The sequence below is a fragment of the Lynx rufus genome, unplaced genomic scaffold (genome assembly GCF_022079265.1).
Source record: "Lynx rufus isolate CCGP_SWC_20201006 ecotype Redwood Valley unplaced genomic scaffold, mLynRuf1.p SCAF_7, whole genome shotgun sequence".
In the NCBI taxonomy this organism is placed as follows: domain Eukaryota; kingdom Metazoa; phylum Chordata; class Mammalia; order Carnivora; family Felidae; genus Lynx; species Lynx rufus.
In genome coordinates, this window is record NW_025814889.1 from 27,022,862 (window position 1) to 27,167,040 (window position 144,179).

At 41.8% G+C, this 144,179-nt stretch overlaps 2 protein-coding genes and 1 pseudogene across 5 annotated transcripts; 2 read left to right on the plus strand and 1 right to left on the minus strand.

The window, feature by feature from the left end:
* Positions 1-21,780: 21,780 nt before the first annotated feature.
* MAP3K8 (mitogen-activated protein kinase kinase kinase 8) lies at positions 21,781-47,263 on the minus strand. 4 transcript variants are annotated; one of them, XM_047065599.1, is made up of 9 exons: positions 46,962-47,262; positions 44,190-44,279; positions 41,869-42,227; positions 34,822-34,989; positions 32,021-32,282; positions 30,227-30,333; positions 25,238-25,390; positions 24,356-24,602; positions 21,781-22,908 (listed from the first exon to the last, which is right to left on the minus strand). In XM_047065599.1, the coding sequence occupies exons 3-9, from the start codon at positions 42,202-42,204 to the stop codon at positions 22,778-22,780; spliced, it is 1,404 nt and encodes a 467-aa protein (XP_046921555.1). In that variant the 5' UTR covers positions 42,205-42,227; positions 44,190-44,279; positions 46,962-47,262; the 3' UTR covers positions 21,781-22,777. The 4 variants fall into 4 exon arrangements, with proteins under 4 accessions (XP_046921555.1, XP_046921556.1, XP_046921557.1 ...); XM_047065600.1 differs by lacking the exon at positions 46,962-47,262 and adding an exon at positions 46,513-46,680; XM_047065601.1 differs by lacking the exon at positions 46,962-47,262 and adding an exon at positions 46,006-46,438.
* Positions 47,264-71,258: 23,995 nt separating this feature from the next.
* Positions 71,259-103,610, plus strand: MTPAP (mitochondrial poly(A) polymerase). Its single transcript, XM_047065576.1, has 9 exons — positions 71,259-71,412; positions 77,753-77,925; positions 78,445-78,678; positions 80,517-80,741; positions 86,796-87,007; positions 88,802-89,028; positions 100,354-100,446; positions 100,532-100,605; positions 102,645-103,610. Exons 1-9 carry the CDS (start codon positions 71,259-71,261, stop codon positions 103,005-103,007), a joined length of 1,755 nt encoding a protein of 584 aa, XP_046921532.1. The 3' UTR covers positions 103,008-103,610.
* Positions 103,611-131,710: 28,100 nt separating this feature from the next.
* Positions 131,711-135,916, plus strand: LOC124501827 (E3 UFM1-protein ligase 1-like; annotated as a pseudogene).
* Positions 135,917-144,179: the final 8,263 nt, after the last annotated feature.

Here is a 144,179-nt window from a genome sequence, read left to right on the forward strand (position 1 = left end):
CCAGGTGGGAGGAGGGAAGCAGAGGGGAGTCTGATACAGGTTCAAAGGCTGCAGTGCAGGGGTGGGTGACACAATTCAGACGCAGAAGATACAGCATCTGTGGGAGGAGTTGTGGCCAAGGAGAAAAGAAGAAAAGTTTCCTTCTGATCCATCCATGACTCACACACAACGATCCGGGTGGGGGTGAACAGAGCTTGGAAGGGAGTCTGGGCTGGAGGGACCCAGTTAGGTCCCCGAGATGGGGTGATGGCAGGTGGGTGCAGAGAAGGTAAACCAAGGGCTCCTCTCCCCAGAGCTGGCGGCCCTCTGTGACCTGGCCCCCACCCACCCTAACTCCCCCGAGCAGGACCGCCCCAGGAGCCGCTGCCATTTCTTACCAGCCCAGGGTGGCCAACAGTACCAGGCCCTGATGCGCCCCAACTCAACCCAGCACGTGTTTGCCACCAGGAGCGTGATGGCTGCCTATGACCCTGGCCCCCTGGCTGCCCCCTGACCGTGGCCTTTGTGTCAGGGGCCACATGCCCGTGAGGGAGGTAGATGAGCAGATGCTTAACGTCCAAAACAGGAACAGCAGCTATTTTGCTGAGTGAGTCCCCAGTAAAGTGAAAACAACTGTCTGTGACATCCTGCCCCTGGGGGCTAAAAATGTCCCCCACCTTCATGAGCAATAGCGCGGGCATCCAGGAGCAGTTCCCGTGCATCTGGAGCACTGGCACGTGGGCAGGGGCGTGGACCACATGGACTTCACGAGGCCAAGAGCCTCACGGGCCTCCTGGTGGCCGAGTCCCAGTAGGACAGGACTCCCCGCGGAGGAGGAGGGAGAGGGTGCGGAGAAGGACGGGGAGGAGGTGGCCTGGAGCCTCCTGGTACCCGGTAAAGCACGGAAGCCACGCGAAGGCTCCGTCACTCACAACCTGTTCGCTGACGGCCACGTGACACTGTGTGGACACTTGCTCCCCTTCCCTCTGGGCCTCACACGCTGGACAGATGCCACCATCCAAGCATCTGCTTAGCGAAAACAAAACAAAACAAAACAACACGTCAAACACACCAAGCTCTGTCCCACCCGAGTTCCCGCTGATCGCTATTTCGTCCGCCTGGAAAATTCTCTAGCTTGCCACCTACTTCGTTCTTCTGGTCTTTGCAGAGAGGACTTCCCCGACCTTCCTGACAAGATAGGGGTAGCTGTTATTCTCGGTGCCAGCACCCTGCCTGTTTCCTTCCTCGTACTCAGGACGATATGCGGTTTAGTCACTGACTGACTTCTCGGTTTTCTCTCCCTCATTTCGCTTCATGCGGGCAGGGATCCGCTCTGTCTTGCTCACCAGTGTATCCCTGTGCCCAGCACAGCGCCTGGCACACTGCAGGCCCCAACTGCCATCTGCCAAAGAAACGAACGAATAATGAACCCAAAGTCTCCACGAAAGAGGACTGCAGTCGCAAGGCCCCCGCTGGAAGCAATGACAAACTGACATGAAGGGAAGTTTAACGAAGTCACCGCTTTTCAAGACGTGGAAAGAGGGTAGAGAAACCAGAAGGTGTAGTGCAGTCTGTCGGGTGAAGAGAAGTGGGTGCTCCATTACCATCTGAAGGCCCAAGGGACGCGGAGGAAGTGGTCACCAGAGCCTGGAGAGAGAGCAAGCTAGGAGAAAAGGGCCATATGGCAGCACCTGGGATCTTAGTACGAGCAGAACCAAGGAACTAAGAGCCTGAGCCTATTCTTTTCCTCGTCTCCCACTGGCCCTCTTCATCCAAATGCAACTAGGAGCCAGGAAGGAGGGTGACAAGGGAGGCCACACATGCTAATGTGGTTGTACAGGTCGGTCCTCTCAGTAGAGGGCACTCACTGGAGTGGCACCTGGAGAATGCATGGTATAAGGACCATAGGACCCAAACACACACACACACACACACACACACACACACACACCCTGGGATTCCCTACTAGAGACTCTTATTAACCAAAAGAGCATGGCCGTATGTTCACACCCCTATTTCACAGGCTTCTAGAAGCAAAGGCAAAGAGGCACCCTCAACCCCAGAGAAAGTGGGTGTGTTCTAAGCAGCCAAAGACTAGATAGATTGCATTTCCAAAGCATTTTCTTAGATGTCCATCACAAAAAGTTCTGCGTCGCCTAGGAAACGGGTACCGTAGTCAAGTAAGTTCAGAAAGTCCTGGGTTACATTCATTTTTCACTTCGAGATCTGTGAAGCCCTTTACTATCCTAGTGTACATGGTTAATTTCCAAAATAGAGGGCTTCTCAGCAGCCTTGCATGGGCCAGTGTTTTGTTTTGTTTTGTTTTAATGTCTATTTTTGAGAAAGAGGAAGCAGGAGAGGGGGCAGAGAGAGGGAGACGGAGGATCCAAAATGGGGTCCTCACTGAGAGTGGAGAGGCCAATGCGGGGCTTGAACCCATGAACCACGAGATCACGACCTGAGCCGAAGTGAGACGCCCAACCGACTGAGCCACCCAGGCGCCCCTGGAGCAGTGTGTTCTTTAAAATACACCTGAGCACCGCCTTGAGAGTCGGGCCACTGCAGTTCTAGCTCTTGAACTCAACCCCGCGTGGACACGGCCAGCTGCTTAACTCCCTTGGATCTCCTTCGCACTGCCTGCCCAAGTTAAGGAGTTGCTCCTAGATGGTCATCTTTTCAGGATTCAATGGCTATCCCCGAGCCGAGTTGACCGGCACCCCTGGATTTCTCAGAGTACAAAGCATGAATCCTTCAGAGAACCTCAGAGCAACAGCCCCCTTGGGTGTCTGTCTTCTCCCCTTGACCTTGGTTAGTCCTGGACTTGTTTGTCATCAGCTCTGCACAGCTCTGGTCCTTGGCAGGGATGCACGCTGATCCGACTGTTTGCAGCAAATTAGTCAGCCTCGGATTCTGCCCGGTCTGGTTCTACCTCCATGACTCATTGGGCTCCATCTGTGACACTTCAGTGTCCTCCAAGGTCATCCCCGCGGTGCCCAGGATCACATGTCCTTGTGGTTCTGAGCTCATCAGACCTCCTCAGCAGCTCCACCTGTCCTGTCCTCAACAGTGTTCTGCTGGCTGCTGGCTTTTTCCCGTATCATTTCGTTTTTTCTTTATAGCTTCCTCTTCTTTTCCCTGCCAACAGTGGACAGCGGCTTCATTTCTTCCCCCCTCTCTTCCCGAAGCTGCCACTTTCCTCCTCCTCTGCCTCTCGCTGCTCCCTTTCGGCAGAAGTTACCAACAACGGCCACGTTGGGACCTTAAACCCAACCCTCCCTTCAGCTGTGACATGGTGGTAAGTGAGCTATTCGCTAAGGCCACCACAGAAGCTCCCATTCCAACCAGGATACTTTTGAGTCAGAAAGAGGGTGCCGTCAGTCATCATGCCAAAACACTAGGTGTAAACCGGGACTGTCCCAAATGGGGTCTTATGGTCACCCCGGTGTTTGCAGACATACGACCTACCAGCCCGCGCAGATGTCATTTAATTTTCTTTTATGAGATGCATTTACGTCCTAATCCTGCAGATTTGATCGCTGTTCTTGACGGTATGGTTTCTTGAGTTACATGGATTGCATGTCTCAGACCGTCCCCGTCTAAATGACAAATTCCTCAGCTAAGTGACAGCAGCACGTGCCTCCTCGCCTTCTCTCCCTTCTCCCTCCCCAGGTTTCTTCGCTGCTTCCCTTACCCACCCTCCCCCCAACTTTCCAGGCACCTGCAGCAACATCCACCAGGACACCAGGACACTCCCAAAGTCACATGCAAGAACGTGTGGGTCATGAGTCCCCGGACCGTCCCTCTTCCTCGGCAGCCAGATCCTTTCTGGCAAGTGCCACCCGCCTCCACCGGCCCCTGCGTACTGTTTCAGGGGTAGGGGATAGACGCCCAAGTCAAGCCAGTTTAGCTCCAAAGGGGGATTCCTTGATTCAAGGACCTAAGTAAATTGTTGACAGTAGGAAGGTCAGGGATGCACCGGAACCAGAGATCTCGAGTGGCGCCCGGACGCTTTCTGTGTCTCTTGTCCTATTTGGGGACACCAGCTTCAGAGTCCGTGATGGCAAGCATTACCATTTGGCAGGAAATGTGGTTTCTGAGCTTTCAAGTGTTATTCCTTAGTGGTGCGTGTGCGTGTGTGTGTGTGTGTGTGTGTGTGTGTGTATGCACACACACGTGTGCAGACAGCCACAGGTATATTTCCATCAGTCGGGGCATGACAAGTTGGAGCCCTTGAGGTCACACAGGGCTAGGAGGACACAGGAGGTGTAGGCATATCCCCTCTTAAGAGTATTGGTGAGATCTCTGCTTGGATACAGGGGAGAGATCTCTCCAAGACATTTCCTGCTAGGAGGACACAGGAGGTGTAGGCTTATCCCCTCTTATTGGTGAGATCTCTGCTTGGATACAGGGGAGAGATCTCTCCAAGACATTTCCTGCCAGGAGGACACAGGAGGTGTAGGCTTATCCCCTCTTATTGGTGAGATCTCTGCTTGGATACAGGGGAGAGATCTCTCCAAGACATTTCCTGCTAGGAGGACACAGGAGGTGTAGGCTTATCCCCTCTTATTGGTGAGATCTCTGCTTGGATACAGGGGAGAGATCTCTCCAAGACATTTCCTGCCAGGAGGACACAGGAGGTGTAGGCTTATCCCCTCTTATTGGTGAGATCTCTGCTTGGATACAGGGGAGAGATCTCTCCAAGACATTTCCTGCTAGGAGGACACAGGAGGTGTAGGCTTATCCCCTCTTATTGGTGAGATCTCTGCTTGGATACAGGGGAGAGATCTCTCCAAGACATTTCCTGCCAGGAGGACACAGGAGGTGTAGGCTTATCCCCTCTTATTGGTGAGATCTCTGCTTGGATACAGGGGAGAGATCTCTCCAAGACATTTCCTGCTAGGAGGACACAGGAGGTGTAGGCTTATCCCCTCTTATTGGTGAGATCTCTGCTTGGATACAGGGGAGAGATCTCTCCAAGACATTTCCTGCCTTGGTTACTTAAGGCTTCTGCGAGAAATAGGTTTTCTACACTGGTACCCTGGTGATTTCAGCTCCTTCTCAGATTCTTAGACCTTATTTTGCTTAGCTGACGTGCTTGCTGAGTGTCCGGCACACCTTAATGCTTTTGACCCCGAGGGAACTAACTTCATGGCAGTGGGTCTCCAGCCCAAAGATCCAGGCAGAGCTTGGCTCTGACTTTACATAACTAAACGCACCAGCCAGAGCTGGAGGAGAAGCACAGGGGCGGTTTCCTGGAAGGCGGATTTGCCAGACTGAGAGGGCCCGAGGCTCCTTGGACGCAGAGTGTTCTGGACCCCTGGGGAGCCAGCCACCTCAGCTGGGGGAGCCCTTCCAGCAGCCCCACGTCTCACGCCCCACCGCCTAGGGGGTGCTTTCTCCAGCCCAGCACGAAGCTTGCTGTCAGTAGAACTCCCACCAGCTTCCTTTGGTGGTGGTGTTTTATTTCATTTGTTATTGTCAGCTGCTGCGAGGTTGTTATTTTAGGAAGGTCCTTACAAGCTGTCATTACATGATTGCCCCAGCCTAGCACCAAACAAGCCAGAAGTTGTCCCTGACACTCACCTCCACCCAGTTTCTTCCAGCACAACAAAACAACTTCTCACTTCCACGCCCTTGCCGGCTTCTCCAGTTCCTGCCTCCTTGGGCGGGACTGTGCCCCTCACATGCTGGGTTAGTCAACTGAGTGTCACCTCACGGTGATTTATTCATCTTTGATGAAGTCCCAAGTTTTCTTCACCTTTGACACCTTTTCTTCTGGCACCTTGCTGTTTTTTTTTTTTTTTTTTTTTTTGATAAAACTGGATGGTCCCTTTTGTCAACTTGCATGTACCTTTCTTTGAATTTCCCTGGGGCTCTTTTTTGAGGGCCTCATTGCCTGTGTTGTGATCCACACACCCACACGCTCCCCACCATACATCACCACCACCACCACCGATGACAGCCTCGATTTCTTCAGATTCCCCTTCATCCCGCCTCCCTCCTTCTCTCTGTGGATCTAAACCAAGCAAGGCCATCCTTGTCCCCGTGGGGATGATCGGCTCCGGGCTGCTCCTGTGACTTGTCCACATCACCCCTAGCATCCCTTCGCATTTCTTCAGCATCCACTGGTATATCCCCATTTCTGCCGAAAACCTCTCTTGCAGGCTTTGCCCTCTCACCAAGTGGTCTCCTGCCTGCCCTGTGAGCAGGTGCTATCAGGCTCTGGCTTTCATTTCCCATCTCACTCCGTGCCTACCTCTCCTGTGGCTTGCACACGGGTAGTTTATATAAATGTCACTTCCCTCCACCCAAAGGTTACCTCGGCTTTTTTTCTTCTTAACTCAAGTCACAGTTACTGGCGCTATGCTTGAAACACTAACTCTCAACTGCATGGTTGAATTCAAAGAGTTTCCTCTTTTATGTTACATTTTAAAAATAACAAAGTGATTCTTTGTCGTTGTAAAAAAATACATGGTTGCGATAGAAATTTAGTAATTAAAATATTAGCGCTTTGTTGTAAGGTATGTCTTTCCTGTTGTTTAAAAGGTATAGTTTAAAAAAAAAATACTTTCTATCACGCATACAGTGTGGGTCCTTCTATTTTTACTCAGGATGAAAACTGACTCATCAAATATTCATTAAGCATTTTTGATCTGTGAGGGATTGTGTCAGGCTCTAGGGATACAAGTCTCCTGACCCTCACCAGCCTACTGTCTCCTGTCAGAAGTAAGGGGACAGTTATGACACTGTGCAGAAAGCAAGTGCCATGGCCCCGGTCTAGTCTCAGAGAAGGCGGTCGGGGAAGGCTTTCTGAGTGAAGTGAGGCCCAAACCAGGATCTGAAGAATTAGCAGAAGTTGCCTGGGCAATAGGAAAGACCCTTCTAGGCAAAGAGAATAGCATGCATGCAAGACAGAAGGGAAGCGGGACAGAAGGTTTGAAGGTTGATTCTGGAGATAACGGACCATACAAACTAGGTTACTGAGTTTGAATTTTATCCTAAGATCAATGAAGACTTCCTTTTGAGCATAATCAGCCTTTCTGATCAGACATCGCTAGCTACAGTAATGGAGCATAGATCAACTCTTTTGTATAATTACTAACTCTTCCTAATACATATTTCTACTGATAATACAAGACTCATAAGTAAACGTCCCATAATTTACTGAATCGTTTCCCTGCTGTTATTAACATTTTACAATTACGTTGCAGTGAACATATTTCTCTTTGCCTCTCTCCTACGCAAACTAAAACTCTTTTTGGATGCCTAACCGAACAACCTCTTCTATGTAATCAGCCCTATCTATCTTTTCTTTTTTCCGATTCCAGTTCATATTTTATGCGTCCAATTCGAGCCCTGCCCTGGTCTACAAATTTAGCAGGGCCTATTAGGAATAGCAGCTAGATAGGCCGTCCCACCTGGCTCATGACCATCGATGCCTACCTACCCACGTCCACTACCAAACTTCCAACGGAGCCCTCCCTATCACAGGAGAGACGGTGCATTTCACATCAAAAAGAAAGCCCCATGGACCAGACTGCATGTGTTTCTGAAGTGAGTTGGGAGTCCTAGTGGGGAGAAAGCACAGTGATATAAGTTGCCAGCATATACACTGTCCAAAAATGTACTGAAAATTCGCACTAACCATTTTCACACACTTCCTCTTTTTTTTTTTTTTGACCTTTTTTTAGTTATCCCAGCTTCGTTCTTAATTACCATCAGTGAGTGTAGAAGGGGAAGGAAGCAAATACCACCCTTCTTGAGTAGTTCAGCTGTTTTAGGTCAGATGTGATGGATCCACAATTGAAGCTTTGAACTAAAAGTTTTATGAAGCTTTACACCAGTGCCATAAATTACTAAACCTCATTTCTCCGGTTTGGGTGTCAAAGAGCCCAAAACACGTGTTGCCTATAACTCTTTAGGTAAGGTGGTATCCCTCTTTGCCATGTTGTTTCCTACTCATTGCAAACTTTTCTTGCTATTTGCCTCTCTTTCTTGACCACTTAGCATCCTCTCAAATTAAGGAAACAGTCTGTTTTTATAGTTCATAATTTTTTGCTAAGTAGGCTGTGTACAACCAAGATATTAAAAGCCATACCAACGTTAATAAATCTCCTGGAAACCTTACGCTAATAGACTATCTCATCCTTGGTAGATTGTTAGTATATTTTTAAAACCCTTCAAAGTCCTATTAAGATTCCACATGCTCCTTTGTGCAGAGGGGGATTGCCAGATAGAAGAGTCCTTCATTCACTTATTCGTTCACTCATTTGTTCAAGAAATGTTTATTAAAGCACCTACTATGCGTGAGCTTTGTGATACACCCTCTCCTCTACCATAATCTAGCTAAAGCAAAACAAGACACAAGTCCCAGCCTTAGTCTCAAAATCTGATCAAGAGATGGGGCTCCTGGGTGGCTCAGTCGGTTAAGTGTCCGATTTCAGCTCAGGTCATGGTCTCACAGTTCGTGAGTGGGTTCGAGCCCCACGTCGGGCTCTGTGCTGACAGCTCAGAGCCTGGAGCCTGCTTCGGATTCTGTTGTCTCCCTCTCTCTCTGCCCCTCCCCTGCTCGTGCTCTGTTTCTCTCTCTCTCTCTCTCTCTCTCTCTCCCTCAAAAATAAACATTTAAAAAAAATACTTTAAAGAGTTAAGAAGCTATTCTATGTTATTCCATGAATACCTTGGCAGAAAAGGACCTCTTAGTACAACTTGCAAAGGTGAGTCTATCACAATGGCAGACCTAACATCACTCCCAGAGCAGATCACTTTTTAACACTTACTTCCTCTCTAGGACAGAATCATCTTCAGTCATGATCGTAAAATGAAGTAAATTGTAGTTGTGACCAGAAAAGAAGCCTAGACAATGAAAAGAGTTTCTTATTAAACTTCAGCTATGTAACCATGCCAGTAAAAATCAATAAAAATAAATATTGCATTTAAGAAAGAAAAATGTAAAACATAAATGTCTTTAATTATATGAATGTATCTTTGAAAGAAGAAAAAACTATATTCTTTTCTGTTTCAGTAAAGAATAATAAATTACAGTCTCTGTTTTCCAGCTGTAACTCATGCAAATCATCCAATGACAGATTGACCTTTGATCGATCTTCTTTGCATATTTATATGCAATATACTCTATGTTATGGTCAGATTTATACATCTTTCTTCACTCATAGTTCATTGAAGAACAAAACTTATTAATTTAACTCTGGAAAGTTTCTTCTGCATGAGATAACAGATATACACCCAGTTACAAAACTATAGTTTAACAGAGATTCATATAAATGGCATTTCACGATAAATTTCAGAAATTAGAATACTGTCCATTTTTTTTTCCCTTGGGGGTTGGTCCCGGTGACTTTCAAAAGTCTTCGCATTAAAAAAATTTCCATTCTCTTGCAAATATCTTCTCCAGAAAATTCGTCATAGATTTTTTCTACATGTGCTAAAAACTTTCCAAATTTTCCTTCTTCTACAAAAATCAGAGCATGAACATTGACATGATCTGATCTACTCCTTTAGAACAAGTGTCTAGTTCTTGGCACAAACAGTTGGGACATTCAGACATTGCCCTTTGGGTTTCTTCTGGCCATGGAAGGCCAGCATCTTTTGTCATTTCTCCACATCTTCTTCAAAATTTAATTCTATTTTCTTTTTTTTAAGTTTATGTATTTATTTTGAGGGGGGGGCACCTGTGCATGTGGGCGCAAGATGTGGAGGGGCGGAGAGAGAGGGAGAGAGAATCCCAAGCAAGCTCTGCACTGTGAGCGCAGAGCCTGATGCAGGGCTCAGACTCACGGAACCGTGAGATCATGATCTGAGCCGAAATCGAGTCTTGACGCTTAACCGACGGAGCCACCCAGGCGCCCCTAATTCTGTTTGTTAGGGCAACAAGACTTGGTCACATTTTGTTGCTGCTGGGTTAAAGGCCTCCTTCATACAACCTAAACTGATCCTCCCAGCATCAAAGTTGGGATTCATTTTTCAAAATTAGTCTTTGTGATATGCACAGCTTCATACCGAGCACTTTATTTATCTGGGAAGGGCTTTGGGGATTTGTTGCCTACTGTCTGCAGAGTTTTTAATCGATGGGTGAGATTACTAAGAATGAATGAAATTTCCCATAATTCCAAAAAGGATCACACGTGAAAAAAACATGTCCCGAAGTGTAAGCTGCAAAGGTGCAGAGGATGATGTGCAGAAGGACCCAAATAAGAACCCGATCAATCTCTGAGCTCTTGGCTGAATACCGATGCCACGTTGGATATGTCCACCCAGATCCATTGTTCCAAGATTTCTTTGATGTGTTCAGTAGCAATCTTCCCTGAAACACAACTGATGCTCAAAACTGGTTACTTTACTGTAAAGTAATTTTCCATCTCCAATAAGGACACATCTGATCACTTCAGACATTAAATAAGTGAAAAGTATCAGAATGCCAGGATATTCTGCTTTTTTTCTTAACCTTGGCCACTCTTTTCAACTTGATGTCATTTCCCAGAAGGTAACTGAATTGATTTCGAATATTTCAGAAATGTGCGTGAAATAAAGCTCTCTTCTGAAAGAATAGTGTGCTTATTTTTTACAAAATGTTCTTTCAAAACCAGATTGCAATTTGAGTCTGGAAATACCCACCAGAGCCAACAAATTTCTTTTGATTCAGGATGACCTATCTGCTTCTAAACCACAAGAAAAAAAACTTTGGTTGGGCTAAAAACACAATTTGGTTCAACTGATGCTATAAAATTTTTCACAAGTTTTTCTTTCCTTTTTAAAAAAATGTTCTTAATGTTTTATTTTATTTCTGACAGAGAGAGAGAGGCAGAGTGTGAGAGAGGGAGGGGCAGAGAGAGAGGGAGAAATAGAACTCGAAGCAGGCTCCAAGCTGTCAGCACAGAGCCCGACGCGGGGCTCGAACCCACAAACCGTGAGATCATGACCTGAGCTGAAGTTGGACGCTCAACCGACTGAGCACCCAGGCGCCCAAGTTTTATTCTTTTTTTAAGTGTATTTATTTATTTTGAAAGAGAGTGAGAGAGTATGGGCACGCACACACACGTGCGTGCACACACGAGCTGAGGAGGGGGAGAGAGAGAGAGGAGAGAGAACCCCAAGTGTAGAGCTCAGCTCACGACTCCATCTTGCCGACTGTGAGATCATGACCTGAGCAGAAACCAATAGTTGGATGCTTAACCCACGGAGCCACCCAGGTGCCCCATCTATTTTTTTAGTTTTAAAACCAACAATTACTAATGTAACACTGTGTGTCCATTGTGCTTCCATAAAAAAAATAAATAAAACTAACAATTAGGAACTAGAAAATGATTTCAATTAAAAAAAAATTTTTTTAACGTTTATTTTATTTTTGAGACAGACAGAGACAGAGCATGAACGGGGGAGGGTCAGAGAGAGGGAGACACAGAATCTGAAACAGGCTCCAGGCTCTGAGCGGTCAGCACAGAGCCTGACGCGAGGCTCGAACGCATGGACCGCGAGATTGTGACCTGAGCCGAAGTTGGCCGCTTAACCGACTGAGCCACCCAGGCGCCCCTGATTTCAATTTTAAAGATGTAATTCAAATTTAAAATATTTCATGTGTGAGCCAAAGTTTACACTTACCAAACAAAACTATTTCAGCTCACCGTGGGCCCTCTATTTTACTACTTTAAAAATTTTAAACAGAAATAAGAATTCCAAATGGTCACAAAGAACGACAGAATTAAAGTGTCTCAAGTCCTCTTTCTTTTTCTCTAAAACAGCTGGGCTATCAATCATTGTTCATTTTGATTCTCCTGTTTAAGCACAGAGCTGTGTGAGGGGTGCTCAAGGTTTGTGAGCTCGAGCCCCATGTTGGGCTCTGTGCTGAACACTTGCTTGGAGAGAGAGAGACTGAGCATGAGCAGGGGAGGGGCAGAGAGAGGGAGACACAGAATCTGAAGCAGGCTCCAAACTTTGAGCTGTCAGCACAGAGACTAATGGAGGGCTCGAACTCACAAACTGCGAGATCATGACCTGAGCTGAAGTCAGACGCTTAACGGACTGAGCTACCCAGGAACCCCTAAAAGTAATTATTTAAAAAAAAATAAAAAAGCATAGGTGATTAAAATGTGCTAACATTAAGCTCATATGTGTTGCTAAGAGTCAATAGTATACCACAGCAGTTGTTTAGAATTTAGACCAACGAAGGAGCATTTTATCACTGACCAGGGCATAATCATAATCAAACACACATAGACTTTTAGTTGATTTCATGATTGTCAGTTGTCTATAGACGCACCCCATTGTCCCCTGTGCTCTGGAGCCCCCCACCCCCCCCCCCACTGCTGGCCCAGCCTTGGTGCACCATTGCTCTGTTCTTTCATGGGTGATGACCTTGGTCACACAAGTCAAGAAGAAGAGGCGATTAAGTAGTGGGTTATCCCAAAGTCAACATGTCTCAGCCATCATCACTTCTGTCCCCATGCTTGCCCTAGAGGACCATCCACGTCACCTTCCTCTCTCGGTGAAGCACAATGCCTTTCCCGTCACCCAGACTTAACCATTTATGTTTTACCTGTTCGTTCCTCCAGCGATATGCAACACCTACCAATTTTCCCTTTGACGCACGTCTTATGATTATATCCTCCGCCATATTCGAATCTAGCCTCACATCACTCCATTCTGTATTTATGTAACAGTTTCCCAGCCAGACACCCTGGGTCCAATTCCCCTTTCTTGTAAAATGGATTCATTGTTCTGCCTCAGCTGATCTTACTGAGTCCTTCTTTCATCTCAGAACCTTCAATAGCAACCTCTTTCCTGCCACACCAAGGGGAAACGGCCCTGCCTGCTTTCGGTGCCCTTCAAAGGATGATCCCACCCATTTACCAGTATTTCTCACAATCCTTCGACTTCTGTTGGGTCAGGATGACCCCGTTGGTGCTCCACAAACTTGCCTTGCCCATCCCTGCCCCTGGGCATTTGTTTCCTCTGCTTGCCTTGCCTGTGACTAGCTTCCCTGCACCCAGCCACATCACCCTGCAAAGGTCTCTCCCAGTGCTAGAACCTCAAGCAAGCTACATCATCTCTCATCTAATTACAAAAAAAAAAAAAAAAAAGGCAGGAGTGAGAAAGTCCTAGACCAGTGCTCTCGGAAACCCTATGCTATAGATTTGCCAAATGTCCCTCCAGACCCAAAGTCCTCACTTCTCCACCCAGCTTTTAGCCCCAGGGCAGAGCAGGGATGAGGGGTGACCTGCTTGGACTACCTCCATAGACTCTCATTCTCCGGCTTCTGATTGGAGTTGATACTTTCTGACTCCTTTGTGATATCGCCCTGGGGTTGGCCATGTCTTTTGACCAAAGGTCACTGATCCCTTCAAGGTGACCTCTGCTATATGTCTATCTTTCTGAGTTTAGTCACTGCTCTCTCCCCTAATTCCTTCCAGCCTGGAGTTGATAACAGAGTGAAGGAATATCCCCCGTGGTTCCCCTACATTGCTATCTCTGGAAGACTGTCACTGTGAATAAATTTTTCTCAGATGACCTTATCTCTTGAATAGGATACTCTAGAATATCCCCTCTCTTTTGTCTTTGAACTCAGTATCAGATAACAATTTACACACCTCCTCAGATTCACTCGACCCCGCTTGTCTCCAGTGCCCTTGGTTTCTTACTCATGGAGACTCCCCCCTACCACCTCCCTGACCTCCTCCAAGTCTCCACCAAATTCCCACATGGCCTCTCTTGCTCCTGTTCCAGTGGGAGCCACAAGCAGCCGGACAGGACCCAAGAGGCTCCGGTCCCTCCCCTCCCTTATGGGTTTAGATGAAATGATCAATTGCAGCCCAGGGAAACCGGCTTCCCGGCAACTGCCCAAAGGTGTCTAGAGCCACAACCCAGACATGCAGGGAAGCTGACTCCCATGCAGCAACCTTGGCCAATGAGACGGGAGATAGGAGGGAGAGAGAATGAGTCTCTTTCCCATCATCCCTTCAGAGGGCTGTTCTGGGACGTGGCATTCAGGAGGGCCCCTCTGAAGATACTCCAGGAGAGCTGTGTCTTTTCCTAAAGCTGTGGCCGGTTCAGTGATATTACAGTTTATCGCTTCCCGGCCTTTCCCATTTTACTGCCCTCTTCCTTCTCTTCCCTCTTCCCTCACTCTCACGGCTCTAGGATTGTGTGTCCCATAAAACGTCGGCACGTAGACTCTGCCTCATGCTCTGTTTCCTAGGGAGCCTGGTCCCCAAGAAAGACCCTAGCTGATGCAGACTCCTTCCTTCTCTCATTACAGCTCTTGTTACTTTAAGTTTATATTCGCCGTGGGCTCGTGCAGTACTCCGTGCCATGCAGGTAAGTTCTCAAATACACGGAGTAAAGTTTTTTATGAGCTAAGACCACATTCTCTACAGTTCTACTTGTGCTGGAGAAGTGGATGTGCCCCAGTAACAAATACTATAATAATTCAAGTGACTTTATTTCTAGAGGTAGCCATAATGTAGGAGTCACAGGATTTGGATTCTCACCGTAATGAGGTTTCGTAGATGAATTTCTTGCTTCTCATCCCTCCAGTGACATATGGGGAAGCAGTTGGGGTTAGTGAGAAGGGCATGACCTTTGGAATCCGAGGGACCGGGGTTCAGATCTCAGGTCTGCCATGTTCTAGCAGCGTGTCCTCACATTGGTCACTCAACCTCTCAGTCTCAATTCCCTAATTTACTAACATGCCTAGACGTGATCACCCAGATGTCATTCACAGTGCCAGCACTCAGTAAATGTCAGCCTACATTTCTTGTGAGGCTGTTCCCTTACTTGACAATATGAAACCTCACACAACCATGGTTCAGTGACTTCGGGGCCACTTCGGAGTGAACAGGCTTTGTAAATCCTGAGCACAGCCTTCCCCTGCCCAGGCCAGGGCTCTGGTCGACTTCCAGGAAACAAACACGATCCACTCTGGGCTCTGCGTTCTGAGTCTCCGCCACCCAAGCACGTGACAAAAGAAACACACTCGCAACATACCTGCCAACTCGAAGCTTAAAGTGAGTTTGGAGGAGCTTTGCTTCCAGGACATTTGGCATCACTTTGCTGAATTCACAATTGATTCTGGGATTCTACTGATTCTAAACAGAAATAATAATGCTGCGGTATTGGGATTTATAGTAAGAAATATATATTTGGTCTTTGTCCCCATTTCCCATCCTAAAACCCTTGGAATTGATGAGAGTGATAAAGGTGTCTTGATAGTCACAACAAACCCTTTTCAACCACACCTGAGTTTATGTTAATGAGGACACTTTTGGAAAGTACCTAAGGATGGAGACCAGATGCCGGGAGGTTCAACCGTGTGGTTAGAGGGTTGTAAATTGCAGTCCCGCGCTCCCTAACCTCCAGGAGGGGAGAGGGGCCAAAGGGGAACCAATCCCCAATAGCCAAAGATTTAATCAACTGAACTTGTGTAATAAAACCTCTATAAAACCCAAAAAGGATAGGATACTGAGAGCTTCCAGCTTGGTGTACCGGAACACTTTTAAAGCTTATATTTTTTTTAATTTTGTGAGGAGGAAGTGCAGAGAGAAAGAATCCCAAGCAGGCTTCGTGCTATCAGCGCAGAGCCCGACTCAGAGCTCGAACTTCCGAAACTTGAGATCATGACCTGAGCCAAAATCAAGAGTCAGACGCTTCACAGACTGAGCCACTCAGGCACGAGTTGTGTCAGACGATTTTAGGCACCACCATGGCAGGCCCTAAACTCCAGGATGACAAAAAAAAAGTTCCTTTGTTCAGAATTTCACCCTATGTATCTCTTCCTCGGGCTGTTGATTCATCACCTTTAATAGCCTTTGTAATACACTGGTAATCTAACAAATAAAATGTTTCTCTGAGTTTTTTGAGCTGCTGTATTAATCGAACCCTCGGAGTGGGTCATGGGGACCTCTGATTTATAGCCAGTAAGTCAGCAGGCTGGGTAACCACCTGGTCTTATAACTGGCATCTGAAGCATGTTTGTATGGGTGGGGGGGGGGAGGGACAGTTTAGTCGGACTGAACCCTTACCCTGTAGGATCTGACGCTGTCTCCAGGAAGGATGTGTCAGAACTGAGTTGAGTTATAGGGTGCCCAGAGGGTATCTGAGAATTGTTGGTGTTGTGGGGAAACCACCTTCTACATCGGAATTGGTGACTAGAGTTTGGTTAAATGCCAAAATTACGGTATGGTTTACAGGGAAGGAGTTTGATTCCCATAGAGTTAGTTCATTGGAATATGACTATAACCACAGCTACATCCCCAGATCTTGAGCTCACAGCCGGCACTTAGCAACACGCTTTGTTATCGACATTCGTTATTGAGCAGCTCATGGCTTTAATTTCCGTACCAAACACCATCAATGCTTCTCCTTTACCATCACCCTGAATCTGTCTCTAGGTGTGGAATCTTTTCTCCCCTGCCTCCTTTATCCCAGAACCTATTCTCATCCACGTAGATCACATCTCATGACATCAACTAGAGACAGGATCCAGCCTCTTGGTATCAGGAGAAAGGAAACTTGATCAGTCTAGACAGATAGTTCCTATCTATTCCCCATGCCCCAAAGCTAACATGGATGTAAACTGCTGTCTTGTCCCTGCTGTGGGATTCCCCGGGCCCTTGACAGCCAGAAGGCAACAGTAGGCGGCAGACTGCAGTGTGCTCTTGGTGGCAAGGTCACAACGGGGAAGTCAGGGCTTTGGTTCCCATCCCTGCTCTCTGAACAACTACATTCAGACCTCAGATCCATTAACTTTTCGCCATTCCAGTTCCTTTCCCATAAACTAAATTCTACACGTTTCAATGGCCCAAAGCAGCATTAACAGGTAGTTCTGCCCCTCATTCCCAGAGGAGAAAAGAAAAGAATAAGGAGAGCCAGATTCGTGGCAGAAGTGGTCGCGAGAGGCTTTGTCTAAGACAAATGCAAGACTTACGTTAAGTGAGATTATTCTTATTAAAATACTTCCTTCCGTAATCTCTGGGAAATATTCTGTCAAAAAAAAAACCCAAGATGTAAACTATGTGTAAACCACGCTACCAGGTGCAGATTTTATTGTTGTTGTTTTACAAAGAAGGGTATTATACAATCCCATGTTTGTAGCTGCATAGACCGTCTTTTGCAAGCAGCAATTGCTTCTGGAGAGCAGAACCCGGCAACTGGGAGGCGCGGAGGTGTCGGGGGCGAGAGGCAAGGCTGAAATGGTGAATGAGGAAGACACCTGCCAAATCTTTCTGTTCGCTCTTGCCCGCCGGCCAGACGAAAAAAGGAACGCTGGGTTTCAGTGAGAAACTCTGAATCAATTACCACGTTTGTTCTCCTTCTTTCCTATGTAACTGAATTAAGATAGAAACAATTGGGCCTTTTGGCTCGCTGGCCCTTGGCATAGACGCACGTGTTAGGTCCACACAGGGAAGCTCTAAGAGTGACAGAGAGCCCCTCGGTCCCGAGTCCCCACCCAGCCTTCTGTCTTATTGGGACCCAAACTTGGGCAAGACCCGAATTTCCGATCAGAAGAAATGCCTGGGCCGAAAGGGGGGCAGTTGTGCCGGGGGGGGGGGGGGGTAATGCCAATGCCTTTTCACACAAGCCCAGAAGTTGTCAGAAGACCTTGGCCTCCCTGTTATCCCGTAACCTATCCGTTACCCCCACTGCCTGGGGGCTCACAGCCACCCAGTCCCCGCAGGCGCTTTCGGAAAAAGCGATACTGAAGGGGAAGTCAACGCCACTCCTAGCTCCAAGCAGGCTGTTGAAATTTACAAATGGTCCTCTACTTGTTTCCTGTGCCAATGAAATAAGCCAGACAGTCCCTGCCCTTTGAAGTTCTACGTGCCCGGGTGGGAAAGGTAGGCCCGAGGTATGTTAAGCTTCATCGAGAGAAAATTCAGCATGAGTTACAGCCAACGTTTGTACGGGAATTCTATGACTCCTCTAATCCTTAGTGTTACTTGTGTGATGACACAATTACCAGGCCGACTCAGGGCACCTCCCTGTAGACACAGAACTGTAATAAGAGGACGTTGTGCTCTCTGGCTGATGCCTCAGTGATTTGTATTTCCAGTCGGCTTCCCCCTTCCCGGGTCTGTTCACCGGAAAGAGCAGGACCTCACGGGATCAGCTATTGCGCTCTGGGCAGCCAGATAAGCAGCTCTTATCTGTCTGTCATTTGTGATTCAACAGATATGTCTGAATTGGTTAAGTACCCAGAACTTAAACCAGCACTGATCTCACAAGGGATTGCTCCCGTCTAACTCTGATTTGAAGGAGATGGGACAGATGACCCACAGCGAGGTTAAATGTGGGTCACATGGGAGGGCATTGTAGTCCGTGTGGAGGGATGAGCTAAACTCCAGTTGTCTGCTCCCAGGCTGAGGGCCCTTGAGCAGTGGAGTCCAGAGCATTGATTGCTGACCACACCAAGCTCTCTCCCTCTTCACTCCGCCCTGCACACCCTTTCCAGGGAGCCCAGCAAAAATCCTGGGGAGGGCGCATACAGATGAGTACAAAAAGTGCTTTGTGCGCAGCTACTTTGCATCTCTCCTCTCCCTGCCCCAAAGTGGGCTTTTGAAACCATGTTATTGTAATCATCGCTTTCTGGTGCATTTGAGATTACATCGACATTTAAAAATCTAGCTCGCAGGAAGTAGGTAAAACAGCAAGCGAATGCTTGGCCAGAACGGTCTTTGTTGACACGGCAGGGCCCGTATGTCAAAACAAAGAATCTTCGAACTGTTGCAAGGTGGAATGCGCTTCTTTTCAGCAGGGACTGGATTCATGAGGGACTGGGCCCTCACTTACTTAACGCTCCTTGCAGGGACGAGCACAGTTCTTTGCCCAGCGTGGGTCCCCAGTAAGGCTTCAGCTCTCCACCAGAGTCGGCCTGTCCTCCACTAGATAGGTCTGCTCTCCCCCCGGTGCCTTCCCTCTTGGATACCCTGGAGGGCCTGGCCCTGGACCCGTGGCATCGAGCAATCTTCACTCCAAATCACACTGCAGAGCTACACAAAAAATTCCCCCCGGGCCCTCTAGAAAAACACTGGAGTTTTGTTCAGGGCAAATTAAGCTCAGAGACTATGATTCTTTGCCAATGGTTTATTGGACACAGGCTCATTACGGGAATTACTATACTATTTCACAAGCCAATAGCACACCAGATAATGCCTCTTAAGAAGGCAATAAAGAAAGAACGTACTCCAAACCAGTGATAGATTAATTACACTATGGTTCCAGGCAAAGGGGAGGTGACAGAAAGAAAGGCCAAATTTCACTGAGGTGTACCTTTCTACAAGCTGGTTCTCAGTGGACTCAGTCCTTCCAATCAAAAGCTGGGGATCAGCTGCCAAATGAGGTCCCTCATCGTTGGGGCGTGTAGCTGGTGGGTGATGGCACCATCACTGGAAGGCAAGGGGGGGCGCTGTCCCACTGGTTACAACTCCAGCGACTGTTTCGCAGTTTGTACTACTGCCTACAAGGAACAGAGTCGCCAAGACGGGAATAGACATTCCGTCTCTTCCTGAGATTGTTGTATGGTCCAACAGCACTGCTGACCAGGAATACTCTGGCCACAGTAGGAGCAAGTGTCTCAAGATCTTTGGAGAGCTAATCAGATCAGGGAAAAGTACTCTCATCAAGGCCAAACGCTCTCAAATAGCTGGTCAAACCTCTTGGCTTTTGCAGTTTAAAAGTCCCTCAAGTGACAGACGCCACTGCTGTCACTCTGGTGTCAATAACATAATGGTCCCTCCCACGCCAAGTGTGAGAGTTTGAGAACAAAGTCCTAATATCTAATCTCAAAACAATTTCACCAAAACAAGTGACTCAAAACAAGTTCAAACCACAAACAACTTTGTCCATAAAGAGCTTTCAAAACATGGAGTTGAAATCATAACACGTCTGTACACAGCAAACCGCTTTCATGTTAAGTTACACTGCGGAGATTTGCTCTCGATAAAAGATGGATTGGCTTCAGTCTGTCAGAGAGTAGGCATGCACTAGGGAGGAACACGGGAGCTGACAGAAGTCAGTGTCACTGATTTCAAGTCCTACCATGGTGCTTAGCGCCATGATGGATATCTGGTGACGACTTAGCTCCAGAGGTATCGATGTAGTCACTGGCTGACCCCAGATGGGAACGATCTGTTCAAGGATGGGCAAATCCCCATGAGGTCCAGCAAATTCCTGGTAGGCAGTCTTCATCATCACGTTTCAGGTCATTTTACAGACCTCGGGGCAAGCACAAGGCGGGGGGGTTGGTGATAATCAGAAAACATGGCTTTAGCATTTGCCATGTGATGACGAGCAAGTGTAGGTATATACTAACCCATCCAACAGGGGGCTGAGGCAAGGTGATCTCCAGGACCCGAACTGGAGAGGCCCCCATCTGTCTTCCATGAAGGATTCCAATGACCCCGCACAATCAGAAAGATTTGCTGCCTGAAACAGGAATTCTCGGGGGCGGGGTGGGGGGGGGGGGAGGGAAGGACAGAAGCTTTCAGGATATGATCATTCTGTCCCCGCTACATCCAAGCCCGAAAGCCCCACTGCTTGCCTTCTCAGGAAGCAAATGATGGATTTCCTCAGAACCAACTCAGGGCCTCCTTCTTCTCTCAAGCTGACTCTGGTGGCCCATCCCAGGCTGCAACTCTTTGCTTCCTAGGTCAACAGCTCTTCGGGTGCTCCGCGCACAGGTCTCAGCCCCGAACCTGCCCTGCTAGCCCTCATGACCACTTTTTCGGCCACCACTGCCTATGGCCATCTTTTGGCAAACATTCCCAGATCTTTCCGTGAGAGCTCCAATTTACTTAGCATGTTTTTCCTGCGAGTGGAATTTGTTAACTGGAACTCAATTCATACGGACTGTTTTAGTTTTTCATGCAAATCATCCAAAATTACACACCTTGCCCCAGGGATGGGTCCAGGTTTTGTTGGACGTGATCTAGGCAGTATAAGCGGAGGCGCAGGGCCATGGGACGGCATGCAAGTGACGGGCCCCGAGGCTGAAGCTTCATTAGCTTGGTGGCGAATCCACTTTTGCCCTTATTTGGAGAACTGAATTCCAGTGGGAGCATCGTGCTTTCTCTGCAGCGAGATGATCTATCTCTTGCGATGGCCTATCACCTGTGAGCAGCACAGTATGAGGAAGAAAATACACACTGGGCACAGAAAGGCCTGGGTTCTGGCTCTTCACTCGCTCTGGGATCTTAAGCATAAAGTTGTCTAACCTCACGGTGTTTCGGGTCCCCCAAAATGGAGGTAACGGTGCATCTTTCATCCATGAGCTTGTGAGGGTTACAGAGGTGGCTTTAGCAAAACCTAACACACATAACACACGTAAAAGTATGTCACGCGGGTCACTCGGTGAATGACAAATCAGACTCCTATCTGACACTCGTCATTAGAATTTGTGTCCTCGACTGAAATCTACCTCACACGGTAAGGTTAGTTAATAACTAACACAAGACAAGTTAGTTATTTACCCGACAAACGACAGACATAGGACATGCGAGCATATATTCAAAGGTAGTATAAATGTATAAAAACAAGATGCAAAATAGAACCAGGTTTGGCCTGCACCGGGGGCTAACAAGTATTTTTCTGCACCACTGTGCCGAAGGTATGCGGTGTAACCCAGGTGACAACAATGGCTTAATGCAGCAGTGACAGACGAGGAGCATACGAACCGTTTGCAAACGCTCAGGTATTCTTTGCTTCCTCGTGATACACGTTCTCCTCCCACCTCTATCCCAACCTCCATAACCAACCCCCAGTCCCAGCTGAGAATCGCACTCTCCACAAGAATTAAGGCAAAATACTGAGTTTATTGTTGATTTGACCAATCACGCTGGATAAAAGTGCCGGTTTCATTTGCCTGACGTAAAAACGCACTTTAGGTAGGAATACTGACGTAATTACAATGTTAAAAATATGTGTACGTGTAAGAAAGATTCATGAAGGCATTTGCTATAAAACATACACAGTATGCTATTTTAATATACAAATGCTTACGAGGAAGTGTTCAGGAGAGTTACAAAAGTAGCATCATTAAGAATTTAGAAAAGTTCATTTTCCTTAAAGGTCACGTTCTCATCCTTTGGGATGTACAGAAATTATGTGGTTTAACACAGTTTTATCCACATTCAAAACACCATGTTTTAAATGTTTTAAGCATAGCATATACAGTACAAAATGTTTCCATAGGAACATAACAGAACCTGTCACTAGTGGCTTCTGTCAGATGGCTCCTGAATAAGGAGCCATTTTTGAGACACCAGTTCAGCTTATTGCTAGAAGATTCAAGTTGTTCTATTCACCCAAAATATGACGACTTTAATTTATACTAGAATCTACCCACAAAGGCTCGAGGAGTTATAATATACACCCATATATACAAGCCAACTATTCTGAGTTAAATGAAGTTCCCGTACTTAAATCAGAACCAAGAATGGTAATTTCAGGCTAACACATTATCCTTGTGGTTGGTATTTTGTAAATGGTGAGCAAAGTGCACAGTGAATGGAATCAGTCACTAGAAACGATCCTGCCATGAACCCTCAGCTCCCTTTGAGTCATACCATCTGAGAAATGAGAACCTTTAGACCTGGCAGCTACCAGGGTGGCTTCACACATCAAACCCATGGGAGCCATGTGGAGTCACATTCATGAGTGACAGGAGCCCACACGGCCAGCTAACAAATGGCACAGTTCGTTATCCAGAGCCCCAGTGTAGACTCAGCAGGACCAGCTTCCAGGAGACCAACGCTGAGTCTTGATTATTTAGAGAAAATGATAAAATCAGTCAGCCATATTCTAGTGTTGGCGGACCCCGTACAAAGTTGAAATAGCCAGCCAGGGCCCCAAGGTCTATGTAGAGGGAACGCTGTCTCTTTAGCATCTCTGATTCCTCAGTGCTTCCTGTGCATGAAGAATCTGAAAAGGAAAACATTGAAAAAAATTAAATAAATGATCAGGTGACATGTTCAATAATAAATACCTGTTCCTTCCGGCTGGGGAGGGGGGGAGTGCAGGGGTGGGGGGGGAGGTATGAGGAAACTTTGGTCTTCATGAAATAAGTGTTCGAGCTATGGTTTTATTAAAAAACGGTAGACTTAGGGGCGCCTGGGTGGCACAGTCGGTTAAGCGTCCGACTTCAGCCAGGTCACGATCTCGCGGTCCGTGAGTTCGAGCCCCGCGTCGGGCTCTGGGCTGATGGCTCAGAGCCTGGAGCCTGTTTCCGATTCTGTGTCTCCCTCTCTCTCTGCCCCTCCCCTGTTCATGCTCTGTCTCTCTCTGTCCCAAAAATAAATAAACGTTGAAAAAAAAAAATAAAAAAAATAAAAAATAAAAAAAAAAACGGTAGACTTAGAGTTGAATATTATGGGCTAGTTTTGGTAGTATGACACAGACAAAAAGGTTCGAAAAAGAGTCACCGATGACAAGAAATTAGCTAGAAATTCTGGCGTATTTTCCAATGCCCCAGATGGTTCTCTTTAAATACAGTAAAGTCAGACAAGAAGACAATGAAATGCAAATAAACATTCCAGGCTTGACATCTGGGTTTGGACCTAAATGGATTAAGAATGCCACAGATTTTAATAATAAAAATAGAAACACGCTCCGTGCATGTTCAGCGTTCCTGGAATGCGTACTGACTTTCCTAAGTGGGAAAGATTCATAGCTGGCAAAGAGGTTTTAGGCAGAGGAAGACAAAAATGCAAGTTGACTTCAGACTCAGTATTTCATCTTGATGTTTCCAACCAAGGACTGATGTGGCTTTACCGTAACCGAATTAAATAAAAGTCTGTTCAGAACCAACAGCAAAACTGCCCTGCTCGATCCGTTTTTAAATTTTTTTTTTTTTTTTAACGTTTATTTATTTTTGGGACAGAGAGAGACAGAGCATGAACGGGGGAGGGGCAGAGAGAGAAGGAGACACAGAATCGGAAACAGGCTCCAGGCTCTGAGCCATCAGCCCAGAGCCTGACGCGGGGCTCGAACTCACAGACCGCGAGATCGTGACCTGGCTGAAGTCGGACGCTTAACCGACTGCGCCACCCAGGTGCCCCTCGATCCGTTTTTAAAGGCACATGATACTCCCTATTGCAAAAAAGCAAGTCAGAGGCAGTTCTCGAGGACTGCGGCTACCTGCATTTGCACTGAACCATGCCCTGATTTGCTGGTCGATTAGCCAATTTTTGTTTTTTTTAAATGCTTTTTGCTAAACTTCTTGCTTAAATTTCTCAAACAACTCTACGGCACTCGAGAAGTCACTCCAGTTTTTTGTTTCCGAGTGCTTTCGTGCACTCCATCAGAAGTCTGATGCAGACAGAAAAAGAAGGGAAGCAGGGGGGCATTGGGCACAGGAGGGTGTCCATACCGGCAATGTTCTCTGGAAGTTCCAACTCTTTCCTGCTCAGCAGCCTCTTCCGCTCAAGGAGGGCGGAGTCCAGACTCTGACAGCGCGGCTGATCCTCTCTGGGGGGGTTCAGGGCGTCATGTTTTAACAGGTCTGCTGCCCTCGGGCGGTGATTGGGGTTCCTCTCCAAGGCGGCCTCTATCAACTCTCTCATGCTGGGACTGCAATCATCTGCAATATCTTCCAACGGAGGCGCCTGCTTGTGGATCTAGCAGCAAACAAGCTCTCTTAAGCACCAGTGGTACGAAAATACACCCTCAACAGGAAAAGCGTTCCAGTTACCAGGACCTGGAAAGTCATTTTGCCTCCCACCGCACGCCCCGCACCATCACAGTCCTGTCTTAACCACGTTTGCCCGGAATGTCTTAAGAGCCCCCGAATTAAACGAATTCTGTGGGTTAACGATGTTCAAGGGTCACCGTGCCGTAACGGGGACGTATCTGCTCTCTCTCGATGGTAAAATGGAAGTTGCAGGGTTCGCTATGTGCCAGGCTGGCTTGGGGATCTATAATCTAACATGTCTTTTCTGAAAGTGGACAAAGAACAGACACAGCTTCTTTGGCTCGGAGATGTATGCTACTCGGACGGCGCTAAGTGGCACTATAGGATGACACGTATAACAGAATAGCATGCAACTGACGCCCGGTGCAGATTTTAGTAAATTCCCAGCAATGCATTCTCTGCAGGAATGGGATTCTGCTCCACACGGGAAGAACTTTCCAGTTCCGTCTCATGGGTCACCAGTTCACATCTTCCCCTCGGGTGGGCTACAGGAGGGACGGCGGCTCTCCCGAGCGGGCAGAACTCCCCCGCGCCCCCAGCCCTGGCTGACCCTCTACTTACTATGTACAGGTAGGAGGGATAGGCAGAGCGAGGGTAGCGCTTCACCCAGGGCGGGGTGCCTGTCTGCATGTGGATGAGTGTGGCCCCCAGGCTATAGATGTCTGCTTTGGTTGAATGACCTCTGCATAGGATCACCTCTGGGCTCATATAAATCTAAAAAAGAAGCAGAAAACATCAGTCTGACTCCCTCCATTTGTCTGGGGGTCCATTTCCCTCAGCCAGTTCTGGAAGCTAGCTCCTCCAGCTTTACCGTATTTATTGCACGCTTCAGTCCTTCAGAAGACTGTGTCACTGCTGTGTTCCCTGACGCTAGGGAGAGTGACACAGACACCCTCGGGGAGCCAGCAACTTGGGCCCGAGACGTCTCTGCAGCCTAATGAAAAGCACCGCTTTTGAACATACTGAACACGCGGCAGCCAAGGACCCACCTGGGACACCCACTCGCCAAGGTTCTGGAAGGCACCCACCTTGGTTTAATTTTTCTATTAAAACACCAATTCCTTGCATATTTAAATGGATACTACAAATCCACTTTTTCACTTCATGTTTGTCATTAAACTGCCGACCCTCTAACGATCTGCAGTAATAAAAGGTAGCAGAAATACCTAGGGTATTAACACCCATCACACGGGAGAGAAAAACTTAAAATAGCAGGTAATGTTGTAAAAGTGGTCCTGTCATTGATAAGAACTACTTTTTCTTCTTCTCTTTTTAATGTTTATTTATTTTTAAGAGAGAGAGAGAGAGAGAGAGAGAGAGAGAGTGCACAAGCAGGAGACGGGCAGAGAGAGAGAGAGAGAGAGAGATTGACACACAGAATCCGAAACAGGTTCCAGGCTCTGAGCTGTCAGCACAGAGCCCGACGCAGGGCTCGAACCCACGAACCGTGAGATCACGACCTAAGTCAAAGTTGGACATTTAACCGACTGAGCCACCCAGGTGCCCCTACGTGAACTGCTTCTCATTTCTACCTACGATGTAGCCGGTGACTAAATATTAAAGGTGTGACATTGTATCACTCTGTAAGTTCTATTTGGTTTCATGCTGGAAAAGTAGGGCTAGTTTCAGAAATAGTTTCTCTAAGAAGCGTTTGCTTCTAAACTTAAAAAAGAAAGAAAGAGAGCAAACACTCGTAGCCAATGATCCATATTTATGGCTGGTACAGACATAAATATAGAGTAAATATCCATATTTAGCATTAAGATATTTTCATGCTGTCCATCATTTGAATATGGAGAAAGGGGTAAGTGTTCCTGGAATATATTTCAGAGTCAGTAAGTAAAACAACTGGCTTACAAAAACTGGGGAAATTTCCCAGTTTCCCCATCCTAACCATCCTGAACAGTATCCTACAACACACTTCCTGGCCTCCCTTGCTCATTCTGTCTGTCTGTCTCACCAAACAGGCTACACTGAGCTCCCTGTTCTCAAGCATTTCCTAAAGTAAAGGCACCGCCTTTGCATCCCAACAGACTTTCTTACTAAATATCATCACAAAGCGAAACGACAGATGCAGCGGGAAGGCTTAGCTGTCGATGGAGGATGCTCGTCTCCTCCCTGCTGGCTTGCTCTCCTAGGCAAAGATCAGGCCACGTACGGCCCGTCGGCGTGGGCGACGTCAGCTCTGGAGGCTGTCAGTGGTGGATCTGGGGATGCAGCGTCCCACCCACCTGGCGACCTGACCGCTGCCCGCGCCGGGCAGGTCCCCCAGAGTTCCGTGGCTCAGAGCTCCTGCTTCCTCAAGCTCTAGGAGAGCGGGAGCGGCAGGGCATGGCGTTCGAGAACTCTTCAGGCTGGCCGACGGCAAGCATGAAACAGGCCCAGTGGGAACCATGGAAGGCTCTCGGAGACCTGCACCCCTCAGGCCTGGGGCACTAGAGCAAGGGAACCTGTCGGTTGGGGGTCAAGGCTTCACCTCTCAACACGTGTATCAGAAACAGAAAGAGACTGTGCAAAGTGTGTGTGTGTGCGCGTGCGTGTGATGATTAACGTGTTAACCTCTATCAAGTAAGACCAAACACAGACTCAGAAGGAAATAAGAACTTTTAAAAAAGAACCATGCTATAAAAGTTGTTCCAATTAGCTATCTGCATTCATTATTTATTCTTTCTCTCTGCCATGTAATTAAAAAACAATAGATTGAACATATGCCAGATTAGCCCTGTTCTGAATCTGAATGCTGGGAGAGAGATCAAAGACAGGTGACCAGTGTTTGCACTCGTGAGTTACACAGCAGGGATCAGAAATCATCTCTGGCTATGCAGTAGCCAAGTAATCAAGTTCCTTTTTTTTTTGTTTTTTTTTTTTTAATTTTTTAATGTTTATTTTTGAGAGACAGACAGAGCATGAGTGGGGGAGGGGCAGAGAGAGGGAGACACAGAATCCAAAGCACAGGCCCCAGGCTCTGAGCTGTCAGCACAGAGCCCAATGTGGGGCTCGAACCCACAAACCATGAGATCATCACCTGAGCTGAAGTCAGATGTTTAATCAACTGAGGCACCCAGGCACCCCGCCCCCCGACAAGTGATCAAGTTCTAATGGAAAGTAACTCTGCTCAGTTGACTTTGGCAAATGACATCTTATTGACTCTTTAAAGATGAAGAGTCTTGCTAAAAGCTTTTAATGGTGACTTTACCACCTTACTCATCAAATTTTGACTTGTGAGTACCATACACAGATAGTAAATGCAGGCTGATTTGAAGAAAGTTGATAACTCTGGACATTAAAGTCAGTTGAGCACTCTGTAAAAAGCAATTTACATTTGCTGAAAATAACTCAATCCAAATACTATTTAAGAGCAAACGCTATGCCATTATCTCACATCCAAGCACACACACTCTGTCTGCTAGAGAATCCCAGAGAAGACATATCTTCCTCCAGCCATTGCAAAATGTTCAGTTTGATCACACTGCCGGGAAGAGAAAGGTATTTTCTATCTATAATACCATAAATAGTTTGTTTCTCAAACCGACTCCAGGAAAAAGGGTAGAATGTCATGTATCTGAACTTCTGAGTAATGCCAAAATATGCTGAAACATTTCCCAAAAAAAACATGTCGTAAGCATTAAGTCTTAATTAGATTTTGTGCTCTGGTGAAGTGTTCTTAAGATCTGGGGACTGAAACATTCTTTTAAAGAAGTTTACAGTTTTCTCTTCTAAATATTACTCTGCTCACAGACAACTTATCAAGGATCCTTTCTCAAGTATTTTCCGGAATAACTTCAGTACTATCAGCAATTTCTGCTGCTGCCCAGGAGAAGTCTTTGCTTTGAGAGAGTTACGAAAAAGCTCCCACAATCTTGGTTTAAGATGAAGTCTGCCTGCTTGTTTTTATACCGCGGTTGCGTTCAGTGCACTGCGCCTACCAGCTGGACTAACGGTTGTCATCTGATTGAACACCAAGACTGACCCGGTGATCTTTTTTTTTTTTTTAATTTTTTTTTTTTTTCAACGTTTATTTATTTTTGGGACAGAGAGAGACAGAGAATGAACGGGGGAGGGGCAGAGAGAGAGGGAGACACAGAATCGGAAACAGGCTCCAGGCTCTGAGCCATCAGCCCAGAGCCCGACGCAGGGCTCGAACTCCCGGACCGCGAGATCGTGACCTGGCTGAAGTCGGACGCTTAACCGACTGCGCCACCCAGGCGCCCCTGACCCGGTGATCTTAAGGTAAAGGTGCAGCCAAGGGCCCTCTCCCCATTTGCTGGGGACATTTTCAGCAGGGAGAGAACCTGGGGCTGGGAGGCTCTAATAGTTAAGCACCCTACCGTGGTGGACACGAACCAGAGAGGAGGCTTCCATACCCATTTACCTTACCATTTGCATCCAACCCCACACCCATCATAGTCTACTATGAACTAAACTGTTGCTTTTTTTTTTTTAATTTTTTTAAATGTTTTTATTTATTTTTGAGACAGAGAGAGACAGAGCATGAACAGGGGAGGGGCAGAGAGAGAGGGAGACACAGAATTGGAAGCAGGCTCAGGCTCTGAGCCATCAGCCCAGAGCCCGACGCGGGGCTCGAACTCACGGACCGCAAGATCGTGACCTGAGCTGAAGTTGGACGCTTAACCGACTGAGCCACCCAGGTGCCCCTAAACTGTTGCTTTTTGAAGAATTCGGGTAACTTTAAAACAGGTCCCTTCACCAAAGAGTGGGGGCTGCTGAAATACCACCAAAGGCATGGTCCCTGCTGGCGTTGTCCAGTGGTCCATCCCTGATACCTACAACAGCCTGACACATAGCTATGCTCAACAGACGCTTGTTCTATGAATCAACTGTTCAGCCTAATCATGCGTACGTTAAATTAAATACGTTAGCTGAAAGCTCATGCATGCATCTCATTTACATCCAGAAACGGCTGTGGTTTGGTTTTGCTTTTGCTTCACCACTGACTTAATTATAGCTAGTTTGGACCTTCAAATACAATTTATTTGTGCTATAATAAATTTGAGATTCATTACAGGTTCTCTAGAATGAAAGGTAAGCCTAAAATGTGGTTGGTCCTCAATATATACTATTAGTAACTACGTCAGTTATGGCTATGCTTGAACCAAGACGGTATTACAAGTTACACTGAGACTATATATATATATTAGTTATCGTAAAAAGTGACGATATTTAGGCTCCGAAAAAAATTGGTTTAAGTACCGGATCTGTCACTTGCTGAGTAACTTTGGGCCCTTTATTTTAACCCCTCCAAGCATATTCCCTTATTGTAAAATGGGAATCCTAATAGTGTTTGCCTACGAGAACAATATTTACCAATAACGAGGTAATTTGTTACGAGGATTAAATAATATAATTCATTTAAAATGCTAAAATTAGTACTTGGCACAGAGCAAGTGCTCACTAAATATGCTCCAGTGATAATCCTATTTGATGCAATGGTTTTTCACCCCCTTTTCAGTCCTTTCTGCATGAACGCTAGAACATTTTTTATTTTTACTCTTAAAAAGACATCGACCATCCCTGGGGGAATAGAATTACCTCTGTTCCACGGAGGTCCTTAGGAAAATAGACATCTTCAGTCATTTGAACACTTAGGCCAAAATCCACCAAAACGGCTTTTGTGGACATGAAAACAATGTTGCTAGCTATAAAAAGAAGACAATTTTTTAGTATCAAATTGTCTATATACCCATAAATAAAATAAAAACATCATCCAAAACAGTGAGTCCCAAATCAGAATAGACTAAAATGTGCTCCCTACCAGGATGATCATATTATACTCAAAAGAGCAGGATAAATCTGGGTGAGAATTTAAGTGAAAATCACTTTAGATATGCCAAGAACGCAGTCGATGTGGGCGTAAATGGTTGCACACACTAATAACGCTCAAGATACAATGGCCAAGTCATGGAAACGATTTAAGGGTACATGATGGATGAGTGGATAAAGAAAATATGATATGTGTGTACATGCAATAGAATAGAACGTTACTCGGCCATAAAAAAGAATGAAATCCTGCCTTTCACAACAACATGGAAGAACCTTGAAGATCCAAGTGAAATGACTGAAATAAGTCAGACAGAGAAAGATGAAAGCTGTATGAATCCCACTAGTATGTGCAATCTCAAACAACTAAACTCATAGAAATAGACAACAGATCGTGATGGCCAGGGGCTGGGGGTTCGGGGAAATGGGTGAAGGTGGTCAAAGTGCACAAAACTGCAGTGGTAAAATGAACCAGTTTGGGGGGTAAAATATACACCGTGGGTGACTATAGTTAATAATACTGTATTATATATTTAAATGTGGCTGAGTCGATTAAAAAAATGTTTTTTAGTTTTATTTTTTGAGAGAGAGAGAGAGAGAGAGAGAGAGAGCACAAGTAGGGGAGGGGCAGACAGAAAGGGAGACACAGAATCTGAAACAGATTCCAGGCTCAGAACTGTCAGCACAGAGCCCAATGCAGGCCTCACGCCCACAAATGCAAGATCATGACCTGAGTCAAAGCTGGATGCTTAACCAGCTGAGCCACCCAGGCACCCCAAGTCAATTTTAAAAGTTCTCACCACACACACACACACACACACACACACACACACAAATTATAACTCTGTGAGGTGATGGATGTATTAACTAATCTCATTGTGTTAATCATTCTGCAATATACACATACATCAAATCATTACATCACATACCCTAAACTTACACAATGTTATATGTTAATTAGACCTCAATAAAGTTGGAAAAATATAATGCTTACGAGCTTGGCTTTCAAATTCTAAGATATAAGCATATGATTAGCATGCCACTTTCCTAAAATGAAAAAGTAAAATGCCCATTTTTTGTTAAAGTAATAGTTTCACTAGTGCGATTTAGCATTAAATATTAAGGGTTTACAGTGGGTCTGTGTGTTGTATTTCCCACCATCTCTTACCCCTAGAAAGCAGTCAGCGAAGGCCTGTTTAACGAATTATTGGCAAAATGGTGTTCAGAATTAAAAAGCCATTTGTTTCCCAAAAACGACTGGACTCTGTGTGTGTTTAAAGTAAATTACTATTTTTGAAAGCCTTATTAACAAGGGCATAGCCAGGACTCAACAGATGTGTGGCTCTAATCTTCCACAACTGGATAATCCTCCTTCCTTATGACTTTGAAAGCTTTAGCGACCCTATTGGGTTCTAAAACATGTTTCAGGAGCACAGGGGAGGACAGTGAGAAGTGCTCCAGGGCAGCTGTCCTCCCCTCCACTGAGGATCTTTGGATTAAAGACAGGAGGAGTCCATTTGCCTCCTATCTAAGAGCCTAAAAGGTTCACATGCAAAGGTTACTCACGTTTAATATCATGATGAATCACTTTCTTTGAGTGCAGAAAATCAAGTCCCTTGAGAACATGCTTTGTCACCCAAATAATTTCAAATTCTCTCATTGGTCCACAGCTCTCCAGTTTCTCTAGGACAGACCCTCCCTCGCCTGCTTCCATGAAGAGGTGCACGGTTTCACCCCATAGGACTGCGCCATATAACTCGGCAATGTTCTCATGCCGGAAGCAAGCCTGGATTTCCACGTCGGATGGCTTAAATTGATCTACTGGGATCTAGAACACAGAAATACCAGTAAGATGCTAACCAACCCAGGACAGTGAAAAAATATCTATAATAGAGGTCAACCCACAAACCAGAAGGCAAATAAATGCCCCCAAGGATCCCTCAAGGATCTGCATGAAATTATACTGCCAAGTTCAAATAACGTTGACTTCAAACCTGCATTTACATTATGTCCGCTTTAGGTGATGGCCGGGGCCTGGGGGCTTGGGGAAATAGGTGAAGGTGGTCAAAGCGTACAAACTTGTACAATTCACAAGAAGAAAATAACAAAATATAAAGTATTATTTTCATTTAAAATGTAGCAATCCAACCAAAGAATTATCCATGATTGAATCGAAAGGGTGATAATTTCCCATCCATTTTACATACACTTTCTACGGCACCTAGATTTTTAGGCTCTAGCATCAATATTTCAACTTGTCACGAAATAATATGATGTCTTTGGATCCACAGCTCATGCTCTAGCACTGGCCATCTATTCTATGGAAAATCAAAGTTACTAATAAAGAAAAAAGTAGATCTTTCAGTGCAGATGGAAATGGAATGTCTCCAAAATCTAGCGTTCGACAAAGAAAGCAAAATGCAAAAGTACGTATTTTATGCTCCCACTTGTAAAAAACTTTTAAGCTATACATACACATGTCCACAGACATTTGGAAAGACACAGAACTCATTAACAGTAGCTGCCTCAACCAAAGGGGTCTCATTCTTCAATCTACATTCTTTTGAATCTGCTAGGGGTTGTTAATCACCCTGTATGTTCTTAAGACAAAAAAATACAGCTTAAAAATTGAATGTCAGTACTCTGAGAACAACAAAGGTATTTTTTCATGCCTTTTCTGACAAAACTGTACAACAGGACACTTTGGTTCTAAGCTCTTTCTAAAATGTCCCCAGATTCTTTTAAGACAACTGAGACACGTCTCCTCTAAATGCAACCTTCAAATGGCTTGTGATAATACCTCCGTTTTTCCTTTTGATAACAGATACTCTAGCAAATCTCTTTGAAGGAATAAATGAGGCCAGTATATTGGTGAGCTTTTAATTACAATAACATAGACTAAGGCCATAGTCAACAAATCAAAAGTGACTTCAATTTATTGCACGTCTAAAAACCTTTGAAAGTAAAACAGACATACAAAAAAGCACAAAACTGGTTAACTAGCAAATTCAACGAATTTTCAGCATGTAACCACCACCTGGATCAAGAAGCAAAACTCTACCAGCACCCCAGGAACCCCTTCCTGACCTCCGCCAGTCACTGCCTCCCAAGGGCACCCGCTATCCTGACTTCCAGCAGCATGGATCTATTTAGCCTATTTGGGGCCTTTATAGAAGTGGAATCTCACAGAGCAGATTGCTGTCTGGCTGGTTTGGCTTAACATGTCTTTATGAGTTTCGTCTACGTTACTACAGGTGTAAATCATGTGTTCTCTTCACTGTACAGCATCCCATTGTATAAAGAGACCGTGCTGCAACATCTAGAAACTTTCCAGTTTGGGACTATTACAAATAGTGCTCTGATGAACATTCTAGTACACAGCTTTTGGTGACCACGTGTGCATGCCTATGGGGTGTGTACCTATAGGAGCAGAATTGCTGGGTCATGGGGTATGTATATGTGCCCAGCTTAGGCAGGTACATGTCCAAAGCAGGGGTACCTCAGCAATGACCGTTTAATAACAAGTGATGGCATCTTTACAAGAATTGGCCTATTTAAGTTCATCCCTTTATTATTTTTTATTTTAAGTTACTATTTATTTTTGAGAGAGAGAGAGAGAGAAGGAGGGAGGTAGGGGGAGGGAGAGAGAGAGAGACAGGGCATTAATGGGAGGTACAGAATGAGAGGGAGACACAGAATCTGAAGCAGGCTCCAGGCTCTGAGCTGTCAGCACAGAGCCCAATGCAGGGCTCGAACTGATGAACTATGAGATCACGACCTGAGCCCAAGTCAGACACTTAACTGACTGAGCCACCCAGGGGCCCCTAAATTCAGCCCTTTAATCTACAGTCTCGAGAAGCCTGGCAGCTTGCCCAGCTTCTGCTTTCCTACCTGGCCCCTTCCCCAGTGGGTGGGATTAAAGGAGCAGCACACAGATTTGCTCCTGCAGGATAGCTCCCCTCCACTCCACCCTACCACAAGAGGGATGATGATATCCAAGCCGGGTACAGAAGCCAGCGGCACTTTCTTTTTTGTCAAGGCAAACTAGAGTAAAACCAACTGTGCACGTAAGCAGAGTTAGGGGCTGAACAGCCACAGGCAGCAAGCAAATCCAAAAGGGGAAAAAAAAAAAAAAAGGAGACAGCAAAAGGAAAAGAGGATGAAAAAGAGAAAGAGAAAGACGAAGAAAGAGAAAAAGAGAAAAGGTGCCTTTGGACAGGGCACCCTTACATGAGATCCAGTCAAATGGTAACAACTTCTGAGTAATGCAAACGAGTAAGACCCACAATACCGAACATAGGAACACACGAATAGTAAGTACTATTTTTATCTCCATTTTACAGGATGTCTGGTTATAAAGTACATACCAATTTACAGGCCATTCTTTTCTTAGTCTTTATATCTTGTGCTAAGTATACTTTTCCAAACGCCCCCCGAGGTATGAAATCAGAGCCAATATTCCTGTAAGTCAGCTTCCAAGGGATGAGGAGAACATCAGAGTCTATTTGATAGCGTCCATTTTGGGGAGTGATTACCTACAACAACAACAAAAAAAGGTGGGAGGGTGAGAACTTCAGCAAACTCCTTTTCTAAGACACACCCTTCAGACTGGTTACTTTAGATTGCATTCCTCCACGCCGTGTTTGAAATTAATGTCACTGTTGTGTAATCCTAACAGTGTACACAGACTATATTTAGAGCTGCAGCAAGACAGAGAAAGCATGTAACAGAAACACATCCCTGGTCGGACCTGATAGTATTTCCACCTACTGGTGAGTAATTCATTGTCAAACAAAACTTTAAAAATTATTTATCCAAGGGAGCATGACTACAGCGACCAAAAGGCTGAAAATAAAGATTGCATAAATATAAGCTGTGACTGCAAGTTGACTTGCTTCCAATTAAAATGTGCTAACCTGTTAGTCCGCATAGCTATTACTCACACATGACGCATACAGAGAGAGCGTGGAAATCAACTGGTGATCGTGGAGGATTCTGGAAAATAATGTGGTATGCCAGAGCTATGAGTTGACAGTGCTGCGTAAATAAAGTAAGGGCAGAATTATCCCTCATCTACTCGCCCACTGAATAATTTACTGAGCGCAGATTATGTGCCGGCCAGTGTGTTCGGTGGTGAGGAGGCAGCTATGAGACCCTTAACCTCCAAGACCTCCCGAGCAGGCAAACACACTGGGAGGTTTCAAAACCAATTGATTCAAATATTAAAAGAGATGAATCCCGGGGCACCTGGGTGGCTCAGCTGGTTAATGGTCCAACTCTTGATTTCAGCTCTGGTCGTGATCTCAGTTCGTGGGTTCGAGCCCCGGGTCAGGCTCTAAGCTGACAGTGCAGAGCCTGCTTGGGATTTTCTCTCTCTCTCTGCCCCTCCCTAACTTGTGCTCTCTCTCTTTCTCAAAATAAATAAATAAACTTAAAAAAATAAATAAAAGAATTGCATCCTGGTAGCAGTGTGGACTGCAAGGGTATGTGCTTTTGTCAAAACTCAACAAACTGGACAATTAAGGTCTCTGTATTTTGCTGCACATCAAGAATATCTCAATTGTAAGAGAGCAAAAAATTACAAGGGGAAATAATTATAATTATAATGAAAACAAAGTAATAAGATAGTCCACGGGAATTATGACCTGGAGCACATGCCTAAAACAGGTTTAAAATATTCTTTCAAGGGATACATGGTCTCAAAAATACAAATTTTTCCTCACTGCAATTAGCAGTATTAGGACTTCAGTTTAGGAATTCAGGAACTATGAAACTGTCGTGACATTAAGTTATTTCAAGTGCAGAAGAGGCCAAAGGGGAACGTGGAGCACATGGGAAAAGAATGAACACCTGATTCATGTGCAGATGCGTGGGCCTGTCGTAAGGTCACTGCCGCGGGAATAGTTCTAATAATCCCAGGGTTATTCATTGCATCTCCATTACCGCCTATCTTAGCTGCACCCCCCCCCCCCCCCGCAACAGATGCGTGTGCTATTAGTCAGGCAGCAAAGCAGAGGACAGCTCCAATACTAAGAAGTGTGAAGTCACTAAATTTAAAATGAAATATTTCCTGAGCACTCCCCGGAGCCAGCTCCTGCACGGAGCCCCAGCAGGAAATCGAATACGAATACTTACGACAGCCCATAGACTTGCCTCGTTTGAAATATGACCTCCTTTCGAGAAGTGTCTCACCTCCAGTGACTGGAGGCCTCTTTTTACAGCACGCTAAGAACGTGATAAATTTAGTCCCTTTCCACATTTAGTCAGAACCATACCCATGGCACTCCACTGTACATGCTTATTGCTTCTTTCTTGTTATTAAATATTTACATATCCCACGTCACCTAGACTCTAGTTATCCACTTCAGGGTATCATTCGCCTTCGTAGAAGTTCTACTTCTGTCCAACTTTGTTATAACCCAACCTGATCCAAGGGATAAAGGAGAATAACAGCAGCCGTATGTTGGGTGATTAATTTAAAAAAATTTTTTTTAAGTTTATTTTTGAGAGAGAGAGAGAGAGAGAGAGAGAGAGAGAGAGACACGGAATCCAAAGCAGGCTCCAGGTGCCGAGCTATCAGCACAGAGCCTGACAGGGGGCTCGAACTCACAGACCACGAGATCACGACCTGAGCTGAAGTTGAATGCTCAACCGACGGAGCCACCCAGGTGCCCCTGTTGGGAGCTAATTACAAACCAGGCACTGTCCTGCGGCCTCATCAAAGGCTCACAACGATCCTGTGAGGTAAGTACTATTTTTATCTCCATTTTACAGATGAGGAAACCTGTTTCAAGAGGTTAAGTAACTCACTAGGCAATGGCAGAGTCAGGATTCGAACTCAGGTCTGTCTGACCCCAGAGCCACAGCTCTTGTGTGCCTCTGATCTTCTAGAAGACTGGAATTAAAGCTAAGCCATGATCAAAAGCCAGTTATTAAAAGTCTGCACTCACAAGTCACTGAGCACTTAGCCTTCGCCTCTTTAGAGGGAATACCGCCGAGTTCCTCCGGCCCGATTTTGCAATCTTGCATGTTCTGGGGACCCTCCTCCGAGGGCCGGTTCTCCTTTGATGATAAACCCCGAAACACACAGTGTGATACGCAAGCACCAACTAGTCTGTAGTTCTGCAAAGTCCCTGGTTCTTCCCCTGGCCCTAGACCTTCCCTTATTTGGGTTTGCAATGTGTTTTTTTTTTTTTTTTCCTTCTTCTTCTTTTAGGGTCCCTGCAAGATAATCTTCTGGAAGTCCACGCTGCTCATCTTTTGCCAGTTCTTCAGCTTACCAAAGCCACCATTAAGCGCAGACATATAAGCACACTTTGGATCTCCTCCAGATCAGTGACGCTCAACAATACTGGGCCCAGCAGCAGGACTTGAGAAAAACTCTTAGGTATTTTAAGAAGAATAAACTCCGTAGGGAGCCTGTGTTTATGGCTGCTACAAAACGAATACAACTTAGAAGAGGCATATTATGGGGAACACAGGCAAAGCTGGCTCTTTTCCACTCTGCTGATCACACAACAAAGGGACTGCCACATTCAAGTTCTGGGCTGTAAGCCAGGCACTGACCCAGGCTTGAGTTCAGAAGGTGCTGCCCAGGTGACAACGACAGTTAATGATCCAGTGAGTGACAAGTAGCAGACACAATGAGAAGTGTTTGGGACAGAGGAGAGAAGATGTGGGGAACATTAAAGTTTCAAAATACTGGAAAGACTGGGGCACCTGGGTGATTCAGTCGGTTAAGCAACCGACTTTGGCTCAGGTCGTGATCTCACAGTTCGTGAGTTCGGGCCCCATGTCAGGCTCTGCGCCACGGAGCCTGGAGTCTGCTTCGGATTCTGTGTCTTCCTCCCCCTCTCTGCCCCTCCCCGGCTCATGTTCCGTCACTCTCTCTCTCAAAAATAAATAAACGTTAAAAAAATAAATAAATAAAATATAGGAAAGACTGTCCTAAGGAAGGAGAGTAACAGCTGTGGACAACGACGGCCATGACAACAGCTGGCATCCTTTCAACACTCACAATACATAAACAGCTCACGTGCCTTCATTATTTGTCCCACACGACACCCCCACAGAGTAAGTGTTACGATGCTGCCCATTTTACAGATGAGTCAACTGAGCCATCGAGGGGTGTAATGACTAGCCCCAAATCACAGAGCTAAAGCCAGAGCTGAAATACACACCCAGGCACTTTCATTCACGGGCCTGTACCCTCACACTACCCAACATATACACTCTTTTATGGCTGAAAAGTAGGACTAGGGCTAAGGGGACTCAGAGACGGATTTTAGTTCTCTAGAAGGAAGGACTTTCCTACAGTCGGAATGGGCTAAGTATGAAACTTAATGCCCCAGCATGCGATCAACTCTTCGTCACAGGACATTTTCAGGCACAGACCAAAATGTTCCAACAATTATTGGATAGACCGGGGTGATTCCAGCATCAGACAAAGGGCTTGACTCAAGTATCTTTAAGGGTTTTTTCAGGCCTGAGAAGCCATGAGCGAGCCCTCTGGGGCCCTGCAGCGCCCATACAATCACCAATGAGTCTGGTGTTGGCAACCCATTTTCGGTTATTCATCCCCCACTCCGGTTATGAATTGGTCTGGAGTGTAAACAACTCACAGCACTGTCATACAAAGCAATGCCCAGGTTAGTCTACAAAAGCTTCTTCTCCAGGTCCTGCTGGACGTGGGTGGAATCTTTATGAATATTATTTTTAGAAAAATAGCGCGCACTTGCATACGCGTGCAGGCCAATTAGATGCCTAGGCTGGGGGATATTTTTGCAATTCCTGGTCCTCCGCCCAGTCTCATTAACTCCACGGGCTTTATTGTTGTTGGTTGCCAGAAACACACGACGTCTCCATGCCTCTGGGCTTTCGTATGTGCCATTCCCTACACCTCGAACACTCTCCTCCTCTCTCCATCCCCTTTTATCTGGAGGACTCCAACTCGAGAGCTCAGGCACCAATTCCTTGTAGAAGCCTGTCTGGCATTGTCTCTTCCCCCTCCCCACCCTCACGGCTATGTAAAGTCAAGGCGTCCCGTCTGAGCAGCCCCACTGCAATCAAGGTGTAGTTGTACTGGGAAGTAGCACACTGCATTCATTGTAATTGCCTGTTTACTTTTCTCCCACATTCACCAGACAGTAAGCTCCCCGAGAGCACAGATTCTTCCATACTGGATCTATAGCACCTGGAAAAGTACCTGATACGCTGTAGATATTTGACCTACGTCTAGCGAATGAATGGATGAATACTGGAAAGGAAAGCATTTGGTCCATGTGTAGATGCACTTCATAGACCAATTTGACCTTGGAATCTATCCGGCTGTTAGATAATTAGCTATCATTTTTTAAAGCAAAGAGACAGCAGCAAATGAAGCCCCGAGTGGAAAAGCTTTGATAAGGGTATTAGGGGGAGGGCCACAGGAAGACAAAGGTCTTACCCAGGGGATGGTTCCCAGGGGAGCACCACATGAGGACGAATGGGAGTCACAAGCCTGCTGTGCCTCCTTCCTCATCTTGTCTCCGACTGCCAAAGACCAAGCACTGCAAATCACGATTCCTAAGCCATTATTTATAAAGCACAGGCCTGGCATAGGTTACTAGCAGTCACGGGAGGTATCCGATTCTGAAGCTTAGTGACAGAAAAGTCAACCACAGCCCCGAGAGCCACCGACCACTGGGCTGATTTGCCCAGGGAGGCCTGGTCTACATTCCTGTGGATTTTAAGGTTCTTCTGTTATTCTACTCCAGTTTTAAATCTCCTTGCTTTATGTTTTTGATCATTTTTAAATTGAAAAGCTTTCTAAAGTCTTAAAGGTCCCTGCTTTTATCATCTGTCCTATTCTTAAATTTTCTCCTGAATAAGCATCCGTTCATTTATAGAGCACGGGCCCCATGGCAGGGACTGGCAACATACTACTCTCAGCCTTTGCTGATAAAATTGCTACTTCCTTCTAATGTCTTTGTTTCTCCCCTTTTCTGCATTGCCCCCCCCCACTCAAACCCTTCCAGAAGCTATTTCTTTGTATTCTTTATAATTTTCCTGAATTCCTTTCTGTACACCCCCAATGAACTTATATGGCCCATCTCTCATCAATCTGATGGACCGGAGGAAATGTTCCTAAGTCTCTACATATTTATAAGCAAAAGAATTTTGTGTATTCTGCGTGTGTTCCTTTAAAATACCCATCTTAACATATGCATAGATTAAAAAAACATACAATTATTTCTCATTATAGGTACTTTTTAACCAGAACTCTCCACCTATATTTTAGTTAAGAAAACACGTAGTGCTCCTAGCTGAGGATTACCTCCATGTAGAAGAAGAACTAATATTATCAAGGTAAAGTACTTCGTCAACTGTTACATACAACTTGGAACCAAAGCAAGTCACGCAAGGATGCAAAACGTAACCTTGCTCCAAACTGAGCTAGAGCTGAACACGACTGGTTTCTAACAAAACAGTATACTACAAAGCTGACCTAAATTACTGTGTTGTTTTTTCATTGAATGCAGTACACGAAACAAAAAAAAAAAAAAAAAAAGAAAGAAAGAAAGAAAGAGAGCAAAACCCAACAACGAAATAATTAAGTACTTTGTCCAGACTCTAATCATTCAACACTGACCTTCCCCCGACATTATCCATTTTGCCACACAGATGCACCAAAGGAAAAGGAGTTACTTTCATCAATATACACATTTTGCACGTTATTACCTCCTCCTTTGCCAATTGTTCTTTTTAAAAAATTCAGTGACTTTTACCCAGCACCTACATTCACCTCTGACCCACTAAGACTGCCAGAATCCCAGACCCACCCAAACACATCATCTGATCAACTTCTGTGACAAAGTACTGTCACAACATTTTGGATTATTTGCATACCTGGTATGACTAAGGAGGTATTTCATTTGTCATTCATACTTTGCCAATTAAAGAGAGTGAATCTGTGGATAGCTATTTATGGCCCGCAAACTACATTTCTGCAAGAACTCAAGTTAGCCAGTATTAACATCGGGACATTCCCAAGATGTGACAAGAGACGAGCAAAAAATTCAGCTTTCAAAAATATTAATTAAAGTCTGCATCCCCCTCTCAGACGAAGGATTCTCATTAAGGCTTTTACTTCTGCCTAACTAACAAATGAACTTGTTAATGAATTGTTAGGTTAAAATACATTCTTCTTAATGGCCTGTTTGTACAACGGACAGATGGAAAAGGTTCTTTAAGTGGAACTCCTAATGAAGACCTTTCCTGCATCTTTAACACAGAGGTGATTCTCACGGACACCACATTTTTAAAAGTCATACCTGGCAGCCAGTCTAAGCCTGGTTCAAATGCCCCTCTGCATTAAGTGAAGCTGCCGTAGCAAAGCTGAACCCACAGTACTCAACGATCGGGAAAAAACATACCATATTTAATAAAATTCCAGATTCCTGTGGTCGGTGTCCGTAAAAACGCTTTGCCGTGTTGGATATATGGTTTGCAAAGGCAAGCAAATCCTCCACGGTGCCATATCTGACGGAGGACAACCAAGGCACCTCCTGGCCACTGAGCAGCAGAGATTCTGTACGCTCCTCGTTTTGATTACTGTCTTGACACATGGTCATCAGACTGGGCTCATAAACCGCTGGCTCTTCACTCGTGTAAAGATTTTCCATAATGTCTATGACATCGGACACGTTCAAGTGTTTAATTAATAAATCGATCTCTTCTTTATCGTCACTTCCAGTGCTCATGTACTCCATCACTGTTACGCTTTTTAGAGAGTCTGCAAAAGAAAACACGAACGCTTAGTGACGGTGTTTGTATTTGCGATTAAGATCAATGGGAAACTGACATAGAAGGATTGGGAACAGGCTTCCATGCGCCTGTTGGTGAAAGGAGGGCTCTGTGTCAACGGTGTAAATTCAAGTTGACAGTGAAGAAAAGGACCTTAGATAACCTTTAGTCCAGCTGTTCACTTTACAGAGGGGAAACCTGAGATCCAGAGAGCTTACTCCTTACTCACTCACTCACTGAACTGGTGGCATCAGCTACAGCCACTGAAAACAAACCTTCAGGAAATACCAAGGCTCCTGGCCCTTGACAGCTTCCAACCCTACCTTTCCCCCAAGAGACCAACCCTCCCCACACAGATCTCTGTGGCTTCCCAGCCTTGGGTGACTTTAAAGAAAAAGAACAATTTTATCAAATTCAGGAGCTCACTTGGCAAATACAATTCAGGCTTTGGAGCCAAAAACATGTAAAACGGATTCTAATGTGAGTAAGCAGATGGTGATAGGTCAAGTTTCAGGAATAATTCTGATGCAAATGAGTTAAACACCTCCTGTAGACTGGGGACCACAAGCTTCAAATCCTACCAGCCAGGAGTGTGAGAGAGGGGAAGATTTCTTTTAGCCTGTGAAATCAGCCGTCTCCTCTTGAGACCAGAATTCCTTAACAGCACAAAGCATGTATCTCAATGGCCCAAGAAAGTTAATCTAATACTTAGATTGATCACCCTCTAGAAGCTGTGGTGTTATGGAGAGGCCTGCAAAGCCGAATCAGTCCTAAGCAAGACACGGGTAAGGCCAGCTAACTACATACCTGCTAATATTGTATTTCAGTTCTTATATGCAAATCGGGGGCTACACCTCGGGATCCATAAATGAGAAAAAGAAGGTAAAGCAAAGGTTAAAAAAAAAAAAAAGAGGCTGTTCCTCAGGATTTTAGAACAACTCTGTTCTAGCCAGAGGATTAAAGTTAAAGGATTTACTTAAGACATCTAAGAGAATTCAGAGGCATGAATGTCTCCCTGACCTATTGTGCTCCTGAAGGCACAGCCTCTCTGAAAGATGTTTCTGGTTCTTTTCTTTTTTTTTTTTTTTTTTAAATTTTTTTTTCAACGTTTATTTATTTTTGGGACAGAGAGAGACAGAGCATGAACGGGGGAGGGGCAGAGAGAGAGGGAAACACAGAATCGGAAACAGGCTCCAGGCTCCGAGCCATCAGCCCAGAGCCTGACGCGGGGCTCGAACTCCCGGACCGCGAGATCGTGACCTGGCTGAAGTCGGACGCTTAACCGACTGCGCCACCCAGGCGCCCCAGTTCTTTTCTTTTTTTAATATTTTTTTAGGCTTATTTATTTTGAGAAAGAGAGAAAGAGAGCACAAGTAGGGGAGGTGCAGCGAGAGAAGGAGTAAGAATCCCAAGCAGGCTCCTGACTGTCAGCGCAGAGCCAGATGCTGGGCTCGAACCCATGAACTATGAGATCACCAGACCATGACCTGGGCCCCAAATCAAGAGTCAGACACAACTGACTCAGCCACCCAGGCGCCCCCATGTTTCTGGTTCTTAAAAGCACAACCGTTTAACACCTCCAACACTCCACGCTAAAGCCACGGGCCTCCACCCAACTGGAGCTCAAGTACAAAGCTCCAGGAAATGTCCTACCTCGGGGACCCACCTGCAACACAGGAACCCACCGCTGGCCTCGGAGCGAATTTCATTTGAGAAAAGAACCAGGCAATCTGGTGTCGCTAGTCACTTACTCCACGACCATTTTCTGCTGCGCAAGTTGTGTCGGCAGAGAGCAATCCCACACCCTGCCGTCTGATGCTCCACTTGGCTCAGACTGCTGGGGATGGGCTCCCAGCGCCTCCTTCACTGCCTCCCGACCTTGGGTAAGCACCTGAACCGCTCTGCACCTCTACTTCCCCTATCTGCAAAATGGAAGCATAACAGCACCTACCTCATAGGGCGGTTGTGAGGTTTAAAGAAGTTCAGGTGTGCAAGGTATCTGCTGCATGGTTAATAAGCTGTCATCTGTGGTTGCTGGTCCCTGCACAAAAGAAGTACTGAGTCAGACTCCTGGCTTTGCAGATACGCTTAGGTCTTTCTTATCTGCAAATGGGATGTGGCTACCAATCCCCGGGGCTTCTTCACTTTTTTTTTTTTTTAATGCTTATTTATTTTGAGAGAGAGAGAGAGAGCTTGAGACGGAGAGACAAAGTGCGAGTGGGGGAGGTGAAGAGAAGAGAGGGAGACACAGAATCCGAAGCAGGCTCCAGGCTCTGAGCTGTCAGCACAGATCCCGACGCGGGGCTCGAACCCATGGATCGCGAGATCATGACCCGAGTGGTCAAAGTCGGGCGCTCAACCGACTGAGCCACCCAGGCGCCCCCACAGTTAGGTTCTAAAGGCTGTATCTAGAATAAGAGACAAAATGAAAAAAAAAGGTAGAAACCCCTGAAATGCTTTGATAGCTGTTACCACCACAGTTATATCTAGAGAGCTCCTCTCAGAGACCTCCCTGTGTCTTTGAGAGAGACTGTGATGCAGGCTCTTGGAGTCTTGAGTTATGAAAGGAATTTCTTAGGTTAATGGAGGAACATTCGCCTTGAATTTCGTTGGGCCATTCGGTTGCAGTTTCTGCCCGTAGAATTTACTGAGAAAAGGAAGTTAAAGCAAAACCAGCCTGACTGAGGACCCCCGCTGGCTTGAAAAGTTCCAAGGCTCCTGGACTTAGCAAATGGCTGACTGGAGAGAAAATAAAGTTCCTAGTAGCAACGTGACTCAGGAAAGAAAGAGAAAAAAAAGTCCACGCAGTTTACAAGTCAGATGATCCAGAGAGGAAAGACAGGTTTTGATTTTTACACTGTGCAGAAAGTCTCAAGCATTTATACCCGAAGCCTACGAGGTTTGAGTGCACACACTCCTAAGTTTCCTGATGAGGGAGGGGGGAAGGAAGAGAGGAGGAGCAGAGGAGAGGGAGAGGGGGAAGGAGAGAGGGAGGGCGGGGGAGGCGGAGGAGTGCAGGACACTGAAGCCAGGCCTAATTCCTTAGCAACACAGCCTCCTGCCACGCAAATCAGTGCACCCCAGCAACCCCAGGACCCGGCAGCCTGCTAAAGGCCCCTGCTAAAGCCTCAGCACTTTCAGGCCTTAATTAAGCAGACAACACGCTTAATGATTTCGGAGTTCTACAGATGACTACCCATGTAGAAAAAGCGTGGCTTGTGAAGCTATTCTATTTCACCAATAAAGACTCTCCCCCACAGAGGTTACTATAAAAATCCTCATGACGCCCCCACTTGTCAACGGAGTGGACAAACACAACAATCTTAGATATGGAGAAATGGGCAGATACAGCCCAAATTATTTGCTTTGAATTATTTCAGAAATCAGCAAGAGGAAATCCTATCCTAAGCATTAACGTTACCCTCTTGGCTACTTCTATTTATGTAAACAAAAGTTGAGAAATCCCTAGCAAGTGTGAATGAAAAATGGCCAAGGTTATCGGCATATGCCTCTGCCTAACAAAGGATAATTACACCTTGTGTTACCTCCCACTCGAAAGATTTTTCTGCCAGTTTTCGGTACATTGCCCCTCGGGGCCCACCTCTTATTATATCTATCTTCTCCAAAAGCCCCAGAATTACACATTCTAGCTGTAGACGAGCACAGCCAATCTGCTTCCAAACCTCTAGATACCTCAACTATCCAGTTTGCCTTATAAGAAAGAAAAAGTCCTCAAGGGCCATCTGCCGGAAGTAAGGCATACAAACCTCAATCCATCAGAGTTGGGATCAGATTATATTCCACTTGGCAAATACGTGAGACTCAGGCTACAGACGCCTAATGCAACTGTAGTCGTGTTTCTTTCCCTGTTTTTATTAGGAGCACTTCTTAATTCTGTGCCAAAATCTCTTCCCGAAAGTGAAATAGACGTTTCTCTTAAAGACACCTCCTGGCCTTCCTTGTCAACTTTTGGGACAATCCCTATGCACGCCTTTCTTTCTAAGCGTCGTTCTCCTCCCAGACACAGAAGAATTTCGGAGCTCCGATATCGCATGACCAGCGGGAAACATCCGTGAAATAACTTTTTCCTTAACACTCTCTCGTAGACCAAAAGCCCAGCATTCACGTTCTGCTACAACGACCCTTTAATCGCAGAAGAGCGTCCGGGTTACATAAGCACGAAATTAAGTTTCAGCTATTCAAAAAGTTCTCTGCTCCGCCAACCGCCAACCCCGTCTCCCCTCCTCCTATTCTCCAAAGCCCGGGAAGCCTACCAGGACTTGTAAATGATAAAAGCCCCCACGATTTGGGCGGGCGGCTGCCGGGTCTCCAGCCTCCGAAGCGCACTCGCCGGGGTCGGCGGGGAGAGTGCGGCCGGCCGGGCGGCGTACGCAGCGGGAGGCGCGGTGACAGCGGGTCTCTGCGTCCCCGCGCACTGCTCGGACCTACCCGGCTCGCGCGCTAGGGATCCGGGAAGGAGGAGGAAGGGGGAGGAGTCGGAGTCTGCACCCCGTGAGACCCTTGCGCAAGGTGCTTTCCAGCTGTGCCGGCTGCAGCCGGGACGCGCGCGAACCGCGGAAGCGCAGCAGCGCGGGCGGCGGCCACGCCCCCACCTCCCAGAGCCCCGCAGTTTGCCCCTCAGTCGGAGGTGGGGGGGGGCGCGCCACCAGGAGGGCTGCGACCACAAAGACCCCCCCCCGGAAGCCCCCGAATGCAGGGTTACCTGGCGGACGAAGCGCTGCAGCCGCGGCCCCACGACGGCTCGGTGCGCCGCTGGTGGCCGGCCCACCGGAGTCGGGCGCGCGGGGGCAGCGAGATCCGGCGGCAGCAGACGCCGGAGCCAGGGCGATCGGCCCCAGAGCGTGGCGCGTCGTCCGTACCGGAGCGTACCAGTGAGCGCGGGGCCGCCAGCTCAGGCCGCACGTCCTGGCCGCCCTCGTCGGCCCCTGACTCACGGCGTCTGAGCCGGCGGAGGGGCGGTGCAGCGGACGCCAGCCGCCGCCTCCCCGCCTTTTCCATTTCCCCTTTCACTCCGTAAACAGAAAGAGACTGCCGCGTTGCGGGGAAGCCGGAGCCCCCGCTCTGGGAAATTCCGTCCCCCCCCCCCCCCACCGCCCCGTTTGTCCTCGGGGCGCCCGGGCGGAGCGGAAGGCGGGACTAGGGAGGAGCGGAGCGCCGCGAGGGGAGGGGCGCTGGCGGATTACTGGAGCTGGGACTCGCCACGCCACCTGGGGAGCGCTACCCTCACCCCCACCCCCCCCACCCCGGACTGTAGCCGCGGCTCCCGATGGTGGCCTGGGACACCTAGGGATTTTCCCTCGGGTTGGGGACCCGACCACCTGGTGGCGTAAGATGCCCCGCGGCCGTGTCACTGCACCCCTTCCTAGTCCCGGAAAGAAGATCGTATTTCCTAGCGTGCTCCAGCCGTCCGCGCTACCCCGGAATCCCAGGCCGCGGCGGGGAGGGCGAGCGGCCCCACCCCTTCCCTGCGCCCATTCCCACGTTCCGGGAGGATTGAGCCGAGGTGGGCTTCTGGATTTCTTTCTCTCAGAACCGGGTCCGTGCACCCGATTGCGGGTAGCGCGGCATACCCGGCCAGGTTTCGGTTCACGTCCACGTACAATGAGTGCCGTGATCCGTAGTAGTTCGCACGCAAGGCCTCCCGTTTAAAGGTTTGGGAGAGGTTGGCGCCAGGTGGGCGAGAACCTGGCGAAGGAGCACCCGGAGAGGGGCAGTGTACCCCGCCAGCAAAACCTGGTCTTGTTCTCGGCAGTCTTGGAACTGGGCATTTGGTGGCACCGTCCCATTAGGAAATATACCTGTACTCCTCTCCACCTCCTAACCCCGGCTGCAAGTCTGGGCTTTTCTGCACAGCTTGGAAAGATCAAAGTTTGTTTGTAGCATTCTTCCTTCTCGAGGGGAAAGCGTTTCCTCCAGGGGAAGCGGGAAGCGAGTTCCAGGGAAAATAGCGCCTCTGTCCACGAAATCCACTTTGCCGGCCTTTCACAGTACCTGAGTTGCAACTCACCACCTTCTCGTCCCTCAATACTTCCCTAGTATCAAGCACCTACTATCAGCTAGATATTCTGCAAGACAGCCCAGAGAAAGAGAGGGAATGTAAGGTAGGAATTCTCCAGGTCTTACAGACCTGGACGTTGGGGGTCCCGGGCGTAGCCCAGATTCAAACGCCCCACGACTTTGAGTCCACGCCCTGTCCTCTCCAGTCCCCACACTCATTCTACCCCCGCGGTTTCAAAACTGCATCGGACCCGCTCTAGAGTTTTCCATGTTTCTTCTGTGGAAAGTGAGTTGCTGTTCCGATCCAAAGAAGTCGTGTGAAAATTGCTGATGGATCTAGGCCTGCTTAGGTGGGAAGCACGGCCCTGGTTGTAGGGCCTTGACTCCTATAATCTCTTTGTGCTTCCGGTCAGGCAGGGACAAGGCTGATAAAGTGATTGACAAGTAGCTGAGCCCATCAGTAAAAATGAGCCCAGCTAGCAAATAAAACGGGCAGGACTGACTGACTCGTCAGTAACCTCCCCCCCCCCCCCCATTATTTTAGCTACTGCAGTGGTGTGACATGAATGATGCGGGATGTATGCGAACCTCTGGAACTGTCCCGGTGGTCCCGGGCAGTGAAGGGGTCCCCAGCGCCGGGAGGAGAAGCCCTTCTGGACGACCGGGCTTTTCTGCTCTTGGAGGGAGGGACCGACTTCGCTGCTGTGACTCGGGAGAGACAACGTGTGCAGGAACCGAAGTAGAAACTGCTCTCTAGCTTTTTCTCTGGGAACGGTTGACGCGATTGTTATCTCCAGTGGGAACGTGAATGTGAACGATGTCTCTCCCTCATCTGTTGTCTTTGAGCAGCAAGGGATGATCTTTATAAGCATTTTAAAAATAGAAACATGGAACCACTCCCGCCTCCACCCCTTTGAATGAGCTCATTAAAACCACACCTCATCTTCTGGGAACTAAGTATTAGCCTTGTACTTCCTACAGAGAAGACTCCCAAATACAGCTGCATTTTAAGGAGCCCGTGAAATGGCTGTTCCAGAAGGTTCTGATTGGCTGTTAATGACTTCTAGGATGGTAGAATTCCTCTGGTGGGGTGAATTGAGAGGAAGTATTCTATTAAAAAAAGATTTTTTTTTTAAGTCGAACAAAGATTGGGTCTGGTGTCCTGGAAGAGACTGAAGAAAGAGAACAATGGAATGGAAAGAAAAAGTTTGCAGACTCCTTGCATTTTACTTGGTCAGGACTTGGTTACACGGTCTTGCAAAAGCAATCCTGCTTTTTTAGGAGCTTGCTAGCCAAGTGAGGTTTAAACTTGACAAGGAGAAACCACCTGACCCAACGTGTGCACAACCCATAGGAGAGTTACCCAAGAAACCATCATGAAGTTCATTACAAAACAGGTCTTTTGAAGCTGTTAGGCAGCCAACAAAATGCACTTTAAAATTGAGTGGCAACCTGTTACAGTTTACTTGACGCTTTCTCCACTTACAGGTCGGGACAATAATGGGTTTGTAATCTGCAGTTTGCAAATCAGAACTCATTTACTCATGGAAACAAAATGATTAACTATGGGTAGATCAGCAGTCAGAGCATTGACCTTAGGTAACTCCAATGGGGCTCTCTACTAATAAACAGAATATAGGACACTGCTTTCCAACGTTTTGCATATTCATAAAGTGTAATGATTAGAGAATACTGGAATTAACTGGAATAAGTTGGGGGATATCTATAGATCACTTGGTGAAAAATGTGTTTCATTTTCTTAAATTATAATAACAGTAAAATACAAAGTATTTGAAGATAATTTGTGAATTTGAATAAAGCTTTGAATAATATTTTGTTTACATATTTTTAAATTATTGATTTATTTTTGAGAGAGAGATAGACAGAGTGTGAGTGGGGGAGGGGCAGAGAGAGAGGAAGACACAGAATTTGAAGCAGGTTCCTGGCTCTGAGCTATCAGCAGAGCCTGACTTGGGGCTTGAACTTATGAACCTCGAGATCATGACCTGAGCCGAAGTCAGATGCCTAACCAACTGAGTCACCCAGATGCCCCTAAATAAGATATTTTTAAAGTTAAGAGGAACTTGAGACTGATTTCATGAGCATAACTTTTTAACTTTTTTCTATATTGTAACAATTACACATATTTACCACTTAAGATGTTTGAATAATGATCTGTCCAAACTTCTGATAATAAACTTCGGATGAGACCCTATACAGGCAGACACGTGAGTAAATTTAGAATCATTATACTCTTCAACAAATTTCTTTAAGTTTACTTATTTATTCTGAGAGAGAGAGAAAAAGAGTGTGAGTAGGGGAGGGGCAGAGAGAGGAGTGAGAGAGAATCCCAAGTAGGCTCGCTGTCAGTGCGTAGCCCGATGTGGGGCTCAAACCCGCCAACTGTGAGATCATGACCTGAACCGAAATCAAGAGTTGGACGCTTAACTGCTTAACCGACTGAGCCGCCCAGGCTCCCTGACCTTTAAAACAATTTTTAAAGTTGAAATGGTGTTTTAAAAATCCAGTAACTCTTTTTCCTTCATGGGCGTATGTAAGTTTCTCATGGTAAGTGTGAGAGTTTCAAATTATAATTGGACTTTTTCATGTTAAGTCTTTCAAAGTGACAAAGCTTCAATCTGCAGAACAGCCATGCCCTGTCGAAGCAGTTAGCTTGGACAACACTAAAAAGACACATTAGCCTAAAGGATGAAGTATCCAGTAGAGGAGGAGATTCAGGGCTGACTCCCCCTGCTCAGGGACCTCCAGACCTCAGGCCCTGCCCCCACGGCCAACTGCTCTGGGGCCTTTGGCCAGGCTTCTCTGGTACCTGAAACAAACCGATTCCTCTGTCACAGCCTGGGTCGCTGCAGCTGCTGGCTGTGGACCTGCTTGGCCTCACTCACCCTCTGAGGTGGATTAGGGATGCCCCTTAGACCTGTAGAGACTGCCTGGTGAGTCATTAAATTCTGCTCTGCCCCGGCAGCACCCATCCCAGATGAAACTCCATCCCTGGAGCTCTGGGCCGCGCATGATTACCTTAAGAAGCAAGGGGTGAGCACCTACGATGCATTCAGGACACATCTGTGTGCAAGGCTGTGCCCTCAGCTCCTGCAGCCCTCTCCCCGGCTCCCTAGGACTCTTGGTGGGGGAGTGCAGCCAAGGATGAAAGGGACCCTGTCTCTGTCCCCCTCCTTCTTTTTGCCTCCTCACCTTTTGGAATACCGTACTCATCAACTTTGGTCAGCAGTATGCAAAGTGGGAACAGCAACTGAACAAGGAAAATGGGGCCTCACGTGGGGGGAAGGGGAGGAAAATCCCCCAGTAAGCCATGGGGAGGGAGGGGAAGTTCCGGAATACTCTGAGCTGTGGCCACTGTTTATCTAGGAGGGCTGTGTGTAAAACTGGGCCTGTGTGTGAATCAGAGACCTTCTGCTCTCCTGTGCAGAAAGCTAAAACGTAGGTCTTTCAAAGTGCCTGAATTGTGTAATTCTGTGTGACATGTATTATGTTTTTATTAACTGCTTTGTCCTATGACTTCCTCAAATTTGAGGTCCTGGAACCATACTCTGAAAATAGAAACTGCCCTATGCTTCTCCCTTCCACCTCCCAAATAGAAAGTCCTGGTACAGCATTTCTTAATCTTGGGCTTCCGAAATTGCCACATGGTTCAGGATGCCCCCCAGGAGCTGTGCAAAGCTCTGTCCTTCAGGCTGGTGCAAATGCTTTCATTTTTCACATTTAAAAAAAATGTTTATTTTGGGGGGAGAGAGAGAGAGAGAGAGAGAGACTGCAGGGGAGGGGCCGAGAGAGAGGGACACAGAGAATCCCAGCCAGGCTCACGCTGTCAGCTCAGAGCCCAATGCTGGGCTCAAAACCCCTAAGCGGAGATCATGACCTGAGCGGAAGTCAGATGCTAAACCGACTGAGCCATCCAGGTGCCCCCATTTTTCAATTTTTTTTAAGAGGAGGAGAAAGGCTCAGCAGTGCAGCTCCCCCAAACTGCCTGGAGGAATCCCAGGTGGATTTGTGTAGATTACCCACAGGTGCCGCCTGTCACTTGTTTTATTAACCTCAGCCCCCCACCACCCTCCCCTGCCCGGGACTGTGTAATCGCCTGCAAATGCTGCAGAGAAAAGGCCGTCCCGGTGATGTGAGGGAAGTGTGGACAACATACTGTTTGCTGAGGGAAGGCATTGCTTCAAAAAGGTAAGTACAGGGATGGGCACTGAGTAATGGACAGAAATGTTGAATCAATATATTGCACATCTGATGCTAATGTAACATGTACATTAACTATACTGGAATTTAAAAAACCTTTTAAATATACTGGGATTAAAAAATAAAAAATAATAATCGCGAATGGAAATGCATAGTAGAAAAAACATGCTAGAATAGCATACTCCCCGCCCAAACACTTTAACATTCCTCTTTTGAAATAGTATTCTTCACACACAGCATGTTAGGAAACAGGTCGTGTTATTTCAACAGCCTGTGAGAGTTATGGCATGCTTATCTTCATGTGATTTTTTTTAATTATTAATTTTTTCAGAGAGAGAGAGAGAGAGAGAGAGAGAATCCCAGGCAGAGAGAGAGAGAGAGAGAGAGAGAGAGAGAGAATCCCAGGCAGACTCTGTGCCGAGGGGCTCAAACTCACAAACCGTGAGATCGTGACCTGAGCCAAAATCAGGAGTCTCTGACACTTAACTGACTGAACCACCCAGGTGGCCCCCATGTGATTTTTTAAAATCAAGTGAGTTAAATGCATTTTGTGTTTTGCCCTTGTGGTTACATTACTGCACTAGAAATAATTGCCAACAGATTCCATTGTTTTAGTGTGTGTGCAGGGGGTAGGGGTATACTTCTCTCTCACTTTTTAATTTTTTTATCTTTATTTAAAAATCTTTTTCTAACGTTTATTTATTTTTGCGAGACATAGGGAGACAGAATGAGCAGCAGAGGAACAGAGAGAGAGGGAGACACAGAATCCGAAGCAGGCTCCAGGCTCTGAGCTATCAGCCCAGAGTCCGACACAGGGCTCGAACCCATGAACCGTGAGATCATGACCTGAGCCGAAGTCAGTTGCTTAACCGACTGAGCCACCCAGGCGCCCCTATCTTTATTTTTAAGTAGGCTCCATGCGGGGCTTGAACTCAGGACCGTGAGATCAAGACCTGGGCTGAGATCAAGAGTCAAATGCTCCACTAACTGAGCCACCCTTTTTCCCTTAGTTAAAGCCATAGATTACTATTCATCACTTTTTTTCTTAGTATCAAGATGCTTTGGTGGATGGATTTCATAATCCTGAAGTATCACTATACGCTTAGACCATATGAAAATAACGATAATAATAGCTATTGTGTTTCAAGCATTTACCATGACCTAGGCACTCCCTTTAGCTAGATTACTTCACAGCAGTCCTGACGTGGGACTAGTGTCTCCTTTTGCATGGGGGGGATTTACATGCATTTAAAGAGGTTAAGTATTATGTCCAAGGAAACTGGATTCTGACCCATGCCTGTCTGACCCCCAACCTAAATAATAACTTTCTGCATTAACCAGCACGTGGTTACCTCCCACAGCAAAAGCACTGAGGTGCCAGCTGGAAGAAAACAGGACTGACCGTAGGCAAAATTGTGAAATGCCCCAGATTGCTTTCCTATTCTGGCCACTCCTCTCCTTTCCTCCAGCCTCTGGCCCCCTTCCTCAAGATGTGAATGGATTTCAGGCATACCTCAACCAGGTGTGTGTGTGTGTGTGTGTGTGTGTGTGTGTGTGTGTGTGTCTGTGTGTTGTTTGTAAAATTTTTTAATATTTATTTTTGGGAGGGGGGAGAGGGACAGAGAGACACAGGGACACTGAATCTGAAGCAGGTTCCAGGCTCGGAGCTGTCCGCGCAAAAGCTGGCACGGGGCTCAAACCCATGAACCATGAGATCATCACCTGATTCAAAATCCAAGGTTTAATGGACAGCGCCACCCAGGCCCCCCTAGGTGTTTATATTTTTAATCTTTTATCTCTAATTGTGACAGGAGAAGTTCTGAAGGAATTTTAGCTGTCTTCCAGGGGTAGAGATGTCAGGGATCACTGAGCTCAGAAAGCCTCAAATATGGGACACCAGTTTTGCTTGTACTTAAAGTAACTCCTCTTGGGGTCTGCAGGAACCCAGAGAGACTTCCTGCCCCACTCACCCCCGTTCTGGGCGTGATGGTAGGCTTGTGGAGGTGTTGCTGGGTCCTAAAATGTTCTCAAGGCCGGCAAGCAGCTGGTTCCACTTACCCGACCATCTCTACCACAGATGTGCAGTCCCTAGGCCAGCACTGTCCCCAACATGCTGAGTAGAGCCCGTTTTTACCAGCTCACAGTGCCACCAGTATTAAACTTTTCAGGATCTGCGAGAACTGGTTGCTGAACCGTCAGTATTGAAAATAAAATTACATGAAATCAAAAGTGAGTAAGATAGATATTAAAGACAAAGGTAAGAGATCCTAAAACCCTGAAAACTTACCCCTGATTATTTTGTTGCACTTCACTATTTTCCAGGCTCCTGAGGTTACCCATGCCTGTTCCATGTGTGTGGTGGAAATATGACCGTATGACGGGCTTCAGCACAGTTGTTGGCAACTCTGCATTCGGTGGCCTCACATTGGTGGCTTAAAATAGGCTGAGGTGGGAGTATTCACACCACGGAAACCAGCAAATGCTACAAACCAGGGCAAGTTTTTGAGAAGACTGGTTATTAAATATTTAGCGGCACACCATTGCCTATAGATAAAATTTATGTTTTCAGGCACTTCGGATACATTTCAGGTAATTAATTGTGTGGGGTTTTTTTTATTTAAAAAAAATTTTTTTTTCTTAATGTTTTTATTTATTTTTGAGACAGAGAGAGACAGAGCATGAGCAGGGAAGGGGCAGAGAGAGAGGGAGACACAGAATCGGAAGCAGGCTCCAGGCTCTGAGCCATCAGCACAGAGCCCAATGCGGGGCTTGAACTCACAGACTGTGAGATCATGACCTGAGCCGAAGTCGGACGCTCAACCGACTGAGCCACCCCGGCACCCCATTAATTGTGTGTTTTTAAAAAATTTTTTACTGTTTATTTATTTTCGAGAGAGACAGAGTGTGAGCAGGGGAGGGCAGAGAGAGAGGGAGACACAGAATCCGAAGCAGGCTCCAGGCTCTGAGCTGTCAGCACAGAGCCCGATGCGGGGCTCAAACTCACAAACTGTGAGATCATGACATGAGCTGAAGTCAGAGGCCTAACGGACTGAGCCACCGAGGCGCCCCAATTAATTGTGTTTTTGTGATCTACTTTTGCTTTTTGTTTTTTTGTTTTTTTTTTAAATTTTTTTTTTCAACGTTTGTTTATTTTTTTGGGACAGAGAGAGACAGAGCATGAACGGGGGAGGGGCAGAGAGAGAGAGGGAGACACAGAATCGGAAACAGGCTCCAGGCTCTGATCCGTCAGCCCAGAGCCCGACGCGGGGCTGGAACTCACGGACCGCGAGATCGTGACCTGGCTGAAGTCGGACGCTTAACCGACTGCGCCACCCAGGCGCCCCTACTTTTGCTTTTTGAATATTCGGTGATACATCTGAATATCTCATTTCCACCCAAGTAGCAAAATCTCCAATGATGAAGGCTGGCGGTTGGCCTCCACCTTCTGCTGGTAGAAGGCTTCCTGTATAGTTCTATCCTATTCTAACAACAGAGCTGGGAAGGGGAAAAGACCACCAGTGGCCATCAGATGGTCCAGGCGTAGTGGGCCTGGTCCCCAGCAGTGGGAGAGGGCACTTTCATTCATAATCTGAACCCTCACGCTGTCCCTGGCTGGGCTTGGGATCAGCAGTCCGCATTCGCCTGTAGGAATCACCTGAGGAATTCTCATTTAGTAGATGAAGGCTCAAAGACCTCAGTTTTGGAAAGCTCCAGGAGAATGTTACTGGGAAACACCGGGCTTTTGGGATAGAGCGCTTTTGGGGATTCAGACCTCTGCTTTGTCACTTTCTGTCCATGTGACCCTGTGCTGATCACTTCAGGTCATGGAGCCTTCGGTTTTTGTGTGTGTGTGGAAAGGAAAACAAAAGCTACTCTGTTTTCATTTTACTTTTTACAATTTCAAAAGCTGATAACAACCCACAGCTTTGACATTGGGAGAAAACTTAAAGCAATTATTATTGTGAATTTATACCATTTTACAATACTTTTGAAACAAACATAATAATTTCATCTACTTATCAGTTTTTAATCACTAATACAGTAACCCTGAAAGCTGCTGTAGTTTGCCCTAAAACCTAGAGATTAGTGACCCAAGTAACTCAGATAATATACTGAGCCCAAATTCTTTTTTTTTTTTTTAATTTTTTTTAACGTTTATTTATTTTTGAGACAGAGAGAGACAGAGCATGAACAGGGGAGGGGCAGAGAGAGAGGGAGACACAGAACCGGAAGCAGGCTCCAGGCTCTGAGCCATCAGCCCAGAGCCCGATGTGGGGCTGGAACTCACAGACCGCGAGATGGTGACCTGAGCTGAAGTCAGACGCTTAACCGACTGAGCCACCCAGGCGCCCCCCTTTTTTTTTTTTTTAATTTTTAAAAGTTTGCTTATTTTTGAGAGAGGAAGAAAGAGATAACACGTGTACATGAGCAGGGGAGGGGCAGAGAGAGAGAGGGGAGGGAGAAAGAGAGAATCCCTGGCAGGCTCACAACTGTTAGTGCAGAGTCTGACGTGGGGCTCGAACTCACAAAACCATGAGATCACGACCTCAACTGAAATCAAAAGTTGGATGCATAGCCGACTGAGCCATCCTGGCACCCCCCCAGAGTCCAAATTCTAACCCAGATGTGTTGCTTTCCGAATTATGTAGGCATTAGATTATGATATTCTTGGAGTTAGCAGGTGCTAAATCACTGATTCAAGAGATACTTATGGGGATTGATAGACTCTAGGAACACAAGTCACGTTGTCTAGCTGCGGCTATTTATCGTCCACGGAACCGCTGGCCAGTCCACCCTACTTCTGCTGCAGCCCTGCTCTGAGTCTACACCAGCTTGTCCCCACCTCCTTGCTTGCTCTCAAAACCTCTCACCGCAAGGGGTCCTAGTCAAGTGAATTGCTGTCAGGTCAGCTCCCCTACTTCACCCATCAGATCCAGGATTTCTAAGCATAGTCTGCGGCACAGACCTCCAAGGGGGGCTGGAATAATGAGATGCATCTTCCTACCCCCAGTGACTCAAAGATGGGGAAGCTCCAAGTATGCCACACAGTTCCCATGAAGACCCCCATCCCAATGCACAGGTTATGGCGTACCCACTACGAGAATACCAGATTAGCGCATCAAAAGCGTGTACTTTTTAAAGACTTAAATCTGATTGCAACACAATTCGTGTTGGGTAAAGACATTTTAGAAAACAGAAACAGTGAAATTTACACGGACCCCTCCCACCCCCGCCCCATCCCAGATCGGAGATAATGACATCGTTCTGATTTTCTGTGTCATTCACAGAAATTAAGATTTTGTTGCCTTTATCTCTGGCAACTGCTTCTAAAATTAACTTTACAAGTGAGAAACAAGGAATAACCACCACGTTATTTCAAAGGCAATCTGCTCACTCATTCATTCATTTAACACATCCTTGAGTGTGTATTAAATTCATTTCCAACTTCTGGGAAATAGCACTAGACAAACTCAGTGGCTTTCAGGGAGCTTATAGCTAGGGGAGCAAGAGACACATACAAGGGTATAGTTTGTGACCAGCATTTCCTGAAAGAAATGAACAAGGTGGAGGAAGTTAGGGGGTGGAGAGAGGCTTATGGACTAGGCTTTGCTTAGATCAGAGAGGACTTTTCTGAGAATGTGCACCTCACATAAAGATAATGATGTAGATTATGGCAAACTGGTACAGGTCAAAAGTTGCCATGTAGGAATAACTGTTTGTCACTTAAACCCGTGCTTCAATTGTGTTATTAGTTGATGTGGCTAGATTCTCAAAGTAAGCAAAGACGTTAGAGGTGATTTAATCCAACACCTTCAATTTGTAAATGATGAAAATGAGGTCAAGGGAATCACTTAGCCAGAGTTGTGTTATTGGCAAATAACAGAACTGTGTTCAGAGGCTAGCTTTTTAGACCCACAAATCCTGTTATTATTGTAACACATAGCTCCTTTTATTTATTGATTGATTAAAAAAATTTTTAATTGTTTATTTATTTTTGAGAGAGACAGAGCATGAGTGGGGAGGGGCAGAGAGCAAGGGAGACACAGAATCTGAAGCAGGCTCCAGGCTCTGAGCCCGACATGGGGCTTGAACCTACGAATTGTGAGATCATGACATGAGCCCGAGTCAGATGCTCAACCGACTGAGCCACCCAGGTGCCCCTGGGGCTCCTTTTAGAGAAGAATAATATAAAGAAATGTTGCTTTATCTAGTTCCCATAAATATACTGTAATCAAATATAATCAATTGCACAATCTTTTTTTCCTGATACTAGTCTGGGGCGAAAGAACATGATTTAGTGCTATGTAATGTCCAGATGTGGTTTTTTTTTTCTTTTTTTGCCTTTTATTTGCTGTGTGATTTGGAAAAGCTACTTCATCCTTCTGAGCTGTGGTTTTCTTATTCAGGAAACCAGAACGCTTAGTAAATATGGTTACTATTCCAACGTTTAAATGGAGAAAATAGTAAGAGAGGAAAATGGCATATAGGGTGAAAAAATTTAATATCCTCCACGGGGGTGGGGGTGGGAATAGAATAGAACTTGGTGGTGGTTGGGATTTTCTTTCACCTGAATTGGGCTCTGGTTAGGAACAGAAACCCCGGGTCAGTGCGTGGAGAAACCTGGGGAACCGATTCAGTGGGTCAAAGTTATCTTGCTGTGGCTTTTCTTTTTAAGATACCAAACCTTCCGGTTTTCTTCAGTGCTGCTTTTATTATACTTTATTTCTTGCATCACTAGTTATGTGGTAATGGTTTCATTTTTACCATGTAAACTGGATTATCCCTCTGCAAATCTCCCGAGGGTTCTTGGGAAAATGTCTAAAATTGATAAGAAACAGGACATTTTTAAGGAAAAACCCAGCTAAGAAATCATTGAATGTTTTACATAGTGTGCAGAGGTTTTAGGAAGGTCTTGCCAGCCTCTTTAGAAAGGTCCATATAAAGGCCTAGTTTATGTCTCAGGGAATTGAATGGAGGGCTTATTTTTTAGAATACTGGGACAGATTGGAATAAGCCTAACTTTTAATGTCTCGGAGCCTGTAGCGACGAGGCTCAACAGGCAGGCTTCTCTTTTCCTAGCCCAGCTGGGTTGCCACAGACCAAGCAGAAGTGGCTTGATGAGGAGGTGGGGGGGGGGGGTGTTGGGGGGTGGAAATGCGGGCTCTGTCCCCAGGGGAAGGATCATACTGTTCCCAGACAATGGTCTTCATCCAGCTGGAGGCTGGTTTCCTCTGCCTTGCTGCCCGGGGCAGGCATTTCTGATCACAGGAAGACAGTCTCCCTGTAGCTTGGTGGCTGCAACATTTTCTCAGGGGTGGGCAAAGAAGCCAGTGACAGATGGCTCTGAGAGTGAGCAACCCACAGAAGAAAGCAACGCGGCAAAGCAAACTCACTTCCCTCTTCAAAGGATCTTTTCTTTGTTCTTTCTTCCTTTCCTTTTTCAAAGAAAATACAGTATTAAATGTGGCAAGAAGAGGGGCGCCTGGGTGGCTCAGTTGGGTAAGCGTCCGACTTCAGCTCAGTTCGTGAGTTCGAGCCCTGCGTCGGGCTCCGTGCTGACAGCTCAGAGCCTGGAGCCTGCTTCACATTCTGTGTCTCCCTCTCTCTCTGCCCCTCCTCAACTTGTGCCCTGTCACTCTCTCTCTCAAAAATAAATAAATACTAAAATTTTTAAAAAATGTGGCAACAAGAGGGGCGCCTGGGCGGCTCAGTCGGTGTAGTCGGACTCTTTGGTTCAGGTCATGATCTCATGCTTTGTGAGTTCAAGCCCCCACATGGGGCTCCGTGCCGACAGCGTAGAGTCTGCTTGAGATTCTCCATCTCCTTCTCTCTGGCCCCACCCCTTCACTCTCTGTTTCTCTGTCTCTCAAAAATAAATACAAACTTAAAGAAAATGTGGCAAGAAGAGAAATGCGTATTTCTGCCCTGATGACTGTGTGTCTGAGTGCGTGGGCTGGTTAGGATCTAAGTTCATAGAACTCCGTATTAAAGTTGGCTTCACAATCAAAATTGACATACAGTATCTATGAATCTGTAGAACTCTTTGTAATCCGAGCAAAAAATTAGTAGAAGCGAATTCAGCAGCTGTAACAGTTATTATTAGTATTGTTATTGTTGTTGTTGTTGTTGTTATCCTGAATATGGCAAGAAAGCATTAGCCTGTTCTCCAGGGAGAAAAGCAACAATAATCTAGCAATAACTCGACTATGAGAGGTGTTTTTCATGTGGTAAAACAACCTCTTCAGAAAAGCTAGACTTCCATGGGATCACACACACATGCAGTGATGGCCTTCAGCGGTGCCTCTCAAGTTTTAGCACACCTGACAGCTTCCAAAAAACACAGATTCCTGAATCCCACCCCTAGACAGTCAGATTAATAAGCCTGCAGGTAAAGCCCAGAACTCTTGTATTTTAATAAGCTCACCAGATGCTTCTGAAGCGAGAATCAGGTCCCTGGACCAACTTTAGAAACCCTATCCTCCCAAAAAGAGAAAAAACACTTAGTCTAGAATATGCAAACTCAAACTGCAGCCACATTAGGGTGACATCCCAAAAGCTGACGTTCACATTTTCAAAACATTTATTTATAAGCACTTGTACATGAGGTTAAATCCAATCGACCATTCATAGTCCCAAAATAGCAGCAATTGCTTAGAAAAAAAAAAAAAATCATACAGGAGGGGCACCTGGGTGGCTCAGTCAGTGAACATCTGACTCTTGGTTTTGGTTCAGGTCATGATCTCATGGCTCATGAGTTCGAGCCCCATGTCAGGCAGCTAAGAGGCTACTCGGGATTCTCTGTCTCCCTTTCTCTCTACCCCTCCCCTGCTAGAGCTCTCCTCTCTCTCTCTCTCTCTCTCTCTCTCTCTCTCAAAATAAATAAATAAGAATTTTTTAAGAGAAAAAAATCATACAGGAAAGAGAAAAGTTGTCAATGCTACTTATTTGCATAAAGCATTTCAGAGGGTAGTGAAGAAGATACAGAACTCTCTTTTTTAAATTTTTTTAATGTTTATTTATTTTTGAGAGAGAGAGAATGAATGAATGAATGAATGAATGAGTGGGAGAAGGGCAGAGAGAGCGGGAGAAAGAAAATCCCAAGTAGGCTCTGTGCTCTCAACCCAGGGCTCAAACCCACGAGCCGTGAGATCATGACCTGAGCCGAAGTCGGTCGCTCAACCGACTGAGCCATTCAGGTGGCCCAGAACTCTTTCTTTGTAGCTCAGAGTTCTATGAAATTCATTGAATTAAAGACATTCTTATAGTCCTGATGGAAATGTTTCCTATGATTTCAGGCCTGTCCAAAAGTCCTCCATGTATTCTGAGGTGCCCAAATCACTTTGAGGATCTTAGGTAGTTTTTATTTTTTTAATATTGTTAAAATATTATACTTTTCCTTCAGAGAGAGGTAGAGAGAGACACACAGAGATCTATCAAGATGGGACTGTTGAACACTGATCACTGTTCTGTCTTTGCTTACAGTCTTTTGTTTTGTTTTTAAACATGGAGCAAATTATTTAATCTCGCTGTGCCTCAGTTTCCTTACCCATAGAACAAGAGGTGATAGCTTATTTTAGTAAGTCTAAGATAAACACTTTCCCCATAGTTTAAAATCTTCGAAACCAAAGTGTGCTTTACCATCGACAGTGAAAAAGCATTGTGTCCCAGGTTAAATGGCAGCATTTTTCTCAGTGGTACCTAAAATAATGGAGTGTTTTATGATAATGGAATACCTATATCCTAGGGTCTTGTGGGGGTTACCTGACTCAAGAAACAAGATACTTAGAGCTGTGACTGGCTGGTATTATTCACTTAATAAATTAATGTATTAGATTCTAAATGAATTAGTCACTCCTTGTTGAACCTCTAGATTGTCTCTAATAACCCTACATCATATACTGTGTTGAAAGCCTTGTGTGTAAACCTTGAAGTGTATCTCTAATCCAGAAGTAGAATTACTAGGTCACAAGCACAAACATATTGAAGGCATGGACTTATAATCATGGTGACTAGAAAGTCAGTCAGACCTGAGAGTGACAACTTTGCGATCTTGGTCATTTTACCTCATCTTTCCACATGTGTTTTTGCATCTAAAAAGTAGGAATAATGATAACATTCACAGGCATATTGTGAGGTTTAAGTAAGACGATGCAGTTAGACACAATATAGCATAGGTCCGTAGTGAGTTACAAATCAGTGTAAGCTATTTTTTAAAACATGTATTTCTTTTTGAGAGAGAAAGAGAGACAGAGTGTGAGCGAGGGACTAGCAGAGAGAGGGGGAGACACAGAATCCGAAGCAGGCTCCAGGCTCTGAACTGTCAGCCCAGAGTTGGATGCGGGGCTTGAACTCATGGACTGTGAGATCATGACCTGAGCCGAAGTTGGACACTCAACCGACTGAGCCACCCAGGTGCCCCAGAATAAGCTATTTTCATTAGGACATTGGGACACAGGTATGACTGCATAACCTCATGCTAGCTTTGGAGGATTCTGATCTCCAGTTTTCAACAGTGTCCCCATGTGGCCATAACTGTAACAGCAGCAGCAGAGAATGGGCGAGTGTAGTCAGAAAGGGTCAGATTCATCTGTTCTGGTGGTGCTGACAGAACATTTGGAAGGCAGAAGCCTGTGCAGAGGATTCGTGCATGATCTGAGGTAGACAGACTCGGGAAACAATGAATGCTGCCAATCTGAATATGAGAGCCTGAGCGATTGTTCTAAATATTGAAAGACGATCTCATTTATATCTCATAGATATATGAGAACTGGTGAAAGATTACAACATCCTTTCTGTGGATACACCATAGGAACAGTTTATTTCTCTGCATAATATAACCATGAAAAATCACTTAGACAATTTTATTTGGGCCCTATAAATTCTGGAAAATTCTAAGAAGACTGAATTTTAGTGAGTGGTCGGGATAAGCATGCTGATATCCAAGCTGCAATTCATGATAGGCCTCCTGGCTTGAACTTCTGGAAAAAATGGGATGCCTAGAGCTCAGAAAGACAACCAGAGGACTTCAACATATCTTTTTCGGAGGACACAATTCAGTCCTTAATAGTAGATACACTTAGTAAACAAAAAAATTAAGGCCACTATCTGTAACAAATATTCAGTAGTACCTGGAAGTTTGGTTCTTTCTTCCTGTATTTGAGAGAATCTATGCGGACAGTTATTGATAGACATAGAGAAACCTGAATGAACTGACCTCAGCTAACTAGAACCCCCAACTTTTGAACAAAGATTTATTTACACTAGCCTTTTCTTTTTTTTTAAGTTTATTTTACTTATTTTGGGAGAGAGAGAGCAAGCACGGGAGGGGCAAAGAGAGAAAGAGAGAGAGAATCCCAAGCAGGCTCCACACTGTCCGCACAGAGCCCGATGTGGGGCTCGAACTCATGAGTTCATGACCTGAACCAAAATACAGAGTCGGTTGCTTAACCAACTGAGCCATACAGGTACCCCAGTATTAGCCTATTTAAAGAGAAGTCATTAGGGGCTCCTGGGTGGCTCAGTCGGTTGAGCGTCCGGCTTCAGCTCAGGTCATGATCTCGCAGTCTGTGAGTTCGAGCCCCACGTCGGGCTCTGTGCTGACAGCTCAGAGCCTGGAGCCTGCTTCGGATTCTGTGTCCTCCAGTCTCTCTGCCCCTTCCCCACTCATGCTCTGTCTCTCTTTGTCTCAGAAATAAATAAACATTAAAAAAATTAAAGAGAAGTCATTAACAATAAAAGAATCAGATATCATGGGTATAACTTTTATTAAATATTAAGTAGATACAAAATAATATTTACAAATATGTGTATAGTAAGAAAAATTCTAATGTAGTGAACACACGTGGCCCTGCCACACAGTTTAAAACATAAAACATTACCATATCTTTGAAATGTCCTATATGGAATTTTTTAGTGGTAAAGTTAATATATTGAGACATGCTTACTGTAAAATATTGTATATAATTAGAATTCTATGATGTAAAAATTTGAAGTCTTCTCATGACAAAAGTACTCTCTAGGCAAAGTAACTCATTCTTTGTAATAAAGGAAGAGAGTTTCATGGTATGTCTGTACCCTAGCTGATATAACCAACAACTGATACTGAAGTTATTTCCATTTTTCTGCTTTTACATTTAATGCTGCGGTGAACCTGACTGTATACATAATATTGCTCACTTGTGCAAGTCTATCTATAGGGTAAATTCCCAGAAATGGAAATGGTGGGTAAAAGTCATGAATGTGTATTTTAAATTTACATAATTGGAGTTGGTTTTCTGATATATCACATTAAAGTGCTTCCACGTAAAAGAACTGTTGCAACAGTCTCTAGAAAACGATAACAAGTCAGCCCTTGAACCCAAATTTAATATGGTGGACTATAACCTAGTTGACCATACTACATACAAAGATGACTTCAGTTCACAAAGGAGATCAGGGAAAGCCCCCTGATGCAGGGCCACTCGTTGGAATTTTCTGGGGCAAGTACTTTACTATTTGGATCAACCGTGAGTCATTCGTTTAACAAACATACTGTCTACTTACATCGTTTCCACAGGGTACAGATTTCTAAGTCCAGTCCCTCCACTTGGGAACTAGATTCCATCCTGCTGAGGACATAGCTCAGCGATTTTCTCTTCTGTCTACCATAGCACCTATGTTCTAGCTCTGCTAGATTGCTTTGATCAGCAAACAGACATGCTATTTCTTCATAACTCACTTCTCTACTCACCTACTCACTCACCTTAGTAGTAAAATCCCTAAAACAGTTTTCTGTATTATCAGTTTTGTCTCCTCTCATTTGCATTTGAACCCATTTCAATTGGGTTTTCATTATCCATCTTCCACTAAAACTGCTTTTGTCAACAATATTAGTGACCTCCATACTTTTTGCAAAATCTTTCTCTATTCTACTTATCACCACTGGCATACTCTCTATTTTAATTATATTTGTTTATTGAATGTCTCTCCCTACTAAAAGATAAGCTTCATAAGAGCAAGGATTTTATCTGTTTTTGGGTTTTTTTTCATTTTATCTCCAGCATCTAGAACATTGCCCATAGTATTAAATCAATAATATTTGTCCAATAGATATGTAAACATATTTAATTGAGCTTATGCTGTACTTGAAGAAAAACAGATAATAAGTAAAACAAGCATATAAATATATATAGAATGTCAGATGGCAAAATATGCTATCAAAAAAGAGCAGGTTAGGAGGGGGGAATACCAAGCCATATTTGGGGGGTAAAAGCATTGTTATTTTATAAGGTGATCAAAAAAATTCTTCCCTCATGAGGCAATATTTGAAGAGACATGAAGGAAGTAAAGCAGTAAGGCATATGGGAGAAAAACAACCAAGGAAGAGAATACAGCAAATGCTAATGTCCTGAGGTGCAAACTTTCTTGGAATTTTGAGAAATATCAAGGAGACTAGTATTAGAAAGAGCAGAGTAGATGGGGCAGAGAGTGACAGGAAGTGTGCTCTAGAAGAAGTGGAAGGCTGGCTTACAACAGATCTTGTAAGTTTTTAGCTTTTACTCTGGAGTGGTAAGAAGTCCCTGGAGGGTTTTGAAAATATCTACACATTCAATGCAATCCCAGTCAAGATTGCACCAGCATTCTTCTCAAAGCTAGAACAAGCAATCCTAAAATTCATATGGAACCACAAAAGACCCCGAATAGCCAAAGTAATTTTGAAGAAGACCAAAGCAGGAGGCATCACAATCCCAGACTTTAGCCTCTACTACAAAGCTGTCATCATCAAGACAGCATGGTATTGGCACAAAAACAGACACATAGACCAATGGAATAGAATAGAAACCCCAGAACTAGACCCATAAAAGTACGGCCAACTCATCTTTGACAAAGCAGGAAAGAATATCCAATGGAAAAAAGACAGTCCCTTTAACAAATGGTGCTGGGAGAACTGGACAGCAACATGCAGAAGGTTGAAACTAGACCACTTTCTCACACCATTCACAAAAATAAACTCAAAGTGGATAAAGGGCCTGAATGTGAGACAGGAAACCATCAAAACCCTAGAGGAGAAAACAGGAAAAGACCTCTCTGACCTCAGCCGTAGCAATTTCTTACTTGACATATCCCCAAAGGCAAGGGAATTAAAAGCAAAAAACTATCGGGACCTCACGAAGGTAAAAAGCTTCTGCACAGCAAAGGAAACAATGAACAAAACTAAAAGGCAACCAACGGAATGGGAAAAGATATTTGCAAATGACATATCGGACAAAGGGCTAGTATCCAAAATCTATAAAGAGCTCACCAAACTCCACACCCGAAAAACAAATAATCCAGTGAAGAAATGGGCAGAAAACATGAATACACACTTCTCTAAAGAAGACATCCGGATGGCCAACAGACACATGAAAAGATGCTCAGCGTCACTCCTCATCAGGGAAATACAAATCAAAACCACACTCAGATATCACCTCACACCAGTTGGAGTGGCCAAAATGAACAAATCAGGAGACTATAGATGCTGGAGAGGATGTGGAGAAACGGGAACCCTCTTGCACTGTTGGTGGGAATGCAAACTGGTGCAGCCACTCTGGAAAACAATGTGGAGGTTCCTCAAAAATTTAAAAATAGACCTACCCTATGACCCCGCAGTAGCACTGCTAGGAATTTACCCAAGGGACACTTGTACCCCAATGTTTATAGCAGCACTCTCAACAATAGCCAAATTATGGAAAGAGCCTAAATGTCCATCAACTGATGAATGGATAAAGAAATTGTGGTTCATATACACAATGGAGTACTACAGGGCAATGAGAAAGAACGAAATATGGCCCTTTGTAGAAACGTGGATGGAACTGGAGAGTGTGATGCTAAGTGAAATAAGCCATACAGAGAAAGACAGATGCCATATGTTTTCACTCTTATGTGGATCCTGAGAAACTTAACAGGAACCCATGGGGGAGGGGAAGGAAAAAAAAAAAAGAGAGAGGTTAGAGTGGGAGAGAGCCAAAGCATAAGAGACTCTTAAAAACTGAGAACAACTGAGGGCTGATGGGGGGTGGGAGGGAGGGGAGGGTGAGTGATGGGTATTGAAGAGGGCAACTCTTGGGATGAGCACTGGGTGTTGTATGGATACCAATTTGACAATAAATTTCATATATTTAAATAAATAGATAAATAAATAAAGTGGAAAAAAATGAAAAGAAGAGTGGAATGATCACTACACTGTAGCCAATGGGATGAGAACAGACTGTATGGAGCATGAGAGAGAGGCAAACTGGTTAAGAGGTTAGAGCAAAACTACAGGTAAGCTGAATGCAGCAACATGTAAAAAGAATTACACACCATGACCAGTGGGATTATTAGAGAAATGCAAGATTGGTTTAAAGGCTGAATATTAATTAATGTTATATGCCACATTAAAAGAATGCACTTATCATCTCGATAGATGTAGGAAAAAAACAAAACAATCCAATGTCCTTTCATGATAAAAATGCTTAACAAACAGAAAGGGAAGAGAACTTCTTCAACCTGGTAAAGGGTATTTACAAAACACCCACAACTAACATCATAAACTATACAGGAAGACTGGATGCTTTTCCACTAAGAACAGGAAGAATACAGGATGGTCATTCTCACCACTTCAATTCAACATTTCGCTGGAGGTTCTATCCAGAGTAATTAAGTAAGAAAATTAAATAAAAGCTTCCAAACCATAAAGGAAGAAATAAAACTGTCTCTCTTTGCAGATTATCTTGTATGTAGAAAAATCTAACACAGCTACAAACAAAACAAAACAAAAACAAAAAACAAAAATTATTAAAGCTGAAACTGAGTCATCAATGCTACTGGATACAATATAAACACACAAAAACCAATTGTGTTTCTATACCCTTGCAATGAACAATCTAAAGAAAAATAAGAAAAGAATTCCACCTATAGTAGCATCACAAAGAATAAAATACTTAGAAATAAGTACATTTAATAAGTACAAGACTTATACACTGAACACTGGAAAACATTGTTGAAAGAAATTAAAGAAGACCTAAGCAAATGGAAGGCCCTCCCATGTTCACATTTTAGATCTAATGTTGTTAAAGATGACGATACTCCTGAAGTTGATCTACAGATTCAGCACAATTATTCTCAAAATCTCAGCTGCCTTTTTGGAAGCAACTGAGAAGCTGATAATAAAATGTATATGGAAATACAGGGGCTCATAACAGTTTCTAAAGTAATTTTGGAAAAAAAGAACAAGGTTGGAAAACTCACTTCTCAATTTTAAAAAACTTTCTGCAAAGCAACATTGATCAAGACAGGGAGGTACTGATGTAAGGATAAACATATAGATCAATGGAATAGAATTGAGACTCCAGAAATAAGCACAGGTATCTGTGATCATCTGACTTCAACAAATATGCCAATGCCATTTAATGGGCAAAGTAGAGCCTTTTAAACAAATAGTACTGGGACAAATTGAATATCCACATCCAAAACCATGAAATCAGATGCCTAACTCATACCATATACAAAAATTTACTCAAAATTAATCAAAGACCTAAATGTATGAGCTAAAAATGTTAAAATCTTAGAAGCAAACATAGGGATAAATCTTCACAACCTTGGGATAGGCAATGTTTCTTAGATATAACACTAAAACACAAGCAACAAAAGAAAAAAAATTAGATTTCATCAAAATCAACTTTTATGTTTCAAAGGACACTATCAAGTAAATGAAGTTAAACCCACAGAATAGGATCAAGTGCTTGCAAATCATACATCTGATAAAGACATATCCAGAATATGTAAAGAACTCTTAAAACAGTAGTAAAATAATTCAGTTAAAAATGGGCAAAGGATCTGAATAAACATTTTTCCAAAGAAAATACACAAATGACCAATAATCATATGAAGAGAGCTCAACATTCATCAAATGCAAATCAAAAGTGGGATACCACTCATATCCATTGGCAAGGCTATTAAAACACACACACACACAAAAACCCAGAAGGGCTACCTGGGTGGCTCAGTCAGCTAAGCATCTGACTTTGGCTCAGGTCATGATCTCACGGGTTCATGGGTTTGAGCCCCACATCGGGCTCTGTGCAGACAGCTCAGAGCCTGGAGCCTGCTTCAGATTCTGTGTCACCCTTGCTCTCTGCCCCTCCCCTGCTCATGCTCTGTCTCTGTCTCTCAAAATGAATACACGTTAAAAAAAAAAAAAAGAAAAAAACAAGTATTGGTAAGAATGTGCAGAAATTGGAAACTTCTTACACTACTAGTGGGAATGAAAATCATGCAGTTGCTTTGGAAAATAGCCTGACATTTCCTCGAAAGATTAAACACAGAATTACCATACAGCCCAGCACTTCTACTCATAGGTATATGGCCAAGAGAAGTGAAAACATATGTTCATACAAAAACTGATAATGGATGTTCATAGCAGCATTATTTATAATATCCAAAAGACAGAAACAACAGAAATGGGCAACCATATGTGGCATATCCATTGTTAAAAATAAGACAACAGGCCCCAGATAGAGTCACTTGTGTAAGCCTCATGTAACCAAAACAAAACCTAATTACAGTTTCAACTCTCCCAGAAATAGAATCTTAAGCCCATCAATCAGAACTCACCTGATTAGAACCAGTTTATTTGACTGATAAACTGGGACATCCCCTAAAGGAAAGTAACTTTATGCAAACCAGTGTGTTTTTTGCTCACTATTACTTCCTTGTTCCTGCTCTCTTCTGCCTGTGAAAATCTTTCATTTATATTTTCAAGTCTTCCTTTCTGCCTATAAACACCCTTTCTGTCTGCCAGATTGGACGTTGCCTGATTTGAATTTATTTTTGTTCAAACAATCTCTTAAAATTTTTAATATGCCCCAGCTTATCTTTTAACACCATGTGATGGACTATTATTTGGCCATAGAAAGGAAATGAAGTGCTGATAGATGCTACAGCATAGAAGAACCTTGAAAGTATTATGCCAAGTGAAGGAGGCCAGTCACAAAAACACATATTGCATGATTCTATTTCTATGAAATGTCTAGAAAAGGCAAAAGCATGGAGACAAAAAGTAGATAAGTGGTTATTTAGGGCTGGGGGGAATGTGGGGACTGGGGGAGTGATAGCTAATGGGCACAAGGTTTCTTTTGGAGCTGATGAAAGTGTTCTAAAAATGATTATGCCTATTGTTGCACAACTTTGTGGTATACTCACAACCACTGAATGGGACAACTAAAGTGGTGAATTGTGTAGAATATGAACTAAATCTCAGTAAACTTGTTATAAGAAAAAAGAAAAACTTTGCACCAGGTAATCTAGGTTTAACTCCCATCTCTGTCCCGGACTGGCTGTGTAACTTTACAAAATGTTACTTAACTTGCATACGCCTCAGTCTCCCCGTAAATAAACGGCGATAATAATAGTTCCCATCTCACAGGCTTGTTGTAAGGGTTGAGAGCCAGTACGTGTAAAGGTCTGATAAAGAAAAAGTGTTATCACTTACTCTACTCTTAAGTATAGATTCCCAAATAAGTGCTCCTTCCCTATGACTTTGAGGTCCGGTTCTATTTTCATGACTCTATTTGAAAGAGTAGGTGGTGGGCTCGTTCTACGGGGGGCTCTTCTTTTTAGAGAACCGTGGGAGAGCAAAACCGAAACGAATCTGAAAGCAAAGGCATCTTCAGGCCGGCAACTTTCGCCCAGTTTGACCCTCTAGGCTTCCCGTTCCTTACTCCTCAGCACGCACGCGCAGGAGCCAGGTGCCCTTTTCGTCTTCCTGCCTGTTACTTTGACAATGGCGGCTCGCGCTGTGGGGTTGTTGGCCAGTTTACCCCTCTGTGCTCAGAGAAATCAAGTGCTGCGTCCTATCCACAGGCTTCTCAGTTGCCCAAGAACTGTGGCCGCAGAAATTAAAAGAGAAGAGCAGTCGTCGGGGAGCGTGGAGACAGGTGATGGCGCCGTGTCCTCGGTTTGCTCTGTAGCCGCGACCCACCGCGGGCGAGGGAAGGGGGAAGAGACTGGGATCGCGGGCGAGCGCGTGGCCCGTGGACACGGCCGAGGAGCCTTTGGCAATAGGGTGAGGTTGTGTCCCATCCTCCTCTAATCTCACTAGGGGAACTTAGAGCCACCCGTTGCTCATGGTAGTAGTGGGGTGTGATGTTAATTCGGGGAGGCCTGTGCACAGTAATGAAGTTTAAATCTTTGTGAAGTTCAGGCCACGAGCACAGTTTGCTTATATTTTATACTTTGATAAAATACAGTGATAACGGTGATGCCACATATCGGTCAGTTGCTTCATTCACAAATGTATCTGATTTACAAGCTGTTGGAGGACGGGTGTATTGAAGCATTTATGAGTAACAGTATTCCGCGCTTCCGAATGTAGGATTCTGCCTGTGAAAATTATTCCCTTTTGCTTTATCCTTTTGGCCGTTTTAGTAACCTGGTAACGGGTTTGCATTCACTGGAACAGGCTGCCGACCCGGAGACGTTCTAAATTTATATGCTTCTTTGCGTATTATTGAAGCCCTGTTGTGACCCCCAAGAGCTGTATCTTCTTTACAATTTCTAAAACAATCTAGCAAAAAATGTTTCATTGTCTCCACTTAACAGGTGTAGAAAGAGGCTAAAAGAACCAAGCAACTTGTGTAAGGTTACATATCGAGTTAATTTAGATCTCGAGTGAAGTTAATAGGCAAAATGTTTATTTCTACCATTTCTTGGAGCTGTAGTTTTAAGAGAGAAAATTACTTCTGGTAGTAGTTTTATAGTAGGCTGAACAAGTAAAATGTTCCCTCCTAAAATAAATGGTAGGATTTTTCTTCTCCTCAGACTGTAAATAAAGGGTCGTATTGACAGGGAGTGGAAATACTGCTTGGATTGTTTTTTGTAGAAGCTGTTTCTGTTAAAAATTCTTAAGTAACTCTGGAAATTTGAGTAAGAATTCTGCCAAAGAAGCTGTTTTAATTTAGCATCTGAATAGTGGTTTAAATTTGGGAGTATTTTCATATGCTCTTTGAGAAAATAGAACTCTGTAAAGTTGGTATGGAAGGAGTTATTACTCGTTTATAGATGAGAAAACAGGCTAGTCCAAGTGGCTAGCTCAAACTTATCCATCTATTAAGTAGCAGTGATAAGGAAAAACCTGATTCCAAGGCTGTACTCTTCATTTAGTACAGCTTTGTTGTTTTTGTTAGAAAATGTGTTTCATTTTGTATCATATAACTGGCTAAATATACAGGGACTCTTGTGGTGTGCAACAAAATCATCATTTGAATTTCTTTTCCATTTTTAAAAAGAGAAGGAAGTAACTGCACCTAATACTCAGAAGCATAAAATTTTATCATTGGAAGGAACTTGGGAAATATCCAGTTGAGGTTTCCATTTAATGTGAGAACTCATTGGAAAACATTCCCAGTAATGTTTTCTAGTAACAAGGAACACACTATTTCATAAATCAGCTAATTCCATCTTTTGGTTGGGTTCTAATGGTTTGAAAATGTTTGTAATGCGCTAAAATCTACTAATTTCCCATTTCCATGTTAGTTTTGACATAGCTTTCATTTGAGTAGTGGAAAAGAACCCCGATTTTAAGAGTAAGAATATATAGTGTATATAGTGTATTATACTCTTTGGGATGCAGGTGACAGAAGCTAAGTCAACTTAGCTTAAGTAGAAAGGGGAGAATGTACCAACCCATGTAACCAAACTCCAGAAAGAGCCAACTGCTTTAAGGTCAACTGGGTGGATACGGTCAATGTGCGGTAGTGTTTTCTTGAGCTGTTTTTTGGTGGCCTCCTTATCTCAGATTCTTCTGCATGGAGGCATGACCACCAGCAGCTTCAAGTTTACATGCGTATAGCCTTTTCCAAAGGGAAGAATAAGATAATCTTATACCTAAATTTGAAGAATTCTGAGAAGGAGCTTTTGATTGATCACACCCCCACCCCTTGGACCAAGAGGAGCTTTCCAAAATAGTCTGATAATCTTAGTCTCTCCGAGGGGATGAGGGTCAGTATCCTAGGTAGGATAACAATATTGACAGCCCCCCACAACCTCATAGAGTGGTTTCCTGCCAGCAGGGGTGTGCTATCACTTAAACAAGGGGGACAGAGGCTAGGCAATCTAGAAGATGCTATCCAGCTTATTAGATATTTGATTTTGTGCAAGTTTTTTTTTTCTTTTTTTACCAGTAATGATACCTGCTCCATCACAAAGCTTAGTCTGAGATTTGAAATAGAGCGTATTTGTAGAGGCTTGGAAAACTGAAGTGCTGCATGAACAGAGGGTTTGCTGTGAAGAGTTGAAGACAGCATTCGGGTTCTCATTAGTTTTCCTCCAGGCTGCAAATCCTGCTTAATCTACAGTAATTCTCTGTCAGCTTCTAGACCTTTTACCACTCCTCGCCAGGTGGTCTCTGTTTCATCAGTATCCTTCATATCCATTATGGCCACAGTAGAACATATACTCCGTACGTGGCCTGACCAGTAAACAGGAAAGAAATGCTGTTATCCCTTGAATTTGGGTTTTTAAGAACATTTGTTTCCATGAAGTTTGGAATTTTATAGATGTATATATATCTGTTCATTCCCTGTGCACATCCCAGAGGTGAAGACGTCGCTTTGACTCATTTTGAGCTTTCATCAAATCAAACTTTTGGGCCTCTTTTATGGCAACTGCTGCTAGGTTAATTTTCTTCCCTATTATGTCATTGTGTCTTTATTTATTTTTTTTTTAATGTGTATTTATTTTGAGAGAGAGAGAGCGAGCGAGCAGGGGAGGGGCAGAGAGAGAGGGAAACAGAGAATCCTGAGCAGGCTCCGCACTGTCTGCATGGAGCCCGGTGTGGGGCTGGAATTCATGAACCTGTGAGATCATGACCTGAGCCGAAGTCAGGAGCCAGGCACTTAACCTGAACCACCCAGGTGCCCCGATGTTGTTTTCGATTTTAAGTGCAGGACAGTATTTAGTCTTAGTTTTTTTTTATTAAGTTTATGCTTACCAGATTATGTCATCAAGACCATTGAAATTGAGTCTGTCATAAAATATTGGCACTTACTACTTTTCAGTCTCAACTTTGTGTTATTCGCAGGTTTGATAAACCTTTTATGTAAAAGGTTATGATAAACCTTTTACATTTAAACTTCCTGAACTTTTTGTCCCCCCTTCACAACTTTGTCCTCATCATTTTTACCTACTGTTGTTCAGGCCAGAGCTGTAAATACTTTAGATTGTACCTCTCCCAGCTTTTTAAGCAGATTTCTTCATCTTTTATCAGACTTCTCTATCAATCTTAAATTCAGTCTCTCCTCTTTCTTAGGGATCAGCTGCAGGGATATACTTGCATAAAAATCAAAGACATCGTATACAGATGATATTGCGGTATTGTTTGTAATAGTGACAGGAGGTAAACCATCTGAATATCAGTAGAGAATTGGCTAAACTGTGATAAATTAACAAGGATATTTACACAGTTACTTTTATTTTTTTTTTACACAGTTACTTTTAAAATGAGGTAGACATATACTGATACAGATATCCCCAGTGTATTAAATTTTTAAAGGCATATTATAAAACAATGTGAAATATGATTTTGGTAATTTTGTGTAAAAAATGTTTATCTGTGGAGAAATGCAAATATTTGGGGGCGCCTGGGTGGCGCAGTCGGTTAAGCGTCCGACTTCAGCCAGGTCACGATCTCGCGGTCCGCGAGTTCGAGCCCCGCGTCGGGCTCTGGGCTGATGGCTCAGAGCCTGGAGCCTGTTTCGGATTCTGTGTCTCCCTCTCTCTCTGCTCCTCCCCCGTTCATGCTCTGTCTCTCTCTGTCCCAAAAATAAATAAACGTTGAAAAAAAAAAAAATTAAAAAAAAAAAAAAAGAAATGCAAATATTTGTATATGCCTTAAAAATGTATGAAAACATAGGTACCAAACTTAATGGTTGAGTGTTATTAGGGGCAGAGAACTAGGGAAGGATTTATACTTAAACTTTATAAAATGTAATAATTTGACTTTACTTTTACAATAAGCATTTAGGCAACAGTCTGGACTCCATAAAAATCAGAGACAAGAATGCGTAAGTGGTAGTTACAAAGGGAAAAGTGGGTGAGGTGGTCTAGGCAGAGCCTATATCAAAAAAAAAAAAAAAAAAAAAGAAGAAGAAGGAAATAGGGACTAATTGGAAGGACTGTCAGTGGACTTGAGATCACAGTGAATAAGTAATAGTCCCTGTCCTCAATATCTGGAAGACAGATATTCTTCCATATTGTTAAGTTATTACAACACCGTGAATTACGTTCTTTCACAGATGTTGAAGTAAGGTAATACGGAGGTGGAGGAGATACCTACCATGGAAAGTCAGAAGTCTTCGCAGACCTATGGGAGGATGAATGGGAGTGTTCGGGGCAGAAAATGAGAAGGTGGGCATTCCAGTCAGAGACAAGAAGATAGTCAAAGTTCACAGTGTGTGGAGTACCTTAAGTGAACACTGCAGAAGGAGGAAATGGTAGACATTGAAGAGGAGAGATGGGGCAAAATGCCAATAACTATCCCCATGCTGTTGGGTTTAAGCTTGATCTTGAATGCAGTAGGGAAGCTATTGAAAGGTTTGAAGCAGGGAAGTCAAAGAATACGACTTTTTTTAAAAGACTGGTTTATAAAGATCACTTTGGCACCAGAGAATGGCTTGAAAAGGAAAAGACCAGCGTGAATAAGACCATTTGAGGAATCCGGCTGTTGTGATACAGGCCTTGAAACAAGAGATTGATGTTAAAGAATTGGCATCCGGAATGGAGATGTCGACCCTTATTTAAGAGATGTATTTTCAGCATCTCGTACAGTGAAGGCAGGAATCAAACTCAGCATGTGTTTGGTCAGTTAGAAACGTGGGGTATGTCAGGGCTAAGAGTTCTGTGGTGTGCCACTGGAGACTGCCTCCAGGCCTTTGCTAACGAACAGGGTTTAGGGTACAGCGAGCTCTTACTGCATTAACACACATTTCTGTCTTGTCCATGAGAATGTCTTGGAGTTTGCTGAGATCAAGGTACAGTGTGTTTGCAGTATTCCTTGATCTATCAGTTTTATAACCTTTTGAAAGGAGTCGAAAAGCATCTGCTGATTTCCATGTTATCAGTTATATTTTCTGTCCTATTTAATCTCTTTGGAATTTTTTGTGGGTATTGTTACCAGACTTGGTGGTTTATAATCTCTAGAATCTACCATTCCAGATATTTAAAAGAAACACTTTTAGGCCACCCAACTAGAAGTTAAGTATCTTGGAGGAAAAAATATGTTGCTAAAATTCAGCATTTGGCCTTAATACACTCTTAGAACTCGAATGATTTTCTTTTTCCTTATGCTTGGTTGTTGATTCTTCGTTTGTGGTCAGTTGATTATTAATATCTAATTCTTGACTGTTACAGCTCTTGTCTTCATTTCCTGTGATGGTAAAGTCCCCAGCCCTAGTTTGGTTTTGAATGAAAAAAGAAATTACCCCCTATTTCTTTAGTAAAATTACCATGAATTCTTAAGGACAGCAGCTGAGTTTTAAATTGGTTGATGTACCTGTGATACACAGCACAAGATAGTTGGTAACGCACTGTTAATTGTTTGAGCTAGATCAAGACCCATGACAAAGAAAAACAACAGTAACTTACTTTAATACATTAAAGTTATTTTTTAAGTTTATTTATTTATTTTGAGAGAGAGAGTGGGGGAGGGGCAGAGAAGAAGAGAGAGGGAATCCCAAGCAGGTTCCACAATGTCTATGCAGAGTCTGACACGGGGCTCGAACCCATGAACCCTGAGATCATGACCTGGGCCGAAATCAAGAGTCTGACTAAGCCACCCAGGTACCCCAATACGTTAAAGTTCTAAACTTCATTCTCATTTACACTCAGGTTTATAATAATTTCTTTTAGGCTTTGGTATGTTACAACCTTGTACAGGTTTTATATGTGTGTATTTGGGGTAGTGTTAAACGGGTGATTTTACGTTCCTGATTTGGCTTTTAAAACTTTGTGGATACTTCTCTTTTCAGTGCTCTGCATTGAATATAGTAAATCCAAACTGGGAAAGTGGACAGTATTAGTGATAATTACAGGAGAATGGTAAATGAAAATCGAAAGTAGTATAGCTTCATTCTTTTACAGGTGAAGAAGAAAGAAGATGAGATTTGGATAAAGTGGTTTTAGTCAGCTATAAAATCTGTATATACCTTATCAAAATATGCTTTACATTTTATATTTGTGTGTGTGTGTGTTTATGTGTTGGAAATATTGTCTCATTCATAGGCTCTGAAGGCAGGACTCCCAAAAAGACATTCTCTGAGGTGCAGAAAGAAAGACGAGAACAGGCACAGCGAACCGTTTTGATACATTGTCCAAATAAAATCAGTGTAAAAAAGTTTCTAAAATATTTATCCCAACATGGACCTATTAATAATCATTTCTTCTATGAGAGCTTTGTAAGTATTTGAAAAACAGTCTGACATTCATGCTTTTGAAAGTTAAACGTTCCATTCATTATTTGCAGTATGGTAAACTTAGATGCTCTTTTGATATCTTACATCTCTCTTTAAATTTCTTTAATGATCTTTTTATAGGAGAATAAAAATCCTTATGGCATTATTACTATGGGATTATAAGTAATTTATAACTGACTGATTCCATTATTTGAATCCTTTAAGTAGTCTCTTATCTTACTGATAACGTCCAAGGGGAGGGGATTTTTGTTTTGCCTTTTAATTTTCTCTTTCATCATTGTTTTCAGCTTCTGTTGACTCTTACCAGTTTATAGTGTTCCTTTTCTTAATCTGCTTGTAATGATTAAAACCAGTGCTTGTGTTAGAGGTATATCATTTGTAAATTTAAAAAATCAATATTTTTTTAGTATTACAATAATTGTTTGGAAATTTGAGCAAAAATGCTATTTAAAATATATCAGTCTGAGATGTGTTCTGTTTTTTCTTACGTTTTTGGCATAGGGTCTTTATGCTGTTGTAGAATTTTGTCAAAAGGAAAGTGTAACTTCACTGCAGAATGGAACTCGTACTCCAAGTATGGGCACAGAGGCTGCAATTCCATTCAGATCACGTGTCTTCAATTTAAAGACGAAGAATCCGTCAAACCCGACTTCAGAACAGTCACGTGTACAATGTAGTATTCATGCACCTCCTTCTAGCAAGAAGCTTCTTGAGTTACTTTGTTACGCAGAAAGTGTAAGTTTGTAGGTATACTTCTCCAGTATCTAAAAATATGTGTGTGTGTGTGTGTTTGACATTATTTTCTTTATTATAGGTTCTTATAAAATATTCAGACTACAGAATATGTTGAGTGAAAAGTGAAAGCAGTCCTTCCCCACTCTCCTCCCCCACACTCTGCTTGTATGCCTGGCAAGTAACCACAGCCTTACAGAGTTTTCAGCCTTTGGACTATTCAGGTTTTCTTTCTTCAGTCAACATAATGGCATATAGTTGTACCTGGCATTTTTCTATAAATGTAAAAGTATCTTGGGGCACCTGGGTGGCTCAGTCAGTTGAGTTTCCAACTTCGGCTCAGGTCATGATCTCACAGTTCTTGAATTCGAGCCCATATTGGGCTCACTGCTGTCAGCTTGTTGGATCTTCTGTCCACATGCCCCCCCGCCCCTGTCCCACTTGTGCTCTCTCAAAAATAAGAAGTATCTCAAAAAAAAAAAAAAAAAAAAAAAACCCCTCATTTCTGATTTAATCTATTTTTGCTGCCCTAACATTGTTTATATTAGTTTTGGCTTTATCAGTTCATGTTTTTGATCAAAGTGCTATTTTTTGTTTTGATTTTCTAATTTTAAAAATTTTATTTCTAACCTTACACATTTTCTTTACTCTCTGTTACTTGTTTTTCTTGATTTGAACACGTAGTTCAGTTATTTTCAATATTTTTATTTCCGAATATGGGCATTTGAAGCTATGATTTTTATTTTAAATACTCCAGTGCACAGTTTCAAAAGGTGATGTTTTTAACACCAGTTTTCTGGTGAAGATACAGGATTACTATTCTGAGGAGTTGAGGGATCTTGGGCCTTGGTTACCTGAAGCATTGCTTATTTCTTGTGTTTCCTGCCTTTAACATTGGTTCTTCTTCCTCCCCAACTTTGTTTAAAATGTCTAGCTTTGTGGTTGTTTTGACCTCTTTCTGGAGCATTTTAACTACTTTCATTTTCCTGAAACAATACTTTATACATATTGCATAAGAAATGTAGTGGTTTTGATTTTTGCTGATGTCATCATTCCTCAGTCCTTTTTTTTTTGAAATTAATTTAACTATTTAACCCAATAAATCTAAAATATGCATTTCAGCATATAATCACTATACAGTTATTAATGAGATATTTTAGGTTTTTGTTTCAAAAAAATCATCAGATCTGGTGTGTATTTTGCACATACAGCACAACTCAGATCACACCAGCTACCTTGTCTCCATAATCCTCAAAGACATTGTGAGGGATATTTTCTCAGAATGCGTAAGCTGTGGGTTGGAGTGTATTCTATTTAAATATTAAATACCCAGATTCCTTGAGTAGGTTAGAGACTTGGGCAGATGATCCCCAGGTTATATGCAGACTGGTTGACTAACCACACTCCGGTTGACCATTAGCCGTAGAGACTTAGTAACCCCTTGCCGAATAAATGGATCATGGTCTGGACTAGCAATTGACTCCTAAACTTGTTTCATCAGAATTACCTATAAAACATACCAAAATTTTGCTTACTGGCCCCAACCACAGAGATGCTGACAATTCAGTTGTGGATTGAAGTGCCAACATTTGTATTTTTATTTTCATTTACTTATTTTTTTTATTTTTCTATGGTTTTACACTTTATTACTATTATCATCATCACTCCTCAGTCCTTTTTAAAGGATATTTTTAAAACATCTGCTTTTAGGGTGGAAGGAAAAAAGTACATGTTTTTCAGCTCGGTCTCCAGAGCCATCGAACCTCTAGAAGTAAAATGCCAACTATCTTATGTGACCTGTACGTTTTCTATATGTTGCTGCTTTTGTTTTGGCCAGCTAGATAGATGATCAGCTGAACACTCTGCTGAAGGAATTGCAGTTAACAGAGGAGAACACTAAGCTCCGATACCTCACCTGTTCTCTTATTGAAGATATAGCGGCTGCGTATTTCCTGGACTGTACTGTCAGACCCTTTGGCTCTTCGGTGAACAGTTTTGGGAAATTGGGATGTGACTTGGACATGTTTTTGGATCTGGATGAAATTGGAAAATTCAGCGCCAACAAGGTAATTGTATTGCTTTAGGTCACTAAAAGTAATCTTTGGACTTAATAAAATTATAACTTGATTTCTAAACTTTAATAAACATTGTGGTTAAAGAATATGGTCTATTTGATATTAACTCTTTGGAATTGTAAAGTCTTTCTTTGTATTGGTGTAACGTAGAATCATTTTTTGTGACTATTCTACACATAATAAAATGATTATTTTTTCCATGGGTTCTGAAGTTTTTCCATTAGGCCAAGGTTATTCACTGTCTTCCTCAAATGATCTGTATCTTAACTAATTTTTTTTAATCTGTGTGATCTAGTTATTGAAATATTTTGAAATCTCATGATGTTTGTTTGGTTTTGTTAATTTCTCCTAGGAATTCTTTTGATTTTTGTTTTGTTCAAAGGCTGTGTTAGCAACGTGTAGGTATATAGGTGTATGATTATTATGTCTTCTAACTGGGTTCATTTATCATTAAATTCTGTCTTTTATCTCTATACATGCTTTTTCCTTAAGTTCTTTTTTGTTAAGATGACCACTTGTTACTTCCGTCACGTATCTTCTGTATCTTCATTTTCAGCCTTTATACATGCTCTTGTATTTTGAATATCTCTGATGAATAGCAGATCACTGAATTTTGTGCTTTTACTCTGATCTTGAGTCTTTGAAGTCAATGTGTTTATTCATTATTACTGATAATTTTTTAGTTCATTTTTACTGTGTTATTTTTTATTTATGTTTTTCAGTGCTTTATCTTTGCTTTTCATTTCCTTTTCCTTCCTCCTATTGGAGTCCTGCTTTTTTAAAAAAAATAAAGCTGAAGTACAGTTGACACAATGTGACATAAGTCTCAGGTGTACAGTACTTAAAAAGATCATATGTTATGCTGTCCTCGCCACAAGTGTCTGTCTTGTCACATCTGTCACCATACAATGCTCTTGCAGTACCAGTGACTGTATTCTCTGTCCTCTACCTTTTATTCCTGTGGATTGCTGCTTTATTCCTGCCTCATCCCACTTTCTCCTCTTCGAGTTTGGAAATTATATATTCCATTCAGTTCTTATTAACATGCATATGTAACAGGTGAAGTGAACCAGTATCTCCACCATTCTCCCACACAATATAAGGGACGCTTTCATTTAGTTACAACTTGGAAAAGGCTTCTGTGTGTTTATAAAATGTAGGTTTTATAAATCTCTGTCTTCTCTTACGTATTTCAAACTAGGAATCTTCTCTACGTGGATGTCCAGTTGACACTTGAACCTACCATTTTGAAAATAAAACTTTTTTCATTCTTTGTAGATACTCTTGCTGAGTTTTTATGAAAGTTCTTAGGTATGTTTCACATGTTAATTAGTGGCATTTTCGTTTTCCTGATATTTGCCATCTTCTTTGATTCTAAGTTATCTCTCATATCTCCCCCTTTATGTACATCCTCAAAGCTATTGTGGCACAGTTCCTTATAAACTCTCACTTAGATTAATGTCACAGTATGCTGTTTTCTACCTCATTTCTTGTGTCATGTCTTGGTTTTCCAATCTTCGGGCCGTACTGGAGTTATCCTAAAAGACTGATTGGATCTTCTCACAGACATAGAATGGGTCTTCTCGTTAGCATAGTATTGAAATGATCTGTCTCTTAATTAATTTTAGTAACGATTTCTCATTATATGTCTTTGTCTACCCAGTGTTCCAATCACATCATTTAATTACCAAATTATAAGGCACTTTTAGAACATGAATACTGGCTAATCTGTCTCTTCAGTGGGGAGTGCTCTTTCCCACTATTCCCTGACTGCCGTTCCCTGGTAGTTTTCAAAGGCCAGTTCTTACTCTGCCTTCTTGACACCATCTTGATTTTTTTTCTTCTCAGAATTACTCTTTTTTTTTTGTAGTATCTTGCTCATATTTCTGTCTCCAGATTCCTCCTATGTTATGTTTAGTTAGCAGCTGATATATTCCTCCCACTATATCGTAAGCTAGGGCAGGGCAGCAACCATGTCTGTTCATTTTCTTATCCCACACAGTGCCTGGCATAACTCAATATGTTCTGCTCAGTATATACTTACTGAATTAAAGTAATACAAAACACATAAAAATGAAATGGATCATTCTTAGTAAGACTAACATGTACTTGAAATTGCATTAAATTCCTGGCAGGGACACTTAAGTTGTGCTAGGTTATTTTTATTTTAAGTAAAAGACTTTGCTAAATAATCAAGGAGTGTAATAATATACTGTAATGGTTAAAGTCCGGGCTCTAGAGCCAAATTGCAGAAGAGTAATTCTTCTACTTACTAGCTGTGTGATCCTCGATAAGTTATTTTGGTCTTCTCTGTGCCTAGATTTTTCTAGCTGTGAGATTGGGTTGGTGCTATAGCACCTGGCTCGTGGAGTGCCGGAGGGCTTCATCGAGCTAATACATGTGAAGCACGTAGGACGGTGCTCAGCGTGTAATAAGTGTTCCAATGTTGATCACCATCAGCAGCCATATTACTAGTTATTTCATTATTATGCAAGTAGGAAACACACAGTTTTTTCCATTGGAGGCAGAGGTAAGCGTTGGAAACTTTTAGTTGGGTCTTAGATTTCTGAAATATAGAGGTATTCCAAAAAGATGTTTTCAAAGACAGTGCTCCAATCTCACTAAGCAATTTGATGTTATTTGGTATATAGGTTTAACTAATGAGATGTATTATAAATGTGTACCTTGAAATATGTGCGTGTTTAAGATTATAATAGCTTTGCTACTAGAAATATTAAAAATGAAATGTAATGAAAACCAAAAGCACTTTTAAATTCATCTACTTCATGAAAGAGTCTCTTGGACAGCTTTGTGCAATTGTGCACTCTCCTTCCTCTCCTCTTGGTTTGTGTCTCCTTTGGCACACCACCTTGCTTTATAATTCTGGGTGCTTATTTTATTCAGTCCGAGTTGAGGGGAGTTAGGAAGAGTGTGTTAGACTCTTGTATGTCTTTTAGCACTATGTAGAATATTTTGTGCCTCACAGGCACTAGAAAGAGATGATTTGCTAATGAGTAAGGGAAAGTTATTTAGCAACTAAATTGTAAACTTTCATGTTTCTTAATGTGTGAACGATGCTCACAAGTGAAATGTGCTGCCTAAGTTACCACAAAGATCATTTTAGTACAAAATTAAAAAAAATTTTTTTTTAATGTTTGTTTATTTTTGAGAGAGAGACAGAGTGCGAGTAGGGGAGGGGAAGAGAGAGGGAGACACAGAATCCGAAGCACTCCAGGCTCTGCCCTGACACCCCCCAGAGCCCGAAGTGGGGCTCAAACTTGCAAACCACGAGACAGTAACCTGAGCCAAAGTCCGATGCTTAACCGACTGAGCCACCCAGGCACCTCAGTACAAAATTTTAAGCTAAAATCTTGCTCTTTTTCTAATAGGGTTTTTCTTTTTCTGATAGGGTTTTATGTATTACAGGATTTAGGTAACAGAAGTAAAAATTGGTGGCCAAGTCCTAGCCTGTTCTCTAAATTATTGCTGTGGGCAAGGCGCTTACCTTGTGTTTTATTTTTATGAGATATTGGCATAATACCAGAGTAACTAGGAAGAACATAAAAATTTTTTAAAAATTTATCTGAAACAAAGAGGTGGCAGAGGAATAGCAAAATTAGTAAGAAATGTTTATTGATTTGGCCGTCTGAGAAATTTCTTTTATTTTTATTTGTTTGTTAGAGGAGAGTAATTTTGGGGGGGGGTCTTATTTCTGCTCATTATAGATGTGCTTTTCATCATCTGCATCTTCCATAATTGCAGTGTTTTATTTCTCTGTGGAGTGCATTTATCTAAGTAGAATTACCCCATGTGGTTATTGATCTCTTGCTTCTTATATCAGCCAGATTAGGCCAGGTTATGCTTTGGTGATAAACACCTCCCCAAACTCTGCACCTTGCTGTTAATCTCTTGCTAAGGCTGTGTGGCCAAAGCAGGTCAGCAGGGGCACTCTGCACGGGTCTCTTAAGCACCCAGGCTGAGCAGCTTTCACCGCCCGTGCCCATGCTTCTAGCACCGAAGCAGTGGAAAGGCACAGTGGAGAATGGACCACTAGCTTTTAAAGCTCTGCCTGGAAGTGACTTGTGAAGCCTCTGTTCGTATTTCATTGGCGACAGCAAGTCACGTGACTGTGCTTCACTTTAGAGGGGCAGGAGTGGGACGCCCTCCTAAATGTCAGAAAGGCGATGCAGAGTATTTGGCGAATACCTTCTGTAACTTCACATTCCTGCCTATAGTTCACAGCTAGTTCTAGTTTCTAGACTGGAACTCAATTACTGCATTACTCAAATCTATTTTTCTCTGGTGTCATTTTCACTTGTTGCCTCAGCGATTTTATTTTTGTCTCATTTGTAGTGAAAATCTCATTATCTCCTTTCTTCTGAGTACTTCTAACCCTTCCTTTGCATCTGAGTCCAACACAGCTGATACTAGTCTGATAACTAATCTCCCAATGCCCCCTTTTTTTTTCTATCCTGAGATTATTTCACCTCAAATCTGTCTTTTTCTTCTGGTTCTGCTTTATCCTGATAGAAGATGTTTCTTTTTCTTTACTTTTCTGTTGAGTAGCTCTGTGCTCTATTTGTTGGTTATTCTTGTTTGGGTTCCTTCCCATATAAATTGGTATGTGTTTGAATTTTAAAATCGAATAGACCAGGGAACCAGAAGTTATTAAGATCTTTTAACAAAAGGACTAAGCTAGATTTTTGAAATTTTGATGCTCTTAAAGGAAATCCATTTTTTTCTTCAATATAAAAGTTTCCTAGTTTAATAAAAAGCTTGTCTCGATGACAGAAATAGAGAAAATAAAACATGTTTATTTCTGGGGATTGTTTGTATACATGTCACACCTGTATATTTTTTAATGTCTTTTTTTCTGATTATAAAGTAATAGTTCCAGAAATGTATAATGTAAATATCTCTGATGGTCTCACCACTTGCAGAGGTAACTACTGTGAATAATGTAATGAATTTTGTTCTGAATTTTTTTCCTCTGCAGGTAGAAATCCTTCTTTTTTATAATAAAACCCTTTATCTTTGCAGATTATAACCTGATTTTTTTTTCCAGTTAATAGTGTCTTGGCAGTTCAGTCTACTGCATCTTTTCCAGTATTTCACTGAATGAATGTACTGTAATTTGCTTAACGAGTCCTTTATTTGTTTAGTAACCACATGCGAAGTAACCGCTTGAGCTAAAGCCGACCCACGAGTCCTTTATTTGTTAAGACAGTTAGGGTGCTGTCTTTTATTCCCCTCTTAATTGTCAACCGTATTAGTTAATATTCTTTGCTTATTCACAGATACCAGCTCAGACTAGCTTAAACAAAATTTTTAAAAAAGTAGAGGAAGTGTCATAGAACCCAAGGCAAGGAATGTGAATGAGTCTTAGGAAAGAACCAGAACTAGGAAGTGTAAATTATCAAGAGTACATGAGGTACTCAGTTTCTTTCCACATACTTGCTTTATTTTTCTTTCTTCCTTTCCCTTCCCTCTCTCTGCACCCCCATTGATTTTTTTTTTAAACATTTATTCATTTTTGAGAGAGACTGTGAGCGGGAGACACAGAATCACAGAAAGAGAGGGAGACACAGAATCTGAAGCAGGCTCCAGGCTCTGAAGTGTCAGCACAGAGCCCAACGTGGGTCTTGAACTCATGGACTGAGAGATCACGACCTGCGCCAAAGTCGGATGCTTAACTGACTGAGCCACCCAGCCTCCCTTCTTCTTTTTTATTTGTAAGTTTATTTATTTTGAGAGATAGAGAATGCAAGCAGGGGAGGGGCAGAGAGAGAGGGAGAGAGAGAATCCTGAGCAGGCTCCACATGGTCAGTGCAGAGTCCGACATGGGGCTCGATCTCCCAAACCGTGAGATAATGATCTGAATGGAAGTCAAGAGTCAGACGCTTCACCAACTGAGCCACCCCGGTGCCCCTTGAATGTGTTTTTTTGTGTTTTGTTGAAAATGACTTAGAGCTTTCTTCTAGAGAGTTTATTTAAGAAATTCCTTCTTATTAAAAGCTCCCATTTACAAATGTTTTTATTGTTCAGACCTCAGGAAATTTTCTGATGGAATTTCAAGTGAAAAATGTACCTTCAGAAAGAATTGCAACTCAGAAGATCCTGTCTGTGATAGGAGAATGCCTTGACCACTTTGGCCCTGGTTGTGTGGGTGTACAAAAAATCTTAAATGCTCGGTGTCCTCTCGTGAGGTTCTCACACCAGGCCTCTGGATTTCAATGTGATTTGACTACTAACAATAGGTACTATATCTTTGTTTTGTCATCTTAAATGTGAATATCATAAGGTGTTAGCATAGTTTTTCTTGTACAGAAACAGTGGCTTTGGACTTTTATACATGCTTTAATAATAACTTCAAAATTTTTTGAATACTTGGATTTAAAAATTGGAAATATTTTCTCTCAGATATATCTGTTGGCTTTTTGATATTCATAAATAAAATGTTAGGACGCTGTGTTTGAAGTGTTAACATACCTAACGTCATCTGAGGAGAACTGTTTCATTGTTCTTACCTTACATAGCGTGATACCATGAAAACACCTGTAACAGATCTTCTGTATGTAGTCATCTAAGTATACTTAGAAAATAAAGCAGCACATTGGGTTTGACCCTGAACCTCTGGGTATAGACAACTTAGGGTCCTAAACCCAGATGGTGTTTGCTTCGGACAGAAAGTGGGTCGGAGCAGCTTCAGTCTGTATAAGTGTTTTCCTTAGCATATTTTCATTTCATTATCCTAGCAGCCTGTTTCCTTAAAAAAATGGGGTGCGAGTGACAAGTTCTTTCCTACTCTGACTCCTTATCGTTTTTGTTCTTATCAGGGAAAACTTCTCAATGCAGGAGTTGAAGTCAGAACTGTAGTGTTCTCACTGCGTGCATTAGATTTCACTACATTATCTGTTAGATAATCTGTACTAACAATAGATTCAGAAAATCCATTCAAGAGCAGTTTTGCTTAAACTCCTGCTCACTAACAAGGCAGTGCTGAGTACTTCTGAATTTCTCTCAAGTAGCCCAAGGGAGTAAAAATAAGTATACATACTGTGTTTTCTATCATTATTATATTTTCTGTATAGCATGTGTGATAGAACAAAATGGCATCTGTGTCTGTAGCAGTGTTATTTTTATTGTCTTGTTGGGACAGGTTTTTAAAAATTTGTTCTAAAATCTTTCAGGTTTTTATATCCCTGCATTGTTTCTTTATATCGAATACCTGGCACTATTTGACATTTATTTGCAACTTAATTCAGATTCATTTACATAAAACATGTAATCACCTTGAATTTCTAATTTGCAATTTCTTCTGTTCTCTGTAAACTCAGGAAGGAAATGTTTTGATACTTCACAGTTTGAAGTTGATACCGTTAATGGTTTTGTGCCCTCTGTCGGTTCTTTGGGACATTACAAGACATGTTTTGATCAGTAGGAGCTTAACTTTAAAATATTTCTGATTAATAATTTTTTGCATTGTAACTTATGACTAGGAAGCTTTTTGAAAATTGGCTCTAAATGTCGGTTTCTTTAAAAGACATTTTATCTTCGTAGGTTTTGGTTTTTATCAATGTTAGACATATGTAATTTTGCCTGAGTTTTAAGACATTTATACTCTTGATAAAATTAGTACAGTGTTTTCCTTGCTTGCCAAGAACTAGATAACCAAAGCGTGAAAGTCAGGTGTAGAGCCTCTCACTTACTAATGTGTCTGTCTTTATTGATAGTTACTAAAGAGCACATCTGTAGCATTTCTCTTAATTAAGTCATGTTTAGGAACTTTGATTTAAAAATTCTAAGTTTTACAACTACATCATGATTGTCAACATTTAAACAATATTTTAGTGAATGTGTTTGATAATCAACCATTCACATTCAGTTTTATGTTGCAAATACATAATGCTTCTGATTATCTGATCATGGTGTTCTGAATACACTCAGAAATGGTAAGATATTTACATATGTTCCCAGGTATGTGTTTTATTCTAGTCTGAAGCCATAATTTGGTGGTTTGAAAATTCTTTTTTTTTTTTTTTCTTTTGAAGGATTGCCTTGAAAAGTTCTGAACTCCTTTATATATATGGTGCTCTTGATTCACGAGTGAGAGCCTTGGTGTTCAGTATTCGATGTTGGGCTCGAGCACACTCATTAACGAGCAGTATTCCTGGTTCTTGGATTACAAATTTCTCTCTTACAATGATGGTCATCTTTTTTCTCCAGAGGAGATCACCCCCTATTCTTCCAACACTAGACTCCCTGAAAACCCTAGCAGGTAAGACTAGAAGCAATCTATTTTCTCTTCCTGATGTTTTAAATAATATAATTACCATGTGTTATCAAAGACATGTGTGTTTGTTTATTAGTCATATAATTTGTCTTCTGTATTTTTAAAACATTGTGAATCTAAAATTTAAGTGCTTTTTATTTTTTTAATGCCCACCAGGGGTCATGAGAGCAGAGGATTTGCAAAGCTGAGGTCTTTAAAGTTCTGCCTTATTTGTGTCAGTTGGCAAGGTTGTTTACAATTATCATGAGACAGTTGGAGCCTCTCTCTTAGTTGACCAAGCCTGGAATGACCTTGGGAAAAAAAAAAAAACCTATGCCAGATGCAGCTTCTGAGTGGATCATAGTTTCAGGATGGCTTTCCACATCTGAACTTCCAGATGTATTTATTTATTTATATATTAAATATATATGTATATAATTATATTTATATTTATATTTTTATATGTATAATATACATAATATATATTTTTGAGAGAGAGAGAGAGAGACAGAGCATGAGCAGGGGAGGGACAGAGAGAGAGGGAGACACAGAATCTGAAGCAGGCTCCAGGCTCTGAGCCATCGGCACAGAGCCCGACGTAGGGCTGGAACTCACAAACTGTGAAAACATGACCCGAGCCGAAGTTGGACGCCTAAGTTACTGAGCCACCCAGGTGCCCCCAGATTTATTTTTAAAGAAGCTAAAAACTGTTCCATGATGTTTTAAAGATCCTAAATGTGGTTTTTAGTTAAAAGTTTACAAGCAGTCTTAGGTGAATTATTTTAAAATTATTATGTTATTTATGTCACAAATTATTTGACATTTTGGTAGACTGCCAGAAGAGATATTAAAGTATTAGAGTTCTAAATTCTAAACGGAAGGTGGGCGCCTGGGTTGCTCAGTCGGTTAAGTGTCCGACTTCAGCTCAGGTCATGATCTTGCTGTTTGTGAGTTCGAGCCCCACGTCGGGCTCTGTGCTGACAGCTTGGAGCCTGGAGCTTACTTCTGATTCTGTGTCTCCCCCTCTCTCTGCCCCTCCCATGCTCATGCTCTGTCTCTCTGTCTCTCAGTAATAAATTAACGTTAAAAAAAATTAAAAATTCTAAAAGGGAGGTAAACAAGGGATACACTGAAAATGTATAGATGCTCTATCTTCTGCCCGTCCTGTGTATTGCTGCAGGATAATACTTCTAAAGTATATCCCTGAATCTTCCATGTTTAAAATAACCTTAAAAGAGATTTTATTCCCTGTGGAGTAAACCTCGGTTTACTCAGCTTCGTATTTGAGATCTTCACTTATGGAGCCGTTCCTGATTTCCCAGCCCCTTCTCTCATTCCTCCTCTTCATGTGCTCCCACATTCCACTCGCTATGGTGATGACTCCTTGTATTCTGTCTTAGCACTTTGGTTCATGCTGTTTGTTTTTCTGCCTGGATTGTGACTTCTCTAAATTCTCTCATCTATGCCACTTTCTCTTATCCAAATTAGAAGTAATTCCTTCCTGTGAACGCTGTTAAGTACTGCATGGCTTAAAGTTGAGCTTTAAAAAAGCTCAGTATGATGGGTTAATGGAAACTGGGAAGTTTTCAGAAGGTAGGGTAGTAGTCACATATCTCACTGTTGAGGTTGAAATAAATGGGCAGCATCCATGGCTGTGCTCATCTCATTGTTTGGTGTCATTCATTCACTAAATATTTATTGGTGACTTATTCTACATCAGGTGTTATTTTTTGGTGCAGTGACGATATGGACGTTGTTCTAAGGTAACTCAATCTGGTAGACGTAAGACATACGTACACACACGCATTAAATATTAAAATGTGGGGAGATCCTCACCAGTAAGCAACCTGTAAATAGTGCTTCCTCTTTAACCTTTGCTGTGTGCATTGATGCTTAAAACTGCCCTCATAGAGACCATTTTGGGAAAAAAATCATGGAACTTTTGGAGTTCAGCAAATAAGGAAAGAGTAGAATCTGTAGAAAGTAGGAAGAACTAAGGCAAGTTTATGCTGGGAGCAAACTATCCCTCACATCTTGATGGCTCTAGTCCAGTCTTACTCGTACTGCTACTCTTCCCAGAGTTGGGCCCTTGACATTCCCTTCCTGGGAACATTTTACTGCCTTTTCTCCTCAGCCCCATTTGTTTCCCACCAATGTAACTAGCAGAGTGATATTCACGAATTCATCTCTGATTATATTATTCTCTCTTGAAATCCTTCAGTAACTTTCTAAAAACTTTCTGCTAATTATTTTAGAAAAAGAATATGATCTATGGACACATTTACAGTATGTTGAGTTTTTATTTCAAATCTATTTTTTAAAACAGTTTAAATTTATTCACATCTAATGGCATCAAAACGGACAAAACTGATTTTGGAATTGTTTAATTTTCTGTTTTAAAATACCACATTGGTGGTTTAAAATTTTTCTGTGTTAGCTTTTAAACACTAAGTTTGAATTTGTTGTTGCCGTTACTACTCTGAAATTGCCAATAAATGAAATGAATTGTCAATAAATGAAAAAGCAAATTTGACAGAATTATTGCTACTTTTTTATCTTTGGTTTTGAAGTTCTAATGATATCTTGAATTTGCTATCAAAGAATTTTTCATAAGTGAATGTATATTAAGGATGTGGTGAGTATTTTAAGAAGTTATCAAAGTTTCTTCTTCTGTTCATTTAAGTATTTTTCAAATTCCATGTTTTTTTACCCTTCCTGATTTTAACCAGTGGTTCCACATTGATATGTATCCACCAGTCTCTGGCCAAGAATGAAAACAGTGTTAGACCATGAAATAATCAAAATCGTCTTGGGTGTTCTATGATTGATGGGCTGAGTGAGTTAAGTCTTGTGTACAGTCATTTTGTTTCTTCTGAGTCGTGCCCCTCACTTGATATCCAAATTGAGGCTCTCAATTCGTATTTCTTAAAAAAGAAAAAATACGTTTGCTTGCCTGTTTGTTTATTAATAAAAGGCGCATAAATTTGTGGAACACCTATGAGCACTTCTAGGACTTGATAAACCACTGTTTGGAGCTTAGAATAAGTCCAAACATTGTAGAGTTGTATTTAGGGGTCTCTTTGATCGTCCTTTTCCTCCTCTCGTCTCACATTCACTTCTTTGTGCAAATCGGGAGCGGCAGCACTCTAAACTCCTCGCTGATCCTCAGATGTTTTGGTCTTTTTTACATCTCTGTCTTTGCCTGAAATTGCTTTCTCGCTACCTCCTCAGTTTATGTGGAGAACCTCCTCAAGATTAGGCCAGCGAAGAAAGAAGACAAACCGAGTCCCAGATCTCTCGTGTTAGGTCACCCCTGTCTGGCTCCCTCCCTCCTTCCTCGCAGGAGGTGGTGCTCGGGTGGCCTCCAAGTCCTTGGTGCACACCTGCTCGTTGACAGCTGTAACATAGCCGATTTATCTACCCAAGGTGGCCAGGCCTTTCTAGGGCACGCAGTCTCTGATTCATTTCTGCATCTTCTGTTCCTGGCATAGGATTGGGTCCATAGTGGAAGTTCAGTAAATAGATTTCAGATGCTGGGCGAACATTATAAAATTGAAAAATTTTGTACTGAGCATGATGGCAACTTTCATGTTTTGGTTACTCTTGAATTTCTGTTTCTCTGTGTTTTTGTATAATCTCCACTTCTCCTCATCCCCCCCATGTCTCTTACCGTGCGTTCTCTCCTTTTTTGGTTTTACTGTCTTTATTTCTGTGCTTAGTGCTTCGTGTGGCATTTTCCTTTTATAAACAGTTGTTTGATTACAGTTTTTTGTTTAGGACTTCTTTCCTGTGATGAATTAAAGGTTTGAGGAAGAAATGACTGGGTACGGTATTGTTGGCAGTGTTGATGCAGAAACCCCCGAATGGAAGAAAGTTTTCATTGGTAGCTCTGTGACTGACTGCCGAACAATTTCTTGAGTGCTAACTCTGTGCCAGGCATTTAGCTAAAAAATCTTACACACCATCTCATTCAGTCCTCCCAACAAGTCTTATGAGGCAGAATTATATTTTCATTTTATAGGTGAAGAGACTGAGGCGTTGAGAGGTTTTCTAAATTTCTTAAGGTAACTGAAATATAATACAGAAGTATGTGCACGCGCGCGCACATACACACACACACACACACACACACACACACACACACACCAATTTTGACCAACTGAATACACCCAAGTGAACATCACTCAGACTGAATAAATACTGCAGAAGTACTGGTGTGTTCCCTCCAAGTCCCTACACATCCCCACACCCCTTCCCAACAATGGACTTGCTTTTACCTGTTTATGTCTCTTAGCTAAAGGGCATCATGTCGTGTGTATTGCTTTGTGTCTGGTTTCTTCCCGCTCAGCATTGTGTTGAGGAGATTCGTTCCTACTGTTAGCATATTTGTGGATCATTCATGCTCATTGCTGTACAGTATTCTTTTACGTGAAGATACCAAAAGATATTTTTAATTCTATTTTTGATGGGTATTTGAATAATTTGTAGTTTGGGACTATTACAAGTAATTGCTCATATCATTCTAGCACATATCTTTTGGTGAGCATAGGTACTCCTGTCTTTCAAGTATAAACTAGGAATAGAATTTCTGAGTCTTAGGATTTGGGTATATTCAGCTTTAATAGACACTGCCAAACAGTTCTCCAGAGTGTAAACTCCCACAGGCGTTATGTACAGGTTCGAATTGCTCTCTGTCTTTGCCAACACGTGATACTATCTTGTTTTATGGTAGCTATTCCAAATGCACGCGTAGTGGCATCATGGTGTGTTTTGATTTTCTTTTCCCTAATGACATTGACCCCCTTTTCATACACATGTATGTATCTGTCAGCTATTTGGGTATCTCTTGTGATGTTTCTTTCAGTCTTTTGCCTGTTTTTCTCTTGCACTTTCTATTTATTTAAAAACATTTTTTTAAGTGTTTATTTTGAGAGAGAGAGAGAGAGAGAGAGAGAGAGAGAGGGCGCACAAGTAGGGGGAGGGGCAGAGAAAGAGGAGAGAGAGAATCCCAAGCAGGTTCCATGCCGTCAGCACAGAGCCCGATACAGGGCTCATCAGTCCCAGGAACCCTGAGATTATGATCTGAGACGAAATCAAGAGTAGGATGCTGACCTAGCCACCCAGGCACCCCTATCTGTCCTTTTTATTTATTTATTTAAAAAAAATTTTTTTAATATTTATTTATTTTTGAGAGACGGGGGTAGAGCGTGAGTGGGGGAGGGGTAGAGAGAGAGGGAGACACGGAATCCGAAGCAGGCTCCAGGCTCTGAGCTGTCAGCACAGAGCCCAACACGGGGCGCTTGAACTCAACGAACTGCAAGATTATGACCTGAGCCGAAGTCAGATGCTTAACTGACTGAGCCACCCAGGCGTCCCACCTATCTGTCCTTTTTAAGGGATTCATTTGCAGGAATCCTTTATATGTTCTGCATACGAGTCCTTTGTCACGTGTTATGGATACATGTGTATGTCTTTATGTGTCAAATAAATACATAACTGTGGTTCTCTTTTCACTGTCTTAATGATTGATGTTTGGTGAAAAGAACTATTTTTTTTTTTTAATGTTTATTTATTTTTGAGAGAGCGAGAGAGCGTGAGCAGAGAAGGGGCAGAGAGAGAAGGAGACACAGAATCTGAAGCAGGCTCCAGGCTCAAAGCTGTCAGCACAGAGTCCGACACAGGGCTCGAACTCACAAACTGTGAGATCATGACCCGATCCGAAGTCGGATGCCCAGCCGACTGAACCACCCAGGAGTCCCAAAAGGACTATGATTTTTAAAGTTCAGTTTTATCAAAGTTACAGATACACATAGTTAAATAGTTAAAGAGTAAAAGATTCTACAAATTTCATAACAATAACTTCCACTCTGAGCCTCTGCCTTCGAGTCATTTTGCCCTTTGTGGGCACCACTTTTAACTCTTAGATGATCTGTTTGCTGTTTTAAACCATATTCTCAAAATGCTTTAATTTCTTTATGTAGTTGGGGAGTATAATTGACCTATACAACAGTATATTGGTTTTAGGTATACAGTGTGATGATTCAATATTTGTATATATTGGAAAACAATGACCATGTTTCTTGAGTTTTAGTTTTAAGCATCATATATGACTTCCCTTTATGAAAAAAGAGGAATTATCTTCTTCCCCCTGTAGCCCTCACCATACACACGTCTCTTCCACCCCTCATATTCTGAATATGGCTGTAGCATAATTTTACTATGCACTTTTTTTTTTAATTTTTTTTTTTAATGTTTATTTATTTCTGAGACAGAGAGAGACAGAGCATGAGTGGGTGAGGGGCAGAGAGAGAGGGGGACACAGAATCCAAAGCAGGCTCCAGGCTCTGAGCTGTCAACACAGAGCCCGACGCGGGGCTCGAACTCCCAGACTGAGAGATCATGACCTGAGCCGAAGCCGAACGCTCAACCGACTGAGCCACCCAGGAGCCCCAATGCACTTTTTTTTTTAATTTTTTTTTTTTCAACGTTTATTTATTTTTGGGACAGAGAGAGACAGAGCATGAACAGGGGAGGGTCAGAGAGAGAGGGAGACACAGAATCGGAAACAGGCTCCAGGCTCCGAGCCATCAGCCCAGAGCCTGACGCGGGGCTCGAACTCACGGACCGCGAGATCGTGACCTGGCTGAAGTCGGACGCTCAACCGACTGAGCCACCCAGGCGCCCCATGCGCCACCCAGGCGCCCCTAATGCTTATTTATTTCTTTTGAGAGAAAGAATGTAAGGGACAGGCAGAGAGAGAGAGAGAGATAGAAAGAGAGAGAATCCCAAGCAGGCTCCATGCTGTCAGCACAGAGCCCAAAGCAGGGCTTAATCTCACAAACTGCGAGATCATGACCTGAGCTGAAATCAAGAGTTGGATGCTTAACTAACTGAACCACCCAGGCCCCCCTGCTTTGCATTCTATATATTATGACTATGTAAATGCTATTCCTGTTTAATCCATGGAGTAAACTAAAATTAATTTCCTTTCCTACCCAACTTTTTCTGTTCTTTGGAGTTTATAGTTTGCTTAGTTTTTTTATGTGCTTAACATTACTTGAATCTCCAACTTGCTACCGGTTGTCTAAATCTTTTCTCAGAATAGTCAGAATCATCTATTATTCTATGAATTAATTCTTTCTTATGTGGCCTCTTTTGTTTCTAAGTAGCTTTTTTCATTTTATTTCATTTTTTAAGTTTCGTGTCCTCTTAGAGGCCTTCTTCAGGTGTCTGATAATCTTTGATTTTCTGCTCATGTTTGAGTTGGAAACTAAAAAGTTAATTTGAATCTCTGAGCTTAGGTGGGGCTTGTTGACTCTGAGCTTCATTGTAGGGCAGTGTAGCTGGACTATTGCATTGGTGGGCACTTTTTATGTCACTTTCCCCAGGTCATTCCTCTTGAGCTATTCAGATTCCCCAGAAATGACTTAAAAAAAATTTTTTTTTGCTTTGTTTTTGTTTTGGTCTGGAACAAAAGACCCAGTTACTAGCATGCTGTAACTTTGATATTTACTGTGCTTTTCTTCTTGCTTTTAGAACAATTTTCCCATGCCTTGTAGCTCCGTGTGTAGATACCCTCTCTTTTACCCTCTCCAAGTACTCCAAAGTACTCTAAAGGTTTTCTGTCAGGGAAGAAGAGATCTGGGGGAGTCTAACTGCTTCTTTAACCAGGGAGCTTCCAGTCATGGTGCTTCCAGTTAGACCTGGTGTTTCTATTTCCTGAGTTGTTGGGAGAGAGCTCTGCCTTGTAGATCTGGTTTTTTCTTTGCTTTTTTTTTTTTTTAAGTTTATTTATTTTCAGACAGAGAGAGTGGGAAAGGGAGAGAGAGAGAGAGAGAATCCTAAGCAGGCTGGGCACTGTCAGCACAGAGCCTGACAGGAGGCTTGATCCCACAAACCATGAGATCATGACCTGAACTGAAATCAGGAGTCAGACGCTTAACGGACTGAGCCACCCAAGGCGTCCCTTTTTTTGGCTTTCTTTACTACTAGTTTAGGATTTAGTCTTTTCAGAGTTCCTAAGTCTTTGCTACTTGTCCATCTGTTCTTCCACTGAAAAATTTTTGGTTCTTATTTCTTCTGTTCTCTGTCTTCAAGATTTTATGTCATTTTACTGTCAGTTCATAGGTGTTTTGGGAGGGGGTGAGGATAGATGCTTGTGTTCGTTTCATCATCTTCACCCCATAGCATGTGCTCATAACTGGTATATAGGCTCCCTCCGAGGGAGGCTGAGTGTCACTGGAGCATATGGCATGGTGGGAGGAGCAGGTAGAACTTCACCTGTCTGTTGATTAGCATAAGTGATTAATAGGGAACAGTCTATATTATAGATGTACGTATGTGAAGAATAGTGTCTAAGCATGAGTCGCATTCTGGAGTTGAGTGAGCTACAAGACAATCAGTAAAGCTACTTTGAAACACGGATATAACCATAACACTTACACTCTTCTCAAGGTTACATCCAGGCACTTGAGAGGCAGTTGCTTGGATGTGCATTCTCAAAAAGGGTTCTGGCTGGGTGGGTTAGAAGGAAGCAAACTGCCAGTGTGTCTAATGTCTAAGTGCACAGCACTCCCTGCCCCGTATTCAGCAGCCTACGTTAATTAGTACAGCAGGGATCACCTTTTTGCTTATCCCATTTAATTACTACTGACCTCTGGAAGGTTTGGACCTGTTAATAGTTATAATAGAAGCTGAATATAGTTATACGATTTTTAGGTATTCAAGTTTTGCTCCAGCTCCTCGTAAAAAACCAGGACATCATAAGCCTTCATATGAACTTTATGCCTGTTACGTCCCTAATATTCGTGCTTCTCAACTTCAGGTTACTTATTAGAAATGCATGTAGCTGGCACAATGTAGATTTTGCTCATTTGACCAGAAAGATTAACGTAAACAATCACACAACCCGTAGACAGGATTATCTGTACTGCAGCCCCTGGGTAAGTGCCAGTAGTGATCTCTGTGACTAATTATGAGTTACTATAGTGTGGATATTAGTACCCTGAAAAAACGTGGGTAAGTTTATCGATCTGGCTGTGGCTGTGAGAACATTATTCAGTGAATTTCATTCGTCATGTGTACTCTGCTGAAAGACTAATTGACGTACCAGTCCGTGAGGGTCTAAGGTTTCCCAAGGAAGCCAGAAAATCAAATTTAGTAAATGCATAACCTTACTTTTTCATAGTTTTTAAGTTCACTTAAGGTGAAGTTGAAGGAATGTGTCATCAAGCTCCTAATATGAGTTAAGTTGCTTATTACATGGCTATTTTCCTTACAACTGAGAGAGTTTGTATTTACTTATTAATTTTTGCCAGTGTTTCATATAATACTTTTAAGAAAAAAGTGCCACAGGTTTAAACTAATAGTGATAGGGCTTCCTGTGTCAGAATAGGTTGAGAATAATTTTTTCCTTTTTTTTAATGTTTATTTTTGAGAGCCAGAGTGCATAAGTGGGGGAAGGGCTGAGAGAAGGAGACAGAGGCTCTGAAGCGGGCTCTGCACTGACAACAGAGAGCGCGATGTGGGGCTCGAACTTGCAACCCGTGAGGTTATGATCTAAGTTGAAGTCGGACGCTTAACTGAATGAGCCACCCAGGCACCCTGAGAATCATTTTTCTAAGGCAGCACTATCCAATAGAACTTTCTATGATGATAGAAGTGTTCTGTATCCATGTTGTACATAGGGTAGGCACTGGTCACTTGTGGCTCTTAGGCCTTTGGAATATGGTTAGTGTGGTCCAGGGACTGAATATTTTATTTTAATAGCCACCCGTGGCTGGTGACTATTATATTGGACTGCGTAGATGTTGTCTGGGTGTTACAGTAAACAATGGGGGACAGACAAAGGAGGGGAGAGCCTTGGCCGCCAGGCTGCTAGGTTCGAATGCCTTAGGGATTTTGAAAAAACAAAGATGGTCCTATCTTAAATCAGAAGATACTTTTTTTTCCTTCAAGTTTTAATGCTTTCTGTTAAAAAACCCTTTTAGTGAAGAGCAGTGGTCACAGAGACAGCTTAGCCCTAGAGCTCATTTTTCTATGGTAGGAATGCTTTAATTGGACATACATTCCTGAGAAACTAAAAGAACATCGACATATGTGACTGGCACTGTTGTCACAAGAAATATAACCTATTGATAGTGTAAAAGAATAAAACATGTGTCTGGGTCCCATTAAAAACCTAAGTGTAACTAAGTGTAACAAGTTCTTCAGGGTACTATAAATTATTAAAATTAACATGTTAGGATCTAGAATAATTTTTGAGAAATTACATTCGTAACCCAGGTCTACCCAAAAAATGCCAACACCACACACACAAAAAAACAAAAATTTGAAGGACCCTTATTTATCTCTTTCTAATTTCTATATTTAATCCCCCTGCTGGGGATCATAGGCATTCATTGATCATTCACATTACTGGTTATGTGCCTACTGTATGCTAGACACTTGTTGTAGCTGGACTGGGTGTGGGGAGGGGGAATAATGAATAGGACCATGACATTTGTCATCCCAGAGTGGGGTAGGGGAGTGGAAAGCGTGCCTGCAGTCACAGTGCAGTCAGACAAGTGCTCATGGGGCACAGGACAAGGATGGCCCACTTGGAATTAGGAAATGCTTTCAGATGAGGCGGCTGTAAATTAGATTTTTGAAGAGTGGGCATTTGCCTGCTGATTGTACAGTGGAATGTAGATTAGAATGGCTGAGGGATTTCATGGTGGCTGTATATTTATCATGAGAGAAGGGATTACTTCTGTAGGTACAAATACTATTAGAAAAGGTGAATGCTAACGTCCAGTATGCCATTTACTATGTGGTGGTGAATTCTGGTTGCTAGATCACTGCATTTTAGAACTTGCCAGAGGTTGTTCAAAACTCTCAGTTTTGAGAGTTTGTGTCACGGATGAATTGTTGAAAATAATATGCATGAAAGCATGGTAAGGATGGAAATGGAGAGGAGATTAAATATTATTGATAAAAAAAATAGAGCCAAGATTAGAGCTGGTGAAAGATGGGAACTGTCTGCATTTTCATGTATAACTGAGAAGCTGATTTCCTGAAAAGATAGATTAAGAGTCATTGGGTTGTTGATAGACAGTTCTAGTATGATAAAAAAAAAAAAAAGGAATGCTAATTTTGTTGTACTATAATTAGTCTCAAATCTTTTTTTAATGGAGTTTTAAGACCTATTAACTGTAAACATACATAGCATTGACTAATGATAGGACACATTCATCTGTAACTTTGATTTAGTTAATTCTGAATTTCTCTTCTGAAGTAGGCCAATATCTTTGAAATAGAGTGTGAAATATTTTCCATTTCTGTTTATTTAAGATGCAGACGATAAATGTGTAATAGAAGGCCACAACTGTACCTTTGTTCGTGACTTGAATAAAATTAAACCTTCGGGAAACACAGAAACACTAGGTAGGTGTTTTCTTTCTCTGTTTGCGTTTTTTTTTTGAATTGAAATAGACCTTCCTCTTATTCTCCTTGTTTTATTTTCTTGCAGAATTACTACTGAAAGAATTTTTTGAATATTTTGGAAATTTCGCTTTCAATAAAAATTCCATAAATATCCGACAGGTAAATAATATTTTAATATTTGGTGATTAAGTATCTGGTCTTCTGCTGTACTAATACTGAATTAGTTTAGTTTACAAAGTACTCTAATGTGTTACTGTATTTCAACTCTGCAGTAATAGATACTAATAAGGAAATTGAAGCCTGTAGGAGCTGCCTAACTTGAATAAGATCAGTCACCTAATTATTTGGAAGAGCAAAAGCCGGCTCTTTCAGCACCTAATACTACATCCTTCAAAATACGGAATATATTCTAAAAATGTGTCTGGAAAACATAATTTTATATACAGTTCTTTTTTTTTTTTTTTTTTTTCTGAGAGAGAGAGCAAGCACAAGCAGGGGAGGGGCAGAGAGCAGGAGAGACAGAATCTCGAGGAGGCTCCACACAACGCAGAGCCCGAGGTGGGGCTCGAACTCCAGAACTGTGCGCGGTCATAACCTGAACCAAGATCGAGAGTCCGACTGAGCCACCCAGCGCCCCTACAGTTTTTTGTTTTTTTTTTTAATTTTTCTTTGAGAGAGAGAGAACGAGAACAAGTGGGGGAGGGGCAGAGCGAGAAGGAGAGAGAACCTTAAGCAGGCTCCAGGCTCAGCTCAGAATCCGATATGCAGCTTGATCCCAGGATCCTGGGATCATGACCTGAGCAGAAATTGAGAGTCGGACCCTCAACCAACCGAGCCACCCAGGTGCCCTTATACAGTCCTTTCTAAACTGCTTTTGTGTTCGTGAAAGAAGTAGGATACACAGCCATGGAGGTTTTAGTGATTCTGTCAGTTTGAGCCCTAAATTTATTTAGGGAAATGAATTTATGATTTTGGTTCATCTGAGTAGTTGGAATGATAGACATTTTTCTAAAACAAGAAAATCTAGAGCAGAACCCTAGGCAAAATTTGTTCATGGTGTGGGATACTTGAGGTAGCTCTCTGGGTTTGTGTTTAGCATTTGGGTACTTAATTATAACCATTGTAAGACTGGCTACATAAAACACATCCTCAGGTATTTTTTTCTGTTGTTTCTTTAGCTCGCCTTTGTTCATTCTCGCCTAACTCTTACCCTGCTCATGGAGATTTTGTTTAACAGCAACAAAAAAAGTGTGGGGAAGGGCAGGGGAGGGGACACAGAGCTCTGAAATGCAAGCTAATATGGAGTTAGAGTCCATATGAGAAAAAGGTCGCTGATCATACGAAGTTCTTTATCCTTTTTGTACTTTACCCCCAGGGCTCAAAGATGATGGATAGGCAGGACCACTGCTGGCTAGGGCATGAGAGAAGTTAGGGAATCACTAGGTGCTGCTCACATTGGGGAATCTTGGCCATTTGCTTTGTAATAGTTAAGTAATACACGTGATAGCCTTTGAAAGAGGAAAAGCTTGTAGAGACTACTGCATGTGCTGGTCTGTGATCACAGCTTTAGCATTTCTTTTACTTCTGTGAGATGTTGTCGTACTGTTAGAGCCTCACAGAATAGAAGTTGGATATTTAGGAATATAATAAGAAACTTCCAGTGTTTTAAAACGAATAATGAATAATCCTTTGTTCCTTCTCTTCCTTTCTGATTTTATACTTGGGAAACATTAATTACCGTATTTAATTTAAGGATTCTAATTTTGTGTGCTTCTATTATGTTTTTAGCAAGTCTTAAAAATAAGTGTCTTCATCTCATTTTCTGCTATTTTTCTTTGTCATTTTTTTTACCCTTCCTAGCTTTATCCTGTTAGGTAAAAATTATGTTATTTTAAGAATACTTCTATTGGTTGACTTAGTTGAGGTGCCTCTCATCTGAGCATCATCATCCATAGCTCATAAACCTAATTTATTTTTCTCTAAAGAATAATCACAGAACTACAGTGGTAAAAAAAAATCAGAAGTACATGTTCACATGACATGCACACATACCTGGTTCCCTTAGGAAAGAAATCCTTTACTCTGTAAAGTTCATGCTGGGATTTTACATGTTTTTTAACATTTTATTAAACCAAATGGTTGTTCTGTCAGAGCTTTTCGTGTATTTATGCATTTCTCTTCCTTATAACAATCTATAGGGAAGGGAACAAAACAAACCTGAATCTTCTCCGTTACACATTCAGAATCCTTTTGAAACTTCTCTCAACATCAGCAAAAATGTAAGTCAAAGCCAGCTACAAAAATTTGTTGATCTGGCCAGAGAAAGTGCCTGGATTTTAAATCAGGAAGATAAAGACCGGCCTTCCTCATCGAGGAGTCAGCCCTGGGGGCTGGCGGCCCTGCTGTTGCCGTCTGTCGTGAACAGCGCGTCTCTCGCCAAGAGGGTAAGGAAGAAGCCTGCAAGTGAAAGAATTAAAAGCCTGCTGGAATCCATAAAAAGTAGCGGTCCAGAAAATGCTACCAGCACCAACGGGAAAAGAACAGTTAGTACTCAGGCATGATGGCTCCTCCTCCAAGAACTGGTTTTCCCCAGTAACATGCTCCTTGGACTACCTGGAACCACTTTCCCCTGAGGTCTCCCTTCGCGATCTTCTCAGGGGGCCCCTTTCCGGTCTGAAGTTCTGGGACGGTTTCAGTCTGATAAGCCTCCTTTCCACCGGCACTTTGAGCTGTCAGCCACGAGGAACAGGTGGAAGGAGATCGGAATGTTCTTTAAATAAACTGTACAAAGAAAGCGGTAAAAATCCGGTTTCAGATCAAACCATTGTTGATCTCTACATCCGTCTCTGGGTGGAAATCATTTAAAAGGACTTCTAGATAATGTATGTATGTAGTCAGTGGATACAATAAAACTTCCGAATTTGCTAGTACTCTTTAGTATGTATTTTTTTATTCTTCAAGCAAAGTACTGTACTCTTATTCACATATGCATTAAAACAGGTTGGTAGTGATTTCCAAAAATGGTCATGTTTTTAAGATATGAATGCGGACACTTCATTCACTGCATTCGAGCTATTCCAAGCCAGATCTGTAAAAATGTTGGTACATTGTATTTTAAAATATTAGTCACTTTTGTTTTCAAAAATAAAACCCTGTTTCTACTACATATTTCCAATATTCTTTTACTTTTGAAACCTCCTTTCTTCCTGTTCGAAATAGAGACATATTGAAATAGAACTTCCATGACGTTTCCTGTGGAATAATTTTCAGTTTTAGAAGCAAATAGTGCGGTGCTAGAAAACGGGACTGGAGCCAGCCTGGCTTCCCGGTAGACTGCTCAGCCTGTCCGGGGCCCCGTTGTTTCATCTGTCACGGGGGGGACGACAGTAGTGCCTACTTCACACATTGTTTTGAGTGAGGTACGTAGGAAAGTGCTAGGTCAAGAGCCTGGCACATCATACCTGTCACTTTTCTTTAGCTGTTACTTTTTCGTGTTTGTGGTGTGTAATTCTTGCTATTCAGAAATCAGATTTACAGTTTGTGGTGCTTTTCAAAATGGTTGCCCATCTAAATTTTAGGTCAGAAACTCTAACCTGTTTGGGGAACTCACTAATAGAATTGTTACGGAGCAAGTAAGTTCTGCACCCTCATGGCTCTGCTGTTTTGATCTCACATCTAAAACCAACAAACAGGTGTCAGTGTTCTTGTATACAGTTCTTTTAAAAGCTAGTTTTCATTTGTTCTTCAGTTAGGTTTACTCTGTTGGGCAAGAAATCTGTACTAAGAATTAAAAAGAGGTTTAAAAAGCATATTTGGTTTAGAGTTTCCAAAGGAGGTGATTTTCTGTTCACGGATATTTGGACATTTTCTTTGTAAGGTTGGACATTGGACATTTTTTTTTAAAGTCTAAAATGATCATTGAGGCACATAAAATACGTGTTAGCATTTTCTTTCTTTTTTTTTTTTTTTTGTAATCTATAGAACAACTCTGACACTGTAAGTTTGTATTACTTTTCAGTAGCAGATTTAATTATGTGGGAAATTTTAATCTACAAAGATCTTCTAATACAAAGTTTTAATTCTAGTTAACTGAATATAGACTACAAACAAATTTAATGTTTTCTCATAACTTCTCTGTATCGCCTCCCAAATTTTTAAAAAAGTTTTATTAGATTGTAGAGATAATCTTCAGTTGCTTACCATTGCCATTGCTTAATTAAAACTGATTGCAGCAATAAGGTAAGGAAAAAGTTTTGTTCAGTATGTGAAAGACTTGATACGAGCCCACCTAGCTCAGATTAATTTCAGTTCTACATTTTTCTGGATTTTATAGCCCACTGGTATCCATCTGTAATCTGTCTCACGCACAAAGCCTCTAAGTGATCATAGAAGAGAAGAGAAAATACAGTTGAAGTCGGTAGGACTTCCTTCCTGCAGCAAAGCCAGCAGAAAGAGCAGTCAAGCGGTCACAGCTTGTCCAGGTAGCAACTTTCCACTCTCTAAAGTTTGGCATTCAGTTGGCGAGTAGCTGTCATTGCGTCTCCGTCCAGTCCCTTCAGGAAACGGGGTAGGAGTGGAACATTCAAAATGCCATAGAAACGAATAAATCGTTTTTGCCTGAGGTGATCAGAAAAGGCTTTATTGATGAATAGCGTAGGCAGGCCTTGAAAGAAAGATAGGTAGACTGAGAGAGGGACACAGGGCTTATTGTCCTGAAAAAAGATTGACAGTTAAATAAGAGTCAGAAAGTGGGAAGTGTATTGGAGAACCGGTTTGGACCGGCTGGGGTACAGTTTTTACCCTGATACTCAGAAGAGTGAAGGTTGCGTGAGATTGTGAAGGACTATGAATGGCAAAGTTATGGAAGTTCAGTGTATTTTCAGTGGTAAGCTGTTGAAGGTTTGTGTGTAAGAGAATAATAGAAAGGCAGTGCATTTCGACAAGTAATCTGGTGATAAGTGGTTTTGGATCACCACTCCTTTTTGCAAATTTGCGTTTCCATGGGTCTCATCCTTAAGTTAGATAAAATTTGGCTGTTAAATTTTCCACAAAGGTCCAGAAGCTGACTCCCCTATACCTCAGAGGAGTTTTTCTTCTTAATATTCAATAAGGAAGTAAGGTTTAAGTAGTTTAAAGTTATCATCAGGAAATAATCAGGCCATGACACCCAATTTCACGTAAAGCCCTATTAATGAGAAATACTTTACAATACATACTTGGAATGACAGCATGACCAAAAATCACTTTTCAGCTTGGGGTGATGTTGGAAAATTTATTTTCGACACTTGAAAAGCTTATTTTGGTTTCATGCAGAATTCAATTATGTGTGGATACGTATTCCAAAGAATATAAACATTACAATGTTCTTCTGGAATTCCCATGGAGCAACTCCCAGAAAATGTCTATTTTAGATAGACTCTTGAATCTGTAATATGTATAATACAGGATATATAAAGTCACCACAAATTATTTAAAAATATACTGTTCATATTTTAAATATGATTCTTACGTTATCTGTAGCATGTGGATCCCACCCGCCTTTAAGAACTCTGTGGAGTCAAAGCTAGATTAAAGGTGTTACTCACTTTTTCTGTCTACTCTTAGATATACGCATTTAAACTCCCCCCCCCCCCCCCCCCCGTGGTAGAGTTTCTTACTAAGCTGTTAGAATGTAGTGCTGAAACATCTTAAAAGAGAGTATCGGAAAGATTCAACTTGAACAGTGAATATTCTGTGAAGACAATAGAGTATGGTAAAATACCTGATTTAGAATAGGTATAAATGTAAGTTACAGATGGTTATTTTTTCTGGGTTTATTTTACATTATGGCACATTGAAAACTTCAATGGATGCTGTCAAATAAAATGGCTCAAATTAACAGAAAGATTACAGATCAGGTCTGTATTATGTTCTGTGTTACCAAAATTCTTTAATTTGTTAAATTGTTAGGTACAATGAACGTCTTATGTTTTTGAAGCTTTTCCTGTTACAAAGTTACCGGTACTTGGCTTAGATGCAAGTGCAGCCTAATGCACTTGCATTAGGTGCAAATTGCACTTAGATGCAAATGCAGCCTAATGATTAGGGTTTTAAATAATCCTTGCTGAGGTTACACATGGACTTGGAGAGTGGTGTAAAGTAGCACATTGACATATTCTCTTCCCCAAAACTAACAGTAAAAAAGGTGCATTATGAAGCTGGCTGATGTCGTGAGATAGAATTTGAAACTCAAAGCCTGTTTTATTTATTTATTTTATTCCATCTAAAACGTGTATTTGTGATTCTGTAAATACACCTATGAATATAAAACTAGCACAAGCTTCTCCTTGTTATTCTTCATTATTAACAATTAATTTTGGTGATGTAGAGGGGCTGTTTGTTAATGATTTACGTGGTAAAGTTCCTTCATGCTCCCGTCTTTCCCATTCTCTAATAGTCCCAACAGTAAATGTCTTTGGAGTTTCCCTGCTTGATTTCTTGGTGTTAGTGGTTATAAAATTCACTTGTCAGTATTGACTCGTTTCCTTCAACTTTATGTAATTGAGTTTTTTTAAAAGAGAACGAAAGCACTTTTTGCATATTTTTATATTTGACTGATCAACCTTTTTTTTTTCTTTTTTTAAGAAGTAACTACACTTAGAATAATGGTGAGCAGTGGCACTTAGTTTTATCTTTTGTGAACTAGTAAGATGGATTCAAATAAACAGTTTTCAGATAACATTGATTTCCATAGCTTTGTCATCACTTCTGGGCATATGAGCCTCAAATCATTTCTCTTTTAACACTTTGTCTCACCCTCTAGAACCTCATCTTTATTGTGCACTGGACTTTGTGCCCTATCATTCTTCACCTCCAAGTCAGCCTGCGTTGTTAAAGTATCTTCTTCCTTAAAATTGGCTTACCTCATAATTTGCCCATTTCTGTTGTTGGTGCCATTATTTTGTCTGCCACTGAAGCTCAAACTTTGGGATCCTTGTAGACTCCTTCTTTTCCCCTTCCCCTTTGTTCGACTGATCTTTTTCTGTTTCCATTGCCATTAGTTTAGTTCATGTCTGTATTTCTTCTCTCCTAATTTAATGCAATAATCTATTAGCTTGTTTTTTAACCTAATGAATTCCTTCTGTGTACCCACTGAAACCATTAATTTTCAAATGATTAGGATTTAAAACCGTACATGTTATGGTAAATTAATATTAAATTATATGTGTGTGTTTATTTTGACTCTACAGATATTTTGGAATAGTACAGAGGTGGTTTTTTGTTTGTTTGTTTGTTTGTTTTTTAGTTATTTATTTTGAGAGAGAGAGAGAGCAGCATCACTTAATGACCTAAAAGTGTACCAGTTTTAGAAAACAGAAAACTTTCAAACATATTTTCTTTTCTCTATTTTTTTATCCTTTATCCCCCTCTTCATTTGTTTTTTTATTTGCTTTCTGGTTCTAGAATTTCTTCTTGGTACTTAAAAAATTGTTTTTGTTAAATTTTGGACAAAATTCTCAAATTTGTCTGATTTTCTTGTATTAAACAGTTGCTTTAAAGTCTGTGTGTGATAACTGGATTATCTGCTCCCCTGTGGGCCTCTCTGTTTTTCATGGTGTTGATCTCTCTCCTAGTACATGGAGTTGTTATTTTGTGTGTTGACACGGTATGTGAAAGAGAGCAGAGATTATCTCTGGGAGGATGATGTTAATCTTCCTTCAGAACTGATTTAGTGTTACTTTCAGAAGGCAGGTAGGGGTACTTCGGATCCTGAATCCCCTTAATCAAGAAAGGGCTTGAGATTTTGAAGTCGGATTCAGTTCCTGATTCTAGTTACTCTTTACTCTCAGAGTGTGTCTCCATCCAAAGCCACAAACCTTTAGGAGAGTCCTTTCTCCTTGGAAAACCCTGAACTTCAGTTTTTGTCCCCTTTCCTGTGAGATTTTTGAAAGCTCTGCTCACCTCTGAGTTACCTCATCAGCAGCTGTCCCTGTGGGAACGGCAGCCCCAAACGCTAGGCTTCCCTTGTGAAAGTTTACTTCTCCACTGACCTGTGATTTTTCATTGCCTTGTTGGCATTTGGATGCTTTCAAGTAACTGCTGTTGGTTTTGCCCACCTTTTCTAGTGTTCAGAGAGTTGGTGTTTATTACCTAGTCTGCCATTACTGGAACCCATTGAGTTCTTTGTGATTCCAGCTTCTCATTCCCATATAGTGTGTGTGTGTGTGTGTGTGTGTGTCTATTTTTAACCTTATACAAATGATGTATACTATTCATTTCATGTGCTTCCTTATAAGGAGCTTTCAGATGCAGTCTCTCACCAACATCTGTTGAGTGGGTCTTTAGGTAACTGAATACCTGGCTGGAATGAATGCCTAATTCACTACTGAGGAAACAGGGCCCTGCCAATGTTGTTTCGTGTTCTGTCTCAAAAATCAGAAATTGCTTTTATTTCTAGACTGTGATTTCCTCATAGAGGGTTTTGTGCATGCCAGTTCAAAGTTTAAATTTATGCCATGTGTGAATGCGTGCAAAATGCCCAAATAAGAATGGGGAAAATATCTTCTTTTTCCAACCATATTGAGACACCTCAAACAACTACGAAATACAATTTTTCTTCCAGTTTTCCAAAATATTTCTCTGGGTTGAGACCAAGAATGAAGTATTTTTGGCCAGAATGCTTCTTAAAATTTTTATGATTTTATAAGAAATTTTCTTTTGAACTTTAAGCATATGTTATTATCATGATCTCTTATTCATGAACACAAAAACTTCAGTGCATTTTTACATCAGTGAAATAATTTAGGTTTTCTGCATTATGAGTCAGTTATTTCTCTGATGTTTGGCCATTTCATATTTGTAGTATTTCAGCTATGTTATCAGCCTGGATTTGTTTAGGTGACAGAGAAATAGTTAAAAATAACTGTCATTGGGGCGCCTGGGTGGCTCAGTTGGTTGAGCATCCAACTTTGGCTCAGGTCATGATCTCTCAGTTCAAGGGTTTGAGCCCTGTGTCCGGGTCTGTGCTGACAGCTCAGAGCCTGGAGCCTGCTTCGGATTCCGTGTCTCCCTCTCTCTCTATGTCTGTCTCTCTCTCTCTCTCTCAAAAATAAATAAACATTAAAAGAAATTTTTTAAAATTTTGAGTTCGTTTTCAACTTGTGTTATAATTTGCTCCATATATTCTAACATTGCTATATTGCCAGAAACTTTCAGGTCTTTAAATATATAATAAAACTGTTTTGAAAAGTGAAATTATTTGATGTTTTTACCTTGATTGCTCTGAACAAAGACAGTACTTCAGACTTCTCCTTGATGCTTCAGGATGAAAGTTGTGTTTAGCAATATTTGAATTTAAATGTGGTTTAAAATGTTTCTTAATTCTAAAGTCCTTTGTAGTTTTTATTTTCTAAGCAATATTAGCTGTATTTGATCTTCTAGATGAAGAAAGATTTGACTATGATTAAATATGTACAGTGCCATCCTGGAATAAATTCTGTTCACAGATTAATAAAATATGTCCAGCATGATTTAGGAGAAAATATTTTAGGCCATTAAATTTAGTTACATAAGCTGCCGTCTGTTTTAAATTCTGTGCAACTAAAATCTGTTTTGCTTTGTAAAAAAAAGTCCATTACACTGGGAAATGTAGAGTATTTGTTTTCCAAAACCATTAAAAGCATTCTCATTCACTCGTTTAGGAAAATTAGGAAATACTAGTTTAGCCTTTCAACTCAATGACGGTTACGATCATTGTCCAGTTTTCTTATCTGTACTGAAAAGCCTTAACACACTGATAATTGATTTGGCTACATGCTTTTTTTAGTACCTCTGTGGTTCAAATGCTGTTCTTTTCTCTGACATGGGGTAACTATAAAGTAAAGGAATCTTTTCTTAAAAGTAAAGGCACGGTACCTGGCATATATTGGGTAATCAGTTAATTAATTTCTCCCCCAAGCGCCACCACACACACATCTTAGCCCATGATTTTAAATGTATTAAGATACACAAATAGTATCAAGAAAAATATGAGCTCAGCTTCCATTTAAATCTTTAAACTTCTTTCTCTAAAAGCTTCAAATTAGACAAGGTAGGCAGAATTCTGTTACAGTTCCAGGATTCCACCCCTGGAGTACACACCCCGTGTAACCTCCTGCCCTTGAGTGGAATCAGACCGATAGTCACTCTCTTGATGGGGTTCCATTAAATGGCAAAGATGATGGTTGAACCATTCCTGTGATTGTAGTATGTGATCTGAGTTTCCTCGGCCTACCGGAGATATAGACACCTGCTGGCTTTGAAGGAGTAGGCTGCTGTGTTGTGGGGGACCACGTGGCTGGCACCCAAGAGTGACTTCGTAGAGCTGAAAGCTATCGCTGCCAACAGCCAGCAAGAAATCAGGACCTCCGTTCAGCCAAAAAGAATAAGCTTTTAAGAGGATCCCAAGGCTCAGGTAAGATTGCATCCTGGCCAAGGCCTTAATTTTATTGAACCTTCTGAGACCCTGAGCAGAAGACCCGTTAAATCTGCCTCCGACCCCCTAGCCACAGAAACCGTGAAAATAAATATATGGTTTTAAACCATTCAATTGGTGCTTGTTTGTTATGCAGTAACAGAAGATGAATATATTTGGGAAAACCTCTTTCTTTGTGCAAGTTTAGGCACTATCTATCTTAATACTGTAAGTATCTAAGTTCAGGACTGGCTGTGAAAGGGTGAAGGTTACCAGATGTGGCAGGCTGAGTAATGGCCCCAACTGTGTCTGCATTCTAGCCTCCAGAGACTGATAGTGTTCCTTTACGTGCCAAAGGGACTTTGCAGATGCGGTTAAAGGTCTTGAGATGGGAAGATTACCCTGGATTATCTGGGCAGGCCCATTATAATCACAAGGGTGCTTGCTTGAGGGAGACAAAAGGGTCAGACGAGGGAAGAAGATGCGTTGATGGAATCAGAGCTATTAAGATAATACTCTGCTGGCTTTGAAGATGGAGGAAGAGGCCATGAGCCATGGGCTGTGAGTAGCCTCTAGAAGCTGGAAAGGACAAGGAAACGGATTGTCTTTCAGAGCCTCCACAAGGAATGCAGCACTGCTGACACCCCGATGTTAGGATTTCTGACCTCCAGAATGGCACTGTTTTAAGCCAGTAAGTTTGCAGTAATCCGAGCAGCAATAGAAAAATATTACACAAGGTATGTGAGAAGCACTTAACAGGGAGAAACCAAAACAGTGATTACAGAACACACTATCCAGGAGAAGGAAGAAATACCTTAAAGATAGAAACTCTCCCTAATATGCTTGGAGAAGCAAGTGAATGAAAGAACGGAATGATACATATACATTCAAACACTCAAAAAATCTTAAAAATTGACATATAATAGAAATTTAAAACTCAATATAAGGGTTGGTAGATAAAGGTAAGGAAATTGCTCAGAAAGATAAAAATAGGATAGATATAATGGAAAGATATAATAGGAGGTAGAAAGCAAGAAAGAAAGAAAGAAAAAATTAAAGGAACAAAGCAGTAGGTTTGAAATGTGAACATTAGGACTTCCATTGAGAGAAAAGAAAAGGAAAGAAAAGAGGGAAAAAGTCATTACGAAAATTTGCCAAAGTTGAAGGATATGAGTTTTCAGGTTGAAGTGAGTGACCAGAACAGGGGATAAATAAACTCATACTAAAGCACATTATAAACTTTGCTGGAAACAATTAGAAAATCCCACAGGCCCCCAGAGACATGGAGGGAGTGAATAAAAAGAAAGATCATGTACAAAAAACAATGTCAACATACAAAGGAATATTAATAACTTTGATCTTTTTAACAGCAACAAGGAAAACAAGGTAATGCCAGTGCCTTCCAAGTTCTGATGGAAAAGGAATTCTGACCTGAAATTCTATGCCTAGCCAAACTGTCATAGGAATACTCCTCAGGTAATTTTACAGAAACTCCCCCTTTAAAAAAAAAAATGTTTATTATTTTTGAGAGACAGAGACAGCATGAGCAGGGGAGGGGCAGAGAGAGAGGGAGACATAGAACATGAAGCAGGCTCCAGGCTCCAAGCTGTCAGCACAGAGCCCAATGTGGGGGGTCGAACTCACGGGCCGTCAGGTCATGACTTGAACCGAAGTCAGACGCTTAACCGACTGAGCCACCCAGGCGCCCCCAGAAATGCCCTTTTTTGGGGGTGGGGAGAGGGGAAGAGGGAGAGAGAATCTTATGCAGGCTCCATGCCTCAATACAGAGCCCAACTTGGGGCTCAGTCTCACAACCTTGAGATCATGACCTGAAGCAAACTCAAGACTGAAGACTCAAGATGCTTAACTGATGGAGCCACTCAGGTGCCCCAGAAATGCCCTTTCTCACAGTATCACTGAAGGGTGTCTTCTGTAACATGAGGGGGCAAACCAAAAAAGAGGAACACAGGACTCAGGAAAAGAACAAAAACGGAAAATCGAAGAGCATACCCAGAATGATGGTTAGGAGGAGATCTGAGAAATGCCCCAAGCACAATCCTTAGGACTCTTTTCTGTCAACAAGTACTCAAGGTGAAATTTTCCAGTCTTTAAAAAAAAAAACCCAAAACACCCAAGTTCAATTTCCATATAAAGTCACTGCACATACCTAGGTGTAAAACTTTATAAGTTTTTTTTTTTTCTTTAAGGCAGATATCTGCCATTTTTTTTTTAATTTTTTTTTTCAACGTTTATTTATTTTTGGGACAGAGAGAGACAGAGCATGAACGGGGAAGGGGCAGAGAGAGAGGGAGACACAGAATCGGAAACAGGCTCCAGCCTCTGAGCCATCAGCCCAGAGCCTGATGCGGGGCTCGAACTCACGGACCGTGAGATCGTGACCTGGCTGAAGTCGGACGCTTAACCGACTGCGCCACCCAGGCGCCCCTAAAACTTTAAAAGTTTTGACTTAGGTGTGCACTCATCACCGAAATCAAGATACTGGATATATTTGTCATCTCTGAAAGTTCCATGTTGCATCCTTGTAATCCCTTCCTCCTGTGTCTCCACGCCCTCCCCCGCCGCCAGCACCTTTGTTCCGTTCCCAACCTGGGCTCCCCGGCAACTACTTACTGCTTTCTATCACTGTTGATACTTGCAAATAGAAATTATATAAATGGGACAATACAGTTTGTATTCTTGTCTTCTTTTAATCTGCATAATTATTTTGAGATTCAGCCATATTATTACATTTATTACCAGTTCAGTTTTTTTTAAATTACTGAATAGTATTTTATGAACTATTTGGGCCATTTCTAGTTTTTGGCTGTTATAAATAAAGTTGCTATGAACATTCCATGTACTAATCTTTATTAGAGCATATGCTTTCTTTTCTCTTGGACCAATACCTAAGAGTAGAATTGCTGGGTCATATGGTCAATGTCTGTTTGGCTTTTTAAGAAACTGACAAATTATTTTCCAAAGCAGTTGTATATTACTTTCTCATATGTGTATTGTTTCCACTTCCTCCTCATCCTCACCAACATTGAATATAGTCGGGCTTTCTAATTTTAGCCATTCTAATGGTGTGTTGGTCACCTGGTATAGGTAGGATGGAACTTCCCCACCCCCGTTAAAATTTGGCTTGGATTTCAAGACTGATGCCACACACAGACACACCAAGGTGGCATGAAAAGGTTTATCATATAATAAGACCTTCTGAGCAGACCAAGGCAGGCTTCCCAAACTGCTCTGAAATTGGCTTGAGAGAGCAAGGAAAGGAGAGTGGCTTGGGGTTTTAGTGGAGATTAAGGGGTGGGATTGGGTTGAAGTTTCCTTTGCATGGGCTGTGGTTGTGTGGTTTAAACTTCCTGCTGGCATTAAAGCTAGGAGCACCCCTGTGTGTGTGTGTGTGTGTGTGTGTGTGTGTGTGTGTGTGTGTGTATTTTTAAGTCCACTTTCCCATTTGGGGTCAGAAAGGGAAGAGGAAAAGATGGACTTGAAAGCTGTTAGCAATCAAACATCAAAACTGGAGTCAGATATTTTATTACAAATGATCAGATCCTATTTTTATGTTAGTTTGTATTTTCTTATTAACTAATGTTTAACATCTTTCCATGAGTTTACATGCCATATTTATATTTAAAAAAATTTTGGTGAGGAATTTGAATGTACAATCCGGTTTTATGCTTGAAGTTGCACCCATAATTCCTGGTGAAGTCCCTTTAGTATAACCTTTTCATTTTCTTCTTTTCTTTTTAAACAGTTTTTTTCTTTACAACTCAGCTTTATTGAGATATAATTGACAAATAGAAGTCATATATATAATTAAGGTGTACAATTTGATGTTTTGATATGCATATACATTGTGAAATAATTACCAAAATCAAGGTAATCAACATATCACCTCATTAAATTACCCTTCCTTCCTTCCTCCCTCCCTCTCTCCCTTCCTTCCTTCCTTCCTTCCTTCCTTCCTTCCTTCCTTCCTTCCTTCCTTCCTTCCTTCTTTTTCTGTGGTGAGGACATTTAAGATCTACTCTTCCAGCAAATTTCAAGTATATAGCTCAGTATTAATTATAGTCACATCAATATACACTGTATCTTCATAATTTATTGATCCTGTATAACTGAAATTTTGTACCCTTTGAACATCTCCCCATTTTCCACTCCATCCAGTTCTTGAGAACTACCATTCTATTCTCTGCTTCTATGAGGTGGAATATTTTAGATTTCATACATACATGAGATCGTGCAGTATTTGTCTTTCTCTCTGGCTTATTTCACTTAGTGAAGTGTCCTCCACATTAATCCATGCTATCACAAATGGCAGGATTTCCTTTTATTAAGGTTGAATAATATCACTTTGTGTGTGTGTGTGTGTGTGTGTGTGTGTGTTGTACTTTATCCATTCATCTGTCGATGGACATTTAGGTTGTTTCTGTATCTAGGCTATTATGAATAGTGCTGCAGTGAATGTGAGAGCATAGTTATCTCTCTGAGATACTGATTTCATTTCCTTTAGATATATACCCAGAAGTGGGATTGCTGGATCATATGGTAGTTTTACTTAATTTTTGAGGAGCCGCCATACTGTTTTACATAATGGCTGTACCAGTTTATATTCCCATCAGTGTACAAGGGATCTCCTTTCTCCACATCATCTCCAACACTGATTATGTTTTGTTTTTGCTAAAAGCCATTCTAACAGGTGTGAGATGATATTTCATTGTGGTTTTGAGCTGCATTTCTCTGATGGTTAGTGATGAGCATCTTTTCATATACCTGTTGACTCTGTATGTCTTCTTTTGAGAAGTGCCTATTCAGGTCCTTTGCCCATTTTTAATTTTGCTATTGAATTTTATGAGTTCCCATAAACTTTGGATATTGACTCTGTATTGAATATGGTTTGCAAATTTTGTCTTCCATTCCATAGGCTGCTGTTCCACTTCACTGATTGGTTCCTTTTCTGTGCAGACATATTTAGTTTGATGTAATCCCACTTGTCTCTTTTTGCTCTTGTTGCCTGTGGAACATTTCCAAAAAACCATTGCCCAGATCGATGTCAAGAAGATTTTTCCCTGTTTTTTCTAGTTTCATGGTTTCAGGCCTTACATTTAAATCTTTAATCGATTTTGAGTTGATTTTTGTGTATGGTGTGATATAAGGATCCACTTTCATCCTTCTGGATGTGGATATCCAGTTTTCCCAGCACTGTTTATTAAAGAAGCTATCCTTTCCACATTGTATGTTCTTGGCACACGTATTTTTATTGTTTACTTATTTATTTTGAGAGAGAGAGCATGAATAGGGAAGGGATGGGGGGGGGCGGAGAGAATCCCAAGCAGGCTCTGTGCATTCTGTGCAGAGCCTGACATGGGGCTCAATCCCACAAACTTTGAGGTCATGACCTGAGCTGAAATCAAGAGTCAGACATTTAACAAACTGAGCCCCCAACTGTCCCTTCTTAGCACATTTATTTATTGAAGATCAGTTGACCATATGTGTGTATTTATTTCTAGGCTCTGTATTCTGTTACATTGGTCTGTTTTTTTGTTTTCATGACAGTGCAGTACTGTTTTGATTACCATAGCTTCATAACGTATTTTGAAATCTGGAACTGTTCCCCCCTCTTTGTGTTGTTGTTGTTGTTGTTGTTATTGTTTTGTTTTCCTCAAAGATTGCATTGGCTATACAGGGTCTTTTGTGGTTTAATATGAATTGGATTTTTTTTTCTATTTCTGGAAAGAATGGAACTGGCATTTCGATAGGAATTACATTGATTCTTTAGAGCACATTGGGTACTATGGACATTTTAATAATATTAATTTTTTCAATCCATGAATACAGGATGTCTTTCCATTTATCTGTGTCTTCTTTAATTTCCTTCATTAATGTTTTATAATTTTCAGTGTACAAGTCTTCATCTCTTTGTTAAGTTTACTTGTAAGTATTTTATTCTTTTTGTTGTTATTGTAATGATATTGTTTTCTTGATTTTCTTGTCAGACAGTTCATTGTTTATATAGAGAAATGTGACTGAATTTGGTATATTGATTTTGTAGCCCACAACTTTACTGAATTGCTTTATTCATTCTCACAGTTTTTGTTGTTGTTATTATTGAGTCTTTGGGGTTTCCTACATCTATGATCATGTTATCTGCAAACATAATTTTACTTCTTTTCAGATTCAGATACCTTTCCTTTCTTTTTCTTGTCTAATTGGTCTAATTAGCACTGCTAGGACTTGCAGTGCTATGAAGTAGTGAGAGGGGGCATCCCTGCCTTGTACGAGGTCTTAGAGGAAGAACTTCCAGCTTTTCCACATTGATTATGATGTTCGCTGCAAGATTTTCATATATGGCTTTATTGTGTTGAGGTAAATTTCTCTATACCTATTTTGGTGAGAGTTTTTATCATGAATGGATATTGACTTTTGTCAAATGATTTTTCTTTGTCTGTTGGGATGATCATGTGGTCTTTTTCTTTTATTCTATTAATATGGTATATCTCATTGATTTTCATATGTTGAATCAATCTTGAATGTGAGGCATAAGTCCCACTTGGTCATTGTATATGATCCATTTAATATACTATTGAATTTGGTTTGCTATTATTTTATTAAGGAGTTTTGCATCTGTGTTCCTCAGGGATATTGGCCCATAGTTTTCTTGTGATTTTTTGGTTTGGTTTGACTTTAGTGTCAGGATGATGCTGGCTTTATAAAATAAGTTAGGTATTCCCTCCTTCTATATTTTGGAAGAATTTAACAAGGATTGGTATTAATCTTCTTTGAATATTTGGTAGAATTCACATATGAAACCATCTGGTCCTAGGCTTTTCTTTCTTGGGAGGCTTTTTGATTACTGATTCAATCTCCTTGTTTTTTTTTTTTTTTTAATGATTATTTATTTACTTTGAGAGAGAGAGAGAGAGCACATGCAAGCAGGGAAGGGGCAGAGAGAGGGGGAGAGAGAGAATCCCAAGCAGGCTCCATGCTGTCAGCATAGAGCCAGACTCAGGGTTTGATCTCACCAACGTTGAGATCATGACTTGAGCTGAAATCAAGAGTTGGACACTTAACCAACTGAGCCACCTGGGTGCTCCTCAAGTCTTCTTAATTTTTATCGGTCTTTTCAGGCTTTCTTGTTTCTTCTTGGCTCAGTTTTGATAGGCCTTATGTTTCTAGGAATTTACCCATTTCTTGTAGATTATCTAATTGGTTGGCATATAATTGTTTATAATAGTTTTCTATGATCATATTTTTTCCTGAGGCATCCATTGTAATGTCTCCTCTTTCATTTGTGATTTTATTTGAGTCTTCTCTCTTTTTTTACTTACCTAGCTAAAGGATCATTGATTTCATTCTTTTCAAAAAATAAAATCTTATTTTTGTTAATTTTTTTCTATTGTCTTTCCATTCTCTTTTGATTTACTTCTGCTTTCATGTTTATTATTCCTCCTTATAATTTTGGGTTTAGTATGTTGTTCTTTTTCTAGTTCCTTGAGGTGTAGAATTAGATTGTTTATTTGAGATCTTTCTTTTTTAATGTGGACATTTATTGCTATACAATTTCTTCTTAGTACTTTTTGGTGTACACCCTATACTTTCATATGTTATGCTTTAATTTTCTTTGGTCTTGAGATAAAGTTTAAGTTCCTTTTTGATTTCCTCTCTGACCTAATGGTTGTTCAAGAGTATATTATTTAGTTTCCATGTATCTTCAACTTTTCCTATTTTCTTATTTCTAGTTTTATTAAATTGTGGTGAGAAAATATACTTGGAATGATTTTGATGTTCTTAAATTTGTTAAAACTTGTTTTGTGACCTAACCTGTGATCTATCCTCGAGAATGTTCTGTGTGCACTTGAGAAGAATGTGTGTCTGCTGCTTTTAAGTAGGAAGTTCTGTCCCTTGGGTCTATTTGGTCTATAATGTTATTCAAGTCAACTGTCTTATAATTGATTTTCTGTATGGAAGTTTGCTTCATTGTTCAAAGTAGGGGATTGGAGTTTCCTATTGTTAACTGTATGGCTGTTCATTTCTCTCTTAAGATCTGTCAATATTTGCTGTATGCATTTAGGAGCTCTGATGTTGGGTGTGTATATATTATATTTAGGAGCTCTAATGTTGGGTGTGTATATATTGTATTTAGGAGCTCTGATGTTGGGTGTGTATATATTTAGGAGCTCTGATGTTGGGTGTGTATATATTATATTTAGGAGCTCTGATGTTGGGTGTGTATATATTTATAATTGTTATACCTTCTTGTTGAATGGACCCTTTTTGTCCCTAGAGACAGTTTTTGACCAAGTCTGATGTAAATATAGCAACTTCTGCTTTCTTTTGATTACCATTTGCATAGGATATCTTAAACCTCTTCATTTTTAGCTTCTATGTGTCCTTAAATCTGAAGTCAGTCTCTGATAGACTGCATAGCACTGGATCTTTTTTGTTTGTTTTTTTTTATCCATTCAGCTACTCTAAATGCCTTTTGGTTGAGGAGTTTTATCCATTTACATTTAAAGTGATTCTTGATAAGTGGAAACTTACTGTTGCCATTTTATTAATCGTTTTCTGTCTGTTTTAGAGATATTTTGTTCCTCTCTTCCTCTCTTGGTAGCTTCCTGTGTTGTTTGATGATGATGATGATGATGATGATGATGATGAGTGTGGCGACTTGCTTTGATTCTTTTCTCTTTATCTTTTGTGTATATATTATAGGTAATTTTTTTCTTAGTGGCTACCTCAAGGCTTGCATAAAATATCTTGTCATTATAATCATCTGTTTTAAGTTTTATACCAAAACTCTATACTCTCCTCTCATCACATTCTGTGTTCTACTCAGAGGTTGCTTCTTTTTATATTGCATATTTGTTAACATATTATTATCTTTAAACTTTTATATTTGGGTCAAATGTAATTTATATACTATCATTTCAGAGTTACAATACTCTGTATTTGTTCACATAATTACCTTTACCAGTGAGATTTATGCTTTCATATGTTTTCACGTTGCTGTTTAGTGTGTTTTCACTTCAATTTGAAGAACTCTCTTAAGCATTTCTTGTAAGGCAGGTCTAATGGTGACAGACTTCCTCAGTTTTGTTGGCTTGGGAAGAACATCTCTTCTTTATTTCTTTATCTTTTTTAAACTATGTTTCTTTTTTTTTAATGTTTATTTTTGAAAGAGAGAGACAGAACATGAGCAGGGGAGGGGCAGAGAGAGAGTGAGACACAGAATCTGAAGCAGAAACGGGGCTTGAACCCACAGACCATGAGATCATGACCTGAGCCAAAGTTGGCCACTTAACTGACTGAGCCCCTCTCTTCTTTATTTTTATTTAAAAAAAATATTTTTTAACATTTATTTATTATTGAGAGACAGAGAGAGACAGAGAGACAGAGCATGAGCATGGGAGGGGCAGAGAGAGGGGGAGACACAGAACCCAAAGCAGGCTTCAGGCTCTGAGCTGTCAGCACAGAGCCTGACATGAGGCTCGAACTCACAAACTGCAAAATCATGACCTGAGCCGAAGTCGAATGCTTAACTGACTCTGCCACCTAGGTGCCCCTCTCTTTTTTATTTTTAAAAGATAGCTTTGCTGGGAGACTTGGGTGACTCAGTCACTTAAGCGTCCAACTTTTGCTTTCAGCTCAGGTCATGATCATACAGCCGTGGGATCGAGGCCTGTGTTGGGCTCTGCACTGAGAGTATGGAGCCTGCTTGGGACTCTCTCTTCCTCTTTGTCTGTCCCTCCCCCACTCATGCTCTCTCATTCTCTCTTTCAAAATAAATAAACTTAAAAAAATTTTTTTTAATAAAAGATAGCTTTGCCAAGTACTCTGAATATCTTCGTCCTCTCTCCCGGCCTACAAGATTTCTGTTGATAGACCTGCTGATAGTCTTATGGAGACAGGGGTCCCTTGTATGTGATGAGCCATTTCTTTTCTTGCTGCTTTTAACATTTTCTCTCTGTCTTTGACTTTTGGCAATTTAATTATGATGTGTTTCAATGTAGAGCTCTTTGTGTCCCACCTGTTTGGCAGCTTTTGGACTTATTGAATCTAGATGTCTGTTTTCTTCCCCAGATTGGGGCTTTTTTTTTTTTTTTCATTACTTCTATAATAAGCTGCTGCCCCTTTTCTCCCTTCTCATTGTGGGACTCCTATAATTTGTATGTTGATTTTCTTACTAATAAATCCTATAGTCTTTCTTCCTCCTTTTAATTTTTTTCTTCTCCTCTGACTGGATAATTTCAAATATGTCCTTGAGTTCACTGATTCTCTCTTCTGTTTGCTTTACTCTGCTGTTGAAGAGCTGTACTGCATTTTTGTTTCACTCATCTCTAGAATTTTTGCTTAGTTCTTTTTTAGGACTTCTCTCTCTTTGATGAACTTATTTTGTTCATGTATTGTTTTCTTGATTTCATTCAGTTGTCTTTCCCTGCACCCTTGTATCCATGGACACTTGTAGCTTACTGAGCTTCTTTAAATCAATTATTTTGAATTCTTTCTCAGGCAATCTATTTCTTTGGGATCAGTTATTGGAAATTAGATGTTCTTGGCTCCCTTATCAATATTAGTTGGCTGTATATGTAGAGGTTTCATTATGGTCCCTCTGTTTGGTTCCATTGGTCCAAGTGTCTGTTTTTATGCCAGTACCATGCTGTTTCAATTATTATAGCTTTGTAGTACAGTTTGAAATCAGGAAGTGTGATGTTTGCAGGTTTTTTTTCTTATGATTCTTTGGGGTCTTTTGTGGTTCCGTATGAATTTTAGGATTTTTTTTTTTCTGTGGAAATTACCATTGAGATTTTTATAGGGATTGTATCGAATCTATAGATGTCTTTGGCTGGCATGGACATTTTAACAGTATTAACTTTTCCAGTCCATGAACACAGGATGTCCTTGCATTTGTTTTGCTTTCTTCAGTTTCTTTCAGTAAAGTGTTACTGTTTTCATTGTATAGCTCTTTCACTTCTTTGGTTAAATGTATTACTAGGTATTTTATTGTTTTTGTTCTATTGTTCATGGAGTATCTGTTTCCATTTTTTCACTTGAGTCTAAATGCCTCTTTAATTCTGAAGTGGGTCCCTTATAGTTGGGTCTTCATATGTTTAAATCCATCCAGCCACTTTGTGCCTTTTGATAAATGAATTCAATCTATTTACTTTTAGAGTAATTATTGATGTGTAAGGACTTGGTAATGTCATTTTATTAACTGCTTTCTGGGTATTTCATATTTCCATTGTTTCTTTTTCTCTGTTTCTGCCCACATTTGTTAATTGGTTTTCCATGGTGGTATGTATGCTCTTTCCCCTTTCTATGTCTATTGTGGATCTACTCTAAGTTTTTGCTTTGTGGTTACCATGGAATTTACATAAAACATTGTATAGATAAGACAGTCCATTTTAGGTCGATAGGAACTTATCTTCAATTGCCTATAAAGGCTTCAACTTTTTACTCCTCCCTTTTGTATTAATAATGTCACGATTTACCTCTTTTCATGTTGTGTTTTGTTAACAATTTATAGTAGCTATATTTAATTTCACTACTATTTTCCTTTAGCATTTGTAACTACAGTTCAGTGGTAATACACTATCTAATATAGAGTTACATTTTTCTCAGTCTTACTGTATGTTTTTCACCTTTACCAGTGTATTGAGTACTTTCATATGTTTTCATGTCACTGAAAAATGTTGAAGGGAACTCTTTGAGTGGAAAGGAAAGACCATAAGTAGGAGCAAGCAAAGTACAAAGAACAAAAGCAGTAAAAATAAGTGTATCTATAAAAATCAGTCAAAGGATCCACAAAATAAAAGGATGTAAATTATGAAACCATATACCTAAAATGTGGGGGGAGAGGAGTAAAGAATGGGCCCAAACTTAAGCAACCATCAACTTAACATAGATTGTTAAATGTATAAGATGTCATACATAAACCTAATGATAACCACAAATCAAAAACCAGTGATAGATATGCAAAAAATCAATAAAAAGTAATCCAAGTATATCACTGAAGAGAGCCAGCAAACATGACAAGAGAGAGAAAGAGAATAAAGTAATAGAGAAGAAATACAAAAACAACTATAAAACAAGTAAAAAAATTGCAATAAGTACACACCTACATGTATTTTGAATGTTAATGGACTCATTGTTCCCATCAAGAGATATAAGGTGACTGGGAGTGCCTGGGTGGCTCAATCAGTTAAGTATCTGACGCTTGATTTCAGCTCAGGTTGTGATCTCAGGGTTGTGAGATCAAGCCCTGCATCAGGCTCCACACTAAGCATGGAGCCTGCTTAAGATTCTCTCTCCCTCTCCCTGTGCCCTCCCCAACTTGCACGCTCTCTCTCACTTTCTAAAAAAAAAAAAAAGATATAAAGTGATTGAATAGATACGAAAGCAAGACCCATCTATATGCTGCCTACAAGAGACTCATTTCAGATCTAAAGACACATGCAGATTGAAAGTGAAGGGGTAGAAAAGCACTTACCATGCAAATGGAAGTGAAAAGAAAGCCAGAGTAGCAATACTTATATCAGACAAAATAGACATTCATTTAAACAAAGACTGTAACAAGAGACAAAGAAGGACAGTATATATTCATAAAGGGAGCAACCCAACAAGAAGATACAAAAACTGTAAATATTTATGCACCTGACATGGAAGCACCCAAATACATAAAGCAGTTAATAACAAACATAAAGGAAGTGATCAGTAGTAATATAATAGTAGCAGGGGACTGTAACACCCTACTTACATCAATAGATAGATCATCCAAACAAGATCAACAAAGAAACTGTGGCTTTGAACAACACATTACACCAGATGGATTGAATAGACATGTTCAGAACATTCCATCCTAAAACAGCAGAATGCAAACTCTTTTCAAGGACACATGGAACATTCTCCAGAATAGATCACATATTAGGCCACCAAACAAGTCTCAACAAATTCAAAAAGTTCTTAGTCATACCGCGCATCTTTTCTGACCACAACACTATGAAACTAGAAATCAACCATGAGAGAAAAATCTGGAAAGAATACAAATATATGAAGGTGAAATAACATGCTATTAAACAACGAATGAGTCAGCCAAAAATCAAACGGAAAGTACAAAAATACATGCAGAAAATGTAAAAAGGAAACACAACAGTCCAAAATCTTTGGGATGCAACAAAAGCTGTTCTAAGTGGGAATTTTATAGTAATACAGGCCCACCTCAAGAAGCAAGAAAAATCTCAGATAAACAACCTAAACTTACACCCAAGGGAGCTGGAAAAAGAAAAACAAACAAAACCCAGAACCAGTAGAAGGAAGAAAATGATAAAGATTAGCGTAGAAATAGATGAAATAAAAACTAAAGAAACAATAGATCAATGGAACCAGGAGCTGGTTCTTTAAACAGATCAACAAAATAGATAAACTCATAAAAAAGAAGCAGCGGCGTTATGGAGAAGAGTTCCTGTAGCGCCTATAGTGTAATGTCCCCTTCACCAGAACCTGGTGCTTCAGGGGCGTCTCCTGTGTGTGTCCTGTGTGCCCAGTGTTGTGACTGAGCTGCATTTGCCTTCAGTTCAGTTAGCTGCAATGTCTCTCTTTGCCTGTTGTGGGCAGTGTTTGGTCCCTCTGTCATTAGTGGACCAGTCTGGGGCCACTTCAGGCTTTTGTTGAGTTAGACCAGGTGTTTGCCAATGATTCAGTAGCACTGAACTGCACAGTGCTTTCCCTGTGCTGTCCCTCGAGAAGCTTTTGTTGGTGGGCAGGTCCTGCAGTCAGACCTGATGTCTGCCCCCAAACCCACTGCTGGGGCCAAAGCTGGACTGATGTGTATGGTTATCTTCTCCTCTCCCCGGGGTAGGAGTCACTTTGGAGTCGTGCTGGCCCCTATTTAGGGCTGCTTGCACACTGCCGGTCTTGTGGCATTGCTTTGGATGGGCTCCGGCCAAAGGTATATTGGAGGGGGTAGGTCTGCAAGAGAATGCAGGGGTGGGATGTGCTGTGCCAGCAAGGTGAGCCCTGGTGCATTGTGAGACTGGACCTGTAGCCACCTGGAAAACTCCTGCTGAGACAGTCAGAGTTGGAGGGGGAAGATATGCAGAAACAAGTGGGGGTGGGCTACACTGTTGGCAAGCTAGGTGGAAAGTATTCCATGTATCTAGGCCAGGGTTGGGTAGGGGAGGAAAATGGCACCCACCAACTCTTTTGTTCTCAAAGAGGTCTCCCAAAGATCCTTGCCCCTCCAGCACACACTCTAAGATTAGTAAATAAATCTCCTTCCCATATACCCCAGGTGCTTTTCAAACTGCTGGTTCTACTGCTGTATCTTAGTGAAGTTGTTTGTTATGCTGTCTCTTCAAGGGCAGGGACTCTGACTTCCCAGTTTTCCTGGAGCTAAGCCTGCTGATTTTTAAAGTTCCAGGTGTTGAGCCCCACTGCTGATTAGGACCCTCTGGTTTTCAAAGGCAAATGTTATGGGGATTCATCTTCCCCGAGCCGGTCCCCTGTGCCTGAGGTGCCTGGTGTGGGGTTGCTCCTCTCCCCTTTCTGAGCCTGCAGCATCCCTCCCTTCTGCGGACACTCTCAAAAGACCATTTAGCTACTCACCACATCTCCACCCTTCCTGCCCTGTAAGATGTGGCCTCTTCCCTACATTTAGCTGTGGAGAATCTGTTCTGTGAATCTTTAGGTTGTTTTCTGGGTTATTTACACTGATGTGGGTGTTATATAGTTGTATTTGTGGGAGGAGGTGAGCTTAGAATCCTCCCTAGTCTGCTATCTTCCCCGGAAGTCCCCTCAGCTGTTATTTCTTTAAATAGGCTCTCTGCCCACCTCCTTCCTCTTCTCCTTCTGGAATCCATATTATTATTATATTTGTCTTTCTGATGTAATCCCATAGCATTTGTAGGCTTTCTTTACTCTTTTAAAATCTTAGTTCCTTTTTTCCCCTTCTATTTGTGTTATTTCAAAATTCCTATTCTCCAAGTCATTTCTTCTTTCTTCTTTCTGGTCTGCCCTGCTACAGGCACTCTATATTATGTTCTTCATTCCATTCATGGAATTCTTCAGCTCCAGAATTGTTATTTGGTTCTTTTAAATAATTTTACTGTCTTTGTTAAAGAAATCACTTTGTTAATATACTTTATTCCTTATTTCATAGAATTGTTTTTCTGCGTTTCCTTGTAGCTTGCTGAGATTCTTCATAACAACCTTCAAAAATAATTCAGATTATTTAATATTTTCTTTTCTAACTTATTTTTTATTTTTCTAATTCAAGCATAGTTAACACACAGTGTTATAGTAGTTTCAGGTGTAGAATATAGTGATTCAGCACTTCCATACATCATCCTTTGCTCATCACAAGTGTACTCCTTAATCCCCATCGCTTATTTTACTCGTCCCCCCCATCTACTTCCCCTTAATATTTTCTAATAGCCACATTAAAAAGATAAGAGAAAAAAGGAAATTAGTTTTAATTATATATCCATATATATTAAAGATAATTTCAGTTTTTTATTTCATTTTTACATAGCTATGCATCACATACTGTTGTAGGTACTGGGGATATAATGGTGACAAAAGCAACACGACTCCTGCTGTCATAGAACTTAACATGTTTTGGGTGGGGTGGGGGGTGGGGGGAAGATAGACATTATTTGAAGGTTTACAACAGAAAAAAGTCCAAATACCTAAGTGGGAGTGTTTGTTTGCTTGAGAATTCTCCTTTTCTTTTTGTAATGCCATGTTACCTTGATTTTTCATATTCGTTGCAGGTATGTGCTTATGCTTCTGAATTTGAAGTCATAGACACCTTTAACTCCTTTCTTTCAGCAGATGGAGTGTTATGTTCTATGGTGTTGTTATTAAATGAGGATTTTTTTTTTCTTTCTTCTTCTCGGTCTTCATGAAAGTGTCTCTGCTTCATTTTTCTTGTTCCCTCTTGTGGATGAATTTTTAAGCTCTTATATCTACTCTGGTTCTTTTAGTTCTACCTTGCTAAATATTGGAAACCTGCCTTCTTTTCCATCAGGTGGCAGTATAGTTCAAGTTTGCGGTCTGTCCCTAGTCCACCAATCTTGGCCTGTTTTCTTAGCCAGTTCCCTATTTACTGGATCTTGTTCTCCCAGGCACACTCCTGATCATTCATAAAGAACTTGTAGCAGAGTGGGGGGACGTGTGGGTTTAGCACTTCGTGCATTGGGGCACCCCTGGACTAGGAGGGAGATCTTCAGGGGTGGTACTCCCAGAGGCTTATGGGTGGATTTCTGCTAAGTATAGTCTAACCCTTTGAAATTCATATCTGCCTCTTTCTCAGTATGCTCCCTCCCCCTGCTGTAGAGCTCCCACCTTAGTACTGTGGGTGTTGATGGGGAGAAATGGGTGTCTTCAGCTGAGTCTCATTCAACTGGATAGTTTGGCTGTCACTCACCACTTCCCTATCCCCCTGTGGGAGATTGTTCTATTTTTAAAGTGTTACTTTTAAACTCCAGGATAACCACTGAGAAAATAACTAAAAGGTATACGGAAAAGTAAGTAAGAATTCAATAAAAATTGTATCCTAGAACAAAAAAAACCCCAAAAGAATGCAGTAATGGAAGAATTGAACAAAAGGTATGACATATAAACACACAGACACACACAGACACAGACAGAAAGACAGACAGACACACACACACACACACACACACACACACATGCCAAAATGGAAGAAGTAACTACTTTGTCAGTAATTGCTTTAAATGAACATTAAAAGGCAGAGATAGCAGAATCGATTAAGAAACAAGATCTAACTGTATTTATTTATCTGTGTACCACCATCCTAAGTATTCTGCATTGCAAACTGTAACGCTTTGATTCATGAAGTCCCTTGTTTCTGCCTGGCTTCCCCTTCCTAGAACTTTCACTGGTAAGTCTCAAGGCAGTAAGCTGGGAAAAATTTAAGGATCATTTCATTTCTTTCCTGTCTCTCAGGGCTCACTTCTTTTTGCCTGTAGATTCAAAGTCATGAAAACTGGTTTTCTGTTGTTGTTTGTCTGACATTTTAGTTATTGTAAGTGGCACTACAAGTCCAATCCCTGCTATTCCATCTTGGCTGGAGGCAGATGCCATTATTAATTAAGATTTATTCATTTATAAAAGTCACATAATAGGTTAGGGTTATAATTTTTTCACCCATTAAATTTGGATTTTATTAGTAAACTTTAGTTTTTACCAGTTACCGTATAAGCTGACCTAATATTAATAACCTTACAATTGTTCAAGACAAAAGTATTTCTTTGGCCCTAAAAAAAAAATCACTTTAGGGGCGCCTGGGTGGCGCAGTCGGTTAAGCGTCCGACTTCAGCCAGGTCACGATCTCGCGGTCCGTGAGTTCGAGCCCCGCGTCGGGCTCTGGGCTGATGGCTCAGAGCCTGGAGCCTGTTTCCGATTCTGTGTCTCCCTCTCTCTCTGCCCCTCCCCCGTTCATGCTCTGTCTCTCCCTGTCCGAAAAATAAATAAACGTTGAAAAAAAAAGTTAAAAAAAAAATCACTTTAATGATGAGAAATATGCTAGTTGAAAAGGCATTCCAGTTGTTTTTTTTTAGTATAGTATAAAATAACAGTGCTTTGACTGATCTTAGTGAATAAAGTAATCGTCTTTTTTTATTTAAGAGGAAAAAAATTAATTTTGAATGTCTTGATGAGTATTCATTGCCGGTAGGCTATTTTTCATGTCTCAAGAAAACACCTATTGTGTGTACTAGGCCACACATGTTATAAGTTCATCGCATGAACTTATATTAACTTATAACATTTTAACTTATAACATATTAAAACTTACAACATATTAACCACAGCAGTTACAGTGGGAAGGAAAGAAAGCTTCATCAGGCATCTACTTACTGACCTGGAAACAGAACAGCTGGAAATGTGGTTCTAAGTTTACTTTAAAAAATAAGACACTTTGATCTAAAGGCATTAATTTAAGTAGCAGGAGACTCCCAAATTTGGACATTTTATATATATTTTTGGTTTAATCAAAATAATTTTGTGCATCTATGTCTATGCTTGATCTCTTCCTCTAAAAGTTGCTTTTGATTAGAGTAGTCTACTCATTTAAATGTCAGGAGGCTTTAGCCTTCAGTGATGGAAAAGTAGAAATTTGATGGCTCACTAACATTTATATGAAAAAAGAATACAAGAACAATACTGGATATTGTTTTAATTTTGCCCATATAAGTTGCCGTTAGGATGAATAGCAAGATTACATACACTCTAGATGTGACACCAGAAAGAATAATGCTTCACACATCATGAAGTAATAATATTAGATTCTGTATCAATAGGCCATAATACATTTTTGACATAATATTTATTAATGTCTATTTCTTGGAATACATATTAACCAGTATAGAGTTTATGGGTGTGATTAAGGAAAAAAATTACAGGATTAGTCTTGGATAGGAAAACATTAGAAATGAATTTAATAGAATACTTGCTAATAAGAGTTGTAATGTAGTATATCCCTACAGAATGGTATTTTGTGCTTTTTGACAGCTTAACTTTGTGGCAGAGAGTAAGGCTGGATATTGGTCAATAGGTCAGAATCCATGGCAGTATATGGATAAATGGAAGCTATTATTCCAATTTTCATTGGGTGATTTTAGAATGGTGCATGGATGGATGGGTGAATGAATTCTGAGCCAAATCAGACATAACCGAAGAATGGCAGATTGCTTCATTTAAGAGTATCCTAGTACATCTCTTCCCCCAGCCTCGATACTCTTCTGTTTTAGCTGTATTCCTCCTAGCCAGGAGGAAAGAGAATTATACTTAAAAGAACACATATTCTTATTCTGGGCAGAGAAGGCCAGTCAGTTACAGAATGCATAAATGCCTATGGAGGGTTAATTGTGTAGTGTCACATTGCAAAAGTTATTAAACATGCCCAAAACAAAAGCAAACTTTTGATAATAAGAAAAAAATTTTTCTGTATAAAAACTAAGCACTTCTGTTTTCCTCTGCCGTTAAAGCAGGCTGTGCTGCTTTGGTGAACTAGAAATTTTATTCTTTTTTTTTTTTAATTTTTCTTAACGTTTATTTATTTTTGAGACAGAGAGAGACAGAGCATGAATGGGGGAGGGTCAGAGAGAGAGGGAGACACAGAATTTGAAACAGGCTCCAGGCTCTGAGCGGTCAGGACAGAGCCCGACGCGGGGCTCGAACTCACAGACCGCGAGATCATGACCTGAGCCGAAGTCAGACGCTTAACCAACTGAGCCACCCAGGCGCCCCAGAAATTTTATTCTCAAAAGGGCTGGTATTCTCTGAAAATTTATGGCAAAATTAAGGCTGTCATTTAGGCTCCCAAGTAACAGCTTCACAGAGATTTCTGGAAGTTCTTTGAAATGATAATCATTTTCGTGTGTGCCCAAATGACTTAAGAGCAATATAGACCTGTGTCAGAATGTGCATTCTAAGGGAATAAGTCACTGGTGACTGTGTGGAGGAAACGTAGGAGAGGCCTTGTTTGGGAGTTAGGGGGAGATAGCTTCTATCTTTTTCAGGTGCTGTTGCCTTAATGTACTCTGAGATTGTAGGATCCTGTTATATCGTAAAAACATACATTAGAAAATATCACAAAATGATAAACTAATATATAACATCTCTGTCCTTTATCTCTGAAAGTATCTTCTAATTCCTCTGTTTTTCAGTCAAGTGATTTTGCTTCAAGTCCAGACTAAAAATGGAAAGTTGGCCTGAGTTATTTACCTGCATATATATATATATATATATATATATATACACACACACACACACACACACACAGAATTCGATTCCTTTATTTTTCTCATCCTCCACCTCCAATCCATTGGCATGCCCTGTGGGCTGCTCTACGGAGGAGACTTCAGATGTGTGTGCTTCCCATTGTCCCTACTGCTTATGCCCTAGCTCAAGCTGCGCTCATCTTCTTTTATTTCTTAAGTTTATTCATTTTTGAGAGAGAAAGCATGACCAGGGAGGGGCAGAGAGAGGGGGACAGAGGATCTGAAGCAGGCTCTGAGCTGACAGCAACGAGCCCGATGCAGGGCTCAAACTCACAAACTATGACATCATGACCTGAGGTGAAGTCAGACACTCACCTGACTGAGCCACCCAGGTACCCGACTGCCATCATCTTCTTACCCCTCTCCTCACTTCCAATATTGATTTCCCCCTTTCTGCTTACCACAATAGTTTGTTAGTATATTAGTCTGCTAGGACTGCTATAACAAAATATCACAGCCTGGAAAGCTTCAACAACAGAAATTTAATTCTAATTTAATACTAATTATGTAAAGGTCATATCTCCAAATACTGTCACCTTGAGGGGTAGGGCTTCAATATGAATTTGGGGTGGTGGGAGGACACAACCTAGTCCATAGCAGTTGGATGGATCTTTAAAAAGTTAAAAATCAGATCAGGTTTCTTCCCTATGTAAAACTCTCCAATGGTGGGGCATGTGAGTGGCTCAGTTGGTTGAGCATCCAACTCTTGATTTCAGCTTGGGTCATGATGACAGGTCATGGGATTGAGCCCTGTGTTGGGCTCTATGCTGAGTGTGGAGCCTGCTTAAGATTTTCTCTCTCTCCCTCTGCTCCTCTGCCCACCACTCATGCGTGCTCTCTCTCTCTCAAAATAAAATAATAATAATAATAATAATAATAATAATAATAACCCCCTCCCAAATGGCTTCTCATCACTCTGAAGATAAAATCCAAACTCCTTACCTTGACTTTCAAAACTCTATGTAATCAGGTCCCTGTCTACCCATATTACCCAGGGCCACATCACACAACCTCAGGAGTCATGGTTCCCACACAACACAATCATTTATGCAGAAACCCTCATCTGTGCTACGTTCAGTACATCTTGATATATCATCAGGCATCCTCGCTGTTTGGTCATCTGCAGAGGCGGATGGACTCTGCTCACCCAAAGTTAGGTTCAGATGTCCAGCCACATGATGCCACCCACACATCCTCAGAAGGTAGAACAAGATTTGTTACTTACCTTATATGAGATCTTTGAGGAGAGCAGGGCAGGTTCCCCACCCCCCCAAGCAGGTCTGCAGTGGCTTTCAAGACCAAGGAAATGAGATTGGCCTGGGGTTTTTTTTATTGTGGATTGGGGGTAGGGTTGCGGTGGCTAGGAAAGGGGCATGCCTTGTTTGAGTCTCCTTCCAGCATTAAAGGAGGAAGTGCTGAACTTTTCTCATCAGCTTGTCCAGATATGGAACCCAAAGTGAAGAAGAGGGCATGAGGCTTAACAGCAATCAAATATCAAATATCAAATATCAAAAATCCATCAGAACTATACTCCTCCAGCTTTTTGTTCCTCAAGAGGTCTTGACTCTTTTTGGCCTTTTGCTCTTGCATATAATTTTAAGGATCATCTCAAATCCCATAATAAGCCCTGTGAGGATTTTTATCAGAATTGCACTGAATCTGTATATAAGTTGGGAGAATCACTGACATCTTTAGGATATTGAGCCCTTGCATCAAAGAACAGTGTGTATAGGGGCGCCTGGGTGGTGCAGTCGGTTAAGTGTCCGACTTCAGCCAGGTCACGATCTCACGGTCCGTGAATTCGAGCCCCGCGTCGGGCTCTGGGCTGATGGCTCAGAGCCTGGAGCCTGTTTCCGATTCTGTGTCTCCCTCTCTCTCTGCCCCTCCCCCGTTCATGCTCTGTCTCTCTCTGTCCCCAAAATAAATAAACGTTGAAAAAAAAATTAAAAAAAAAAAAAAACAGTGTGTATCTATTTAAGTGTTCTTTAATATTTCAATAAAAATAAATGATTTTCTCTGTTCAAGGTTTTTATAATATTTAGTCATATATATGTTACATTTTTTGCTGCTTTTATAAAATTGTTTTATGTGAGGGGCACCTAGGTGGCTCAGTTGGTTAAGTGTCTGACTTTGGCTCTGGTCATGATCTCGCTGTTTGTGGGTTCAAGCCCTATGTTGGGTTCTGTGGTGACAGCTCAGAGCCTAAAGCCTGCTTCAGATTCTGTCTCTCTCTCTGTCCTTCCCCTGCTCATACTGTCTCTCTCTGCCTCTCAAAAAAATGAATAAATTAAAAAAAATTTAAAAACATTGTTTTATATGAAATTGTATTCCCAACTGAATCATACCTTATCAAGTAAGATAATGCTCCTTATCAGGTGAAGGAAGTTCCATTGTATTCCTAGTTTGCCAAGAATTTTTATCAAGGATAGGTATGAACTTAATCAAAACTGTTTTTTAAGTTTGTTTATTTTGAGGGAGGAGTAGGGGCGGGAAGAGAGATAGGGAGAGAAAGAATCCCAAGCAGGCTCTATGCTGACAGCACAGATGCAAGGGAGCACCGATGTAAGGCTCAGCCTCAAGAACCATGAGATCATGACCTGAGCCAAGATCAAGAGTTGGATGTTTAACCGACTGAGCCACGCAGGTGCCCCTCAAAACAGTTTTTTGGCTGTTAGTATGCCTTGTACTTTTTTGTCGAAAGCCAGACATGATGTACTGAATGAAAGGAACTCTGGTAAATAGTCCTTTAGTAATGTAGTGATAAAGTATAGAAGGAGGGAAAATGTTGGAGAGTGTTATGATTAAGTCTCTTTTAGTAAACCTGTGGCCCTGGTCTGTGAACTTCAAAAGTGCTTCTCAGATTTCCCTTCCCACTTTAGATGAAACAAGATGGTTTGGGAAGGCTAGAGTTGTGTATTTCCCATCTTTACATGGAATGCTATAGGAGGGCTCAATTTGGATGTTTCTCTTGTCTCACATAGAAGGTTAGGGCCAGGTGGAGTTGGCTACTTCCCTTCCCTTAGGTCGGTTATGTTCAGATAAAATCTCCAACAGGTTAGCCTTTGTTAAAATAGTTTCTTTTGAGGGCAGGGCTTATTATGAAAAACAGAATGCTCTGGTGTATTTCAAAATGATTACTTTTCCCTTATCCCTGTCAGAAACAGGAGGGTTTTTCCTTTGATATTCCCTACAAGAACCTGTAGAGTTTCCTGGAGGTTAAAAAATCACCAAGATGTGGGGGGCTTCTTCGATGACTGGATTCCTATGGAGTTTTAAATTCTGTTTTGTCCACATTGAGTCTCCAGCAATTTATCAATTATAGTTTAGATTTTTAATGCAGAATGGATCATAGACCTAAATATAAAACATAAAAGTATAAAACTGCTAGAAGAAAGCATATAAGAAAATCTTTGTGACCTTGAGTAAGGAAAAGAGTTCTTAGACATGACAACAAAAACATTATCCATAGGAAAATGGGATAAGTCAGACTTTATCAAAATTGAAAACTATTCTATTAAGAGGAAGAAAAGACAAGCCACGGACTGGGAGAAAATATTTGTAAATCACGTATCTGACAGATAAATAGTATCCAGAATATGTATACTCTCAAAAGCAATAAGAAAACAACTCAAAAAACAAGTTGGCAAAAGATTTGAATGGACATTTCATCAAAGAAAGTATACAGTTAGCAAATAAGATGTTCAGCATTCTTAGTTATTAGGAAAATGCAAAGTTAAAAACACATTGGATATCACTACTCATTAATTAGAATGGTTTATTTTTTAGGCTGACGTGTGGGCAGTTCTTTGGTGGCTGGGTAAGTAGGGAAAGGACACCTGTGGTGGTTGGCAGCTGACTTCCAGTGGGCACAGCTCACCACAGTTATGCAGAGGTTGTTAGAGTGGAACTGCATTGAGATTGTGAATAAACTGATTGCTCAGAAAGAGCTGGAAGTAGTTTACACACTCGATGGGAAGGAATATATTATTCCAGCTCAAATTAGCAAAGAAGTGAGAGATGAGCTATGTGTCTGAGGCTGTTGAGTAAACGTTGATCTGCAACAGGTAATCAATGTGGATCTCATTCTTGCTGAAAATAGAATTGGTGATATTGTTAAATCAGAAAAGCACGTTCAGCTAGTATTGGGATAACTGATAGATGAGAACTATTTGTATCTGTTATAGGAGGTAAATGACAAATTGCAAGAAAGTGATCAAGTCACCATATCCCAACTGTGCAAAACCTATGATCTTTTGGAAACTTTCTGACACAGGCACTAACTCAAAGACTAGATAGACTTATTAATGGCCACATGGCTCTCTTAATAACAGAGGAGCAATATTTACTGAAGCTTTTATAGCTTGACATAAAGCACGCATCATGGACTGTTCAGCGCTATTACCCAGCCTACAGCAGTGAATTCTCTGATTTTAAAACCTGGATGTCAAGAGCAGCTACTTTACTCTGTGTTCGAGGAACTTGTTAACAATGGATGTTTATGGGGCTCTCTGGTTGGTGGAAGACAGGACGAGGCAGTGTTCATTCCTGACATTCACTCCAGAATACATCAGGCAGAATGGCTATCTAGAATTTGATGCTTTGTCCAGACTTGGAATCCCAGATGCTGTGACCTACATAAAGAAAAGATAGAAGACCTACACAAGTCTTGTCTTCAAAAGCAGCTGTGTGGTCAATGATTTGCAGATCACGTGGAAGCATCAGTAGAGGAAGCCATCAGTTCTGGAACATGGTTGATATTGTACCCCTGTTTCTCAGTTCTTTATCAGTTGAGGATGCTGTGATATTGCTTCAACAGGGTGATGAGAGCATTCTGCAAGCAGGTTTCAGCTGTAGTCTTTAGTGACACCATTGTAGTCAGTGGAAAATTTCTGAATAACTGCATAGAACTATCGGTGAGCTGATGCACCAGGAAGCTGAAAAGGAACTGAAAAATAACCTGTTCACTTAATCACTGAAGAAGATCTGAAACAAGTCTCCATTTTAGAATGCATTAATACAAGTACAAAGGATAAAAAAAGATGAAGGAAAGGGAAAAGCAACAGAGGGGAATGGAAGTGTGAGAGGAGGTAGCAGCAATGCCAGAAAGTACACAATTTTAAAAATCAAGAAGAAAGCAAGAAAAGATGATAGTGATGATGAGTCATCTCACACTGGGAAGAAGAAACCAGAGATCACTTTTATGTTCCAACATGAGATTGAAGATTAAAAAAAAATTTTTTTTAATCTTTATTTATTTTTGAGAGAGAAAGAGACAGAGGGCAAGCAGGGGAGGGACAGAGAGAGAGAGGGAGACACAGAATCCAAAGCAGGCTCCAGGATCTGAGCTGTCAGCACAGAGCCTGATGTGGGGCTTGAGACCACAGACCATGAGATCATGACCTGAGCTGAAGTCAGAAGCTTAACTGACGGAGACATCCAGGCGCCCCTCTTCCTGTTCTCTTTTTTTTGGGAGTGAATTCCTTCATCTTGTCATTTTGGAGGAAGAAGAAAATTAATAAAATTAAAAATTAAAATTAAAAAAATTAAAAACAAAACAAAATCAAATAAAGGAAGCTAGATCCAAGGTGTGTTTCGGTTTGCTTATTGAAAGAAGCTTGATAAAATAGAGAAAAAAGGGCAAGGAAAAAAAAAGTAAGAAGAATTTTATAAATTAAATTTATATAAGGAAACAGGATAAAGCAAAATAAAATATAAAATTAAAAATAAAGTAAAAAAATAAAAATAAAATTTTCTGTATCCAAGAAAGAGAAAGAAAAAATAAAACAATTTAAGCAAAAACAGAAGCAAAGAAAACAGATAAATAAACCAGAAAACAGAATGAAACCCGAATGAAGTTACATCCAGTTTCCGCTAGAACTGAAACTATGAAGCACTGTATACTCCCTATATTAAGCAGGTGGAAGTATTTGTGTTGGTCTTCTTGGGGATGTACTTGGAGGGTGCAGTTGGGCAGGGTGTAATGGCTCCGTTATCCACTAGGTGGCGCTGCTTAGCTTACTGGGGTGGATCCGTGTGCATGCGCACATGCACCTGTGCGGGAGAGGTGAGAATAGCTTCATCCAGCTCCCTAGTCTTTGGTGCAAGAATTTCGCACTTACCCGCCCTTGGTCAAGCACCCCTCCTTTGTCTCAGGCCTCTGTCCACTACCCACCTCTCCCCTGTGTGTGGCCCAAGTTGTCTGCCTGACGAGCAGCACCTCCCTCCAGAGTTTTATCTCACATAGGGTTGTGTTTCAAAAACCCCACACTTCAGAGACCCCTGTGGCTTGGACCTGTGCCAGCTCTCTGGGGGAGGGTCTCGCTGAGCAATGGCCAGGTGCTGGCTTGCCCCAGAAAACGTTTGTGCAATTGTGCAGCGGCAGAGGTTCAGACATTATGGCACATCACAACACACAGAAGGTGCCAGGTTTTGCTGCACTTTGACATCTTTGTCCCAATGCCTGCAAATAGCTGCTCTCTGGGGTCTGCTGGGACCTTTGCCTGTGGAGAGGCCATATGGCCTCTATGAAATGCACTCCAAGCAGGGGAACCACTTCTCTCCATGTGGCACATGGACCCCTCTTACCCGCTGTCTGCTTCTAGGGATTCGTCCTACTTCCTCACCAGAGCACCACCAGGCAATGAGCTCTGGAACTTCAGACTCTGCGCTCCACCGTTTATAGAATCTTGATGGTATTGAAACCCTCTCCTTTCTCCCCATCAATGGTTTTGGGAGCAGATTTCTTGTCCAATCCCCTGCTAGTGTTTTCACTCTCTCTCCAGCTACTTTCAGGGGAGTGCTTTTCTTGCACAATCCCGGTGCACCACACTCTCCCCGTCCTTTTTCTCTCTCTGCCCTCTCTCCGCAAAAACGACTCGCTACCCTCCATGGCTTTTCTCTCTCCCGATTCACCTCTCGGCACTGCATACCTGCCGAGTTCTGTGGCTCATGTTATGCAGATTATTGCGTTAATCCTCAGATCAATTTCCTCAGTGTTCAAAATGGCCTGATGCTGATCTAGCTGTGTTTTAGGGATGAGACAAGCTCAGGGTCTCCATACTGCCTCTGCCAACTTTACTCTCTCCTCAAAAATCGTGTATTTTGAAATTAGTAGAGGATGTTTTAATCCTAAAATTGAGAAATTTGCAAAACAAATTTATTACTAAGCTCTTGTTCTTATTTCTGGTATAAAAGTGAACTTTTATGTGGTTGAGGGATTTCAGGGAAGCCTTGATAGGTGCAGAAGAATACCAGAGGAGCCCATACATTGCTGTGCTCTATTCTAAAACCACATGCTAACAAGAGTGAGACAAAAAAAACAAAAGCTACTTTTTTTTTTTTTCAGCGTTTATTTTTTATTTTTGGGACAGAGAGAGACAGAGCATGAACGGGGGAGGAGCAGAGAGAGAGGGAGACACAGAATCAGAAACAGGCTCCAGGCTCTGAGCCATCAGCCCAGAGCCTGACGCGGGGCTCGAACTCCCAGACCGCGAGATCGTGACCTGGCTGAAGTCGGACGCCTAACCGACTGCGCCACCCAGGCGTCCCCAAAAGCTACTTCTTAATAGGTATAAGTTGCATTATAACATTAGAATAACTAAAAAATATAATACAAGTATTTCTCTTTAACCCAATTTGCATTTCTAAATGTTATTTTTTATAACAGTGGTCACTCTGGCAATTAATTCTTTGTTGTAGGAGGATTTTTAAATGCGTTGCAACTTTTTCTTTTTTCAAAAATGAAAATCCCTATAAAAAAATAGGTATTCTTGTTTTCTAAAGACTATTTATAGTAAAAAGTAACTGAAATAATTCCTTGGAGTAATAATTTCAACCAAATGAGTTTTAAGCAACAATTTATTATATATCAAAAAGAAATTTATTTTGAAAATAATAGTAAGTTAAATCTCAAATATCAAAAAATTACAGGGTGGCATTCAACTCTTGATTACGGCTCAGGTTATGATCTCACAATTTGAGGGATCAAGTCCCACATTAAGTACTGACAATGCAGAGGCTGCTTGGGATTCTCTCGCTCCCTCTCTCTCCCTGTGCTCCCCCCTCCAACCCCGGCTTGTGTGGGCGTTCATGCACCCATACTCTGTCTCTATCAAAAAATAAGTAAGTAAACATTTTTAATATATATTTTTAATGTTTATTTATTTTTGTGAGAGACAGAGACAGAATGTGAGTGGGTTAGGGGCATAAAGAAAGGGAGACACAGAATCTGAAGCAGGCCCCAGGCTCTGAGTTGTCAGCACACAGCCCGATACAGGGCTCGAACTCACAAGCTGTGAGATCATAACCTGAGCCAAAGTCGGACACTCAACTAACTGAGCCACCCAGGCGCCCTGTAAGTAAACAGTTTTTAAAATTTATTTTAAAAATTTTGTTTAATGTTTTTATTTATTTTTGAGACAGAGAGAGACAGAGCATGGGCAGGGGAGGGGCAGAGAAAGAGGGAGACACAGAATCCAAAGCAGGCTCCAGGCTCCGAGCTGTCAGCACAGAGCCCAACGCGGGCTTGAACTCACGGACGGTGAGACCATGACCTGAGCCAAAGTCAGACGCTCAACTGACTGAGCCACCCAGGTGCCCCTAAATAAACATTTTTAAAAGTACTATCTTGTATAATTTTTATGTGGCATTTAAAACTCTGTGTTTCAAAATGTTTGAATGTAAATTATCGGTCGGCCTCTAATTCTATACAAAGTATTAATACTGAGTGAAAGAAATTAATGTGATTGCTGATTAAGCATTATTATTAAAGTTGATAGGAATGTAACATAAATTTAAAAATGTTTTTCCATTGGTAATTTTCTGTTAATGTATTTTCATATGGGCAAAAGAAGAAAAATGACAAACTCTCTGCGACCACAAACTCCAACTAGTTTTGTTTATACAGCTTTCAAAATATTGAACGCCCAGCTTAATGTTCTATTCCATCTTTAAGAATCTTATCATTTATGTTTCAGCAGATACCAATTTATCCACATTTGTTTCAATAGACACAATATTAGACAATGGAGCAAATAAAATCAGTCTGACTTTCTTAACTTGTAAGAATAAAAATAGTGACAACCAAGCAAATAAAAAGGAAATCATTCTGTCTTGTTCACATTAATTTTTTCATTTATTGAAATGGTTCTTATTTTTCCACAGTAAATAAAAACAGTTTTTAATTGCTTATTTGTGTGTGTGTGTGTGTGTGTGTGTGTGTGTGTGTTTTAAAGATTTTATTTTTAAGTAATCTCTACACTCAACGTGGGGCTCGAACTCACAACTCCGAGATTAAGAGTTGCATGCTCCACCAACTGAGCCAGCCAGGTACCCCTAGTTTTTATTGGAAATAAAATTATATATTTGACTTTTTATGTAAAAATCTAATTTCACTAATAAAATAAATGTTTTTAAATGTTTATCTACTATGATCATGATCTACAGATTTAAGAATGTTATTAAAAGTAAAGTTGCGGGGCGCCTGGGTGGCGCAGTCGGTTAAGTGTCCGACTTCAGCCAGGTCACGATCTCGCGGTCCGTGAGTTCGAGCCCCGCGTCGGGCTCTGGGGTGATGGCTCAGAGCCTGGAGCCTGTTTCCGATTCTGTGTCTCCCTCTTTCTCTGCCCCTCCCCCGTTCATGCTCTGTCTCTCTCTGTCCCAAAAATAAATAAACGTTGAAAAAAAAAATTTATAAAAAAAAAAAAAGTAAAGTTGCCTGTTTATTAAATTTTGTGGCACTTTGAAAAAAAGAATTTTTTTTATTTTAAATGTTAATTTGTTTTGAGAGAGAGAGAGAGAGAGTGCAGGCAGGGGAGGGGCAGAGAGAGAGGGAGAGAGAGAATCCTAAGCAAGCTCTGTGTTGTCAGCACAGAGCCCGACTTGGGGCTCCAACTCATTAACCCTGAGATCATGACCCGAGCCAAAATCAAGAGTCAGAAACTTAACTGACTGAGCCACCCAGGTACCCCAAGAATGGTTTATTTTTTAAAAAATCAAAGAATATCCAGTGCGGGCAAAGATTCCTCATCTTTGAGGTATTAGAGAACTAGGACTAGAACTAGCTTTGTTCATAATCACCCAAACCTGAAAACCCGATTACCCTTTAGCTGGTGAGTGGATAAACAAGTGTATGTACATTCATACAGTGGAATAATACTAAACAATGAGCGACTGATAGCTGTAACAACGTTATGAATCTCAAATGCATTTTAATGTTTAAAATATTTTGAGAATCTTTAAAATGAATTGCCTAACTGGAATGAATGATAGTAATCATCAAAGATGATGGATTATCAAAAAGATTCCATACTCTATTATTATTCAGTTTGTATGATATTCCAGAGAAGGCAAAGCTATCGCAATGGAGAATAAATCAGTGGTTGTAAGTATTTGGTGGCTGGGGGAAGTGTTTCACTACAAAGGAATTTTTTTTGGAGGGGGGGATAGAACTTCTCAGTATCATGGTTATAGTTGTGGATAACACTATACCTATAGGCCTATATATCACAAAGACTGAATTTTACTGTATTGAAATTTATGAGAAACTTTAAAAATTACTCATGAAAGGGGCGCCTGGGTGGCGCAGTCGGTTAAGCGTCGGACTTCAGCCAGGTCACGATCTCGCGGTCCGTGAGTTCAAGCCCCGCGTCAGGCTCTGGGCTGATGGCTTGGAGCCTGGAGCCTGTTTCCGATTCTGTGTCTCCCTCTCTCTCTGCCCCTCCCCCGTTCATGCTCTGTCTCTCTCTGTCCCAAAAATAAATAAACGTTGAAAAAAAATTAAAAAAAAAAAATTACTCATGAAAAAAAATCTGCCCTTAAAGGTTTCTTGGGATCATATGAGTGATATGAATTTGGACTGCAAACCCATACAAGAAGTGATTTATGATTGTGATTTCTCTGGTTACTTTTTTTTTTTCACCACTACCACCTGGTGTCAAAGTTGAATTAATTTTGTATAGTGAGTTTGTTTCTTGATTGTCCGTATATTGAGGTTATAAACCCTCTCTGAGATTTCAGGTTTATGTAATGGGTTTCCTACTAGACTCTCCATTTAGGTTTTACCTTTGGTATTAGTTGGGGTTCTCCAGGAAAACAGAACCAACAGGATGTATGTGTGTGTGTGTGTGTGTGTGTGTGTGTGTGTGTGAAGGCTTGATGAGTCCAAAATCTGATGCGCTAACCCAGCAGATTGGAGACTCAGGAAAAGATTACCATTCAATTCCAAAGGCAGTCTTCTGAAAAAATCAGAAAGGGTTAATGTGGCAGATGAAGTCTAAAGGCAGTCTAATGGCAGAATTACCTTCTACTTGAGGGAGGTCAACCTCTTGTTTTATTCAGGCCTTCAACTGATTGGATGAGGCCCACCCACATTGTGGTTTACCCAAAGTCCACTGATGTAAATGTAAATCTCATCCAAAAACATCCTAACAGAAACATCCGCAATAATGATTGACCAAATATCTGGGCAATGTGGTTCAGCCACATTGACATGTAAAATTAACCATTATATCTCCCGTCCCCCAGGCCCATATGGTCATTGAAGCAGAAATTCAAGTCTCTAAGGCTCAGGAAAAACATTCAGGTTAAATGCCTGTTTCATTATAGATTTTTTTACTTTTGATGAATATTTTCATTCATTTAAAAGAATCCTTAATTTTACCGAGAGTTAAATTTTTCAGTTGAAAGGGCTGTTCAGGCTCTCTACCATATTGCTTGAAACAGAAATTCTTTTTCAATTCCTCTCCTTATTGCTGCCATTTTCCTTACTTCAAAATACCAAACTTGTTTCTATTTAGGAAACTTGCATGAACTGTTTTCTCTGCCTAATATATTCATCTGGAGTTTTGTGGATCTCGCGCCTTCTGGTCATCTTTCAGCTTAAATATCACCTCAGAAAGGCCATTCCTGACCACCAAATCTAAGTTATCCACTCAACTGTTTTCACTGTTAGCACATCACCATATATGTATGTATGTATCTATAGATGAAGGTCTGTACTAAGCACTATATGTGCACAGTGGAAGAGGCGGGTGTGTTGGGAGCTTTTTTATGGCTCATGAAAGGCTTTACCGGAGGGGTTCATTCGAGCTGACTACGTAATGATAAGATGGGACACCACAAAACTGGTTCGAAGATAGCAGGAGGAGGAAAGTCTAAAGCAACACTCAGCACTTACCCGATAGAAGTATGGAAATCTGTGAATCACAAGCACAAGCCACATGTATTTACCTTTACATTTTCTAGTAGTCACATTAAAAATTAAAAAGAAACATATCAAATTTATTTTCAGAATATATTTTTAGCCCAATAGGTCCAAAATATTATCATTTCAACACCTTGTTAAAACATGGAGTTATTGTACACTTTTTTTTTTTTACTAGGACCTGAAATCCCGTGTGTGTCTTATCCTTACAGTACATCCCCATTTAGACCGGCCACGTTTCCAGTGCTTCGTAGCCATATGTGGCTAGTGGCTGTCCTATTGGACACGTGGGTCCAGTGTCACTTCATACTCTCCGGCTAGAAGAAAATACAGACTAGAACAGTGCTTCTCAAACTTCACCTAGTGTAGGACCAATGTTTCTGTTTTTAAAATTTCCAATCTATTTTGGATGGACGCGCTTGTAAAGTAAAATAAAGCACTACCGAAGGGAAGAGTAAAAATAAAATAAAAACTGAAATGTAAAGTGCAAGCTTAATTTTTAAGTGTCATATTCAGTAGACATTATATTGCATACTCTCCATTTCTGTACTTCCTTGCCATGGGCCACAAATACGTAGTTCATAGACTGGCCCGTCTGTGGGGACCCTAGTCTAGAGTGCAGTGGGGCTTGCTTGGCCTCTAACCAATTGTGTTACTTCCTGCGTAAAGTGTCTCTCGAGTCTGGGTTGATGTGTTTGGTTTTCGTTTTTTAAGTCTTGTAGACACTCTCTCAAAGGCATTTCCCCCCTCTCAATTTTCTTAGCATGAACTCCATGCGAGAAGGGTTTCAATTTTCTTTTATTTAAACAAATTTTTTTTAATGTTTGTTTATTTTTGAGAGACAGAGACAGGGCAGGAGTGGGGGAGGGGCAGAGAGAGAGAGACACACACACACACAGAGAATCCAAAGCAGGCCCCGGGCTCTGAGCTGTCAGCACAGAGCCCAACATGGGGCTTGAACTCATGAACTGTGAGATCATGATCTGAGCCAAAGTCCGACACTTAACTGACTGAGCCATCCAGGCGCCCCTCAATTTTCTGAATATACAGTTCATCATTTGAGTTTGATCCAAAGTCATGTTTAATGTAGGATTCAGATGTTTTGAAAGAATAGTGAGGAAGGCCAGACCGAGGCCTTGCTGAGTTTCTGAAGGATGTCTTCTAGGGAGAGAAGGGGCCAGAGGTGTTGAGGCCAGCCACTGTGACCAGAGACAGAGTTCCCATCCCAGACGGCAATGCTTACTCAACAACTAGTTGTTGAGTACCTTCTGTGTGTTATCTACTTTAT

Bases quoted from the DNA above. Each gene is read 5' to 3' on its own strand.
- MAP3K8 (XM_047065602.1), bottom strand. From the start codon at position 42,204: ATGGAGTACATGAGCACTGGAAGTGACGATAAAGAAGAGATCGATTTA. The intron at 34,990-41,868 runs GTATGTTTTTTC...TTGTTGTTGTAG, and splicing joins CTGGAATTTTATTAAATATG to GTAATCACTCCCCAAAATGG. The intron at 25,391-30,226 runs GTAATTCTATTC...CTTCTTTTTTAG, and splicing joins AGGACCTCCGTGGAACAGAG to ATTTATATGAGCCCAGAGGT.
- MTPAP (XM_047065576.1), top strand. From the start codon at position 71,259: ATGGCGGCTCGCGCTGTGGGGTTGTTGGCCAGTTTACCCCTCTGTGCT. The intron at 80,742-86,795 runs GTAATTGTATTG...TTTATTGTTCAG, and splicing joins GAAAATTCAGCGCCAACAAG to ACCTCAGGAAATTTTCTGAT. The intron at 89,029-100,353 runs GTAAGACTAGAA...TGTTTATTTAAG, and splicing joins CTCCCTGAAAACCCTAGCAG to ATGCAGACGATAAATGTGTA.